This window comes from Mustelus asterias, chromosome 10, assembly GCF_964213995.1.
Source record: "Mustelus asterias chromosome 10, sMusAst1.hap1.1, whole genome shotgun sequence".
NCBI classification, from domain to species: Eukaryota; Metazoa; Chordata; class Chondrichthyes; order Carcharhiniformes; family Triakidae; genus Mustelus; species Mustelus asterias.
Window position 1 is genome coordinate 39,794,905 of NC_135810.1, and position 144,179 is coordinate 39,939,083.

The 144,179-nt window shown below is 43.0% G+C and overlaps 3 protein-coding genes across 6 annotated transcripts; 1 reads left to right on the plus strand and 2 right to left on the minus strand.

Moving 5' to 3' along the window:
• Positions 1-21,136: 21,136 nt before the first annotated feature.
• LOC144500015 (uncharacterized) lies at positions 21,137-41,763 on the minus strand. Its single transcript, XM_078222758.1, has 7 exons — positions 41,500-41,763; positions 41,296-41,389; positions 24,212-24,268; positions 24,022-24,108; positions 21,575-21,684; positions 21,340-21,490; positions 21,137-21,249 (listed from the first exon to the last, which is right to left on the minus strand). Exons 1-7 carry the CDS (start codon positions 41,761-41,763, stop codon positions 21,137-21,139), a joined length of 876 nt encoding a protein of 291 aa, XP_078078884.1.
• A 2,844-nt stretch (positions 41,764-44,607) lies between these two features.
• On the minus strand, positions 44,608-82,073 carry abhd13 (abhydrolase domain containing 13). Of its 2 annotated transcripts, none has more exons than XM_078221673.1 (2): positions 81,853-82,073; positions 44,608-49,023 (listed from the first exon to the last, which is right to left on the minus strand). In XM_078221673.1, exon 2 carries the CDS (start codon positions 48,983-48,985, stop codon positions 47,975-47,977), a length of 1,011 nt encoding a protein of 336 aa, XP_078077799.1. In that variant the 5' UTR covers positions 48,986-49,023; positions 81,853-82,073; the 3' UTR covers positions 44,608-47,974. The 2 variants fall into 2 exon arrangements, with proteins under 2 accessions (XP_078077799.1, XP_078077798.1); XM_078221672.1 differs by having other exon boundaries at positions 44,608-49,028; positions 81,853-82,072.
• A 98-nt stretch (positions 82,074-82,171) lies between these two features.
• Positions 82,172-91,977, plus strand: lig4 (ligase IV, DNA, ATP-dependent). 3 transcript variants are annotated; one of them, XM_078221670.1, is made up of 3 exons: positions 82,172-82,209; positions 82,355-82,381; positions 87,136-91,975. In XM_078221670.1, exon 3 carries the CDS (start codon positions 87,169-87,171, stop codon positions 89,905-89,907), a length of 2,739 nt encoding a protein of 912 aa, XP_078077796.1. In that variant the 5' UTR covers positions 82,172-82,209; positions 82,355-82,381; positions 87,136-87,168; the 3' UTR covers positions 89,908-91,975. The 3 variants fall into 3 exon arrangements, with proteins under 3 accessions (XP_078077796.1, XP_078077797.1, XP_078077795.1); XM_078221671.1 differs by lacking the exon at positions 82,172-82,209 and having other exon boundaries at positions 82,313-82,381; positions 87,136-89,955; positions 90,939-91,977; XM_078221669.1 differs by lacking the exon at positions 82,172-82,209 and having other exon boundaries at positions 82,313-82,381.
• Positions 91,978-144,179: the final 52,202 nt, after the last annotated feature.

The window sequence follows — 144,179 nt, forward strand, 5'->3', positions numbered from 1 at the left end:
AGACATACTTTCTTCCACCTTCTTCCGTCAGGAAAAAGCTAGAAAAGTCTGAGGACATACCAACTGACTCAAGAACAGCTTCTTCCCTGCTGCCATCAGACATTTGATGGGACCTACCTCGCATTCAGTTGATCTTTCTCTACTCCCTAGCTATGACTGTAACATTACATTCTACGCTCTCGCCTTTCCTTCTCTATGTACAGTCTTTGTCTGTATAGTGCACAAGAAACAATACTTTTCACTGTATACCAATACATGACAATAATAAATCAAATCAAAATAAATCAAATTTTTGAGTGCACAGAGAGATAACTTCAGCAACATCATTACATGATCATTGACAAACACTCATGACTTAGCCTTCGTCTGGAGTTTCCCAAGTTCCTGTCCAATTGCTTTGATGTCTGTGACTCTGAAATTGCCAACACAGCATTTAGGAATTAATTAGTAACTTTGTTCATAATAAAGATCACGCATCAGATGTAGTGGAGCTTTCCTCTGATCCCATTGGAGGCCTCCATATTTGCATTCCAGCAGTTTCAGATATACACACACACACACACACAAAGCTGGCACTGTGATGATCAGAATACGATGTTGATTGCCCATTGGGAAGCTGACTCACGGATGTCAAACCATTCTAGCCAGACCTTCAGGTCCAGAGCGCTATCATCCCTTTTAATAGTCCAGCATCAGGGGCCGTGACATACATCTCTGATCTTGTATAGTCATTGCCTCTAGCAGACATTTGAAAAGTCACCAAGAGTTAGCTCGTACTGCATCTTGCTGGTGGAGAATGGGAATTATTATAGGGGTGATGTCTAGCTGTTTACATCGTCATGATGTCACGCTACCATGAGTACCTAAGATCCGCAACTAGATTTGAAATGTAATCAACGCTCAAGCCTGACAGACATTGCATAATGGCCATTGAAAGATGTACCGAATTAGATTGACTCTAATGCAGGTCACTATTACACATGATGCACATGGACCAGCTTTTAGTCCAGCAGCAGCAGGAGGAGGCAGCTGCAAAATCTCATGAGCAGATCATATGACCCTCTAACACAAATCTAAAATATGTATAGAGCAACCACCATGATTATGGAGCAAGAGGCTTTGCTTATGTCGCTTCAGTGGACATAATAGTGACACATTATATTGAGAGAGTGTGAGACACCATTAAGAGGTATGTAAGGAGGCAGGGCACCTATTACACTTGTATGGTTTCAGATAGAAGAGCCATTCACTAGATGAGAATTTCAGAGAAACATACATTTACAAATGTGCAAAGTATTTTAAGAACCCCGACCAATCTGGCTTGAGAGAGGATTTTGCTGTTGTAGTGCGAGGATCAATGCTGCCCATTAAACTGAGACCTCAGCCTTGGGTTTGAGATCCTGATCCTCAAATAATCTTTTCCTCAGTCGAAAAACTGAGCTGGCACATTGGAGGTGAAGAAGAATTTCATCACCTTTGCCTGCCTTCTTGGAGGCTCCTAAGATCTGGAAAACAGTCCACATTTCCAGGATCCTGCTGCTGATCCCAATCGAAGTGTGGATGTGTTTTGCTATGGGAGCTGGTCAGAAGGGGACTTTTTCCAGGTGCTTAGTGAAAGGCCTATTCTCTCATATGCTTCTGAGAGAGTGTTGACAAAAACCTGGAGCTCAGTTTCCAAGTGAACTCACAAACAGGAATCATTTGCATACTAGAGATCAATGACTGAAGTTGGATGGATTTGGGTGTAGGTTAAACAGTTTCCTGTCTTTTCTGTAAATTATCATCACACTGATGGGTAACTTGCTGGAGGTGAGGTGCAGTAATGTAGTGAAGAAGATGGAGAAGAGAATTGGTGCAATGTCACAACCTTGTTTGAATCTTAATTTTTAAAAAACTGCAAATGCAGAAAATCTGAAATAAAAACAGAAAATACTGGAAAAGCTCAGCAGGTCTGGCAGCATCTGTGGACAGAGAAACAGAGTTAACGTTGAGTCCGAATGGCTCTCACATGGAATTGTAATGTTAATTCTGATTCTCTCTCCTCAGAGGTTGCCAGACTTGCTGAGTTTTTCTGCAGTTTTTGTTCTTGTTTGAGTCTTCATTGTGATAGGGTTTCTGCTGGTTCTATTGGTGAGGGTCATGGCTTGCACTGTGGAGTAGGCAGAGGATGATGCCAAATTTCTGAATATTACGCTGCAGTCAGAAAGTCGATGCTCATAAAGAAAGCCATTTCATGCATTCCTGGCTCTCTACCGACTCTGTCACCTTGCTCCTAAGTTTTAAACAGAGAAGGAAATTCTTGTAAAGAGTAAGCAATGAAATATTTGCTACATTTCTTTCAATCGTTAAGGTTTCAGGTGAATTGAATATTGGCCTTTATCTCAATGGGCCTCGAATACAAAGGACAGAAGTTATGCAACAGTTTATAAAGTTAGATCACACCTTACAAATAATTTTTTGAGCATGTGGCAATGATTTAATTGAATGGTGAAGGATTGAATGTCCTATGCCGATGTGGCAATGTCAGCTGATGCTCAGTGGTAGCACACTTAATGCTGAATCAGAAGGTTGTGGGTTCAAACTACACTCAAGGGACTTGTGCATGCAATGTGTTCCTGACATCTCAGTGCAGTACTGATTGATTCCCTGCACCATTAAAGATGTCAGGCTAGACCCAGCTGTGAAAATACAGACATGTTAATAATGCATGCTATTATTAACACGCAAGCCGGCAAGCAAGTTCTGTAAATTATGGTAACCACTGAGAGTTGGGTATTTCCAGAATTTGTTGGTTGATGTTTGATACTCTGCCTTTTGCTGCACATTGAAGTGATCTCACCCTTAGCATCCGTACTATTTTAAAGAATTTGCTGGATTTCCACTGAATTTGGCCATTAGACTCGCCATAAAAAGTTAGAGCTAGAATTTAACAGCTTAAATAACTTTTTAATTATTTGATAAACGTTAATGCAATGTCAACCAGCCTCTTTTTAACCAGAAATGGAACAATTTAAACTGTTCAATCCCATTCCTGAATATAGTAAATTGTTAGTAGAAATTCTAAAATGGCAAATTTTATGTTTTTAAATTTGCTTGTTACTTTTCCTTTCTATCTTTTAATTTTAATTCAGTCTTTCATTTGTTTAATGTATTTTTTCTTTTTGTTTGTAATTTAAATCTGATTCACCCTCTTCAACTTTTCTGTTTTATTCCCAAACCTTACCGTGCCACGTGCTAGTGAGAGTAGGAATAGGAAGATTAGGCAGGTGAATGCGTGGCTTGAGAGCTGGTGCAGGGGGCAAGGATTTAGATTTTTGGATCATTGGGATCTCTTCTGGGGAAGGGGTGGCCTGTTCAAGAGGGACGGGTTACACCTGAACTGGAGGGGGACTAATATCCTGACGGGGATATTTGCCAGAGCCACTCGGGAGGGTTTAAACTAGTTTGGCAGGGGGTGGGACCCAAAGCAGCAGGGAGACAGAAGGGAAGGTTGAGGACCGCATAGAAGTTAAAGAGAACACATTAAGTAGTAACGGCAGTGTCAGTAATCCTAGTACCAGACAGATCAGACAAAAGCAGAGCAGAGAGCTATTTCAATGCAAGAGGCCTGATGGGCAAGGCAGATGAACTAAGGGCATGGATGGGTACGTGGTACTGGGATATTATAGCAATGACTGAAACATGGCGAAGGGAGGGACAGGACTGGCAGCTCAATGTTCCAGGGTACAGATGCTATAGGAAAGATAGAACAGGAGGTAAGAGAGGAGGGGGCATTGCACTTTTGATTAGGGAAAACATCACGGCAGAACTGAGAGGGGATGTATCTGAGGGTTCGGCCACTGAGTCTATATGGGTAGAAATTAGAAATAAGAAGGGGAAAATCACTTTGATAGGGTTGTACTATAGGCCCCCAAATAGTCGGCGGGAAATTGAGGAGCAAGTATGTAAGGTGATTACAAATAGCTCCAAGAAAAATAGGGTGGTAATAGTAGGGGATTTTAACTTTCCCAACATTGACTGGGACAGCCATAGTATTAGAGAGTTGGATGGAGAGAACTTTGTTGAATGTATTCAGGCGGAATTTCTCATTATGTGGATGGCCCGACTAGAGAGGGGGCAAAACTTGACCTCTTCCTGGGAAATAAGGAAGGGCAGGTGACAGAAGTGTCAGTGAGGGATCACTTTGGGACCAGTGACCATAATTCTATTAGTTTTAAGATCGCTATGGAGAATGATAGATCTGGCCCAAAAATTAAAATTCTAAATTGGGGCAAGGCCAATTTTGATGGTATCAAGCAGGAACTTTCAAAAGTTAATTGAGGGATCTGTGGGAAGGCCAAAGGACATCTGGTAAGGGGAGGCATTTAAAAACGTGTTAACCAGGGTTCAGGGTAAACACATTTCTCTTGGAGTGAAAGGCAAGGCTGGTAGAAGTAGGGAACCCTGGATGACTTGGGATATTGAGGCCCTGGTCAAGAAGAAGAAGGAGGCACATGACATGCATAGGCAGCTGGGATCAAGTGAATCTCTTGAAGAGTATAGTGGGTGTAGGAGGAGAGTTGAGAGAGAAATCAGGAGGGCAAAAAGGGGACACGAGATTGTTTTGGCAGATAAGGCAAAGGAGAATCCAAAGAGCTTCCACAAATACATAAAGGCCAAAAGAGTAACTAGGGAGAGAGTTGGGCCTGTTAAGGATCAACAAGGTCATCTATGTGCGGATCCACAAGAGATGTGTGAGATCCTGAATTAATATTTCTCATCAGTATTTACTGTTGAGAAAAGCATGGATGTTAGGGAACTTGGGGAAACAAATAGTGATGTCTTGAGGAATGTCCATATTACAGAGAAGGAGGTGCTGGGTGTCTTAAAGCGCATCAAGGTCGATAATCCCTGGGACCTGATGAAGTGTATTCCAGGACATTGTGGGAGGCTAGGGAGGAAATTGTGGGTCCCCTAGCAGAGGTATTTGAATCATCGATAGTCACAGGTGCGGTGCCTGAAGATTGGAGAGTGGCAAATGTTGTGCCTTTGTTTAAAAAGGGCTGCAGGGAAAAGCCTGGGAACTACAGGCCAGTGGGCATCACAGCTGTGGTGGGTAAGTTGCTGGGAGGTATTTTGAGATTCAGGATCTACAGGCATTTAGAGACACAAGGAATGATTAGGGACAGTCAGCATGGCTTTGAGAGTAGAAAATCATGTCTCACAAATTTGATTGAGTTTTTTGAAGGGGTAACCAAGAAAGTAGATGAGGGCAGTGCAGTTGATGTTGTCTACATGGACTTTAGAAAGGCCTTTGCCAAGGCAGGTTGTTGCATAAATCTCACGGGATCCAAGGTGAGGTAGCTAAATGGATACAACATTGGCTTGATGACAGAAGGCAAAAGGTGGTTGCAGATGGTTGTTTTTCAAACTGGAGACCTGTGACCAGCAGTATGTCTCATGGATCGGTGCTGGGTCCAGTTATTTGTCATTTATATTAATGATTTGGATGAGAATATAGGAGGCATGGTGAGTAAGTTTGCAGATGTCACCAAGATTGGTGGCATAGTGGACAGTGAAGAAGGTTATCTCGGATTGCAACGGGATCTTGATCAGTTGGGCCAGTGGGCTGATGAATGACAGATGGAGTTTAATTTAGATAAATGCGAGGTGATGCATTTTGGTAGATTGAACCAGGGCAGGACTTACTCAGTTAATGGTAGGGCATTGGGGAGAGTTACAGAACAAAGAGATCTAGGGGTACAGGTTCATAGTTCCTTGAAAGTGGAGTCACAGGTGGACAGAGTAGTGAAGAAGGCATTCAACATGCTTGGTTTCATTGGTCATAACATTGAATACAGGGGTTGGGACATCTTGTTGAAGTTGTACAAGACATTGGTAAGGCTACACTTGGAATACTGTGTGCAGTTCTGGTCATCCTATTATAGAAAGGATATTATTAAACTAGAAAGAGTGCAGAAGAGATTTACTAGAATGCTACCGGGACTTGATGGTTTGAGTTATAAGGAGAGGCTGGAAAGACTGAGACTTTTTTCTCTGGAGCGTAGGAAGCTGAGGGGTGATCTTATAGCGGTCTATAAAATAATGAGGGGCATGGATCAGCTAGATAGTCAATATATTTTCCCAAAGGTAGGGGAGTCTAAAACTAGGGGGCATAGGTTTAGGGTGAGAGGGGAGAGATACAAAATGGTCCAGAGGGGCAATTTTTTCACACAGAGGGTGGTGAGTGTCTGGAACAAGCTGCCAGAGGTACAGAAGAACATAAGAAATAGGAGCAGGAGTAGGCCATCTAGCCCCTCAAGCCTGCTCTGCCATTCAATAAGATCATGGCTGATCTGATAGTGGGCTCAGTTCCACTTACCCGCCCGCTCCCCATAACCCTTAATTCCCTTAATGGTTAAAAATCTCTCGATCTGTGACTTAAACACAATTAACAAGGTAGCCTCTACTGCTTCATTGGGCAGAGAATTCCAAAGATTCACTACCCTCTCGGAGAAGGAATTCCTCCTCAATTCTGTTCTAAATTGACTCCCCCGTATTTCGAGGCTTTGCCCCCTAGTTCTTCTTTCCATTCTAAGTGGAAATAACCTCGCTGCTTCTACCCTGTCTAGCCCCTTCATTATCTTATATGTCTCTATAAGATCTCCCCTCAACCTTCGAAACTCCAATGAGTACAGGCCCAGTCTACTCAATCTCTCCTCATAAGCTAACCCCCTCATCTCTGGAATCAACCTGGCGAACCTTCTCTGTACCCCCTCCAAAGCTAATATATCCTTTCTTAAATAAGGGCACCAAAATTGTACACAGTACTCTAGGTGCGGCCTCACCAGTACCCTGTACAGTTGCAGCATGACCTCCCTGCTTTTATACTCCATCCCTCTCGTGATAAAGGCCAACATTCCATTTGCCTTCTTGATTACCTGCTGCACCTGCAAACTGAGTTTTTGTGATTCATGCACAAGGACCCCCAGGTCCCTCTGCACAGTAGCATGTGGTAATTTTTCACCGTTTAAATAATAGTCCACTTTACTATTATTCCTTCCAAAGTGGATAACATCACACTTACCAATGTTATACTCCATCTGCCAGATCTTTGCCCACTCACTTAGCCTATCCAAATCTCTCTGCAGACTCTCTGTGTCCTCCACACAATTTGCTTTCCCACTCATCTTTGTGTCATCCGCAAACTTTGTTACCCTACATTCGGTCCCCTCGTCAAGATCGTCTATGTATATGGTAAATAGTTGAGGCCCCAGCACCAATCCCTGCGGCACACCACTAGTCACTGATTGCCAACCGGAAAAGCACCCATTTATTCCGACTCTGCTTTCTGTTAGATAGCCAATCCTCAATCCACGCTGACACTTTACCCCCAACTCCGTGTACCTTTATCTTACGCAGCAACCTTTTGTGAGGTAGTAGTAGAGGCGGGTACAATTTTGTCTTTTAAAAAGCGTTTAGACAGTTACATGGGTAAGATGGGTATAAAAGGATATGGGCCAAATGCGGGCAATTGGGACTAGCTTAGGGGTTTAAATAAAGGGCAGCATGGACAAGTTGGGCTGAAGGGCTTGTTTCCATGCTGTAAATCTCTATGACTCTTAAAGCTCATTGATTAAGGAGACATACTGTTGGTCCTGCCATTCACTCAGATCCGAGATGGCCTGTGCCTTCTCCATGCCATTTATAAACTCGGACTTACAGCAAGTTTGTAAGACATTGCAATATGTAAGAAATTATAATATTCTCAAAAAACTGGTGATTGAGACTTATAGAAGCTATCTAACCTGGAGGCATCAACAATTTAGGTGAGAGATGGAACAGTTATTACTATAGCCAGTTGTACTGAAACGTGACCAAATTTACCAGCAAGACCAAAATATATTTTAAAGTAAAATGACACTGTTAAATGCTGCAAGCTGCCATTTCACAGATAAGGAAACAAAAGATTCATCCAGGCCATGGAAAGTTTGGCTGTGTGCCGCAACATCATAAAGAAAGTTAAAGAAAAAACAGAATACTTCAAAGCTATGTTATAATGCTTGCTGAAATGAAAGTGTAGGAGAAGGTAGAACATTAGCATAGTTTCAATCGCCTGATAAGATCAGAAAACATTTGTACTGGATGACCATAACCATGGATAATGTGAGGGAGGGCTTCAACTCCATAGTTCAACCAAAGAACTCAATGTTCCATTAGATTATATCAAAATCTTTTACTGGAGAGTGAGATCCTATTAATGTCACAATCTGTCTGCTATTGACAAGAAGAGGATAAAGAATGGTGTTAAAGAAACTTCATTGTGACAGTCAGAGGGAAGGGTGACTAAAGAACAAAGAACAATACAGCACAGGAACAGGCCCTTCAGCCCTCCAAGCCCGCGCCGCTCCCTGGTCCAAACTAGACCATTCTTTTGTATCCCTCCATTCCCACTCCGTTCATGTGGCTATCTAGATAAGTCTTAAACGTTCCCTGTGTGTCCGCCTTCACCACCTTGCCCAGCAGCGCATTCCAGGCCCCCACCACCCTCTGTGTAAAATACTTCCTTCTGATATCTGTGTTAAACCTCCCCCCCTCACCTTGAACCTATGACCCCTCGTGAACGTCACCACCGACCTGGGGAAAAGCTTCCCACCGTTCACCCTATCTATGCCTTTCATAATTTTATACACCTCTATTAGGTCACCCCTCATCCTCCGTCTTTCCAGTGAGAACAACCCCAGTTTACCCAATCTCTCCTCATAACTAAGCCCTTCCATACCAGGCAACATCCTGGTAAACCTCCTCTGCACTCTCTCTAAAGCCTCCACGTCCTTCTGGTAGTGTGGCGACCAGAACTGGGCGCAGTATTCCAAATGAGGCCGAACCAACGTTCTATACAACCGCAACATCAGACCCCAACTTTTATACTCTATGCCCCGTCCTATAAAGGCAAGCATGCCATATGCCTTATTCACGACCTTCTCCACCTGTGACGTCACCTTCAAGGATCTGTGGACTTGCACACCCAGGTCCCTCTGCGTATCTACACCCTTTATGGTTCTGCCATTTATCATATAGCTCCCCCCTACGTTAGTTCTACCAAAATGCATCACTTCGCATTTATCTGGATTCAACTCCATCTGCCATTTCTTTGCCCAAATTTCCAGCCTATCTATATCCTTCTGTAGCCTCTGACAATGTTCCTCACTATCTGCAAGTCCAGCCATTTTCGTGTCGTCCGCAAACTTACTGATCACCCCAGTTACACCTTCTTCCAGATCGTTTATATAAATCACAAACAGCAGAGGTCCCAATACAGACCCCTGCGGAACACCACTAGTCACAGGCATCCAGCCGGAAAAAGACCCTTCCACTACCACCCTCTGTCTTCTGTGACCAAGCCAGTTCTCCACCCATCTAGCCACCTCCCCCTTTATCCCATGAGATCCAACCTTTTGCACCAACCGACCATGAGGGACTTTATCAAACGCCTTACTAAAGTCCATATAGATGACATCCACGGCCCTTCCCTCGTCAACCATTCTAGTCACTTCTTCAAAAAACTCCACCAGGTTAGTGAGGCATGACCTCCCTCTCACAAAACCATGCTGACTATCGTTAATGAGTTTATTCCTTTCTAAATGCGCATACATTCGATCTCTAAGAATCCTCTCCAACAACTTCCCGACCACGGACGTCAAGCTCACTGGCCTATAATTTCCCGGGTTATCCTTCCTACCCTTCTTAAATAACGGGACCACATTAGCTATCCTCCAATCCTCTGGGACCTCACCTGTGTCCAGTGACGAGACAAAGATTTGCGTCAGAGGCCCAGCGATTTCATCTCTCGTCTCCCTGAGCAGCCTGGGATAGATTCCATCAGGCCCTGGGGATTTGTCAGTCTTTATATTCCCTAAAAAACCGAACACTTCCTCCCTTGTAATGGAGATTTTCTCTAACGGGTCAACCCCTCTCCTTTGTGAATACCGACGCAAAGTATTCATTTAGGATCTCCCCTACTTCTTTGGGCTCCAAGCATAATTCCCCACTTTTGTCCCTGAGAGGTCCGATTTTTTCCCTGACAACCCTTTTGCTCCTAACGTATGAATAAAATGCCTTGGGATTCTCCTTAATCCTGTCTGCCAAGGACATTTTGTGACCCCTTTTTGCCCTTCTAATTCCTTGTTTGAGTTCTTTGCTACTTTCTTTGTATTCCTCCAGAGCTCCCACCGTTTTTAGCTGCCTGGACCTAACGTACGCCTCTCTTTTCTTTATGACCAATCGCTCAATTTCCCTGGTTATCCACGGTTCTCAAATCCTACCCTTCCTATCCTTTTTTACAGGCACATGCCTATCCTGCAGCCCTAACAACTGTTCCTTAAAAGACTCCCACATGCCAGATGTGGATTTACCCTCAAACAGCCTCTCCTAATCAACAGCTGCCAAATTCTGCCTAATCCCACTAAAGTTAGCCTTCCCCCAATCCAACACCTTACCCTTGGGACACCACTCATCCTTTTCCATCACTATCCTAAAGCTAACAGAATTGTGGTCACTATTTGCCACATGTTTCTCTACCGAAACTTTGAAGACCTGACCGGACTCATTCCCCAGTACCAGGTCCAGTATAGCCCCCTCTCGAGTCGGGCTATCTACATATTGTTCCCAAGAACCTGCCTGTACGCATTTTACAAATGCCTCCCCATTCAGACTCCCAGCCCTACGCGATTTCCAGTCTATACCAGGGAAATTGAAGTCTCCCACTACAACAACCCTATTTTTCCTGCACCTATCCATTATCTCCTGACATATCTGTTCTTCCACTTCCCTTGGGCTGTTGGGGGGCCTGTAGCATACCCCTAACATAGTGACTGCGGTGGTAAGTCACTAAAGCTTACACAACTTTTACAAATGCACCATAGAAAGCATTCTTTCTGGTTGTATCACAACTTTGTATGGTTCCTGGTCTATCCAAGACCGCAAGAAACTACAAAAGGTCATGAATGTAGCCCAAAACATCACTCAAACCAGCCTCCCATCCATTGACTCTGTCTAAACTTCCCACTACCTCAGCAAAGCAGTCAGCATAATTAAGGACGCCATGCACCTTGGACATTCTCTCTCCCACTTTCTTTCATTGGGAAAAAGATACAAAAGTTTGAGGTCACGAACCAACCGACTCAAGAACAGCTTCTTCCCTGCTGCCATTACACTTTTGAATGGACCTACCTTGCATTAACTTGATCTTTCTCTGCACCCTAGCTATGACTGTAACACTACATTCTGCACTCTCTTGTTTTCTTCTCTATGAACAGTATGCTTTGTCTGTATAGCACGCAAGGAACAATAATTTTCACTGTATACTAATACATGTGACAATAACTAATCAAATCAAATCAAAAAAGTATTCACAATCAATGTGAGGTGACCACTTATGGGTGATTGTATGTACTGTAATGTTTTGATAATTCTACTGATTTTAGGGTCTGGAACATATATAGAATTTACTATTTGACCACGGTTTAAATTACTTGGTTTAGTTTGAATTTCTGGTAGTGAGATAATGGGCAGTCATGGCAGTTCAGACTTTTTACAGGAAGGCTGATAGAGTCATAGTCATAGAGGTCTATAGCTCACAAAAAGGCCCTTTGGCTTAACGCATCTGCACCAGTCAAAGACAAACCACACAACTATTCTAATTCCATATCCAAGCACTTGGGCCATAGCCTTGTAGGCCTTGGCATCACAAGTGCACATCTAAATACTTCTTAAATGTTATGAGAGACTCTGCTTCTACCATGCTTTCAGGCAGTGAGTTCCAGGCTCCCACCACCCTTTGGATGGAAAAGTTTTTCTTCACATTCCCTCTAAATCTCCTACCCTTTACCTTAAATCCATGCCCCCTGGTCATTGATTCCTCCGGTAGTCATGATGTGGAGATGCCGGCGTTGGACTGGGGTAAACACAGTAAGAAGTTTAACAACACCAGGTTAAAGTCCAACAGGTTTATTTGGTAGCAAAAGCCACACAAGCTTTCGAGGCTCTGAGCCCCTTCTTCAGGTGAGTGGGAATTCTGTTCACAAACAGAACTTATAAGACACAGACTCAATTTACATGAATAATGGTTGGAATGCGAATACTTACAACTAATCCAGTCTTTAAGAAACAAAACAATGGGAGTGGAGAGAGCATCAAGACAGGCTAAAAAGATGTGTATTGTCTCCAGACAAGACAGCCAGTGAAACTCTGCAGGTCCACGCAACTGTGGGAGTTACAAATAGTGTGACATAAATTCTGATTCTAGGATCGCATGATAAAGACTCAGGAGGAAAAAAGCAGAAATATTTATGTGAAATAGTGTGACATAAACCCAATATCCCGGTTGAGGCCGTCCTTGTGTGTGCGGAACCTGGCTATCAGTTTCTGCTCCGCGACTCTGCGCTGTCGTGTGTCGCGAAGGCTGCCTTGGAGAACGCTTACCCGAATATCAGAGGCCGAATGCCCGTGACCGCTGAAGTGCTCCCCAACAGGAAGAGAACAGTCTTGCCTGGTGATTGTCGAGCGGTGTTCATTCATCCGTTGTCGCAGCGTCTGCATAGTTTCCCCAATGTACCATGCCTCGGGACATCCTTTCTTGCAGCGTATCAGGTAGACAACGTTGGCCGAGTTGCAAGAGTATGTACCGTGTACCTGGTGGATGGTGTTCTCACGTGAGATGATGGCATCTGTGTCGATGATCCGGCACGTCTTGCAGAGGTTGCTGTGGCAGGGTTGTGTGGTGTCTTGGTCACTGTTCTCCTGAAGGCTGGGTAGTTTGCTGCGGACAATGGTCTGTTTGAGGTTGTGCGGTTGTTTGAAGGCAAGAAGTGGGGGTGTGGATATTGGGTTTATGTCACACTATTTCACATAAATATTTCTGCTTTTTTCCTCCTGAGTCTTTATCATGCGATCCTAGAATCAGAATTTATGTCACACTATTTGTAACTCCCACAGTTGCGTGGACCTGCAGAGTTTCACTGGCTGTCTTGTCTGGAGACAATACACATCTTTTTAGCCTGTCTTGATGCTCTCTCCACTCCCATTGTTTTGTTTCTTAAAGACTGGATTAGTTGTAAGTATTCGCATTCCAACCATTATTCATGTAAATTGAGTCTGTGTCTTATAAGTTCTGTTTGTGAACAGAATTCCCACTCACCTGAAGAAGGGGCTCAGAGCCTCGAAAGCTTGTGTGGCTTTTGCTACCAAATAAACCTGTTGGACTTTAACCTGGTGTTGTTAAACTTCTTATTGATTCCTCCACCAAGGGGAAAGTTTCTTCCTGTCTACTCTAAGTCCCTCTGAATTAGAACATAAGAACTAGGAACAGCAGTAGCCCATCTGGCCCCTCGAGCCTGCTCCACCATTCGATAAGATCATGGCTGATCTTTTTGTGGACTCAGCTCCACTTATCCACCCGCTCACCATAACCCTCAATTTCTTTACTGTTTAAAAAAAATATCTATCCTTGCCTTAAAAATAATTAATGAGGTAGCCTCAACTGCTACACTGGGCAGGGAATTTCACAGATTCACAACCCTTTGGGTGAAGAAGTTCCTCCTCAACTCAGTCCTAAATCTGCTCCCTCTTATTTTGAGGCCATGCCCCCTAGTTCTAGTTTCATCTGCCAGTGGAAACAACTTCCCTGCTTCTATCTTATCTATTCCCTTCATAATCTTGTATGTTTCTATAAGATCTCCCCTCATTCTTCTGAATTCCAATGAGTATAGCCCCAGTCTAAGCAGTCTCTCCTCATAAGCCAACCCTCTCAACTCCGGAATCAACCTAGTGAACCTCCTCTGTACCCCCTCTAGTGCCAATATATCCTTTCTCAAATAAGGAGACCAAAACTGTACACAGTACTCCAGATGTGGCCTCACCAGCACCTTATACAACTGCAGCATAACCTCGCTGTTTTTAAACTCCATCCCTCTAGCAATGAAGGACAAAATTCCATTTGCCTTCTTAATTACCTGCTGCACCTGCAAACCAACTTTTTGTGATTCATGCACAAGGACACCCAGGTCCCTCTGCACAGCAGCATGCTGCAATTTTTTACCATTTAAATAATAGTCCATTTTGCTGTTATTCCTACCAAAATGGATGACCTCACATTTACCAACATTGTACTCCATCTGCCAGTCTCTTGCCAACTCACTTAGACTATCTATATCCCTTTGCAGACTTTCAACATCCTCTGCACACTTTGTTCTGCCACTCATCTAAATGTCATCTGCGAATTTTGACACACTACACTTGGTCCCCAACTCCAAATCATCTATGTAAATTGTAAACAATTGCGGTCCCAACACTGATCCCTGAGGCACACCACTAGTCACTGATCGCCAACCAGAAAAACACCCATTTACCCCCACTCTTTGCTTTCTGTTAGTTAACCAATCCTCTATCCATGCTAATACAATTCCCGTAACACCATGCACCTTTATCTTATGCAGAATTGTATACATCTCAATCACACACCCCCCCTCAGTCTCCTCTGTTCCAAGGAAAACAACACTAGTCTATCCAATCTCTTTTCATAACTAAAACTCTCCAACCCAGGCAACATTCTACTGAATCTCCTCTGCATCCTTTCCAATGTTAGTTTCCTGACTAACAGCACAAAAACAGCCACTTTGAGGAGTTGGAGATGGAAAGGTGTTTGGCATCACTGCTTACAAGTGAGCAGTTGGAAAATGTACACCTGTAGCCTGTAACAAATTACCCTCTCCCCTCGGTCACCCAGGGATGGGGCAGAACTTTCTTATCTTCATTCAAAAAGTGTTATTGGTTTGTTGTTTGATTCTGGCAATGATCATTGTTCCATTTCTGGTATATTACCGCCATCTAGTGATGGACCAAGCATCTACATGATATGTTTCAATTTTGGGAATTGTGGAGAATCTGCTGACATGCTAACCATGCTTATTTCTCCAAATATGTATACCAATTTTTTCCCTTCATCTCTTCGCCTCAAGGGTAGGAGAGAGTCCACCCACTCCCTGAACCTTCCCCCTCCCTCTCCCCTTCCCCCCCCTGACATCCCCTCACACCCTTCCCCAACCCCTCTCTTTGTCTCCCTCCCCCCACCCTTCCCTGATCCCCTCCCCCCTCTGTTGCCATCCTTCTGCTCAGCCTCCTTCCCTCCCCACCCTTCTCCCCCACCCTCCCCACCCTTCTCCACCGCCCTCCCCACCCTTCTCCACCCTTCTCCCCCGCCCTCCCCACCCTTCTCCACCGCCCTCCCCATCCTTCTCCACCCGCCCTCCCCACCCTTCTCCACCGCCCTCCCCACCCTTCTCCACCCGCCCTCCCCACCCTTCTCCACCACCCTCCCCACCCTTCTCCACCGCCCTCCCCACCCTTCTCCACCGCCCTCCCCACCCTTCTCCACCGCCCTCCCCACCCTTCTCCCCTGCCCTCCCCCCTCCCTCCCCTTCCTTCCCCCCTCCCCCCAAAAACACCTTCTGCTTACAGACAGTTGGAGAGAGCAAAGTAGTACAGTTTGTCTCTGCCTCTCTCCTGTCCATACTATTAAGACGTCCCAAAACGATAGACAGCCATCAATTACTTATTGAAATATAGTCACTGTATTTGAGAGTTTTGTACGTGGTGATGTCTTAAAGCAGTTAATGAAAAAAGTTAGTTAATTTGTTCCTTGGAGATATTTACTTGAAGGAGAATATTAGCCAGTACACCAAGTAAATTTGCTGCTTCCACGTTGAATAACAATCTAGCATCAAACATTAAATTAAAAAGGCATTAAACTTAGTATTAATTTAATGATGGACAGCAATTCTAACAATGTAGGTTTTTCCTAGAATTGTACGGAAGCGGAAGCTAAGGTGCAAGAGTGCAGTTTGAACCCACAACTTCCTGCCTTAGGAGAATGTGCAACCACTGAGCCAGATTGGTTAGTAGTCATTCTCTGAAATAAGTTATATCTTCTGTTAAGTTAACAGAAAACACCAACACTTGCAAGTCCTCCAAATCACACACCATCCTGACTTGGGACTATATTGCTGTGAAGTGGATTATAATTCTCTCCTCAAAGATAGACTAACCAAGATTGGGAGTACTCCCTCAATCATCTTCACCAGTTCTAGGGAACAACTTCACACAAACACTTATTTTGGGTCTGACAAAGTGAACCATGGTTTAGATTCTCCCGTCTCATCCACTGTGGGAATTTTAGCAGGCAAGACGGAATATTCAGCAGACCATTCAAAGGTCTGTTGAGCTTGGGTGGGAATTTCCAATCTTGTGGCACACATGGCCGGATATTACCTTTTCCCATAAATAATTTGTTGGCCAAGTTATAAGCACCTGGATATTATGAGGGTCTGGGGGTCCCAGTTCAAAATTTGTATCTTCCCACTTTCAGAAAATACAAGTGAGATGGGTTCATGTACTGCATTCAAAAGTCCACAAGAGATGTTATAGTTTACTAACTTAGTTATAAGTTTATTACAGAACTATTTAACAAAATACTTTAAAGAGGATAAGTATATCACAACATTAATGACTATAAAGGATAAAAATATATTTTTAGTTCTAATACAGAATCAAATGAAACTTTAAAAATACAACGCCAAGGCTAATATCAAATTTAACAATACCCACCAATTTTAAATAGTAATGCTTTTTGTGAATTCTTGAGTAAATCAGTTGTTGGGCACTTGGACATAAAAACTGTCTGCTTTACAATATTCAACCCCCCAGGAACCAGAGAAACATTGACGGGTTTCCCTGTACCCTTCGGCAATATTTCTGATGTTCTGAAAGAAAACTAGAACAGTCGTACCTTTCTAAACTAGATCTTCCCCTTAGATGTGTCTTTATTATTTTCTACTATTTAACTGTTTAAATTATTTTATTATTCATGCTGTGAGCCTGATATACGGTCATAATGCTCTAAATTATGCCCTTAATATATTTGCTGTTTATCTCCAATTGTTTCTGTTTCTATAGAAGTGATTTAAAACTTTTTATGGAAGAATAGATTTTTAAAGTCTGCTTCTCTAATTTGCTGAAGTATGTTTTCAAAATGTCTTGTGAATAGATAAGGAGAGACAATACCATCGTAAAAGCCTTTAAGGTTCCTATGAAAATGACTTTCAAGCTTTTTCCCTATCTTTGCCTGCAAAGAACAGTACAGCACGGGAACAGGCCCTTTGGCCCTCCAAGCCTGCGCTGATCACGTTGTCCTATCGAGACCTGTATCCCTCTATTCCCCATCTAGTGTGAAGAGAACTTGAAAAGCCCTGGTGTTACTTCATTGGTGGCAGAGCTAATGTCTGTTTAACACCTGTTGAAACCAAAGCTGTCAGCAAGTGCTGGCCTTATATATAGTTTAAGGCTTCTGGGTAAAAATGGCTATACTTGAATATGTGTCCACTTTCTCCATTCAAAAGTATGATGTCCTAAATACATCTGTATTTTACCTATTTATTCATATACTTCCTTCACACCTGTTCCTTTACTGTCATTGGATCAAAATCTCATAACTGTTGCCTGACAGCAGTATCGATGTATGCAAAACTACATGATATACAGTGGTACAAGGAACCTGATCACTACCCTTTCTCAAGGGCAATTATTAATGGGCAATAATTATACTTTTTAACATGTTTTAAGGACAATATTACAAAATGGGTCAACTGAACCAATTATTAATGTGTTCATTTTTGGTTTAAAAATATATGCATTTTGCTCTGAAATACCTTTAAAATCTTTTCCAAGGCGTGGCTAATACTCATTATGAAATCCAATTAGAATAATTTGCAGAATTATGCAGTATATTCTCATTCAGTATTCTGGGAATAAACTTTAGAATTTTGATGTGATAATATTACTAAGTGCTAAAATTGTAATACTTAACAAAAATCCAGTTGTGTAAAATATGCACCTCCTGGTGAAGTGAAGTCCATGCTGATTGTTTTTGTAATAAATATCAGAGGAAATATTGCACAAACGCCTTTGATTCTATTAAATACATTTTGACCTAAAATACATTACCAAATTTAGAAAATCTGATCTTTTTAAAAAAATGATTTATTATTCTAAATCGTCCCCTGTTGGTTGATGTATTTGTTCTTTATGCTTCTACTGCTGAAGGGACAAGCATACTGCCAGCTCCCAGAACCTCTGCCAAATTCCTCCTGTAGCCTGACACCAGGAGGCATTGCAATCACCCACTCAACATCTGAGGTTTTGGATTGAATTTAAGTTTTGTTCCCATCCACATTTTTGAGCTGTAACACTGCACAGCTCCCTGCGCATCTCAATTATATTTTCAAACATCTGCATTAAGCATCAGTGTTCACTTTATGAATACAAATATAGCTGAGTGGGACTGAAATCCCGTGAGATTAGAAAAGTGAAGCTTGCTCCAGCATGACCACGCTTTCCAATTTTTATTGGTCCTTTTCGATGATTTAATACATTTCAATAAATTTGCATATAATTTACTGGTTCCCTTGCCAAATTATCCTCCTTCACTGAATATTCATATCACATCAGTGAGATTCTCAAAGGGTTTTTAAAATGCAAACCTGTCGGGGGTCCCTCCGGGGTCACAAAGCTAAGTATAGCTCTGAGGGAGTGGGACATGGCCAGGCAGTGCCCTAGCACCTCATCCTGGCAATTTCCCCAGCACAGATTGGCGCTACCAAACTGACAGATCCAACACTGCCATGGGCAGGCTCTCGTGGGATCCGCATGGGAATGGGGGGATTCATTTGTGTACGGTTGGCACTGAGAGAGGAATGGGAATGCTAGCGATGATTGTGGGGTGGGGAACTCCTGATACCTCCATGGTGGAGAGGGGGGGTGGTGGAGAGAGTTAAGTTTCCGTTTGGATTAGGATGCCCTTTAAAAATGGTACCCTGATCTCGATGTGGTTGGTTTTGCCGGCACTGAGAACCTCCATTCTGCCAGAGTGACAGCACAACCCCTACCCACTGTTTTTTAGCTATCAATGTGTGAATATTCCAGGCGAAAACAGGCCAATGGAACTGGAGAACTCCACACTGGTTTTCTCGCCTGAACTAACACTTTATCAAATTATGGTAAGATTTCGCCCATTATATTTCATTAAATAGTTAGAAACAAAATATATCAATACTGAAGATCAACAATGTTCATCATAACTAAAAGTAATACTGTACTATTACTGGGAACAACCAACAAAGAACAGTACAGCACAGGAAACAGGCCCTTCGGCCCTCCAAGCCTGTGCCGCTCATTGGTCCAACTAGGCCATTCGTTTGTATTCCTCCATTCCCAGACTGCTCATGTGACTATCCAGGTAAGTCTTAAACGATGCCAGCGTGTCTGCCTCCACCACCCTACTTGGCAGCGCATTCCAGGCCCCCACCACTCTCTGTGTAAAAAACATCCCTCTGATATCTGAGTTATACCTCGCCCCTCTCACCTTGATCCCGTGACCCCTCGTGATCTTCACCTCCGACCTGGGAAAAAGCTTCCCGCTGTTCACCCTATCTATACCCTTCATAATTTTGCACACCTCGATTAGGTCTCCCCTCATTCTCCGTCTTTCCAGGGAGAACAAACACAGTTTACCCAATCTCTCCTCATAGCTAAGACCCTCCATACCAGGCAACATCCTGGTAAACCTTCTCTGCACTCTCTCTAAAGCCTCCACGTCCTTCTGGTAGTGCGGTGACCAGAATTGGACGCAGTACTCCAAATGTGGCCTAACCAGCGTCCTATACAGCTGCAACATCAGACTCCAGCTTTTATACTCTATACCCCGTCCTATAAAGGCAAGCATACCATATGCCTTCTTCACCACCTTCTCCACCTGTGCTGCCACCTTCAAGGATTTGTGGACTTGCACACCTAGGTCCCTCTGTGTTTCTATACTCCTGATGACTCTGCCATTTATTGTATAACTCCCCCCTACATTAGTTCTTCCAAAATGCATCACTTCGCATTTATCTGGATTAAATTCCATCTGCCATTTCTCCGCCCAATTTTCCAGCCTATCTATATCCTGCTGTGTTGTCACTTATTTTTCCCCAGTTCTTGTCATCTGTTATGTTAGTGTGAAATTTTCTTAAAAGAATGGACGGTTCACACAGATAAAATCATAAGGCAACAAACACAAAATAAGAAATTATGGAAACAATTTTACAATTGTTCCTTTCAATTACTTATATGCAGAATTTGATTTTCAGATATGTTTGTGATGATACTGTGCCTTTAAGAAATGTATTCGTATCTTGGTTCTTGTAAGGGGTATGTTTGGAATTCAGCTCTGTTTACCCTGTGCTGATTTGTCTGCAAAACAGACAGCTCACGTGCTGAGAATGCAGGCTAATGATTGATTTTAGCTCGGGATAGGTTTGTTTTAATCTGAGTTAATGCATTTTTGTTTATTTGCTTTTTCCCCTGGGGTTTCAGAGTAGGGTTTTGATTCGGTTGATTGACAGTCATATGCTTAAGGGAAGAGCTAAGCTCACAGGGGAAAGCAGGCAGTTACTGCTGGGTTCTGAAAGAAGTAAGAAGTATCTTTCTTTCTCTCTCTGAAAGTTGCTGTTTGGGACCTGCTGAGAGAAATAGGTCTCTCTTTGTCTCTCTCTTTCTCCAAAGGTGTAAAATGTTCTCAGACTGTTACCAGGTCCAAGCATGTAAACCTATGTGTTACTAACTATTTTCGAAGAGGAGTTTAAGTCTATTAAAGGAATATTGCTTGAATTCAAATTAACAGAGATAGGTAAGCAATTAAGAATTGTATCTTATGTTTGAATATTTCAATTAGTAAAAGTTAAGCTAATTTATTTGTTGTAATTAAACTGTATTGTGAAATAAAGTTGGTTTTGATAAAAGCTTCCTATTGTGTCAATAGAGTCACACCGGGAGTGAAACATTTTATCCTCACTAATGCCAAAATAGAAAAAAACCCGTTAGGGTCTAGTTGGGCTTCATAACAAACTTTCAGGTTTCTGATCTGGTACCTTAACATGTTTTACATCCACATATCGATCATTACTAGTTAAGAAGGAAGTTGACAGTGACTGGACTCTATTCTGATTCCTCTCTCTTTTTCTTTAAATGAAAGAAACTGCTTTGCCTCGGTTACCTTAGCCAACATTTACAGCAGTTTCATTGCCCCAAAAAATGTACCGTCGCCATTTAATGCAATTTGTGCTTGTATTCGTGGTATTATAAGTTCAAGTTCATCTCCCACTTCAAGTTTGGCAATGCCTAATGAAAAGAAATAGTTGATCAGAAATTGTGATAGAAACAAAAACAATATTTAAACAAGCTGACTTAAACTCTAAAATAAATTCATACCAGCAGTGAAGCAAGAATTATTTGGGCAACAGGCAGACATGTTTTGGATGCACCGAAATAGGATCACAGTACGCGGCTCGCTGCCAACACTGCTGGCCTTTATTCTCTTGATAAAATGTCCCATCGTAAAAGTATTGTCCTTATACCACACCTAGAAACTCAAAAATGCACAGTAAATCCAGCAGCCTGCCAATCGTTTAAAGTCAAATCTCAGAATAATAAAATTTCAATTTACCTGACTGTACACCAGAAAGTAGCCAGCCTCATTGACCAAGATATTGTTATCCTTTTTAGCAAGAGCATTTCCTTTTTTCAAACTTAGAATCCATGGGACAGTTGTCTCCTCTGTAATACAAGTTCAAGTAAAGCTCATCAGTGAATACTTCAGTCAAAGTCTTTTTTAAGAAAGCGTGAAGATAATGAAAGATGCTGAAGATACAGACCGCAATCAGTAAGGGTAGGCAACGACCGACACCTCCTCCATGATTATCCTCAACACTGGTGCCCCACAAGGCTGTGTCCTCAGCCCCTGACTATATTCCTTATACACCTATGACTGTGTGGCCAACTCGATTTTTAAATTTGCTGATGAGACCACTGTAGTGGGTCGGATCTTAAACAATGATGAGATGGAGTACAGGAATGAGATAGACAATCTAGTGAATTGGTGCGATGACAAAAATCTCTCCCTCAATGTCAACAAAACGAAGGAAATAGTCATCGACTTCAGGAAACATCAATGGTGATGAAGTGGAAATGGTCGAGAGCTTCAAGTTTCTAGGTGCCCAGATCACCAACATTTAGTCCTGGTCCCTCCATGCTAATGCAATAGTTAAGAAACTTCATCACGCCCCTACTTTCTCAGAAGGCTAAGGAAATTTGGCATGTCAGCTACGACTCTCACCAACTTTCACAGATGCACCATCGAAAGCATTCTTTCTGGTTGTATCATAGCTTGGTATGGCTCCTGTTCTGGCCAAGACGTCAAGAAACTACAAAGGGTTGTGAACGTAGCACAATCCTTCACGCAAATCAGCCTCCCATCCATTGACTCTGTCTACACTTCCTGCTGCCTCAGAAAAGCAGCCAGCATAATCAAGGACCCCATGCATCCCGGACATACTCTCTTCCACCTTCTTCCATCAGGAAAATTACACAAGTCTGAGAACACATACCAACTGACTCAAAAACAGCTTCTTCCCTACTGTCATCAGACTTTTGAATAGTCCCATCACACATAAAACTGATCTTTCTCTACAATCGCGACCTTCCTCCCCCTTACCCTTGACTTTCCTGCCTTCATCCTAGAGCCTCCTTCCATCATCCTTGACCTGCCCTTGATATCCCTGGATCCTTCCTCCAGCTGGACCCAGCCTTCCCTGACCATTGGCTTGCAATGTGTGGCACAGCTGCCTCTCTTGGACACACAAGACCGGATTGTTGTAATAATGGACCCCTCCCTAGATGCTGGAGCCTGGCTCCCTTCAGGCACCTCCTCATCCCATGTCCCCCACACATGCCTTGCTGTAATGCCACTTGAGGTCCCAACCACCACCACCCTCTTCCCCCATCTTTTCCCTGTCACAGCTGGACCTATACAGCTTCTCCTACTGTCTTCCCCTTTGTCACTGAGTTACACAAAGACAAAACCTCACCTCAGATCCAAAGACTGAACAACCTCGCCTGGTGCACACCATCAGTAAGCTTTGGGAAACACCAAGCACTAGTTTCCCATGTGCCACTGATCTAATCTTGAATGTAGAATTTAATTTGGTGAAATTCCCATTTAATGAGTATTCATGGTATGCAATTTCATAGAAATTAGGTTCCCCTTCCTGTTACTGGGAAGCGTGAAGGCTGCTCTGCCACTGACACAGCCCCAACTGAATTTAAGGGAGTCAAGGCAGGCAGTAAAGTGGAGTTAAAGCAACAATCAGATCAACCATGATTTTGTTGAATGCTGAAGCAGGTTCAATGGGCCAAGTGGCCTCGTCCTGCTCCTATTTCTTTTGACCAACAGCTACCATTTCCATGACAATGCTTCCCTGCAATCAATCACTAGAAAAATCAACATCTAGCATTATTGTTTGCGGTCACTTAGTAATGGCCATAAACACCAGGGTATGCTCTTTATGGTAATGCTGATGAATTCAATTAGTATTCCCCCAGTAAAGATTGGTTGCCACTCCACAATAAGGACTCATTACGTTACTATCCATTTTGAGAATGATAGGGGGTCAGTACCTCAGTAAACCTGACAACTTCAGAAGGCTCCATAGGCACAGAAAATAAAGTTCTATACAGGTAGGCTTGTGTACATATGGAAAACCTTTCATTGGCATTCAAATGCATAGCATGAAGCAAGTTAAATTTTTACATGCGGTCTCACATCATTTGAAATTCTTACGGTATCTTCACACACTAATAACACTATGCATGTTGCACCATTGTGAATTGAAACTACCCCACAAAACACAAATGTACATTGTCTAAAACATTTTGAAGAGGATTTTTTAAATCCAATCTCATGATTTGGAACCCAATCTCCAAATTATAACATATTAACAATCTTATTCCATATGCATTCAAAAATTATTCATTATATAGTGCAAGTGTCTGAATTCTCTCACTTTCATATCATACAACAACATCAATATGATTTAATTCAATGCATGCACTTACGTTTAGTGCTTTGATCTGAAACAGATCTTCGTTCAACTCGACAGGTTTGCGGTGGCTTTCCAGGCATATACTTTGGACAACCATTCGCTAGCAAACCAAAAAATGACAGGGTGGTGAATCCCACATTCAAATAATATGAAACAACAATATAATTTGCACTTATTAATAACAAGATATAAAGTAATATTACCTTTTGCAAATGGTCTTTGATCATGTGTGGCAATCAATTGCACAAAGGACTGTTGCACTAAAAATAGAAGAAGTGATAAAAGTTAAATAAATACTCACATTTATTGACTTTACCACATATGCAGACTGCTTTCAATTTGCATTAGTATTGATTGTACATAGCTCAACGTAGGTGTAAAAATGTGGGTGGCATGGTAGCTAGCACTGCTGCCTCACAGCCCCAGGGACCTGGGTTCGATTCTGGCCTTGGATATGAAAGATGCGCAGATTAGGTGCATTGGCATGCTAAATTGTCCGAGTGTCTAAAGGATGGGTAGGTTACATGGGTGGGTAGGATGGGTAAATTAGGCACGGTAAATGCACAGGGCGGGGTGGTGGGCCTGGATGAGATTCTCGTTCGGAGAGTCGGTGCAGACAGGCCGAATGGCCTTGTTTTGCACAGCAAGAAGTTTAACAACACCAGGTTAAAGTCCAACAGGTTTATTTGGCAGCAAAAGCCACACAAGCTTTCGGAGCCTTAAGCCCCTTCTTCAGGTGAGTGGGAATTCTGTTCACAAACATGGCATATAAAGACACAAACTCAATTTACATGAATAATGGTTGGAATGCGAATACTTCCAGCTAATCAAGTCTTTAAGATACAAACAATGTGAGTGGAGAGAGCATCAAGACAGGCTAAAGAGATCATAGAAATCATAGAAACCCTACAGTGCAGAAGGAGGCCATTCGGCCCATCGAGTCTGCACTGACCACAATCCCACCCAGGCCCTACCCCACATATTTACCCACTAATCCCTCTAACCTACGCAACTCAGGACTCTAAAAGGGGCAATTTTTAACCCGGCCAATCAACCTAACCCGCACATCTTTGGACTGTGGGAGGAAACCGGAGCACCCGGAGGAAACCCACGCAGACACGAGGAGAATGTGCAAACTCCACACAGACAGTGACCCGAGCTGGGAATCAAACCCAGGACCCTGGAGCTGTGAAGCAGCAGTGCTAACCACTGTGCTACCGTGCCGCCCGTAAATGTGTATTGCCTCCAGACAGGACAGCCAGTGAGACTCTGCAGGTCCAGGCAAGGTGTGGGGATTACAAATAGTGTGATATGAACCCAATATCCCGGTTGAAGCCATCCTCATAAGTGCGGAACTTGGCTATCGGTCTCTGCTCAGCGACTCTGCGCCGTCGTGTGTCATGAAGGCTGCCTTGGAGAACGCTTACCTGAATATCAGAGGCCGAATGCCCGTGACCGCTGAAGTGCTCCCCAACAGGAAGAGAACAGTCTTGCCTGGTGATTGTTGAGCGGTGTTTATTCATCCGTTGTCGTAGCGTCTGCATGGTCTCCCCAATGTACCATGCCTTGGGACATCCTTTCCTGCAGCGTATCAGGTAGACAACGTTGGCCGAGTTGCAAGAGTATGTACCGTGTACCTGGTGGATGGTGTTCTCACGTGAGATGATGGCATCTGTGTCGATGATCTGGCACGTCTTGCAGAGGTTGCTGTGGCAGGGTTGTGTGGTGTCGTGGTCACTGTTCTCCTGAAGGCTGGGTAGTTTGCTGCGGACAATGGTCTGTTTGAGGTTGTGCGGTTGTTTGAAGGCAAGAAGTGGGGGTGTGGGGATGGCCTTGGCGAGATGTTCGTCTTCATCAATGACATGTTGAAGGCCCCGGAGGAGATGCCGTAGCTTCTCTGCTCCGGGGAAGTACTGGACGGCTAAGGGTACTCTGTCCACCATGTCCCGTGTTTGTCTTTTGAGGAGGTCGGTGCGGTTTTTTGCTGTGGCGCGTCGGGACTGTCGATCGATGAGTCGAGCGCCACATCCTGTTCTTATGAGGGCATCTTTCAGCATCTGGAGGTGTCTGTTGCGATCCTCCTCATCCGAGCAGATCCTGTGTATACGGAGGGCTTGTCCGTAGGGGATGGCTTCTTTAACGTGTTTAGGGTGGAAGCTGAAGAAGTGGAGCATCGTGCTCCACTTCTCCAGCTTCCACCCTAAACACGTTAAAGAAGCCATCCCCTACGGACAAGCCCTCCGTATACACAGGAACTGCTCGGATGAGGAGGATCGCAACAGACACCTTCAGACGCTGAAAGATGCCCTCATGAGAACAGGATATGGCGCTCGACTCATCGATCGACAGTTCCGACGCGCCACAGCGGAAAACCGCACCGACCTCCTCAGAACACATGAGGACGGCCTAAGCCGGGATGTTGGGTTTATGTCACACTATCAGTAACCCCCACAGCTTGCCTCCTGGACTTGCAGAATCTCACTGGCTGTCCTGTCTGGAGACAATACACATCTCTTTAACCTGTGCTTAATGCTCCCTCCACTCACATTGTCTGTATCTTTAAGACCTGGTTGGCTGTGGAGATTTGCATTCTAATCAGTATTCTGTAACTTGATTTTGTGTCTCTGTGCCCTGGTTGAGAGCAGATTTCCACTCCATCTGACGAAGGAGCAGCACTCCGAAAGCTAATGGTATTTGTACCAAATAAAGCTGTTGGACTTTAACCTGGTGTTGCTAAATCTCTTACTCGGTCAAAGAAGACAGAGGGTAGCAGTGGAAGGGTGCGTTTCTGAATGGAGGGCTGTGACAAGTGGCGTTCCTCAGAGATCAGTGCTGGGACCTTTGCTGTTTGTAATATATATATATATATATATATATATATGAATGATTTGGAGCAAAATGTAACTGGTTTGATTAGTAAGTTTGTAGACGACACAAAGCTTGGTGGAATTACGGATAGTGATGAGGACCATCAGAGGATATAGCAGGATATAGATCGGTTGGAGACTTGGGCGGAGAGATGGCAGATGGAATTTAATCCAGACAAATGTGAGGTAATGCATTTTGGAAGGTCTAAGACAGATAGGAAATATACAGTAAATGGCAGAACCCTTAAGATTATTGATAGGCAGAGGGATCTGGGTGTACAGGTACACAGGTCACTGAAAGTGGCAACGCTGGTGGAGAAGGTAATCAAGAAGGCATACGGCATGCTTGCCTTCATCGGCCGGAGCATTGAGTTTAAAAATTGGCAAGTCATGTTGCAGCTTTATAGAACCTTAGTTAGGCTGCACTTGGAATATAGTGTTCAATTCTGATCGTCACACTACCAGAAGGATGTGGAGGTTTTGGAGAAGGTACAGAAAAGATTTACCAGGATGTTGCCTGGTATGGACGGTATTAGCTATGAGGAGAGGTTGGAGAAACTTGGTTTGTGGAACGGTGAAGGTTGCGGGGCGACCTGATAGAAGTCTACAAGATTATGAGGGGCATGGACAGAGTGGATAGTCAGAAGCTTTTTCCCAGGGTGGAAGAGTCAATTACTAGGGGGCATAGGTTTAAGGTGCGAGGGGCAATGTTTAAAGGAGATGTACGAGGCAGGTTTTTTTTTTTACACAGAGGGTGGTGGATGCCTGGAACTTGCTGCTAGGGGAGGTAGTGGAAGCGGATACGATAGTGACTTTTAAGGGGCATCTTGACAAATACATGAATAAGATGGGAATAGAGGGATATGGTCCCCAGAAGGGTAAGGGGTTTTAGTTAAGTCGGGCAGCATGGTCGGTGCAGGCTTGGAGGGCCGTAGGGCCTGTTCCTGTGCTGTAATTTTCTTTGTTCTTTGACACTTGAAAGTGAGATATGAAGTTGGTGAGAGACAGTTTTATTCATTATTGTAGAATGTCTGCTCTCATGCTTCTTGTTGCTTGTCTACAATTTTGTTTCTTTTCTAAGCGACCACTACCCAGGTTGAACTAATCATACACAGTGAGCAGTCAACTGACATATAATCAAACAACTTTGCAGGAAAAGGAGCAAGGGAAGAAAATAACAAAAGGGAAGATCTGTGACAGGTTGAAGGCAGGAAAGGTTAAATTACAAAAGATCAAATGGTGCAAGGCAAAGGGAGTGGTCATGGAATAAAAAAGGAATCAAAAGATAGGTTCAGAAGAAGTGCAATTGGAATCATCACCATCACTTGCTGTCATAAAAATGTTCCTCTTAGAATGATTTATAATTTCATATCTGTGTTGTACAGTAGACATTCGGTCCATAAAATGGATTACGAACATAGGAACTACTCGACAAAAAAACCCCACAGCTCATCTAGTTCACCTCCTACCATCCTGTTAGTTGTATAATACATGACTAAAGTTGTTGACTAATCATGGCAAGCAGCCTATAATAGATCCAAAAATGATTCAAGAAAATTGTCAGTGTGGTGAACTTCGGGAATCATAGGTCTAATTCATCTTTCTCATGTGAAACATCCTCCGCTTCTGATGTCTCAGATTTGTCCCCCAGTTGAGATCAGGAGAGGATCATGTTGCGTCTTTTCGCTATCACAATAAATTGACCCCTCCCAACTCCCCACTATGCTTCAATCTTTGCCTCGCTCCCAATTGCCATGCTCTGACCACATCTACAATGAGCTTTTCCAATTGCTAGGGACCGTCTCCAAAGGTCCATGTGGCAGTCCACCAGGCTGTCTATCTGGTCATCTGCCAGGCAAGAAACAAAACAAAAAATGATAATGAGGTACTGCCATTTAATTAGGCAACAACCATATAGCACATTTCCTCCCCATAAATATCAGGTCATTATTTCTGTTGATTATTATTGAGTTTTACACTCTTTTAAGCACAAGCCCTAGTTTCTGGTCCTATTAAAAAAAAGACTTGTATTTTTAAGATACCTTTCACAACCACCAGACATCTCAAAATGCTTTACAGCCAATGAAGTACTTTTTGAAGTGTTACTTGTTGTTGGAAACACGGCTGTTGATTTGGGCACAGCAAGCTCCCACAAACAGTAATGCGATATTTTGTTTCTTATGATATTGATTGGGGGGATAAGTATTCACCAGGACAAAAAACTACATTGCTTTTCTTCAAAATAGTACCATGGGATTTCACCCAAGCAGGGCCTCAGTTCAACATCTCATCTGTAAGACAGCACCTCTGACAGTACAACGCTCCCTATCAGCTTTGACTTTTGTGCTCAAGCCCTGTTGTGAGATTTCTTCATAATGAATAATTCCTAAATGCGAATAGTGGTACAGTTTATGCAAATTATGCATAAGTTCTCGCTGCTCCTTACATGTGCATCGTGGCTCACCTGAAGCACCTTCATCATACATACAAGTTGCATCCTCTGGTAGTTGTATAGTTATACTGGTACTTGCAAATGATGGTGAGAGAGAAACAGAGGCTATCTTGCTCTGAGCCACTGGTAGTGCTGTCAGGCTGCTGTTTCAAGTCTACAATGATAGAAAAGTGGGCAAACTTTGTTGGAATGTTGGCCCAGGACAGAATTTCCAACAGACTTTCTACCTGGACACCTTGGTCTGTTCTACAACAGTTGCAAGGTTCCCACCATTTAGAAAATAATCATTATTTCTTTCATTCAAAGTGGCTAGCCTCACTCTTAACCCACATTAATCCATCACTACCAACAAGCCAGGGAACCAACATTCATTCAATGAGGAATGTAGGAGAAAGCATGCCAGGAGAAGCAACCAAGCATATCTGAAGATGAGATGACAACCTGCTGAAGCTACAACGCAGAGCTATACACATTCTAAGCAATGGAAGCAGCAGATTATAAACTGAGTTGGATAATCCCATAACTAACAAAGCAAATCAAAGGTCTATAGTCCTTCCACATCCAGTGGTGAATGATGGGGGACAATTTAACACCCAGATGGAGGAGACGGGTCCATCAATATCCCCATTCTCAATGATGGCAGAACTCAGCACAGAAGTCAAGGCTGAAGCTTTTGCAACCATCTTCAGTCAGAGCTGCTGTGGGAGTGATCCATTTTGGCATTCTCCTGAGATCTGCAGCATCACAGACTACAATTTTCAGCCAATTCGATCCACTTTGTGTGATATTAGCAACTGAGAACATCAGAGAAACAAAAGCTCTGGACCCTGACAGCATCCCAGCTGGAGTGCTCCAGAACAAGCCATGCCTCTCACGAAGCTGTTCTAGTACAGATATGACACTGCCATCTACTTGACATAGTGGAAAATTGTCCAGGTTTGGCCTGTCTACAAAAAGCAGAACAAATCCAATCCGACCAAATACTGCCCCATCAGATTACTCTCGATCATCAGCAAAGTGGTCGAAGTTGTGGTTGACGGTGCTAACAAGCAGCACATATTCAACAATAACCTGCTCACCTGTGGCTCAGTTGGTCACGTTCTTGCCTCTGAGCCAGAAGGTTGAGAGTTCAAGCCCCATTTCGCAAAGTTCAAGGCTGACACTCCACAGTGGAGTATGAGGGAGTGATGCATTGTCAGAGATGCCATCTTTCAGTTCAAATGTTAAATCAAGGTTCCACCTATCCTCTCAGGAAGATGTAAAAGATCTCTCAGAACCATATTGGAGGAAAAATGGGGGTGTTTATCCTCAGTGTCCTGGCCAATATTTGTCCTTCAATCAACATCACAAAAAGAGATGATCTGATCATTATCAGATTGCTGTTTGTGGGAATTTGTTGTGCACACCTTGGCTGCTTGTTTCCTACATTGCAATAATGAGTACACGTTAACCTCAATCATACTGTTTCAGTATGTTTTGTGTGTGTGCACTCACTCAGAAACTGAGCTCCAGGTCATTGTCAACTCCTTCTCCAAAGTATGTGAGAAAATGGGACTCGAACCAGCTCCCACAGCACAATCCCATTGCCCTGTCAATTAAGATTAATAGGAAGATCCTGGAAAACGTGAACCACTTTCTATATATTGGAACACTCTCTCGATGAAGGCAGTAATTCATGATTAAATTCATCATTGCCTCCAATGTGCCAGCCCAGCCTTCTGCCATTTGAGGAAGACAGCATTTGAGGACCAGAGACTAAAGTCATAGTTTGTCAGGCAGCAGTGATATCCATTTACTATATGCTTTATAGACTTGGATAACCTACAGCAGGCATCAAAAAGCACTGGGGAAGTACTACCACTGCTCCCTTCAGAAGATCTTTCAAATCTGTTGGCAATAGCAACATCCTCTTCCAAACCAACTTGGCCTGCATTGAGGCACTGTACAAACCAGTTCCCCTGGGTGGAACATGTCGTTATGCCTGACGCCAGAGTCCTGAAGCAACTGCTCTACTCAGAACGCGGTGCAGCAGGAGACTCCCAGGCGGACAATGGAAACGCTTTAGGGATATCTTCAAAGCAACCCTGAAGAGATCAAACATACCCGTGGACTCAAGGCAGATCCTGGCTTGTGACCGACGAAAATAGAGAAGGTTCATCCAGGAAGGCACTGAACACATTGATAAATTTTGTCAGGTGCACAAAATGGCTAAATTGAGCATGAACCTCCAAACAACTTATTTACCGAACCTTCAAACACCAGCTGCCCTACATGTGTCATCGTCTGAAGAACTCATATTGGACTTACCAGCCATCTCAAAACCCATCAGAGTGGAAACATCCTCATGTGCCTAATAAGAGATACAGTCCTTCATTGACCATAATGCACCATGAGGGGACCAGTGGTCATAACAGGCACTATAAACATCCAAGTCTTTCTTTGTTGCCACTGATGTTCACTTTTGATATTCCAGAGGTGAGGTAATAGTGACTGACTTTGAAATCAAGGCAGCATTTGACATTGTGGCAACAAGGTGCCGAAGTAAAATTGAAATCAATAGAATTTCAATAGGGGCATAGGTTTGAGGTGCGAGGGGCAAGGTTTAAAGGAAATGTACGAGGCAGATTTTTAAAAAAGAGGGTGATGGGTGCCTGGAACTCGCTACCGGAGGAGGTGGTGGAAGTGGATACAATAGTGGCTTTAAGGCATGTCCTGACAAATACATGAATAGGATGGGAATAGAGGATATGATCCCCGGAAGGGTAGGGAGTTTTAGTTAAGTCGGGCAGCATGGTCGGTGCAGGCTTAGAGGGCCAAAGGGCCTGTTCCTGTGCTCTAATTTTCTTTGTTCTTTGAATCAAGTGGAAAACCACTCTATCAATGACTTTCTCATCTTAAGGCCAGCAGTGGGGATATTCACTGATGATTGCAGTGTTCAGTTTTATTTGTAACGTTTCAGATGTAGAAGCAGTTCATGCCCTGGACAACATTCAACTTGAACTGATAATTGACAAGTAATATTTGCACTGCACAAAGGGTGGCACGGTGGCACAGTGGTTAGCACTGCTGCCTCACAGCACCAAGGACCCGGGTTTGATTCCTGGCTTGGGTCACTGTCTGTGTGGAGATTGTACATTCTCCCCACGTCTGCGTGGGTTTCCTCCGGGTGCTCCCACAGATGTGCGGGTTGGGCGGATTGGCCATGCTAAATTGCCCCTTAATGTCAGGGGGACGAGCTAGGGTAAATGCATGGGGTTATGGGGATAGAGCCTGCTTGGGATTGTGGCCAGTGCAGACTCGATGGGCCAAATGGTCTCCTTCTTCACTGTATGAATCGCCAGATAATGACCACTTCCAACAACAGCGAATCTAACCACATCCCCTTGATATTCAATTACATTAAAATCGCTGACTCCACCACCATAAATATCTTGGGGTTGATTATTGACCAGAAACATAACTGGACCACATAAATATTATGGCCACAAACCAGGTCAGGAGCAAGCAATTCTTCAGACTGTAACTCACCTCCCAACTCTTCAAAGGCTATCCATCATCCGAAAGGTACAAATCAGGTGTGTGCTGGAATAGTCTCCACTTATTTGCATGAGTGCAGTTCCAACAACACTCAAAAGGCTCAACACCATTCAGGACAAAGCAACCTAGACGATTGGTATCCCATCCACTTCCTTAAACATTCATTTTGAAAGGCCATTGGTGAACCATGGCAGCAGTGTTTATGATCTATAAATGTAGTGCAACAACTCGCCAAGGTTCCTATGACAACACCTTCCAAATCGGCCTCCTAAAAAAGCACAGGTATTAGGTGCATGGGAACACTACCACCTGAGACTTCCCCTCCAGATAACACAGCATTATGACATTAAGTCCAAAGATGTGCGGGTTAGGTCCATTGCCCCAGAGTGTCAGGGGGACTGGCAGGGTAAATACGTGGAACAATGGGGATAGGACCTGGGTGGGACTGTTGTTGATGCAAGCTTGATGGGCCGAATAGCCTCTTTCTGCACTGTAGAGATTCTATGACTTAGAAATATATTATTGTTCATTCACTATCGCGGGTACAAAACTCTGGAATACCCCCTCTTAACAGCCCTGTGGGTGTAACTACAATGCGTAGACTATAGAGATTCAATCATAGAATCCCTACAGTGCAGAAGGAGGCCATTCAGCCCATTGAGTCTGCACCAACTCTCTGAAAGAGCGTCTTAACCAAGGTCCACCCCCTCACCCTATGCCTGTGCATTTACCCTGGCTAATCCACCTAATCTACACATCCTTGGATACTAGGGGGCAATTTAACATGGCCAATCCATCTAACCGACACATCTTTGGACTGGATTCAAAAAAGTAGCAGCTCATCACCATGTTCTCAATAGCAATAGGGATGGGCAGTAAACGCTGGCCTTGCCAGTGATGCTCATATCCCATGAATGAATAATAAAAAAACTCCATCCACCACTTCTTGGCCCTTTCACTTTATCTATCAATGCTCCATTGCCATTTCCCATCTACACTATTTACTTGCCACCTAACTTGATGTCAGTTCAGTTGGTAATGCAGCTCACTAATTCTTCATTTAATTTATAGATATAATTAAAAGCTGAGTCCCTAGTACAAATCCCTGGAAACATAACTGGAGTCCATATCCATTAAACTTACTCTCTTTTTCCTACCTCTCAGAAAATGGGTGACATGGTGGCACAGTGGTTAGCACTGCTGCCTCACAGCGCCAGGGACCCGGGTTTGATTCCCGGCTTGGGTCACGTCTGTTTGGAGTTTGCACGTTCCCCCCGTTTCCTACGGTTTCCTCCCACAGTCCAAAGATGTGTAGGTTAGGTGGATTGGCCGTGCTAAATTGCCCCTTAGTGTCAGGGGGATTAGCTAGGGTAAATGCATGGATATAGGGTCTGAGTGGGATTGTGGTTGGTGCAGACTCAATAGGTTGAATGGCCTCCTTCTGCAGTGTATGATTCTATGAAATTCCTTAGATAATGGAAGAAATTAAATGATGACTGAAAAGTTTTATTCATTATGGCTGAAATCTTGTAAAAAGGAAAAGAAAAATACCAAATTTATCATGATGGGCAGCGCTGGTGCTTTGTTCTACTTGCAAACTGAATAGCAGTGAACTGCAACCAGTGAGTGAAAGGAATGGAGGGTAATAGACAGCATCTTTCTCCAGAACCAAGGACCCATTCAAGCTACCACTTGGTTTATTCTTTTATCCTGGGGAGATATTTACTGAGATGCTATATTTTACTCGGAACGGCAACCAGCAGAGGTAGCTGAATGAGTAATCTCAATTTCAGTGACAAAGAATTTTGTAAGCTCCTTGTCGTGTTGGAGCTGAGGGTGACAGATAGAAGAGATTAGAAGTTGAAAGAAACAGTTGGTGGTGGAAAAAAGTTGTGGGGATTATTTTACTCTCCAGTATGATCCTTACCCAATTGTTTTATCCCCATGACATTTTTCAACCAGAGTTCGGAAAGGTAACTATTAGATGGTCACAGATGTATATGTAAACAGAAAGGAGGGAAAATAGATGGCACTTCACCACATCTCTCAAAAATGTCCCAAAGTGCTTCAAATAATAATACTCTATGTTGAAGTATCGTCACTATTGTCACATAGGCAAAAGTGGCAGCTATTACACACAAGGTAGATGCACCTGCTTTCGTATGTGTAGTCAAGAGGTAGATGTGTTGCAAGATATCTGAAAATTCACTGCTTCTTCAAGACACTTCTAGAAATCTACCAAAACCATTAGAACAAGACCTCAGTTTCACGTCTAATTAGAAAGCTGACATTTCTAACAGTGCAAACACTGTTAATACCACACTGAGTTATCATCTTAGTCTATTTGTTTGAGTCTCAAAGTGGAACAAAGTCCTGGCAGCTTCTCACTCAGAGGTGAGATTAGTACCAATTGAGTTGTTGTCAAATTTGAGCCATGCTAGCAAAGATAAGTCCTGGGCTTATATAATTTCAGATTTTGAAAAATATCAAAAATTCACTGGACTTGCAGATTCTCATCATGCAATTATGACAATGCAATCTATTTCCAAAAAGTGATTCCTCTATGGAAATTGCAATTAGGACAAGCAAATCATGTGATTAAAGGCACATTTGAAGTCATTGGGGAAAAATTGTTGATGGTCTTCATATGGAACCAAGTAATTTTGATGATGGGCTGTTTAGCCACATGAAAGTATACTTCTTGTGGTCTGTGGCACTCAACCAAATTCCTGGGCATGCTGCCTAAATTATACGACATACTGAACTTCTACTTTCAGGGAAACTTCTATAGCTGCCTTTGATCCAAAAGCAGCTGGAATGTCCCTGTTCATTCAAGGAAGCAAATGGTCAAAACAATAGAATTCCCCTCCATTACAGGAGGAACTTCCATCTGGGAACCTCCAACCTCTTAACTTTTGTAGTGGCATAATTACATTGTTGAACAGCATATTTCTCGGACTGGAGATCTCTTCATGATCCTAATAAGGAATATCCTGCTAGAAATAATAATATACACTGAACCCAAAGATGTGCGGGTTATGTTGACTGGCCATGCTAAATTGACCCTCGTGTCAGGGGATTAGCAGGGTAAATATGTGGGGTTACGGGAATAGGACCTGGGTGGGATTGTGGTCAATGCAGACTCGATGGGCCAAATGGCCTCCTTCTGCACTGTAGGGATTCTATGATGATTCTATGAACCCATAATAGTTTTTCAAAGGAAAATGAGAAATGGCTGTTAAATAGAATTATAGAATCCTTACAATACAGAAAGAGGACATTTAGCCCATTGAGTGTGCACCTACTCTCCAAACGAGCATCTTACCAAGGCCCTCCCCTCTGCCCTATCTCCATAATCCTGTGCATTTACCATGGCTAATCCATCCAAGCAACAAATGCCTGGACACTATGAGACAATGTAACATGGCCAATCCACCTAACCTGCAGATCTTTGAACTGTGGGAGGAAACCAGAGCACCTGGAGGAAACCCATGTGATACGGAAAGAACATTCAAACTCCAAACAGTCACCCAAAGCCAGAATCAAACCTGGGTCCCTGGCACTGTGAGGCAGCAAAGGCCACCCCACCCCAAATAAAATAAAGGCGATGTGAATGGGGAAAGTATTAAGCAGACAGTTTATTTTAGAAACCTGGCAAATGGAAGATCGGCTGAATGGTATCCTTCTTTGTTGTACAATTCCATGATTTCTGGTGCCAAAGTTCTTCAGTTCAACAGTAAATCGTTTTCCTTGCTTTCTAAGCTGGAAGCTGCAGTTTCTGACAATAGAGTCTTATTTCCAATGGTTAGTTGAGGTACACATCAGTGCACAATTTGCAAGGTTTAGAATCATGAGAAGGAAACGGGGCACTTGACCATTAACACAGCAGGTCGATGCTGATACTTTTGTGTGTTTAGAAAAATGAGGTGCAAAAATAAAAGAAAATCTTGTTTTCCAGAACACAAAATTTCATCAGTACAGGAGGAAACTTGTGACAGACACCGCGATATTTGGCACATGACCCTTCCCCCATTGCAAAACCTGCCAACTGAAATGTGAAAAATGAGAACTTTCTGACCGAGCATGCCGGCTCTCTCCAAATTAAATTCTAATCTTTGCAGAGGAACATATTTCAGTAGGTTCTCAGACATCTTCAATTGTTTGGACCTGGATTTTGCAGTAGTAATGACAGTGAAAAACAGCATTTGCTGAGCTTAACTCGACAACAGCCTCTGGGGTCCACAAATGTACAGTTCAATGCAAAAAATCCAGAGATTGCTTTTGATGATTTTACGCTTCTCCATAAGGGGTGTACTACAATCAATTGAAAATCACTGAATTGATGAAAATGTCTCCTTTTATGTTGTAATAGCACTGTTAAAATACCTTTAAAATGTTACACTTTGTTAACAAGATGCAAATTGGTTTTAAATGATGTACGAAGTCACAACAACTGCTGAAGAATATCTCAAACTTGGAAAAATAAGTTCCCATTATTGTTAATGTAAATGTTTCCATTTTTAACTTTTCTTTAGTTTATATTATTTCTGCTTCTAATGTGTGTGTCCTTAAGATGTGAAGGATAGTCAATGCAGTTTGCTTCCTGGTTTGCTGTCACTGTGCCAGTATTATACTGCGGACGCACACTCAATCTGGAAGCATGCAAAACTGCATGAGAAGACACTGGGCTCGTATCCCAATGGCATCTTGCAGTTGTGTGATAATTTGGTCGACGAGTACAAGTTGGAGTCAGCTGTGTGCCTGTTGAAAATTAAGGTGCTAGTTAAGGAGATTAAAAACCCAATTGACTGGAATTTTACCTTGCCCATGCAAACTTTAGGTTGGCAAATTGGCAACACAGGCAGTCGCCCGATCCATTTGTGCCAATTTGTCAACAATGGGTGGGATAAAAAGAGACAGGAGCAAAGGCAGGCTGGGTTGGTAGGAGTTGGGTGAGAGTTTGGTGTGGAGTTATTGTGGAGACCAGCATTCAGGCACTATCGATTGCATGCATTTGACCTTTATCAATAGGAAGGGGTAATACTCCATAAATGTTCAGATGGTGTGCAACCAGATTCTGCAAGTTTGTGTTAGGTACACTGACAGATTGCATGATGCCTACAGACTGCACCACTTAGAAGTGCCAAGAATGTTCGTGGCTCCAGCTCACTTCAATGAATGGTTGACAGACATGACAGGCCGAAGGATCTCATTCAATGCTGTAAAACCTTGACTCCCCAAAGCCTGCCCACCATCTAAGTTTAAGTTTATTTATTACTGTCACAAGTAGGTTTACATTAACACTGCAATGAAGTTGTGTGAAAATCCCCTAGTTGTCACACTACGGGGTCTGTGTGGGTACACTGAGGGAGAATTTAGCTTGGCCAATGCACCTAACCCGCACATCTTTGGACTGTGGGAGGAAACCGAAGCACCCAGAGGAAACCCACACAGACATGGGGAGAACGTGCAGACTCCATACCGACAATGAGCCAAGCCGGGAATCAAACCCGGGTCCCTGGCGCTGTGAAGCAGCAGTGCTAGCCACTGTGCCACCCACGGCGCACAAGGGGCAAGTCAGGAATCTGATGGAATACTCTTCATTTGCCTGGTTGAGTGCAGCTTTAACAATACTTGAGAAGCTTGACGTCATCCAGGGCAAAGCAGCCTGTTTGATTGGCACCTAAAATGTTAACATAAACATTCACTCCCTCTATTACTGACGCACAGTGGCAACGATGTGTACCATCTTCAACCCAACAAGGCTCCTTCAACAGCATCTTCCAAAATCACAAATTATACCACCTCGAAGAACAAGAGTAGCTGATGAATGGGAACACCACCAGTTGCGAGGAGCCTCCAAACCACAAACCATCTAACTTGGAACAATATTGCGGGGTCAAAAACCTGGCATTCATTTCCTAACAGCATTGTGGGTGCCCCTATACCAGATAAACTGCAGTGGGTCAAGTAGGTGGCTCTCCACCACCTTCTCAGGGGCAATTAGGAGTGGGCACTAAATGCTGGCCTAGCCAGCAATGCCCACATCCCATGAAAGAATTTAAAAAGTTGCAACATGGCTTCAAGTTAACTGCAAGTCTACTTGCTAGTCACTCTTTAGTTATTGTATTAGACTTACATTAAAACAGATGAGCATGTATTCATGGACTAAATCTGACTGTGTTAGAGATTACCAGCTTTGTAAGGATGTATCCAACTACAACCTTCTCAAGTCCAGTTAAGCATGGGTAATAAATACTGGCCTTGCCAACCATGCGCGCACATCCCATGAATTAACTAAAAGTGTCTTCTATTGAAATTATTTGATAATTCAAAATTTTAACCGTTGTGTTGCTAATGTTGCTTAAACCATTTAATACTTCAGTTTATTTAATTGAAAGAAACTTAAAATATCATGTGTAGGCTGGATTTGAAGTATTAAGAAGCTAAAACAAACACCAAGATTTCTACAAACATTATAAGTAGCAGTGTTACATGCAAAGCATCATTGATAAATCATGTTAGAGTACAGCTTGAAAACCTCTGAAATAGCCAATGACACCAGAACTTTATTAGAGAGCAAAAAAAGTTAATCTTCTGTTAAACCAAACTGTTTTAGAGCACTTAATACATTGGATTCTAATGTTTCACAACAGAAAATTGTCTTGTTTCTTTTAAGTGAGCTAAATAAGCTCATCTGAGATGGATAACAATCTTCTCAACACGATTTTAATAAATCATGTTATTCTTTTGTTTTGAAATGACACTCTACTGAAATAATTCAATCTTGATGGTAACAGGAATTTGCTTTTCTGCCTTTGATATGATTCTTTACAGTGTTGGAAATAAAAAATGATTCATGTATATTTTTTGAATTGCTATATGTTGTAAGAGTAATTCTAGGACTCCCAAGAGATGTTTTCAAATCAAAATGACCTCATTTCCCAAGGGGATTTTTGAAATTTTGTTGAGTCATAGCAAGGGGAAAATGTTTTAAATCCCACAATAGTCAACAGTAAACTTCATCTGCTGGTAAATAAAATTCCAACAAAACTTTTAAAAAATCTCACAAAACACAATATTCCACTGCATATCTATGATTCGTGTTATAACATCTTTCTTACTAATGAAATAAGCTGAGCATTTAATGTGTAGCTTTAATTTTTAAATAAATAACCTTTAGACCAATAAACCAATTTACTTATTTTACTGCACAGGCTATTTCCCACATTTCTATAAATTTTCTCATCGGTAAAGAATCCCTACAGAGCAGAAAGATGCCATTCAGCCCATTGGGTCTGTACCGACTCTCTGAAAGAGCATTCCACACAGGCACTACTCCGCTGGCCCCCACCCACCAAATCCCCATAACCCCTCACATTTACCAAGCCCAATCCACTTAGCCAGCACATCTTTGGACACTAAGGGGCAATTTAACATGGCCATTCACCTAACATGTACATCTTGTGGGAGGAAACTGGAGTACCCAGAGGAAACCCACGTAGACATGGGGAGAATATGCAAACTCCACACAGACAGTGACCCAAGGTTGGAATTGAACCCAGGTCCCTGCCGCTGAGGAAACAGTGCTAACCACTGTGCCACCTTGTGGAGGTTTTTGAAGTTATATTTGTTCACTCTGTTTAATTCTTGCATTTTCTGAAGCTCCAATGCTCATTTTTCCCATGGGTTCAGTGTCTTAGGAAACTTAATTAAAATTAAACTGTAAGACTGCTGTGTATTTTTTTTTAAATTGCATATGTATGTTGAGTTGGCCTGGGGGTGATTTAAAGGAGATGCAGCTTCAACATTCATTTGGTGTGAATGCACAAGGGAAGCGATTTGGTGTCACTATATCCACAATGCAATTCACAGTCTGATTTCCATGGTGGCTACTGTAGCAGTTAAAATAAAATATAAAAGCAAACATTTTTTTACTGAAATGGTACATTTATCATTCTCGATAAGAGAATCATTCTAGCTTGTACAGTCCGATTCGGTCAGTATTCCGCAGTCTGCCAAACAATTACAATTCAAATATTTTAAGAGCACTGACAGAAGCATTCACACTCTCCAAATATATAATTAACTTCAGTGAACTTTAAAAATTGCTCGGGAGGTTCTTAAAGACTCTTTAAGACTAATACTTGGCAGTATACACAATGTCAAATCCAAGGGGTAAGAGACCACCTCAGGCGGTCTCATACTGCAGGGGACAGAGTTGACACATGTTCCGACTCTATGTTAAGCTACGGTGGCAATATCAGTAAAGCCTAAAAAGACATATGCAAACAGGTAACCTTTGGAAACCGATTTAATCCCCTAGGTTTTTAGGCAGTGCCAGGAATGCATAACATAAATTATACATAGTGCAAACTTTTGTATTTGATCCAAAGAAATCAGAAGCTCTATTTCAGAGACAAACACAAACCTTGTTCAGGAAATGACCTTCTTCCTCTAAATTTTGTTTGATCTTCTCTCAATTTCTTCCTTTGCAGCGGTCTTTTCTCGAGAAATTCACTAACCTGATTTTTTTTTTAAATTAAAAAACACAAGTTCAACATTCTGCAACTGCCAGAAAACAATTGTAAAAAAGCAATTGCCATTCCAATGGATTTAATTGCTGGCAGGGTACCTCATTTACTGAATGACTGCAGTTGGCTGACAGATCCTTGGTCATCCTTGTTAATGCTTCCATGTGGTCTCGTTGAAACTTGAATGTCTCCAAATCTTGTCTCATGGATGACATTTCTGCTTTCAGTACAAGCACACGGTGTAGAGTAACTGCTGCTACGTAAACTGACAGAACAGCCGCTAAAGTGAGGACGAAGGCTGAGTAAATCAAACATTTGAGTTGTAAATTGAAACCTTCTCTCTGTTGTAACATTCTCATCTCCATTCCAAATTACACTTTTCAGTTATATTGGTACAATAATCCATTCAGACAAGATTGTTAATTTCCTGTTAGCTTGAGCTGTACTTGCTGTAATTTGTCTTCTCAACTATAGCACTATGCTAGGATATATGACACTTCATACTCTGAAACTAAAACTAAACATTGTGCTAGCATGATTGGTCATTTGCAGAGAAACCTAGTTCCAAATGCTAACCTTAATGGGCAGACTCCACCTCCTTTAAAGGACTCCTCCCCCTCAGATGCAGATAACTAAAGAGTGAACATTTTAAGTGACTTCAATATTAGATTCTCAGTCCTTCTCACACATGCAACTCTCAATCCTTTATTTAAGGGCAGCACAGTGGTTAACACTACTGCCTCACAGCGCCAGGGGCCCGGGTTAGATTCCAGCCTTGGGTGACTGTGTGGAGTTTGCACATTCTCCCTGCTTCTGTGTGCGTTTCCTCCGGGTGCCCCGGTTTCCTCCCACACTCCAAAGATGTGCAGGTTAGGCGGATTGGCCATGTTAGATTGCTCTTTAGTGTCCCAAGATGTGTAGGTTAGGATTAGCGGAGTAAATACCTAGGGTTAGTCCAAAGATGTGCGGGTTAGGTTGATTGGCCATGCTAAAAATTGCCCTTTAGTGTCCTGGGATGTGTAGATTAGCGGGTAAAATATGTAGGGATATGGGGGTAGGGCCTGGGTGGGATTGTGGTCGGTGCAGACTCGATGGGCTGAATGGCCTCTTTTTGTTCTGTAGGGTTTCTATGATTTCTGTGATATCTTTCTATGTTACAGGGGGTGACCTGAGTAAGGTGCTCTGTTGGAGAGTTGGTGCAGACTTGATGGGCCAAATGGATTCCTTCTGCGCGGTAGGGATTCTATGCATTTTAAACCAACCTCTATTCTTACAAAGCGCGGTCTTTCTTGTCTTTATTTCAGTGTGTCCTGGTAATAATACTTAAGGAAGTGACCCTGGAAATAGTAAATCCATTAGTGGTCATTTTTCAAAATTCTTTGGACTCTGGACTGGTTCCTACAGATTGGAGGGTAGCTAATGTAATCCCGCTATTCAAAAACAGAGGTGGAGAGAAAACAGGGAACTATAGAACAGTGAGCCTAACGTCAGGACTTCAAAGCTCAGCATTTGGAAAACAGTGCCATAATCAGACAAAATCAGCATGGGTTTATAAAGAGGAAATCATGCTTGACAAATCTACTGGAATTCTTTGAGGATATAACTCGTAACGTTGACCAAGGAGAACTGACGGATGTGGTCTATTTAGACTTTTAGAAGGCTTTCAACAAGGTTTCACATAGCAGACTGCTGTGTAAAGCTAAAGCGCATGGGATTGTGGGTAATGTCTTGAGATGGGTAGAAAGCTGGTTAGCAGACAGAAAGCAGAGTTGGTATAAATGGGTCTTTTTCCGATTAGCAGGCAGTGACTGGTTACTCTGTATTATCTAATTTTGAGATTGTTTGCTACTGATTCCTCTGTTTTGTTCTTAGGTCATTTGGAATTTTGTGCTTTACTGATGTAGACGATTACGTCTTCCTTGCAGCTTGCTGAGGATTTGACAATGTTGACATTTTAAAATAGTCTTGCCAAACACATTTGTACTCTTACTGAAGCTGAACTGGACTAGTTGCGTGCAGAATGAAGTTAAGAATATGGGATAAAAGCAAATAACTGCAGATGCTGGAATCTGAAGCAAAAACAGAAATTTCAGGAAAATCACCATAGGTCTGACAGCATTTGTGGAGAGAAAACAGAGTTAAAATTCAAGTCTGGATGACTCTTCGTCAGAGCTCATAAATATTCTTAAGAGTATGGGATAATCTTTTTCACTGTTACACTAGCTCCCAGTTAAACTGAAGAATGGGGAAAGAAAATTGTGCAGATGCTATTCCATTACCAGTTCCACAACTTTCTGATGGCAGTGACATTGACCATACACCTACCCAAATGTGAGTACACAGTGTGAGATCCAAATGGGAAAATTCATCACATAACACATTCCTCGTCACTTGTGCAACAATATTTCCAGCAGTAATGTGCAGCATTGCTAACATAACAGATTTAAACTTTAAAGGGCTAGTGCAAAGAGAGACATTTGAAAACATTTGATTAAAATTTTGAAATTCCATCTCAGCTTTGCTACACAATGCTCCTAATCAAATTAAGTAACTTACCAACAAGAGAAGTAAAACTAGTAGTCTGACAAACTGACCCAGAGAAATCAGCTGGAATCAGAGATGCAGGACAGCCAAAGGTTGTGCCACCTTCGAGGTACGAGAAAATTTGTTTTCTGCTAAGAGTAAAGAACTGAATCCAGTGGTAGTAATAAGGAAAGATGCATATATTTTTTCAGCTCCATCACTATTATGGTCATTATTCTTAGTGCTTGAATCATTGGGTGTATTGGACACTGTCACTATGCTTTGCATAAACCAACAGAATTTGCACAGGGTATCGCAGCTTTGATAAACTGCGATGTTCTGTGCAAATTCTGTTGGTTGGTTGCAATTTGCATGATAAGGTCCTACTCAGGAACATCAGATCACTAGTTATGAACCTAATGGTCAGGTTCACGTAATTCCAAATTCAAGGATAAAATCATGAAGTTGGGGCGAGAATAGCGACACATCACCCCAATTTTGCAACTATTTTTCCTTGACTGGATAGCTATTTTGATTCCCGCTTCCTGTCTCTGTTCACAAATTTATTAAAAGTCATCGGAAATAGGTCCTCCATTTAGCAGAAGTGGTTTTGTGATTTCTTCACAGTAGTTGACTTGGTTATGATATGAGGAATAAATTGAACATGAAAATAACTTTTTCGTAGAAAGAACTTGGGCATTCTTTATTTCTGATATTATTGAAAATACACATGGAAAAAGTTACATTAAAAAAATTCAAATGCTGAGATATGATCCAGAGCAGCCAATAGCCCTGGAAGCTGTTTACTGCAAAAAATCTTATCAATTAAAATGTTCGATTTGTTGATTCCTGAAGTTGTCTCGTCCCATGGATTTAACCTTCCTAGTATCAATTATATCACATCCATGAATTACAGGTGTATTAGGCTAACATTTCATCAATAAGCCACTATATACATACTTTGGCATGCACTTTTAACAGTTAGTCATTGTCTTCTTTCTTAATGCCTAATAGATATTTGTAGAATAGTAAAAACCTGTTTTTTCTAATAGTTTTCGTTCTGATCAGTACACAAGGGCAAACACAAGAGTGAATTGTATTAAATTTGAAGAAAGAATGATTATATCATAAACATTGAGAGTAAGATGCACCTTACCTCATCCACCAAGTAAAAACAAACACAAATCTTTCTATTGAAACATCCAGTTGATTTTAAATAATTCCGAAGTTTTCCCCTGCCGTATTTTACTTGGAAATTGATCCCAAATGATCATAGAAAGATAATTCTGACTTGGACCTTCTGTTCTAAATTTGCCTTTCACTTGCCTGTTAACTCTTTGTCTACCAATCTACAATCAACGTTTACTTTGCAGCATCGTTCCACACCAACCTTAGAATTACATGCGATCAAAGAACCCAATATTTTCCAATCTTCTCAAAACTCAATCCTCTGACAGTCCGAATCAGCCTTGTGACTTTTCTCTGCATAATATTCAGAATTTGGATATCTTTTACACCTTGATGACCAAAGCTGTTTTAGTAATCAAGATCACAGTAGTGATAAAACTGTTCCAAAAGTACAATAATGTAAGACTAAAATGCAAAGGCAAAAAAAGTTTATTTCATGAATGTACAGGATCAAAAAATCTTAGAACACGTTGACTTACTGTACCAAGAATTAGACACGTAAAAGCAAAAGTACCAAGTTTTGCCAAATTTCACAAATATCCGTTTGTTTCAGTTCCACACTGTACTGAACATATTATTGCCACAACCAGCATTTTTTTGTGCACTTTTAAGAATAGGGAGTTGGCTTTTCAATCAAATCTTTTGGCAGAACCGAGACAAAGGGGATACACCTGATAAATCTGCAACTGGCATCCAAAAGCTTGAGAAATGTTAGGAGAATCAGTTGAGACTATTTAGACATAACGAACAATTTTGCAGAACGACAGAAAACAATTCTGATGTTTTCAAAGTGAGATCGGCATTCTGCATTGCATATAATAATAAATCACATTTACATTTAGCAATACCCCTGGTTCAGTAACTGACTAAATATGTGATATAAGGTATTAACTAGTTTTCAATGGGAATAGCCATTATAAATAGGTGGTGACTTTAAATCAATTTATTCAATGACCACAATACTGTTGTTGTCAAACTGATCAGAAGTTAAAGGACATTATTGCACAATGCAGGTTAAATTTCTAATCCATCACATACGGATTCTACTTCCAATTGTTCAGAGGTCAATGGCCATCAGTTGCACTGTTATAGATGTAAAAGAAAGCTGATGCACATTTTAAACACATTTGTTCCAACAAAAATGAATGTAAAACTGTGACTTGTTTTGTCACTGTCATGAGATGGCACCCAAAGCACATTCCAAATCATCACCTCCCTCACTAGAAAATGTTATCACTACTTACGCGTTCCTTTATGTACTTGACTTAAAATATCTTGCCCAGAATAGGGCACAGGTATGATTTAAAGTATTTATTTGACAATAGCTATGTCAAGAAATTCCAACCCGAAAAATTGAAAAATTTGACAATTGTATTATCAAAGCTGTGGTAGATTTCCTCTTTACAGCGGTTTTCCTTACATGAAGTTTAAGAGGTGACAATATTTCTGCATGAGTCAGCTTCATTGTCTGGAATTGATAGACAAAACAGAAGAAAGAGTTCCTTTTTAAAAAATCTCTAGATGTAACACATACAGAAGTTTGTTATTTGGCTATTTAATACTATCCTAGAATCTGTTTTGTAGAACAATAGTTTTCAAAATAGTTCCTGTATTTGATATCTTAGAGGATTTGAGAATTAAGCCTTTCCATAGAATCCCTACAGTACAGAAGGAGGCCATTTAGCCCATCGAGTCTGTACCAACCACAATCCCACCCAAGCCCTATTCATTTACCCTGCTAATCCCCCTGACACTAGGGTCAATTTAGCATTGCCAATCAACCTAACCTGCATATCTTTGGACAAAATGTCCTTTAATGTACAAAAATAGTAGAGCACTCAGTGCTTTGGTTCCATGTCGAGGCCTATTTTGGCCATTATAAAATTTTGGAGAAGGATGTTTTGCAAATAAACTAGATGATAAAAGAGCAAATTTGTGGAATCCAAGGACCAAGGAAAAAAGTGACACTTCGATTAAATTCAAAAATTGAAACAAACACATGGCTTAAAACTACATTAATTGAACTGGATTTAAGTATTAATACAATGGATAAACATTAGAATAACTATTATACAGAAAATGGCTTTTATGAATAGAATTAGAATTTACGTATGATCCTGTTTCTCACAGGTTTTGCTTTCTAAAATGGACCAGTGGTCTGTCAATTTAGTACAAGAATCTAAAACAATTTAGCCTCTTCAAAATTTTAAGAGAAATTGACTTTCAACAATAATTGTATTTAACGACAGCTCCAAATGATGGATTTTAATAAGGAATAAAGCACCGGATCCAGAATAGAGCTCAAACATTCATAAAAGTCAGTGAAATATCTCAGGAAACATACCATTCCAAAATGCATAATCATTTGTGATATTTTCAAGGCTTTCTAATGTGCATAATTTTTACTTGAGCAAAATAATGCCTTGAAATGCAATAATTATGTGACAATCCAAGATAAACTGGCCTACTAAACTTAACAGCTTGTGGTCCATGTGCAATTATTTTCTAAAACTGAAAGCTACAACATTATATGCTGTACAAACAATTTTGACATATGTAATGTGACTTACAGTTTCAAAACATAACTCTTACACAGAAAATTTAAACAAAATATGGATTCGGAAGAGGAATTCGTTAGTTACATATAGTGCACACAAAAGGAAACCATTTTACTTTACATTATTGAACTCGGCTGGTCAGGTCAGCAAAGCTCTTCATGAAATATCAGTATACTTTTCTCATGCATTGAACAGGTAAAAAGTTCAACAATTGGTGATAAAGTAGCAAATAAGGACTTTCCAAGTTAATGTTCACCTTTTGTTTACTTACAGATTTAAAAGTTACATAGGTACAGAAGAAAAAGAGTTATATTATTGTTACATTAGAGGTGGTTTTGATTTCTTCATGTGAACTGTTTTTTAATAACTCTTTGATGAATTGTTCAAGAGCAGCAAAATAGCCCTGGCACTGCCAAGTGTCATTGTGAGTTCCATCTGGAAATATGACTAGTCTTTTAGTCCGTGATGTAGACAGTTCACACAATTGCTTCATCATGACTGGTGGAATTAACTGGTCTGACAATCCAGAAATAAAAAGAGAAGGCATTCTGCACTGTGCAATTTTGTTATAGGACAGGAATTTGTTCTTGTAGCACCAGAGTGGAAGATATCTCATGGGAAAGAAGGAGAACAAAGTGCTGGCCATATGTGGGATACTGAGGAATGTGTTCTCAACAATTATTGCAAAAATCCGATGTGGATTCTCTGAGGCCAGGTGAATAGCCACCGCTCCGCCCAAAGAGCGACCAAATAAAATTATTTTTGTTTTATCAAGATCTGGTCTAGTCATGACATAGTCTAGTACAGCCTCCGAATCCAAGTAAAGGCCCTTTTCACTCGGTTCCCCTTCACTCCTTCCGTAACCTCTATAATCTACAAGTAATACATTGACTTTCAGATTCATCATCATCAACAGAGCATTTTGTATCCTGTGACCAATATTACCTGCATTGCCATGAAAATAAATTATGGTTGGTGAATATGGCGCATTATCTCCAGTGTACCTCAACAAAATCAAATTGAGTCGGATTCCATCCTTGGTTTTAACGAAAAGGTTTTCATGTGGAATCCCAGTAGGCATGGGAACATACAAACGTGAGGAGGGTGGTTGCTCTGGAAAGTAGAGGAGCACATCCTGGAATTTGTATAATATACCTGCGACAGATGCAAGTATCAAGAGAAGCAAAAGGATTCCTCCATATAGGTGAAAGGTTAAAATCAAAGCCAACAGAGAAATTCGGCATAAGCTCCAGGACCACGAGACCAAGGCAATCAGCCATCTCCTGGCATATGTCCATGACTTCCATGTTTTTTCCATTGTGGTTTCTTTCAGAGGCACTAACCTTTCACGTTCATCTGTTCTATAAAAAAAGACATAGATCAGACAGTTTATCTACCTCAATGCTTGTTACACAATTATCCTTTGAAAGGTTGAGAACATGATAACATTAATTTGCAGATGGTAAATTTTGTTACGAGTACCCAAAAGGAAGAGGATGCTACAAAATGAAGCCCATATACCCAATACTAAAGCACCTAGCTCAAGATTATTAACGAGCATACTGAATACTTTGTAGTGTAGTATAACAAGTTTTGCTTTTAGATCAGCTTCCATTTTTTGTGTATTACCAGCATGAAACAGCAAATACATATTTTCAAATGACAAAAATCAGGGTAAGCACAAAATCAAAAATATCCAAATGAGAATTTGAGCAGAAATTTTTTTGTTGGATAATTTGATGAAAGACCATTTTAAAAATCATGAAAGTACATTTCAAATAAATGCTACATGATGAGCTATCACAATGTCAAAACTTCTGACGGCTAAATTTAGCAAGCAGTCTTGAGAACATTGCAGCTCCAATTACTACTTAGGCACTCCAACATTTCAAAAATAAATGCATTTCATTTACACGTTAGTATCATGAGAAAGTTTAGATCAGATTTAAGCCAAAAAGCAGAGGAGAAATAAACAGGGTACTGTCCTGCACTATTCAGGTGCAGTATTTTCTGCGTACTAATTTCCCCTCATCACAGTGATGAAAGTGTTTAAGCTTTCTGTATTTGTAAGTTACACATATGCAGGTGGTGGAAGTTTCCAACAATTTACAAGCATTTAACAGCTGGTTTTAGCAAACCTGAATTGGTATAGTTTAGGATTTATTCACAAATGAGACAATGTTACTTTTAATAGCCCTTCCCAAAAATTCCAGGTTCACAATTTTCAAACTGACCAGAACAGTCGAATGACCAGGATTTGGAGAGTTGCCTTCACGTGATCCACAGACCATAATATGAATATTCCAGCAATACAACCTGTAAAAACTGTAGCTTATCAGTTGAGGTGGTATCTCCCACATGAACATGAGCATTCTTTAACCACACAGGGAGATACCACCATAGTTCTTTCAAATGCATCCTTCAGATAAAAAAATGAACCTCTGGGTTAGACATTCATTTTTCCTTCAGTGTGGGTAGAGAATTGAAGCAACATTCCAATTTGAGAAAATGCCTTTCTAAAATTTGTAAAAATCTTGCAATTTCCTCTCATGGTTTGAATGACATAAATATTACACCGATGTTACATTGAACTGCCAAGCATTGAGGGGTAACTTTTGAGCCCAATAGCAAAATGTTACATTTGCTTGGCAAAAACTGAAGTAGTAGAAAATTACCATTGAGGAATAGGAAAAAAGACACAGCAACATCAACAACTCAATTCTTGGATTTTGCATTTTTAGAAGAGAAAAAGAAATGTCACAAATATCATACATACAAAGATTGACACCACCACCATCTGACTCTCAGATTTTAAAGAGTCAGAATATTGTTCCATAACGATGATGTATCAAATATATCTAATGCAATGCTTGCTGAGTCATGTGTTGTGAATACCTGATCCATAATTCACGTGTTCCAGAGCCATGATTTTAGTTTTAGAAATATAACTTAGGTTGGAAATTAAACTAAATGGAAGATAAATAATTAAATACCGAGTAAACAACTTTAAAGTGAAGGCAAATCAAATAAAACTGGGTTCATTGCATTTAAATCGTAACTTGTGTTTATTTTACAAGGTCAGAGATAGAAGTGGAAAACTTAATCAATGAATGATAATAACTCTGGGCTTGTGCTTATAATGGAGCCAGAAGGTCTGCCTTTGTCTCAAAAAGATTTAAATTGCTTATGTAGTTCCCAGGTGAAAAGGAGGCAGAAGCAGTTGTTAAACAGGGAAGTTCCTTAGTGGAACTAATAATTCTGAAAAAGGGGGTGACACACTGCATTCGAGATATAAATTATTCAATGGGTTTCATAATGAAATAGCTATGCTGGAGGTAAAAATAATTAGTTCAAATTTCAATTTGGAAACCACTCAAAGCATTGAATCAGTGTGGCCAAGCAGTCTAAAGCACTGGGTTAAGATTCCAGTCTTTGCAGTGCTGTGAGTTTGAATCCTACTACTGCCAAACGTGGTTTGTCATGCTGAAATAGTAGATACATTGGTTTTCATTTCCAAAATTCCCTAGATTCTGGGAAAGTCCGATCATATGGGAAAATAGCAAATGTAACTCCTCTATTCAAGATAGTAGGGAGACAGAAAACAGGAAACTACAGAGCAGTTAGCTTAACATGCTCCTCACCATGTTTTTGAGGCAGAGAAGGTGTTACAGGCTAATAGGCTGGAGGAAATAGATAGAACCATAGAAAATTACAGCTCAGAAACAGGCCTTTTGGCCCTTCTTGTCTGTGCCGAACCATTTTATGCCTAGTCCCACTGACCTACACTTGGACCATATTCCTCCACACCCCTCTCATCCATGAAGCCGTCCAAGTTTTTCTTAAATGTTAAAAGTGACCCCGCATTTACCACTTTATCCGGCAGCTCATTCCACACTCCCACCACTCTCTGCGTGAAGAAGCCCCTAATATTCCCTTTAAACTTTTCTCCTTTCACCCTTAACCCATGCCCTCTGGTTTTTTTCTCCCCTAGCCTCAGCGGAAAAAGCCTGCTTGCATTCACTCTATCTATACCCATCAAAATCTTATACACCTCTATCAAATCTCCCCTCAATCTTCTACGCTCCAGGGAATAAAGTCCCAACCTATTCAATCTCTCTTTGCAACTCAGCTTCTCAAGTCCCGGCAACATCCTTGTGAACCTTCTCTGCACTCTTTCAATCTTATTTACATCCTTCCTGTAACTAGGTGACCAAAACTGTACACAATACTCCAAATTCGGCCTCACCAATGCCTTATATAACCTTACCATAACACTCCAACTTTTATACTCGATACTCCGATTTATAAAGGCCAATGTACCAAAGGCACTCTTTACGACCCTATCCACCTGTGACGTCACTTTTAGGGAATTCTGTACCTGTATTCCCAGATCCCTCTGTTCAACTGCACTCTTCAGAGTCCTACCATTTACCCTGTACGTTCTTCTTTGGTTTGTCCTTCCAAAGTGCAATATCTCACACTTGTCTGCGTTAAATTCCATTTGCCATTTTTCAGCCCATTTTTCTAGTTGGTCCAAATCCCTCTGCAAGCTTTGAAAACCTTCCTCACTGTCCACTACACCTCCAATCTTTGTATCATCAGCAAACTTGCTGATCCAATTTACCACATTATCATCCAGATCATTGATATAGATGACAAACAACAATGGACCCAACACCGATCCCTGCGGCACACCACTAGTCACAGGCCTCCACTCAGAGAAGCAATCCTCCACAACCACTCTCTGGCTTCTTCCATTGAGCCAGTGTCTTATCCAGTTTACTACCTCCCCATGTATACCTAGCGACTGAACCTTCCTAACTAACCTCCCATGAGGGACCTTGTCAAAGGCCTTGCTGAAATCCAGGTAGACAACATCCACCGCCTTCCCTTCATCCACTTTCCTGGTAACCTCCTCGATGTTCGGAGGGAGGATGTCCTGGCAGTTTTGAATAAACTGAAGGTCGATAAGTCCCCTGGGCCTGATGAAATATATCCTAGGATTCTTTGGGAGGCAAGGGATGAGATTGCAGAGCCTTTGGCTTTGATCTTTGGTCCTCGCTGTCCACGGGGATGGTGCCAGAGGACTGGAGAATGGCGAATGTTGTTCCTCTGTTTAGGAAAGGGAATAGAAATGACCCTGGTAATTATAGACCGGTTAGTCTTACTTCGGTGGTTGGTAAATTGATGGAAAAGGTCCTTAGGGATGAGATTTACGACCATTTAGAAAGATGCGGATTAATCCGGGATAGTCAGCACGGATTCGTGAAGGGAAGTCGTGCCTCACAAATTTGATAGAATTTTTTGAGGAGGTAACTAAGTGTGTTGATGAAGGTAGGGCAGTTGATGTCATATACATGGATTTTAGTAAGGCGTTTGATAAGGTCCCCCATGGTCGGCTTATGATGAAAGTGAGGAGGTGTGGGATAGAGGGAAAGTTGGCCGATTGGATAGGTAACTGGCTGTCTGATCGAAGACAGAGGGTGGTGGTGGATGGAAAATTTTCAGATTGGAGGCAGGTTGCTAGCGGAGTGCCACAGGGATCAGTGCTTGGTCCTCTGCTCTTTGTGATTTTTATTAATGACTTAGAGGAGGGGGCTGAAGGGTGGATCAGTAAATTTGCTGATGACACCAAGATTGGTGGAGTAGTGGACGAGGTGGAGGGCTGTTGTAGGCTGCAAAGAGACATAGATAGGATGCAAAGCTGGGCTGAAAAATGGCAAATGGAGTTTAACCCTGATAAATGTGAGGTGATTCATTTTGGTAGGACTAATTTAAATGTGGATTACAGGGTCAAAGGTAGGGTTCTGAAGTCTGTGGAGGAACAGAGAGATCTTGGGGTCCATATCCACAGATCTCTAAAGGTTGCCACTCAAGTGGATAGAGCTGTGAAGAAGGCCTACAGTGTGTTAGCTTTTATTAACAGGGGGTTGGAGTTTAAGAGCCGTGGGGTTATGCTGCAACTGTACAGGACCTTGGTGAGACCACATTTGGAATATTGTGTGCAGTTCTGGTCACCTCACTATAAGAAGGATGTGGAAGCGCTGGAAAGAGTGCAGAGGAGATTTACCAGGATGCTGCCTGGTTTGGAGGGTAGGTCTTATGAGGAAAGGTTGAGGGAGCTAGGGCTGTTCTCTCTGGAGCGGAGGAGGCTGAGGGGAGACTTAATAGAGGTTTATAAAATGATGAAGGGGATAGATAGAGTGAACGTTCAAAGACTATTTCCTCGGGTGGATGGAGCTATTACAAGGAGGCATAACTATAGGGTTCATGGTGGGAGCTATAGGAAGGATATCAGAGGTAGGTTCTTTACGCAGAGAGTGGTTGGGGTGTGGAATGGACTGCCTGCAGTGATAGTGGAGTCAGACACTTTAGGAAGATTTAAGCGGTTATTGGATAGGCACATGGAGCACACCAGGATAATAGGGAGTGGGATAGCTTGATCTTGGTTTCAGATAAAGCTCGGCACAACATCGTGGGCCGAAGGGCCTGTTCTGTGCTGTACTGTTCTGTGTTCTATGTAACATCTACCACAGGGCAAATGTTGGATTCTATAATTGAAGTTATAGTGGGGTACTAAGCAAATCTCAATGCAATCAGGCAGACTCAACAAGGTTTTGTGTTTAACTAATTTATTAGACTTCTTTGATGCAGTAACAAGCAACGTGGATAAAGGGGAACCTGTATATGTGGTGTACTTCAATTTCCAGAAGGCATTTGACAAAGTGCCACATCAAAGGTTACTATACAAAATAAGACCTCATGGTGCAGGGGAACAACATGTTAGCATGGATACAGGATTCGTTAAGAGGAAGTAGAGAGCAGGGTTAAATGAGTCTATTTTGGGTTGGCAAGCTAGAACGAGTGGCATGTTATAGGGATCAGTGCTGTGGTCTCAATTATTTACAATCTATATTAATGTCTTGGATGACGAGGTCAAATGTATGGTTGCTAAATTTTCTGAGGACAAAGGTAGGTAGGAAAATAAGTTGGAAGAGGACATAAGGAGCCTACAAAGAGTTAGAGACAGATTAAGTGAGTGAGTGGACAAAAAATTGGCAGATGGAGTATAATGTGGGAAAAGGTGAACTTGTTTAATTTGGCAGGAAGAATTTTAAAAATGTTATTTAAATGGAGGAGAACTGCTGAGTGTCCTGGTACAAATGTTGGTATATAGTTACAGCAAGTGATTAGTACGGCAAAATGCTATTGTTTATTGCAATGGGAATAGAATCTAAAAGTAGTGAAGTTTTGCTAGTTGTGTAGGGTGAGACCACATTTAGAGCACTGCCACTTTTCATATCAGTCCTTCTGATACACCTTCCTTTATCCTCAAGCGAGGATTCTCCTCCATTGTGGTTGACAGGGCTCACAACTGTACCTGTTCAATTTCCTACAATTCTGCTCTCATCCTTTCCCTTTGCTCCCAGAGCCGAAACCAGCCTTCACATGCATCATTTCCAGCTGATGCCATCACGATCTTCCATGCCTTTCAGCATTCAGAAGGGACTGTTCCCTCCATAACACTCTGACCTACTCTTCAGTCACCTACAACACTCCTGCCCCTTCCATTCCAAGCAAGAAGTTGTAACACTTACCCCCTTTCACCTCTTTTTCTATCCTCTAGGGCTTCATTCACCCCTCCGCAGTGAAATGGCAATCTACTTATACTTCTTTCAAGTTAGTATGCTACAGTTGCTACTTGCAATGTGTATTGCTCTATACTAGGGCACTAAATGCAGACTGGGAAATTGCTTTGTGGAATATCTTCATTCAGTCTGCAAGCTTACTCATGAGTTTTCAATTGCTTGACATTTTAATTCTGTGCCCATGTTCCACTTTGACCTCTCTGTCCACTGCCTCTAAGACTGTAAGCTCAGCTAACTTGTTCAGATGTTGGTTCACAAAGACACCAGAAGAACTCCCCTGCTCTTGTTCAAATGTGTTTATTATGCATATTTTGGAGCAGATGAGAGGTCAGCTTAACATTTAAAAAGTCCCCCTCCCAAACACAGGACTCCAAAATGTGCAACATTCCTTAATATTTCAATGTATGACATTGAAATCTCTCTTAAGTGCTGCTTCAACGTATAACTTACTGACTCAGAGAATGCTACCACTGTGTCAAGGCTTATATGTTTTAGATGTGTGGTGGTTTGTCTATGCACTTTGTACATTTTGACAATATTTCTGGTAAAGAGTTTACACGGGGATTCCCGAGTTATCTCCTTGGAAACGGTTTCGCAGAATTTCAGCTAGTCAGTGAAAATAGTTTCTCCCTATATATACTATCTGTTCCTTTAAAGTCTTTAAAAAATTGATTTTCTAAATTAACTAACTTTCTAAAATTCAGCGTACACAAACTGCATTTATGTAATCTCTCTATAACTTAAACTTCGGCATTCAGTCATCAGTCTGGTAAATCTATGCTGTACTGTCTCCAAGGCAATTATGGTCTTCTATAGGCGTGGTGCCCAGAATTGCTCACAGCACATTATTCCAGGTGTTGTTTCATTAGACCATAACTTTTACCCTTCTGTATTCTAGTCCTGTGATATAAAGGCCAGCCTTTTTGATTATACTCTGTACCTATTTGTGACAATTTAACAATCTATGCACATAGAAGCCTCCCATCCCTCTTCTTTAGTCTCTTTGGATCACCACAGTTTCTATGTTTTCACCAGTCGGAAAGTGCTGTGTTTTCTCTCTCTCCTTTTAGGTCCAAATGGATGACTTTGTATGTGATTACATTTAAATCCATTCACTAGAGCTTTGCCCACTCATTTAATATCTTAATATCTCTTTGCAATTTTATGTTGCATCTAAAGTGCTTACACTGCCACCTATCTTCAGTTTCATTGACAAAACTGTTGTGATTCTTGATCCCATTATACAAGTTGTGAGTAATTATTGTGAATTGTTGAAGCCCAGATAGATTTTTGTGAGGTAGCACTAGTTACATCCCACCAATTAGAATACATGTTCATTATCCCTATTCTCTGTCTCCTGCCACTCAGCAATTTTCATAACTAGGTCAAGAATCTGCCTTCAATTCCATAAGCTTAACTTTAACCAATGACCTTTGTAACAGACTTTATTACATGCCTTCGGGAAGCCACCCATATACATCTACTGATATTTTCTCTGATGACTCCTATTGCCACCTCTTCAAAAAAATTCAATCACATTCATCAGGCATGACCAATCCTTTACATATACATGCTGATCCGCTGTGACTAGCTGCCATATTTAAGGTGTACATCACTCTGCCATATTGAATGTCCTGATGTGGAGATGCCGGCATTAGACTGGGGTAAGCACAGTAAGAAGTCTCACAACACCAGGTGTTCCTTTCCAGTCGGGGAACACTTCAGCAGTCATGGACATTCAACCTCTGATCTTCAGGTAAGCGTTCTCCAAGGCAGCCTTTGCGACACACAACAACGCAGAATCGCTGAGCAGAAATTGATAGCCAAGTTCTGCACACATGAGGACAGCCTCAACCGGGACCTTGGGTTCATGTCACACCATCTGTAACCCCCACCACTTGCCTGGGCTTGCAAAATCTCACTAACTGTCCTGGCTGGAGACAATACACATCTCTTTAACCTGTGTTTGGCCTTCTCTCCACTCACATTGTCCTGGTGTTGTGAGACTTCTTTCTATATTGAATGTTCACCATGCTATCTTCTTTCTCGACTGTAAATCCTAACACAGTAATTATTCAACATATCCACTATTTCCGCATTTTCATTGGCAACATCACCATTATCGGTTGCTCTTTGCCATCACTTTTCACGGAACATAATTTTAACAGTTTGTGATGATTTTGATATTCCTTACACTTTCTTTTCATTCACTACTTTGCATCTCTCCCAATGAGCAGGATCTGTGCTTTTTTGTACTTTTTCATGATTTTTTCCAGTTTTATATAGTCTCTTACCTCTTCAGTCATCCATGGCTTTTCTTATCAGATTTAGAGGATAAGCTAATGGTGTATTCCACTATATTCTACTCTGATTATTTTAAATTGCCTTCAGAAAAATTGAACGGGGTTATCTTCTGATTGCCATTAGATTGTTTTTCTTATTTTCTTGACTTGAGGAATTGTTAAATTCTGCATATTACTGTTAAACTTTCTTTGCCATTAATTTATTAATCTAGTTCCTGTTAATAAATCAATAAAGTAGTTTATATTTTAAGCTTTTGAAAATGTACTTTTGAACTTTCTAAAGACAAGGTTCTAAAGTGGGAAGGTGATCAGCCAGATGTCGTGGTACACATCGGTACAAATGACGTAGGTAAGAAGAGTGAGGAGGTCCTAAAGAGTGAGTACAAAGAGCTTGGAAGGAAGTTAAAAAGCAGGACCCCGAGGGTAGTAATCTCAGGATTGCTACCTGTACCACGTGCCAGTGAGGGTAGGAGTAGGATGCTTGGGCGGATGAACACGTGGCTGAGGAACTGATGTAGGAGGCAGGGTTTCCGATTCTTGGATCATTGGGACCTCTTCTGGGGTAGGTGGGTCCTGTACAAGAGAGACAGGTTACACATAAACTACAAGGGGACCAATATACTTGCAGGGAGGTTTGCTAGTGTTATTGGGGAGCGTTTAAACTAGATTTGCAGGGGGATGGGAACCAGAGTGCCAGAGCAGATAGTGAAGCAGGGGTAAAAAGACAGGTTAGTTCAAGCAAAATCACAAATGGAAGGGTTGGTGGAAATAACCTTTTGAGGTGTGTCTATTTCAATGCCAGGAGTATTGTGGGGAAGGCAGATGAGCTGAAGACGTGGATAGACACATGGAAATATGACATTATAGCCATTAGTGAAACTTGGCTACAGGAGGGGCAGGACTGGCAGCTCAATGTTCCAGGGATCCAATGTTTCAGACGAGATAGAGGCAGAGGGATAAAAGGTGGGGGGGTGGCATTGTTGGTCAGGGAAAATGTTACAGCGGTACTCAGGCAGAATAGATTAGGAAGCTTGTCTACAGAGGCCCTTTGGGTGGAGCTGAGAAACAGGAAAGGTATGACCACATTAATGGGGTTGTATTATAGACCACCCAATAGTCAGCGAGAATTGGAGGAGCAAATCAGCAGAGAGATAGCTGACAACTGCAAGAAACACAAAGTTGTGATAGTAGAGGATTTTAATTTTCCACATATAGATTGGGACTCGCATACTGTTAAAGGTTTAGATGGGGTAGAGTTTGTAAAATGTGTTCAGGAGAATTTTCTACATCAGTATATAGAGGTGCCAACTAGAGAGGATGCGATATTGGATCTCCTATTGGGAAATGAGTTCGAGCAGGATGGATGCGAGTGTGAGGGAACACTTTGGATCCAGTGATCATAATGCCATTAGTTTCAACCTGATCATGGATAAGGATAGATCTGGTCCTCGGGTTGAAGTTCTGAACTGGAAAAAGGCCAAAAATTGATGAAATGAGAAGGGATCTGGGAAGTGTGGATTGGCACAGGCTGTTCTCTGGTAAGGATGTAAATGGAAAGTGGGAGGCCTTCAAAGGAAAAATTTTGAGAGTGCAGAGTTTGTATGTTCCTGTCAGGATTAAAGGCAAAGTAAATAGGAATAAGGAACCTTGGTTCTCGAGGGAGATTGTAACACTGATTAAGAGGAAGAGAGAGTTGTATGAAATGTACAGGCAGCAAGGAACAGATCAGATGCTCGAGGAGTATAAAAAGTGCAATAAGCTACTTAAGAGGGAAATCAGGAGGGCTAAAAGAAGACATGAGGTTGCTTTGGCAGACAGAGTGAAGGAAAATCCAAAGAGCTTCTATAGGTATGTTAGGAGCAAAAAGATAGTGAGGGATAAAATTGGTCCTCTTGAAGACCAGAGTGGTAGACTGTGTATGGAACCAAAAGAGATGAGGGAGACACTAAATGGTTTTTTTGCATCCGTATTTGCTGAGGAAACGGGCATGGAGTCTACGGAAATAGGGCAAACAGGTAGGGAGGTCATGGAACCTTTACAAAGAACAATACAGCACAGGAAGAGGCCCTTCGGCCCTCCAAGCCCGTGCCGCTCCCTGGTCCAAACTAGACCATTCTTTTGTATCCCTCCATTCCCACTCCGTTCATGTGGCTATCTAGATAAGTCTTAAACGTCCCCAGTGTGTCCGCCTCCACCACCTTGCCCGGCAGCGCATTCCAGGCCCCCACCACCCACTGTGTAAAATACGTCCTTCTGATATCCGTGTTAAACCTCCCCCCCCCCCCTCACCTTAAACCCATGACCCCTCGTGAACGTCACCACCGATCTGGGAAAAAGCTTCCCACCGTTCACCCTATCTATGCCTTTCATAATTTTATACACCTCTATTAGGTCACCCCTCATCCTCCGTCTTTCCAGTGAGAACAACCCCAGTTTATCCAATCTCTCCTCATAACTAAGCCCTTCCATACCAGGCAACATCCTGGTAAACCTCCTCTGCACTCTCTCTAAAGCCTCCACGTCCTTCTGGTAGTGTGGCGACCAGAACTGGGCGCAGTATTCCAAATGCAGCCGAACCAACGTTCCATACAACCGCAACATCAGACCCCAACTTTTATACTCTATGCCCCGTCCTATAAAGGCAAGCATGCCATATGCCTTATTCACTACCTTCTGTTAAAGAGGAGGAGGTGCTTGCTGTCTTGAGGCAAATCAGAGTGGATAAATCCCCAGGACCGGACAGGGTATTCCCACGGACCTTGAGGGAAGCTAGTGTTGAACTTGCAGGGGCCCTGGCAGACATATTTAAAATGTCAGTATTCACGGGGGAGGTGTCGGATGATTGGAGGGTGGCTCATGTTGTTCCGTTGTTTAAAAAAGGTTCCAAAAGAAATCCGGGAAATTATAGGCCAGTAAGTTTGACGTCGGTGGTGGGCAAGTTATTGGAAGGTGTGATAAGGGATAGGATCTACAAATATTTGGATAGACAGGGACTTATTAGGGAGAGTCAACATGGCTTTGTGCTGTTTGTCATCTATATCAATGATCTGGATGATAATGTGGTAAATTGGATCAGCAAATTTGCTGATGATACAAAGATTGGAGGTGTTGTGGACAGTGAGGAAGGTTTTCAAAGCTTGCAGAGGGATTTGGACCAACTAGGAAAATGGGCTGAAAAATGGCAAATGGAATTTCCCAGATCCCTCTGTTCAACTGCACTCTTCAGAGTCCTACCATTTACCCTGTACGTTCTACTTTGGTTTGTCCTTCCAAAGTGCAATATCTCACACTTGTCTGCGTTAAATTTTAAAATGTTGCTACTTTTAGTGGTTGTATATTGGAACTCCCAGCTCCCTTTGCTCCTTTACCCCATTTAGATTCTTATCTCCAAGATGCACTGAAGAATCTCACCAAGGCTGCTGAGACAGCACCTTCCAAATCCACTACCACTACCATCTAAAAGGACAAGGGCAGCACCACCTGGAAGTTCCCCTCCAAGTCACTCACCATCCTGACTTGGAAATATATTGCCCTTCATTGTCACTGGGTCAAAATCCTGGAATTCCCTCCCTGGCAGCACTGTAGGTTACTTATTCAACATGAACTGCAGTGGTTCAAGAAGGACAATTAGGGATGAGCAATAAACGCTGGTCTAGCCAGTGAAGCCTACATTCCGTGATGAAAAATCATTATTTGTCTTGCCAAAATATAATATTTCACATTTATCCATATTTTAATTGATTTGTGAATTATATGTCTGTTATGAAAGTTTGTTAATATCTTCTTATAATTTGTTGCAGATCTCCTCAGAGTTGACTAACCCCCTCAGCAGTTTGGTATCGTTCCCCCCTGGAAGCAATCAAAATCCTGTTTGTTTTTCAATTTTTAAAAATAATTTCTTCATTAACCAATATTCCAGGCAAATCATTTATTCATGCACTTGGAACTACTGAATCACCTGTGCATGGTGAATAGAGGATTATTTCGATACAGTGAACTTGAGAAAGTGACACACTTAAATTGACTCAGTCAGGCATGTGCTGCCCCCAGCCATTTCTTTTGGTATCGGTGGTACCTGGACAATACAATGCATTCAAGCACAGGAAAAAGAAAAGGAAAATTTACTCACTACATTTCCTATCTAGGCAAAGTCCTCCTTTATCTATCTATTGTTGTCACATTCTACTAATTGCTCAGACTTCCTAACTTACACCTTACCTACATCAACAGGTTCACAATTCTACTGATACTGAAGTACTCCTGGTCTGCATGCAGCAAGACCTGGACAATATTCAAGCTTGGGCTGATAATTGGCAAGCAACACTTGTGCCGCACAACTACCAGGCAATGAGCATCTCTAACAAGAGAATCTAACCATTTCCCCACGACATTCAAAGACATTACCATCTCTGAATCCTCCACTATCAACATCCTGGGGGTTACCATTGCCAAGAAACTGAACTGGACAAGCCATATTGCTACAAGAGCAGGTCAGAAGGTGGGAAATCTGCGACGGGCAATTCACCTCTTAACTTCTCAAAGCCTGTCCACCATCTACAAGGCACAAATCAGGATGTGATGTAATACTATCCACTTGCTTGGGCAATTGCAGCTGTAACACTCAAGAAACTCAACACAATCCAGATCAAAACTGCCTATTTGATTGGCACCCCAACATTCACTTTCTTCATCACCAATACAGTGAGTACATGTGTACCATCTACAAGTTGCACTGAAGCAACTCAGCAAGGCTCCTTCAACAGTACGTTCCAAACGTGCAACCTCAACCAGCTAGAAGATCAAGGGCAGCAGATGCATGAAAACACCATCACCTGCAAGTCCCCCTTCAAGCCTGACACCATTCTGACTTGGACGATATAGTCATTCTTTCACGGTCACTGGATCTACATTCGAGAACTCCTTTGTTAGCAGCACTTTGTACCTACAACACACAGGCTGCAACAGTTCAAGGTGGTTGCTCACCACCAACTTCTCCAATGGGCAACAAATGGTTGTTGTTGGTCAAGCCAGTGATGCTCACATCCCATGAAGAGAATATAAAAAAAGCTTGCCTGCAATTGGATTCACATTTTTGCAAATGCAACAAGCTACATTGATCTGAAATACATTGCTTGAAAGGACAGGGAAGCAGATTCATTCATAACATTCAAAGCAAAATTGAGGTATATTATTTAAAAGGAGAGTGTTTCAGAGCAACCGGGAATGAGACTGATAGGATAACTCTTTTAAAGAGCCGGCATAGGCCTACTGGGCCAAATGGTCTTTTTGTACTGTACAATTCTTCAATTAGACAACTCAGTTTTTACAACAAGCTTCTCTGATTTCCATTTTTATGTAGTCTGCTATCTTCTCGGCCTCAGGAGGCCTATAGACAACTCCCACCAAAGTTTTACAACTTTTACTAATCTTCAATTCTAACCAGAAAGTTGCTACGACTTGCTCATCCTTGTTGATATCCACCCTTTCTAGTGCTGTAATTGTTTCTATCATTAACATTACTACTCCTGCTTTTACAGTTTTCCCACCCTTTTTACAGGCACTGTGAACTGGAATTACTTCCAGTCATGCCAATCTCAATGTTCATCATGGCACTGATCAAAATGGCCACTCATTTTGGTTTGTGGCTGTCAATGACTGCAACACGGTACCACCAAAGCTGAAGCTAACGAATTTTATTCCTGTGGATGCCTTTTGCTGAATGGCTAAAGTTCTGTTGACTGATACTTGTATTTGCTGAACTGTCAATTCTCTCTCATTGCTAATTTCTATTTGATTGTTTTTAGTGTTCAAATGAATTGTATTGTTGTTGCTGCAGCATTAGCCTCTAGGCCTGGTCATTATTGTAAATGAGAATTGGTTCCTAATTAACCCTCCTGGCTAAATAAAGATTAAATAAAATATCCTTTTGCGCTCCTAATCTGCTTATCTTGTGCCTGGTGCAGCATGTAATTATTTTTGAATCTTACAACAGACTGTATCCTGCCCTTTTGTCCTGATGTTGTTCGTGTTCTCACTTTTTAAACATGTCGCATTTCCTGTTTTTCATTACCCTTGTATTTTTAAAAAATCAGTTATTCCTGCTCCCCGCCCCGCCAAATCTTAACCAATCTGTCATTTGCTGTTTTTAGTTTAATTATGTCACAGATGATTTAAAAAGTGTTTCCCCAAAGTCACCCATGAACAATGAATTTGTGTGTGTGTGCATTTTCTCACCTGTGAAATAAGAGATTCAATTTAATTTAAAATAACCCAGCAGCAAAGCCTTCTTCTTTAATAATGAAAAGGTTAATTGCTTTTTTTCTATTGCTCTGGAAGTTACTTAAGAAAATATAAAGTTTTAACACATACACAAAAGTTAATTTCTAATTAAGATAAAAGGATGCTTATAAAAATTAGATCAGTTTAATTCCTATTTGGTGCAGGCCTGATAAGTTGAGATGTTTGTTGTCTGAAGTGAATGTTTTAAAGTGGTAGGTTTGCCTCAGCAGTTACAAGAGCTCCCACTATTGAACTGCAAAAGGTTGTTTGTCTCGTGAGCTGCATAGGTGGAATTAGGTTTATTGTTCATTCTTATTTCTGTTCTGCAGCCATGGTACTTTTAGTTGCCTAATTACCTTAAAGCAAACCAGCAGCTGTTTTTTGGTTGTGTCTCACTGGTTTGAAGCTTCTTCGAGATAGTTATTGGTGGATCACTGGATGCCCTTATGAAAGGATTAATAATCACACCCTTAAATCAATGTTATTTTCAGAAAAGAAGCAGGTTCAATTATGGATGTTTTACACTTTCATCTCGATTTGTATGGAAGCAAGTTTGAAGTGATAACCAATCAATAATCCACATAGCAAGTCACTACTTGTATGAAACACTGGATATGTAAATTACAAGAATACAAATTCCATGTTGAGTATAAGACAAGCAAGCTCAACCCAGTGGACAATCTTTCACAACTTCCCTAACTGACAATCAGTCCTACCAGTCAAAGATAAGGCTGCCGAACATCTTTAGTATGTGCATGTAAACCTGTGCCAAAGTTGTGAAGATTAATTGACAAAATGGCAACAAAGCAAGATGAAGCATTGCAACTAAGTACGGCAACTATGGAATGATAAAACTGAAAACACATGATTGGAAGAGTGTCTAAAAACAAAATCACTCACATACAAGGTATTCACAATATTAAAAATGAACTCGCAGTTGTAACCATGTCTGATTGTGTGTTTGTGTGTGAATGTCACTGTACCGCAAGCCCACGGATAACCTCATGATGCTCCACTTCTCCAGCTTCCACCCTAAACACATTAAAGAAGCCATCCCCTACGGACAAAGCCTCCGAATACACAGGATCTGCTCGGATGAGGAGGATCATAACAGACACCTCCAGACGCTGAAAGATGCCCTCATAAGATCAGGATATGGCGCTCGACTCATCGATCAACAGTTCCGACGCGCCACAGCGAAAAACCGCACCAACCTCCTCAGGAGACAAACACGGGACACGGTGGACAGAGTGTCCTTCGTCGTCCAGTACTTCCCCAGAGCGGAGAAGCTACGGCATCTCCTCCGGAGCCTTCAACATGTCATTGATGAAGACGAACATCTCACCAAGGCCATCCCCACACCCCCACTTCTTGCCTTCAAACAACCACGCAACCTCAAACAGACCATTGTCCGCAGCAAACTACCCAGCCTTCAGGAGAACAGTGACGACACCACACAACCCTGCCACAGCAACCTCTGCAAGACGTGCCGGGTCATCAACACAGATGCCATCATCTCACGTGAGAACACCATCTACCAGGTACACGGTACCTACTCTTGCAACTCGGCCAACATTGTCTACCTGATACGCTGCAGGAAAGGATGTCCCGAGGCATGGTACATTGGGGAAACTATGCAGACGCTACGACAACGGATGAATGAACATCGCTCGACAATCACCAGGCAAGACTGTTCTCTTCCTGTGGGGGAGCACATCAGCAGTCACGGGCATTCAGCCTTGGATCTTCAGGTAAGCGTTCTCCAGGGCGGCCTTCACGACACACGACAGCGCAGAGTCGCTGAGCAGAAACTGATAGCCAAGTTCCGCACACATGAGGACGGCCTAAACCGAGATGTTGGATTTATGTCACATTATCAGTAACCCCCACAGCTTGCCTCCTGGACTGGCAGAATCTCACTAGCTGTTCTGTCTGGAGACAATACACATCTCTTTAACCTGTGTTTAATGCTCCCTCCACCTACATTGTCCGTACCTTTAAGACCTGGCTGGCTGTTGGGATTCGCATTCTAATCAGTATTCTGTAACTTGATTGTGTGTCTCTGTGCACTGTTTGAGAGCACATTTCCACTCCATCTGACGAAGGAGCAGCGCTCCGAAAGCTTATGGTATTTGCTACCAAATAAACCTGTTGGACTTTAACCTGGTGTTGTGAGACTTCTTACTGTGTGTGTTACATACACAGCATTGTCATTTCACAGCGATTTGAGAACGTGTTGGAGAAGTAGCACAAGAGTCACTGGAGAATTGTCAAAACTGCAAGTCTCACAACACCAGGTTAAAGTCCAACAGGTTTATTTCAAAGTGTCACTTCTTCTTCAGGTAAGTGAGGAGTTGTGTTCATAAACAGGGCATATATAGACAGAAACTCAATTTACAAGAAAATGGTTGTAATGCGAGTCTTTACAGGGAATCAAGTCTTAAAGGTACAGACAATGTGAATGGAGAGAGGGTTAAGCACAGGTTAAAGAGGTGTGTATTGTCTCCAGCTTGGGCAGTTAGTGAGATTTTGCAAGCCCAGGCAAGTCGTGGGGGTTACAGGTAGTGTGACATGAACCCAAGATCCCAGCTGAGGCCATCCTCATGTGTGCAGAACTTGGCTATCAGTTTCTACTCAGCGATTCTGCGTTGTCGTGTGTCGTGAGGGCCGCCTTGGAGGACGCTTACCCGAAAATCAGAGGCTGAGTGCCCATGACTGCTGAAGTGTTCCCCGACAGGAAGAGAACACTCCTGCCTGGTGATTGTCGAGCAGTGCTCATTCATCCGTTGTCGTCGCATCTGCATGGTCTCCCCAATATACCATGTCTTGGGATATCCTTTCCTGCAGCGTATCGGGCAGATAACGTTGACCAAGTCGCAAGAGTATGTACCGTGTACCTGGTAGATGGTGGTTTCACGTGAGATGATGGCATCCGTGTCGATGATCCAGCACGTCTTGCAGAGGTTGCTGTGGCAGGGTTGTGTGGTGTTATGGTTACCAGTAAACAGCGTGTTACCTCCTGCCGCCGAGAAACATGTGATTGGGAGGCAAGAGATTTCCCCCCTCTGTTGTCAGCCACTGATAGTCCACATGAGTGGAAACGTCCTCCATACTATTTTACGAAGTAAAATACTTTCAGTTGAACTTATTTTTCATCTCATTATATATGACTGAAAACAAAGCCTTATGATAAATGAATGCCAAAGAATGGCACTGCAAGATCATATGCTTACAAAACAAATCCAAACCACTTCAGATTGACTTTAAACTCCAAACACTTCAATAATCATATAACCAAACTGGACATGAGGCACTGAATTCAAAACATTCAAACTGCCCACATTAAAAACAACATTGCTAATATTTTCTTTCATTGTATTTGTATGGATAAATTTCACGCCATGTTTTAGCAGAGCAAAGGAAACAAAAATACATGCAAAGAGTGATGTTTCTATACCCCTAATGGTGTCTGGGCTCAACTTAGTTTTTTTTTCAAAAAAGTGGAAAGATTATTGATGCAATAAGATCAAGGTTGTTCAAGTTTGTTTAGGTTTACTGTTTACATCGCTCATACTTTCGAGAACAAACCATTAAAACACAATGAAATACCGTGTTCTGAAAGTTCAAGTGCTTTATTGACTCAAAAATAATCAAACTTCCTTCTGGATTTATAACTTCAGGAAGATAATTTGATATGATGATATGCTTCTCATTTACCAAAGAGAGGGATGCAGTGCATTACTCATTTGAAACTAACATACTTGTTTGATGGAGCATGTGCAATACAGCAGTATAGGATACAGGAATAAATGTAGATGTTACAGCAGCAATCAAGGATGTAGTCCTGAGTGTTTTAGCCAGAGCTTTAGAGGTTGCTGCAGTATTCTATGCACTTTGCATTGAATTGTCAGCTGAAGTGAGGTACTTCACTCCTGGAAAATGCCTCAAACTCACAACCTTCTAACTAGAGCCCGGAAAGCTAACATTGAACCAAGCCAAATCTATGGCTGGTGGGAATAGTATTCTCATTACACAGACCAATTATAATCAACAGCAGGTAGATTTAATATTTATAATCTTGAACTATTATATTAAATACTGGGATCACTGCTCCTAAGTGCTATTACATTTGGTGTTGGACAACACCTCAGCCTGGCTATTAAAATTAAGCTTGCATTCTCTCATAAAACGATTAACAATCCTATTCGGCAGTTTCTACAATTCAAAAGCATTTCATAGGCTACAAAGAGCTTTGGGAAGCCCCGAGGTCATGAAAGATATGATATAAATGCAAATCTTTCATTTTGTTAGGCAGATGCAATTTGAGTCCAAGGTTTAAAGACAAAATAAGTGAATACAACAACAACCAAGTTCTGAATGTATAAGTTCATCATTATTAGCCTAAAGAAGAATGCATGGATATTCAGCATCCCCAACTGGTTAACTGGAGAATTACAATTTGTTTGTAGTATTTAGTGCCACAAATGTTACATATTAAAAATAACTTATTTTTATGCATATTCACATTCTGCATGCAGGCTTACACAACTGGTTTACTGGCCTCCAATAACTAGTGTAATTATTTTCACATATCTGAGTTTTTCTTCGATTTTATGCACAAGATATTTTCTCGGATTCAGCATTGTTGGAAACTCCCACAAACTGTCCCCATGAGCTACTAGAGTGTGCTTTTCTCTTCCCAAAAAGTAGTATGCAGGTGCAGAAATTAGGACAGCTAATAGAATGTTATTGTTTAATTAGGGAATTTAATACAGAAGTAGGAGGCTTATGCTTGTACAGGGCACTGCTGAGACACATCTGGAGTACCATGTACAACATTGGTCTCCTTATTTAAGGATGGATGTAGATATATTGGAAGCAGTTCTAAGGTTTACTAGGCTATGCTAGGAATGGGCAGGTTTTCTTATGAGGAAAGGTTGAACAGGCTAGGCTTGTATCCATTGGAACTTAGAAGAATAAGCAGGGACTTGATTGAAACCTTTAAGAGCCAAAGGGGTCTTGACAGAACGAATGGGGAGAGGATGTTTTCTCTTGTTGGAGAATCTAGAACTAGGGGTCATTAAGACAGAAATGAGGAGATTTTTTTTCTCCGAGGATCATGTGTCTTTGGAATTCTTTTCCTCAAAAGGCAGTGGAAGCAGAGTCTTCAAATAATTTAAGGCAGAGCTAAATAGATTCTTGATAAACATGGGGTGAAAGGTTATCTGGGGTAGGTGGGAGAGTACAATCAGATCAGGCCTGATTTTATTGAACGGTGGAGCAGGCTTCAGGGGCTGAGTAGCCTACCCCTGGTCCTAATTCTATTATCATATGTGTAGTCGGGGGATACAGAAACCTCTGCTTTTTGAGGACTGTTAAAACAAAGTAGATTAGTTTAAAATAGAGACCTCAGTGTGCCTTATATGTGTCAAAGGTATCACAATGTGCCTCACTTATATACTATAAGAAGGTATTGTCTGTATAAATAAACACATATATAATCATTTTTGAACAAGTATTACAGATTTAAACTGTATTTTTGTATTTTCTTATGAGTTTTGGCCAACAAGCAATTTATTCCGAGGCATAATGGAAAATAAGCTTAATTAGACAGACTGCATTCTTTTGGAACAATGAAGCATAGAATGTATACCCTATTATTAGGGGCAGGCCAGGCGGTTACAAGCTACCAAGGTTTTTGAAAATGAATAGAAGGATTCAGGGGAGGCGATGGCCTAGTGGTATTACCACTCGAACATGAACCAAAAACCCAGATAATATTCTGGGGACCTGGGTTCGAATCTCGCCAGGGCAGATAGTGAAACGTGAATTCAATTAAAATTATCTGGAATTAAGAGTCTACTGATGTCCAGGAAACCATTGGCAATTGTCAGGAAAAATTCATCTAATGTCCTTTAGGGAAGGAAATCTTTACCTGGAAGAAAGACCTTACCTGGTCTGGCCTACATGTGACACAGCAATATTGACTCTACGAAACTGCTCTCTGAAATGGCCTAGTAAGCCACTCAGTTGTAACAATCGTTCACCACCACCTTCTCAAGGGCATGAGCAATAAATGCTGGCCAGCCAGCGACGCCTATGTCCCACGAATGGGTTTTTTAAAAAATCAGCTTCCAGCTGTAATATATTGATGTATTCAGTCTCCCACTGATAAGGGGACAGAAAACAGACAAGAAAGATGACTCCCTTCTTGTTCCCAGGACTGCAGGTGTTAGGAACGATCCTCGAACCTACCAGATTTGTGCAGGTAAGGTTACTAGGCAACAGGAGGGGGGGGGGGTGGGGGGGGAGAGAGAAAATCTCTGGGTTCAGTTAACCAATGAATTCCTAATTCTGCTGGAAGGTAGAATGTTATTGGCCAATGTAAATAAGATGTATTACTGTAGTTGGACCATCCAGCTTGGATGACAGATTGGGCAGGAAGATTGAATCTTCGGAAATGTATATCTGTTGTGCTCAAGTGATGTAACATGAATACATTTTATAATTACCATCCAGTAGTTAGGGGGTTACGCATCTGACAGCTGGAAGCCATAAGCTGAGTGATCCGAACCGGGGAAGGGGTGCGAATATAGTATGATTGTGTAATGAAACCGCGTTCCAAGCAGGGGACAAGGCACGGAATCCTGGGGCGCTCTGTCAGTGGAGTGATTAAGCATTAGATAAAGGTGGATACAAACCGAGCATATCCAACCTTTCCTCATAAGAATACCCGCCCATTCCTATTTATTATTAGTGTGACAAATAGGCTTACATTAACACTGCAATGAAATTACTGTGAAAATCCCCTAGTCGCCACACTCTGGCGCCTGTTCAGGTATATGGAGGGAGAATTTAGCATGGCCACTGCACCTAACCAGCACGGCTTTTGGACTGTGGGGGGAAACCAGAGCACCCGGAGGAAACCCACGCAGACACAAGGAGAATGTGCAGACTCTGCACAGTGACCCAAGCTGGGAATCAAACCAGGCTCTGGCGCTCTGAGGCAGCAGTGCCTCACACTGTGCCACCGTGCTACCCCGCTAACCAGTTAAATAACCACAATTTAACAGTAGCCAAGTAAATTGTCAGAAAAGTAAATTAACAGCAATTTCTACCGATTTCAAATCAGTTTCTACTAATTTCCTCACAAAACAGACATTTTCCTTCCTAATTCTCATTTTAAAATCAATCTCTCAAATAAGGTTACTTGCTTCTTTCATGGTGAAACTGAACAGAGCCACTGATTTAGCCTGATCTTTCTTTTGGCTCCAGACCATTCAAAGATTTGACAACATAAACAAAAGTTGTTCTAACAACTACATTGGATTAACAGCCATTTAAAGACATCTCTCAGGCTGTTAAGTCAGTTCTCAGCCAGTGTCAAGCTGCCCAAACTAAATAGAATACCTGAGCAGAGATGTCAAGGTGTTCTTACGAATTTGCATCAAATTATCCTTTGTTATCCCAGACTATGATTTTTTTTTTTGCAATTTGAAATCCTCTTCCGAGGATTTCAAATTGCAAAATTCTAACTTGAATCAAATGTGTTCTCTTCATTATTCATTATCAAGATGTGGGCATCGCTGTCAAGACCAGCATTTGTTTCTCGGAGAAACTCTTTCAGTCCATGTGAGATTCTTCATAGCAGTTTGACAGAATCGTAAATGGTTGTGGAATTGGTATTCTGTCCTAAAGACATTAATGAACCTATTGCATTTTTAATTCTCATCCTAAAGCTTCAGCCACTTTGTTACTGATGATACCTGTGTTTCATTTCCTGTCATTTTTTTTCCAAAAAGGAAGTAATTACAGCCTATATCTATACTTACATATCTAACTTAATATGTTATTGATTGTTACTATAACCACCAGACTCAGCATTGGCACTTCATCACTTGACTGAGATCATTACATTTAGCAACAAACTACTGACTACAGAAGTGCAAGTGATTTGACGGATCAGTAAATTCAATGGCAGGAAAGTGCTTTGGAATGTCCCAATGTTGTAAAAGGTGTTATATAATTGCAAGTTTGCTCTTTCTATAAATCCATTTCAAGTCAATTTCAACTCACACACTACCCCTTCCCATGCTTACAAAGCTTTGAGCAGACTGTCTTCAATATACTTAGAATCATAGAAACCCTACAGTGTAGAAGGAGGCCATTCGGCCCATCGAGTCTGCACCGACCACAATCCCTAACTGTTCTGTCTGGAGACAATACACATCTCTTTAACCTGTGTTTAATGTTCCCTCCACCCACATTGTCTGTACTTTTAAGACCTGGCTGGCTGTAGGATTCGCATTCTAATCAGTATTCTGCAACTTGATTTTGTGTCTGTTTGCACTGTTTGAGAGCACATTTCCACTCCATCTGACGAAGGAGCAGTGCTCCGAAAGCTTATGGTATTTGCTACCAAATAAACCTGTTGGACTTTAACCTGGTGTTGTGAGACTTCTTACTGTGTTCACCCCAGTCCAACGCCGGCATCACCACATCATGAGCATATAGGAGGCAGAGAGTGTGATAAACACTAGTTACAGGGAGGTTGTCACACCATAGGTTCAGTCAGGTAGATGGATGACCGCCAGGAAAGGCAGGCAGATAGTGCAGGAGTCTCCTGTGGTTATTCCCCTTTCAAACAGGTATACTGTCTTGGATACTGTTGAGGGGGATAGCCTGTCAGGGGGAGATACCAGCAGCAGTCAGGCCTGTGGCACCACACCTGGTTCTGCTGTAGAGCAGGATCGGGCAAAGAGCAAGCGAGCAGTAGCAATCGGGGGTTCGCTAGTTAGAGGCACAGACAGGTGTTTCGATCACCGCAATCGAGACTCCAGGATGGTGTGTTGCCTCCCTGGTGCCAGGATCAAGGACATTTCTGAGCGATTGCAGGACATTCTTAAGGGGGATGGTGAGCAGCCAGAGGTCATTGTACATATTGGTACCAACGACGTAGATAGGAAAAGGGATGAGGTCCTGAAGTGTTAATGTAGAGAGTGAGACAGAAGGCTAAAGTGCAGGACCTCAAAGGTAGTAATTTCAGGACTACTACCAATGCCACGTGCTAGTGAGAGTAGGAATAGGAAGATTAGGCAGATGAATGCGTGGCTTGAGAGCTGGTGCAGGGGGCAGGGATTTAGATTTTGGGATCTTTTCTGGGGAAGGGGTGACCTGTTCAAGAGGGACAGGTTACACCTGAACTGGAGGGGGACTTACATCCTGGCGGGGATATTTGCTAGAGCCACTCGGGAGGGTTTAAACTAGTTTGGCAGGGGGGTGAGACCCAAAGCAGTAGGGAGATAGAAGAGAAGTTTGAGGACAGCACAGAAGTTAAAGAGAGCACATTAAGTAGTAAAGGCAGTGTCAGTAATCCTCGTACCAGACAGATCAGGCAAAAGCAGGACAGAGAGCAAGGGAAGTCCAGATTAAAGTGCATTTATTTCAATGCAAGAGGCCTGACGGGCAAGGCAAATGAACTCAGGGCATGGATGGGTACGTGGGACTGGTATATTATAGCAATGACTGGAACATGGCTAAGGGAGGGACAGGACTGGCAGCTCAATGTTCCAGGGTACAGATGCTATAGGAAAGATAGAACAGGAGGTGAGAGGAGGGGAAGTTGCATTTTTGATTAGGGAAACCATCATGGCCGTACTGAGAGGGGATATATCCGAGGGTTCGGCCACTGAGTCTATATGGGTAGAACTGAGAAATAAGGAGGAGGAAATCATTTGATAGGGTTGTACTATCGGCCCCCAAATAGTCGGCGGGAAATTGAGGAGCAAATATGTAAGGAGATTACAGATAGTGCCAAGAAAAATAGGGTGGTAATAGTTGGAGATTTTAACTTTTCCAACATTGACTGGGACAGCCATAGTATTAGAGGGTTGGATGGAGAGAAATTTGTTGAGTGTATTCAGGAGGAATTTCTCATTCAGTATGTGGATGACCCGAATAGAGAGGGGACAAAGCTTGACCTCCTCTTGGGGAATAAGGAAGGGCAGGTGACAGAAGTGTTAGTGAGGGATCACTTTGGGACCAGTGATCATAATTCTATTAGTTTTAAGATAGCTATCGAGAATTATGGGTCTGGCCCAAAAGTTAAAATTCTAAATTGGGGCAAGGCCAATTTTGATGGTATCAGGCAAGAAATTTCAAAAGTTAACTGGGGAGTCTGTGGGAAGGTAAAGGGACGTCTGGTAAGTGGCAGGCTTTCAAAAGTGCGTGAATCAGGGTTCAGAGTAAGCACATTACTCTTAGAGTGAAGGGCAAGGCTGGCAGAAGTAGGGAACCCTGGATGACTCGGCATATTGAGGCCCTGGTCAAGAAGAAGAAAGAGGCACATGACATGCTTGGCAGCTGGGATCAAGTGAATCCCTTTTAGAGTATAAGGGGTGTAGGAGTAGAGTTAAGAGAGAAATCATGAGGGCAAAAGGGGACATGATTGTTTTGGCAGATAAGGCAAAGGAGAATCCAAAGAGCTTCTACAAATACATAAAAGGCAAAAGAGTAACAAGGGAGAGAGTAGGGCCTCTTAAGGATCAACAAGGTCATCTATGTGTGGATCCACAAGGGATGGGTGAGATCCTAAATGAATATTTCTCATCCGTATTTACTATTGAGAAAAGCATGGATGTGAGGGAGCTTGGGGAAATAAATAGTGATGTCTTGAGGAGTATACATATTACAGAGAAAGAGGTGCTGGAAGTCTTAAAGCGAATCAAGGTAGATAAATCCCCGGGACCGGATGAAATGTATCCCAGGACATTGTGGGAGGCTTGGGAGGAAATTGTGGGTCCCCTAGCCGAGATATTTGAATCATCAATAGTCACGGGTGAGGTGCCTGAAGATTGGAGAGTGGCAAATGTTGTGCCTTTGTTTAAAAAGGGCTGCAGGGAAAAGCCTGGGAACTACAGGCCAGTGAGCCTCACATCTGTGGTGGGTAAGTTGTTGGAAGATATTTTGAGAGACAGGATCGACAGACATTTAGAGAGGCAAGGACTGATCAGGGACAGTCAGCATGGCTTTGTAAGTGGAAAATCATGTCTCACAAATTTGATTGAGTTTTTTGAAGGGGTAACCAAGAAGGTAGATGAGGGCAGTGCAGTTAATGTTGTCTACATGGACTTTAACAAGGTACCGCATGGTAGGTTGTTGCATAAAGTTAAATCTCATGGGATCCAGGGTGAGGTTTCTAAATGGATACAAAATTGGCTTGACAGAAGCCAGAGGGTGGTTGCAGAGGGTTGTTTTTCAAACTGGAGGCCTGTGACCAGCGGTGTGCCTCAGATATCAGTGCTGGGTCCACTGTTATTTGTCACTTATATTAATGATTTGGATGAGAATATCGGAGGCATAGTTAGTAAGTTTGCAGATGATGCCAAGATTGGTGGCATAGTCAACAGTGAAGAAAGTTATCTCCGATTGCAACAGGATCTTGATCAATTGGGCCAGTGGGCTGATGAATGGCAGATGGAGTTTAATTCAACGTGCTGGGCTCCCCGATTCCCCATGTGATAGGGATATTTGTGGAGCCTCTTTCTCCCGATATTTGATTGCCCACCACCATTCATGACTGGATGTGACAGGACTGCAGAGTTAGATCTAATCAGTTAGTTATGAGATCACTTTGCCCCGTCGAACGCATGGACTTTCCATTGTTTGGCATGCAAATAGTCCTGTGTTGTCGCTTCATCAGGTTGACACCTCAAAGAACAAAGAACAAGCCCTTCGGCCCTCCAAACCTGTACCGACCATGCTGCCTGACTGAACTAAACCCCCTACCCTTCCGGGGACCATCTCCCTCCATTCCTATCCTATTCATGTAATTGTCAAGACGCCCCTTAAAACTCACTATCGTATCTGCTTCCACTACCTCCCCCGGCAGCGAGTTCCAGGCACCCACCACTCTCTATGTAAAAAAACTTGCCCCGTACGTCTCCTCTAAACCTTGCCCCTCGCACCTTAAACCTGTGCCCCCCAGTAATTGACTCTTCCACCCTGGGAAAAAGCTTCTGACTATCCACTCTGTCCATGCCCCTCATAATCTTGGAGACTTCTATCAGGTCACCCCTCAACCTCTGTCGTTCCAGTGAAAACAAACCATGTTTCTCCAACCTCTCCTCATAGCTAATGCCCTCCATACAACGCAACATCCTGGTAAATCTTTTCTGTACCCTGTCCAAAGTCTCCACATCTTTCTGGTAGCGTGGTGACCAGAATTGAACACTATATTCCAAGTGCAGCCTCACTAAGGTTCTATAAAGCTGCAACATGACTTGTCAATTTTTAAACTTAATGCCCCGGCCGATGAAGGCAAGCATGCCGTATGCCTTCTTGACTACCTTCTCCACCTGCGTTACCACTTTCAATGACCTGTGTATCTGTACACCCAGATCCCTCTGCCTATCAATACTCTTAAGGGTCCTGCCATTTATTGTATATTTCCTATCTGTATTAGATCTTCCAAAATGCATTACCTCACATTTGTCCGGATGAAACTCCATCTGCCATCTCTCCGCCCAAGTCTCCAACCGATGTATATCCTGTTGTATCCTCTGATGGTCCTCATTGCTATCTGCAAATCCACCAACCTTTGTGTTGTCCACAAACTTACTAATCAAACCAGTTACATTTTCCTCCAAATCATTTATAAAATATTACAAACAGCAACGGTGCCAGCACTGATCCCTGAGGAACGCCACTTGTGATGTGGAGATGCCGGCGTTGGACTGGGGTAAACACAGTAAGAGTTTTAACAACACCAGGTTAAAGTCCAATGGGTTTATTTGGTCGCAAATGCCATTAGCTTTCGGAACCACTTGCCACAGCCCTCCATTCAGAAATGCACCCTTCCACTGCTACCCTCTGTCTTCTATGACCGAGTAAGAAGTACAACACCAGGTTAAAGTCCAACAGGTTTATTTGGTAGCAAAAGCCACAAGCTTTCGGAGCCTTAAGCCCCTTCATAGAAGAAATCATAGAAACCCTACAGTGCAAAAGGAGGCCATTCGGCCCATCGACTGTGCACCGACCACAATCCCACCCAGGCCCTACCCCCACATATTTACCCGCTAATCCCTCTAATCTACGCATCCCAGGACTCTAAGGGGCAATTTTTAACCTGGCCAATCAACCTAACCCGCACATCTTTGGACTGTGGGAGGAAACCGGAGCACCCGGAGGAAACCCACGCAGACACAAGGAGAATGTGCAAACTCCACACAGACAGTGACCCGAGCCAGCTTCTTCAGGTGAGTGGGAATTCTGTTCACAAACAAGGCATATAAAGACACAAACTCAATTTACAGAATAATGGTTGGAATGCGAATACTTACAGCTAATCAAGTCTTAAAGGTACAAACAATGTGTGTGGAGAGAGCATTAAGACAGGTTAAAGAGATGTGTATTGTCTCCAGACAGGACAGCCAGTGAGACTCTGCAGGTCCAGGCAAGCTGTGGGGATTACAGATAGTGTGACATGAACCCAATATCCCGGTTGAGGCCGTCCTCCTGTGTGCGGAACTTGGCTATCAGTTTCTGCTCAGCAACTCTGCGCCGTCATGTGTCGTGAAGGCCGCCTTGGAGAACGCTTACCTGAATATCAGAGGCCGAATGCCCGTGACCGCTGAAGTGCTCCCCAACAGGAAGAGAACAGTCTTGCCTGGTGATTGTCGAGTGGTGTTCATTCATCCATTGTCACAGCGTCTGCATGGTTTCCCCAATGTACCATGCCTCGGGACATCCTTTCCTGCAGCGTATCAGGTAGATCAGGTAGACAATATTAAGGCTCCGAAAGCTTGTGGCTTTTGCTACCAAATAAACCTGTTGGACTTTAACCTGGTGTTGTTAAACTTCTTACTGTGTTTACCCCAGTCCAACGCCGGCATCTCCACTTCTATGACCGAGCCAGTTCTGTATCCACCTTGCCAGCTCACCTCTGATCCCATACGACATCGCCTTCTACACCAGTCTGCCATGAGGGACCTTGTCGAAGGTCTTACTGAAGTCCATGTAGACAACATCCACTGCCCTACCCTCATCAATCATCTTCATTTTTAACTATGCCTGGTGCTACTTCTGTCATGTCCTCCTGTACTCTTCATTGAACCAGGGTTGATCCCCCAGCTTGATGGCAATGGTAGAGTGGGGGAACATGCAAGACTATGAGATTATAGATTGTAATTAAATGTAATTCTGCTACTACTGATGGCTTACAGAGCCTCATGGATGCCCAGTTTTGAATTGCTAGATCTGTTTGAAATCTATCTCATTCCACTAGCACAGTGGTAGAGCCACATAACATGATGGAGGGGACCCTCATTATGAAGGTGGGACTTCATCTCCACAAGAACTGAGAGGTGGCCACTCCTACCAATACTATCATGGACAGATGCATCTGCGACAGGTAAATTGGTGAGATCGAGTACGGTTTTTCTTTTTGTTGCTCTCTCGCCATCTACTACTGAGCCAGTCGAGGGGATATATCCTTTAGGGCTCAGCCAGCTCAGTCAGTCATAATGCCAACTAATCACCGTTCGTGATGTTCAATGAAGTCCTTCACCCAGAGTATATTCCGTGACTCTGCCACATTTAGTGCGTCTTTCAATTTGTGTTCAACATGGGGGACTACTGATTAATTAGATGAGGGATGACAATAGGTGGTAGTCAGCAGAAGTTTCATGCCCATGTTTCAGCTGAGGCCATGAGACTTCATGGGGTCCAGAGTCAATATTGAGGACCCCCCATGGAAACTTGCTCCTAACTGCAAACCATTGCACCTCTACCTCTGGTGGGTCTGTCCTGCGAATGGGAAAACCTGCCTGAGGGATGGTGATGCTGGTGTCTGGGACATTACTTGTAAGAAATAATTCAGTGAGTATGATTATGTCAGATTTTTGCTCTGCTAGTCTCTTGGACAGCTCTCCCAATTTTGGCACAGGTCTCCAGGATTGCAGGCTTGATGTTGTCGTTTCCAGTGCCTATGTCAAATGGGATGAACCTATACAAGTGAATAGCTTGCTCAGCCATTTCAGAGGGCATTTGAGAGTCAACTACATTGCTGTGGGTCTGTCGGCCAAACCAGGCAAGGATGGCACATTAGTGAACCAGATGGGGTTTTTATGACAATCATTAGGCGAGCTTTTAATTCCAGGTTTATTAATTGAATTTAAATTTCACCAGTTGGCTGTGGTGGAATGTAAACCTTTGTCCCCAGAGCCTGGACCTGTGGATTATTAGTCCAGTGACATTATTCAGTGGCACTCTGTCGCTGTCTCCTCTTGAATGCAATAGCTCTTAGGACTATTCATACTGGCTGAAGATTTAAAAGAAGCACCATTTTGACTTAACTCGCTTTGTTCTCGTTTTGGGAACAATCAGGAAATCGTAAAAGTGAGGCTGGGCTCCAATTTTCTACTTAAACTCATTTGCATAATCACAAACAGAAAACGCTACGTCACCTGCGCACAACAACAAAGCAATGGAGCATAATCATTTTTTATATTCTTGCCATTATAAAGTATTTATTGATTTAATTAAGAGTAATAACCTAGCACAGTTTTATTAGTTGAAAATTGCTTTATCATCAAAAGCAAAGCATTTTTAATAAGGGTGTCCAGTTGTCCATCTATGAATATTTTTACTTATAAATCACTGAAAATGGCAAAATTATCATGAAGCATTTCACAGCTTCATTGCTGGAGACTTGTCAGTTCCTTTGTAAATTAAATATTTCATAACATGGGAAATGTTTACGATATGCACTGTGCTTAAAAACCTCTCTCCATGAACAGCCTATATGAAACTTCAAAACATATTTTGTACATAAAACACATTTAAATATTTGTTGTACACATGAATACTATTCTTCTGGGATTGTTTTAAAGAATACACCTGGTTTGCACTCCCATGAAGCATTGGATTATAGTTGCAGGAGTCGGTCAGTCAGCCCATTGAGCCTGCTCTGTCATCCACTTCAATGCCTTATTCCCACACTATCCCCATATCCCTTTACATCATTGGAACTTAGAAATTTTTCAATGCCTGCTTTAAACATACTCACTCACTGAGCTTCCACAGCCCCCAGGGTAGAGAATTCCAAAGATTCACAACCATCCAAGCAAATACATTTGCCTCATAACACATTCCCATCTAGCTTTGTGTCATCTGCAAACTTGAAATATTATAGTTGGTCCCCACATCCAAATCCTTTATATAGTGAAAAGTTGGGGTCCAAGTACTGATTCTTGTGATACACCACAATAGTCATAGCCTGCTAATGCAGGAATTTGATGTTTATTTCTACACTTCATTTTCTGTCCGTGCACTAATCCTTAATTCATGGCAATATATTATCTTTTATCTGACGTGCTTTAATTTTGTTGACCGACTTCCTGTGGGAGACTTTATCGAAAGTCTTCTGAAATCCAAATACACTATGCCCACTGACTCTCCTTTATTAATTCTGTTCGTAACATTCTCACAAAATCGCAACAGGTTCATCAAACATGATTTGCCATTCATAAATCAATGTTGAATATAACAAATCAGATCATTACTATCTAAATATCCTTTGATCACATCTTTTAAAACAGATTCCAGCATTTTCTCTCATATTGATAACAAGGCTAATGTCCCATTTTGTTTTCATAGAATAGAAATCATAGAAACCCTACAGTACAGAAAGAGGCCATTCTGCCCATCGAGTCTGCACCGACCACAATCCCACCCAGGCCCTACCCCCATATCCCTACATATTTTACCCGCTAATCCCTCTAATCTACGCAGCCCAGGACACTAAGGGGCAATTTTAGCATGGCCAATCAACCTAACTCGCACATCTTTGGACTGTGGGAGGAAACCGGAGCACCCGGAGGAAACCCACGCAGACACGAGGAGAATGTGCAAACTCCACACAGACAGTGACCCAAGCCGGGAATCGAACCCAGGTCCCTGGAGCTGTGAAGCAGCAGTGCTAACCACTGTGCTACCGTGCCGCCCTTAAAGTGTATTTATTAGTCACAAGTAAGGCTTACATTAACACTGCAATGAAGTTGCTGTGAAATTCCCCTAGTCGCCACACTCCAGTGCCTGTTCGGGTCAATGCACCTAACCAGCACGTCTTTCAGACTGTGGGAGGAAACCGGAGCACCCGGAGGAAACCCACGCAGACATGGGGAGAACGTGCAAACTCCACACAGTGACCCAAGCCGGGAATCGAACCCGGGTCCCTGGTGCTGTGAGGCAGCAGTGCTAACCACTGTGCCACTCCCTTCAGAAGTGTGGTGAATTTTTCTATCTTTCAATCTGCAGGAACCATTCCAGAATCTATAGAATTTTGGAAGATGGGCATTGTCTTTTAAAACGACACTGAATTAATCCTTCAGTTTATTTTCTGATTTAAAACAAACAGACTATGCAGTTGACCCTTTCACCACCCGAGTATTCACAAACCATCAGTGTTGACATTAGGCCAATGACAAAACACCCATGTCTCACTTTCCACCTCTGGAATAGTTATTAAGGAGATGCACAAGCAACAATTTCAGATAATTGGAAGCCTGTACTGTTTCTCTTGGCACATTTTTGTATGTCTTCTGGAAAGGCATGGTGAACCAGTCCGGCTTGTGTGATCTGAGTATAATTTCATCCTGACACTGCCCTCACCCCCACGCAGCAGCATCTGGGCTGATACTTTGAAATTTATCCAGTTAAAATTCATTAGGATCGGGATTGGCCGAACGACACATACAAGGTAGCTCTGACTCGGCTTGATGTCAGCTTGAATGCTGGGGATTCGTTCCCTCAGTGTCACTGCAATCTGCTGCCCCAGTCCTGACTGAGGAAGCACAAACCCACCTCCATCGGCAGAAAGTGCCAGGAAAAGTGGGGTCCTGCGGCTTTACCCTGATTCCTTCTCCTCTCCCCTTTTAATAAAAAATATAACCAACCTTCATAACTAACAGGCAGAATCCACACCGCTTCACTCACACACACTCCATCTTGGCAGAGAGATATCTATAGGCCGGAAATGAAACCACAGCGGCGCCACAAGCTTCCGCTCTCCCGGAATCCAGCGCGATGCAAGAGTGCGCCGACGCAGAGCAGTTGGTTCAGAGTGCGCCGACGCGGAGCGGTTGGTTCAGAGTGCACCGGTGCGGAGCTGTTGTTACAGAGTGCGCCGGCGCGGAGCGGTTGGTTCAGAGTGGAGCGGAGGGTTGGGTCAGAGTGCGCCGGCGCGGAGCTGTTAGTTCAGAGTGCGCCGGCGCGGAGCTGTTGTTACAGAGTGCGCCGGCGCGGAGCGGTTGGTTCAGAGTGGAGCGGAGGGTTGGGTCAGAGTGCGCCGGCGCGGAGCTGTTGGTTCAGAGTGCGCCGGCGCGAAGCTGTTGTTACAGAGTGCGCCGGCGCGGAGCTGTTGTTACAGAGTGCGCCGGAGCGGAGCGGCTGGGTCAGTGCCGGAGAGGAGTTTGGGGCAGAAAGGTGAGTTTTGCCTCAGGATATGCCACTTTCCCCGGCTTGATGGTGTCAGCGCCAGGGAAGGTGCTATTGGCGAAGCTGATGGTGGGCTGCCCTAAAGATTTATCTCTGGTACCCTCTTCAAAAGGCAAACCTTCTCCGGTTGGGATCTGTCGATTTAGGTGCATTAACTTCTCCTTTGCGGCTAAAGTCCGGTCTCACCATAAGGCCTAATGAACTCTCTCCACTGCTGGGAGTGCTGCACAAACCTGGACGTTTCGGTCATTTGTATCCTCGTTTCCCTCAGCTTCTTGTTCCATGTCCATTTATGCAGGGCTCCATTCTCGATCCGTGCCCAAACCACGGCTGTTGTATTTTTAGATCTGGTGCATCCGCGTTGTTTATTGCCTGAGTCATCTCATTCTTGATTATCTACTTCCTGGATACTCCCATCTCATTTTATTCATTAACTTTTCTCATATTCCAGTGCTTAGATCGATGTGGAGAGAACCATGTCTTCATAAACTAAGGTATCTTCCACATCTTGCTTAATCTTTCAAAGGCAACAGAAGCAAGTTCAAACCTTGGTTTTATGTGTTCACAAATCTTATGCAACATGGTGGCACAGTGGTTAACACTGCTGCCTTCACGACACACGACAACACAGAGTCGCTGAGCAGAGACTGATAGCCAAGTTCCGCACACGAGGATGGCCTCAATCGGGATCTTGGGTTCATGTCACACTATCTGTAATCCCCACGACTTGCCTGGGCTTGCAAAATCTCACTAACTGTCCTGGCTGGAGACAATACACATCTCTTTAACCTGTGCTTAACCCTCTCTCCACTCACATTGGCTGTACCTTTAAGACTTGATTACCCGTAAAGACTCGCATTCCAACCATTATCTTGTAATTTGAGTTTGTATCTATGTACGCCCTGTTTGTGAACAGAACTCCCACTCACCTGATGAAGGGGCAATGCTCTGAAAGCTTGTGGCTTGTGCTACCAAATAAACCTGTTGGACTTTAACCTGGCGTTGTGAGACTTCTTACTGTGCCTCACAGTGCCAGGGACCCAGGTTCATTTCTGGCCTCGGGTCGCTGTCCGTGTGGTGTTTGCACATTCTCCCAATGTCTGCGTGGGTTTCCTTAAATGCTCTGGTTTCCTGCCACAGTCCAAAGATGTGCGGGTTAGGTTGATGCATGGGTAGGGCCATGCTAAATTGACCCTAGTGTCAGGGGGATTAGCAGGGTAAATGTGTGTGGTTACGGGAATAGGGTCTGGGCGGGATTGTGGTTGGTGCAGATGTGATGGCCTCCTTCTGCACTGTAGGGATTCTGTGATTATAACAAGAGTTCACAGCCATCCAACCAAAGCTTTCCAAATGACACAACTTTTGTCTTCTTTGCATTAATCTGGAATCCAATTTTTTTCACTTTCCCTGTTCATATGAAATAAGTAAGAAGTCTAACAACAGGTTAAAGTTCAACAGGTTTATTTGATAGCAAAAGCCACCAGCTTTCGGAACAGGCTGTCCCTTCGTCAGGTGGGTGGGAGTTCTGATCACAAACAGGGCACAAAGACACAAACACAAAGACAGTTTGTGTCTTTGTGCCCTGTTTGTGATCAGAACTCCCACCCACCTGACGAAGGGACAGCCTGTTCCGAAAGCTGGTGGCTTTTGCTACCAAATAAACCTGTTGGACTTTAACCTGGTGTTGTTAGACTTCTTACTGTGTTTACCCCAGTCCAACGCCGGCATCTCCACATCATTTGAAAAAAGAGCAGAAGTAGCTAAGTCAGACAACACAGAGAAAAACATTCTCGTCTCTGTCTTATGAGGCTGACATGATGTGGAGATGCCGGCGTTGGACTGGGGTAAACACAGTAAGAGTTTTAACAACACCAGGTTAAAGTCCAACAAGTTTATTTGGTAGCAATTCGAAAGCTAATGGCATTTGCTACCAAATAAACCTGTTGGACTTTAACCTGGTGTTGTTAAAACTCTTATTATGAGGCTGGCCCATACTTTTGGAATCGCCCACAAGAGGAAATGTCCTTTTCACATCCACCTTGTCAGTATCATTCAGGATCTTCTATACTTCAATCAAGTCACCCTCAGTCGTCTAAACTCCAGTCGAAACAAGCCCAGCCTGTCCACCTGTCATAAGACAACCCACCCATTTCATCAGTTGCACATCAGTTAATCACTACATGTCAGTTTTCGATATTGCTATTACATCAATATCATTAACAAATCTGAGATTGTTAAAATCTTACATATATGGCAACTCCAATATTATCTTCTAGAGCAAGGTTTGTCACTGCTTCCAGTCATTAATTAAATTTATCAAGTTACAGTGTGTATCGTCGTGTCACTCCAGCTGTTGATCTGTGGTTGCAAGAGCAGCTCAGAGTTTGGGAGTTCTGCGAGTAACTCACCTGACTCCCCAAAGCCTGTCTACCATCTACAAGGCACAAGTCAGGGTATAATGTAATGTTCTCCGCGTGCCTGGATGAAACTTGACACAATCCAGGACAAAGCAACCAGCCTATTCACTCCATCCCCACCTTAAAGAATATGTCCCTCCACCACCAGCGCACAGTGCGGCAGTATGTACCATCTATAAGATGCATTTCAGCTTCTCACCAAGCCTCTTTCAATATCACCTTCTAAACCTGCCAACTCTATCAAAAAGAAGGACAAGTGCATGGGATCACCACCACTAGCAAGTTCTCCACGTTACATGCACACCTTCCTGAAATAATATCATTTCTGGAAATGCACAGCAGGTTGTGTAAATGCACACTTGATATCATGCAGGTTCCCAATGCCACAATTTCTGACTAAGAGGATTCGACCTAGAGGTTTTAACACCTAGCATACACCTGGCTTATAACCTTTTTATGATTGACATGAAAGATTGGGCATGCCAGAACTTAATGTTTTTGTTCAGTACGATGGGAAATCTGCCCAAGAAGGCTAATTTTTAGGTCTGACTTTATTTTCAATATGAAAAATCATTATCAGGGGAAGGCATGAGCTTTTAAGGTTTTCTGAGGTAACTATAAAAACTAAATCCCGTGTATTATGTTTGAGCTGACATTCTGCCAGTACAGCTGTCAATGTGCGGCATGGTAGCACAGTGGTTAGCACTGCTGCTTCACAGCTCCAGGGACCTGGGTTCGATTCCCGGCTTGGGTCACTGTCTGTGTGGAGTTTGCACATTCTCCTCGTGTTTGCGTGGGTTTCCTCCGGGTGCTCTGGTTTCCTCACACAGTCCAAAGATGTGTGGGTTAGGTTGATTGGCCATGCTAAAATTGCCCCTTAGTGTCCTGAGATGTGTAGGTTAGAGGGATTAGCGGGTAAAATATGTAGGGATATGGGGGTAGGGCCTGGGTGGGATTGTGGTCGGTGCAGACTCGATGGGCCGAATGGCCTCTTTCTGTACTGTAGGGTTTCTATGATTTCTATGATTCTACTATGAGAGCCAACCATTGATGCAGTTGAGAAAAATACCTGTCAAGTGGTTGAAAGAATGAACAAGTTTTTCTCTCTCATGCTAGTGTATTCAAAATGGTGAGAGAGGGTGATTGATTGCTGGGATAGTGTTCAGAGGCAAATAACTCATGGACCAAGTTTAAATTGGAAGAAAAACTGATCCTGTCTCCCCATCATTGCTACAAGTGCACTACTTGTAAAACACATTATATATATATATATTATATATATTTGACCCCTCCACTCGGCATAAACTAACAGAAATTAACTAAGTAAATTCAAGAAAAATAATTGTTCTTTATAAGCTTAAACTGTGTGGTTTGTGTCACATGGTGTTGGTTCTTTTAAGTATTAGTTTCTCATCATTTTTTTTCTCTCTGAGGCGATTAATGGCTCTGGGTGGATAGGGCGTGTACGTATTCCACATGAGTCTTCTCAACAGCATGGAACAGATCAGTTGGTGTTTTCTTGTCAAAGTGTGTTTCTTTTGTGATCTGCTAATGCAATAAAACAGTATGTTGAATTTGAAATTTGTGGAACAGACTCAAATATATTGTTCAATGTTATATAGTCAATGTCCAAAATTAAAACATATTGAACAATATCATGTCTTTTTTTAAATCATTGACCCAATGTTAAAAAAACAGTTCCAAGCAGGAAAATGCCAGAGAGAGAGGAGAATAAGCAGACATTCAGGTCACAGGGAGTTAATGGGTTTTGTGCCGCAAACTGCCAAAGAGAAAATTATTTTGCTATAAAATTTACAGTGGTGAAGAAAAACATAAAGTCATGAAGAAAGGACAAAAAGTTGAAAACAAAAATAGGAAGAGGAAAAAATTATAAAAGTGCAGCAAGAGTATAAAACAAAAAAAAATGGTGGAATTTGGTTCACCAATCCTGGAAGTTGAGCTCGTCCTAGTCATAGCACTAACTACCCATCAACTTTGTTTTCTTAATGGTCAGTGTCTGCACATTATAGAAACATATCTGTTTAATATTTCTCAATTTAAGCATCCTGAAAGTAAATTAGCATTAAGAAAATTTCTCTTGGGTGTGTTAGTGATGCTAATGAAATCTGCAGCCTGTGGTACAGCTGCAGACCTGAATATGTGACAGATAACTTTATAATGGGGAAAATCTTATCCCATTGTGTATGTATGTATATATATTATCGAATATATTTAAAACAAGACTGAATAAATTATGTTCTGAGCGTTTATTCACTCTGACTTCAAAGACTAGCATATTCAAACCCTTGTCTTTTGAATTGATAGGTTACATCTTTGGACAATTATCACAGCTTCATCATGTCTGCGACAACTGTATCAGATAATTCACTGACAGAGACCGTAGCAGCTAAAGTCCCTTTTTGTGACCTGTGTTTAACATTGGAAAAAATACAGAAGACTAAGTCTAGGCCTGATAAAAATAAGTATTTCAAAGACTTCCTGGATTCATGGAGAAATTTTCACAACACCCTTCACAAGAATGATTTAAACACCACTGATTCTTTCTACCCAGCACTGCGTCTGATCCTTCCTCAGTTTGAGAGAGAGAGGATGGCATATGGAATAAAAGAGACAATGCTTGCAAAACTTTACATTGATGTTCTAGGTTTGCCGAAAGATGGAAAAGACGCTCTTAAACTCCTGAACTACAGAGCTCCAATCAGCTCTCACGGAGAGGCAGGTGACTTTGCTGTGATTGCATATTTTGTTCTGAAACAGAGGTGTCCAAATAAAGGCAGTCTAACTGTTCAGGAGGTAAATGAACACTTGGATTCTATTGCACTTAATAATGCTGCCAAGAGGAAAGATTTGATCAAAAAGAGCCTGTTGCAATTAATCTGTCAGAGTTCAGCATTGGAGCAAAAGTGGCTTATTCGTATGATCTTGAAAGACATGAAGTTAGGCATCAGTCAACAAACCATATTTCAGTTATTCCATGCAGATGCGGCAGAGCTTCACAGTGTAACGACAGATCTAGAGAAAGTTTGTAGACAACTTCACGATCCCACTGTGTCCCTCAGCGATGTCTCCATCATGATGTTTTCTCCTTTTAGGCCTATGCTTGCTGCTGTTGCCAATATAAAACACATTGAAAAGTTAATGCACAACCAGAGTTTCTACTTGGAAACTAAACTGGATGGAGAGCGTATCCAACTTCACAAGGATGGAGATGTTTACAAGTATTTTTCTCGTAATGGATATGATTACAGCCAGCAGTTTGGTACTTCTTCATTGCAAGGGTCTCTCACACCCTTCATTCACAACGCCTTCAAGAGCACTTTGCAGAACTGCATTCTTGATGGAGAGATGATGGCCTATAACCCAGTCACCCAAGTTTTTACACAGAAGGGAAGCAAGTTTGACATCAAAAGAATGGTGGATGATTCCGAATTGCAAACCTGTTTCTGTGTCTTTGACGTGCTAATGGTAAATAAGCAGAAGCTGGCAAATGAAACTCTCAGGAAAAGACATGAAACCCTTCAAACTGTTTTCACATCAGTGCCAGGGCGCATTCAGATTGTGGAGAAAATTGAAATAAAAACAAAAAAGGATGTGGCCAATGCCCTAAATGTAGCTATTGATCAAAGGGAAGAAGGAATAATGGTGAAGAACCCTTTGTCTGTTTATAAACCAGACAAGCGTGGTGAAGGCTGGTTGAAAATTAAACCAGAATATGTGGACGGCTTGATGGATGAGCTTGATATCTTGATCATTGGTGGTTACTTTGGTAAAGGTCACCGTGGTGGAATGGTATCTCATTTCCTGTGTGCTGTTGCAGAGCCTACTTCACCTGGTGAGAATCCATCAGTCTTTCACTCACTTTGCCGTGTAGGTTCTGGATACACGATGAAGGAGCTGTATGATCTTGGACAGAAACTGGCTAATCACTGGAAACCTTACCGCAAAAGAGATCCTCCACCAAACATTCTGTGTGGCACTGAAAAACCGGAGGTCTATATTGAACCATGTAATTCTGTCATTCTACAAGTCAAGGCAGCGGAAATTGTGAGCAGTGATATGTATAAAACGGGTTGTACCTTGCGTTTTCCACGAATTGAAAAGATCAGAGATGACAAGGATTGGTATGACTGTATGACATTGCACGATTTGGATCAACTGCATAATAAAGCCTCTGGGAAACTTGCCTCCAAACATGTTGACCTAAGTGATGAGGAACCAGATAAGAAAAAGCGTAAAATTCCCACAAAGGCCAAAAAGTTAGTTGGCATTGCAGAACAGTTTAAGGCCCAAGATCTATCGAGTGTTGACAAAGTTTCTAGCATTTTTGAAGATGTTGAATTTTGTGTCTTGAATGGACTTCATGACCATCCCAAAGCTGAGCTGGAGAAGGGAATAGCTGAATGTGGAGGGTTAGTCGTGCAGAACCCTGGACCAGACACATACTGTGTTATTGTTGGCATGATTAATGTCCGTGTCAAAAACCTTATCACTGCAAACGAACATGATGTGGTGAAAGCTGACTGGTTGCTGGAGTGTTTACAAAAGAAACATTTTACACCATGGCAACCTCGGTATATGATTCACATGTCACCTTCTACAGAAAAACATTTTGCCCAGGAATATGATTGCTATGGAGACAGCTATTATGCTGATACTGATAAAAGTCATCTGCAGGAGGTGTTCAACAGAATGCGTAAACCAGAACAAAATTTACCCTTTAAAACTATTGCTGACTTAGAACAGCGTTACCTATGGGACATAACGCCTTTAAGTATGTTCAGACACTGCATCATTTATATTGATTTCTACGCGAGCATTGGTGACTCCAGTACACAGATACATGGCACAAGTTTAGATTTGAGTACTTTAGAGTTGAGGTTTCATGGGGCACATTGTGTCACAAATTTGAATGAAGGTGTCTCACATGTCGTTGTTGGTAATGATTTACAACGTCTCTCAGAATTGAAATTACGAAGGATGACATTTAAAAGGAAGTTCAAAATTGTGCTGGAATCATGGATAATTGATTCAATAAAAGCAGGCAGTCTGCAAGATGAAAAAAAATACCTACAGTAGAAGACAAGAATCATCTGAAATATGAGTATGATTTGAGCAGTTCTTAAGGTTGGCATTGTAGAATTTGTAAGTAAACTTGTTCAGTTTCACACCCTACAAAGCACTTTAGTTCAACATCAAAGTGTGTCTGAAACTGTGCGATCCTTCACAAAATTACACTCTTGTTTTATTTCACTTGTGTTTTCCTCCTGTACACAAAGCAATACATGACCCGGAAGTGTTATTCCAGATGCAGATTGATTATACAATTCCTTTATTATTGTTTACTTTGTTTATCCTTTTAAAAGCTTGGATTTCTTAATGTGAGCAAAAATACAAGAATAAGCTAAACATCAGTGTATAAATCTGAAATAAAAAACACAAAGTGCTGGAAAAACTCAGCAGGTCAGGGAGTATCTGTGAGGGAAAGCAGGTTAGGTGATCTTTCTTTGAGTTCTGATGAACTCTGGTCATGTCTCTAATGTTTTTAGGCATCACTATTAAAAATAAAATAATCATCATCAATACCTAATTTTCTACATTTAAGCCAAGGCTCTGGAAATAATAAAAAAGCAGGAAGGATCAGCACGAGAAGTGATTGTAACATCAAAAAGCTGTATTTAATCATTGTAGAACTAATGTTTTTTTTAAATTGACATCCTTCACAGTTAACTTAAGTCACAATTCAGAAGCAGAGACTATTTTCCTAACTATTAACCTTTATTGTTGAGGGGGAATAATCTAAACCCATCATTATTGCTTTGATGTCAGTAGCGAAAAGAAATATTCACTTTTGCTATAAAAATGTGACTGTTTCAACTGAATTTTGTGTCAAATCACAAATTGTAACTGCCTTGAGTATTGGAAGTGACATTGAATGAAGCAAGTAGATTGGTTTAAGCTGGTGATGAATGCTTCAAACTTATAATAACTATGCATTGCACCCTATTATCAAGCAAATCAAAGAACATGCTTTACACAACATTCTGGACTAAAAGTGCAAAAGGAAGGAATATACTGCTTACCTTTTAATTTGGTCCTTCTCACCTTAGGTACAACATTACATGACTGATCAGACTGAGGGCAGAAAAATAAATTCCACCAGAGACCAAACAGTGGGACAGCGGAGGAGGAAATATGGTTTTACATAAAACTCCCTCATTCTGTTGCAAAGTCATTTTAACATGGGATCTATAAAAATGAATCTTCCAAAGAGGGAGTTCTTGAGCATATCGAGAGAATTGCTTTTTATTAAGGGAAGAGAACTGCAGAGAGATTAACAATTATACTATGTGTTGGTTTGAGACTGCTTTCAAGAAGTATCGAACTCTCTAAATGAGCCAGTTCTTCATAGACTATAAATTTATTTATTTACTCCGTTAAATACCATTGGAGCTGATGAATTATTGAATATTGCAGGAGAATTGTTAAACCTAATAGATAGTAGCACATGGAGCAAGGCTTCCTCGATTTTGTTTCAAAGTCAAATTTTATTGTAATATGTATGTGACAGGCCATCAGCTTTTTGCACTAGATGCTTTATTATTCATACATTGATCTTCATTTTTGAAGTACACCATGATCCTTGCTGTGTTGAACTGATGTTTAAATTGAGAGTAATCCATGGTGGAGGATATGATAGTTCAAATGATGACAAGTCACAGTTAATAATGGTTGAAGTAAGGAAATGTATCACATGACTTGAATAAAATGATCTGATTTGCACATGCTGTTTGTATGTTATATTAAAATTTAAGATATTTGACTTTTAACTTAGAAAATAAATTTATCCTAATGATCCATCAGTGATTATACAAATAAGTCGATGAGAAAATAGATTTTTTAAGAAAGGTAATGCAGAGTCCCAGCCCCTATTTTTGCTTCAAAACTAAACTGTAATTCTAAATTAAGATGTATAGTTTCAGTATTTATAGCAATGGTAAAATGATATTATGCTGTAAGAATTTTAGGTTTGTATATGTGCTGATTGTCTGCCAATGTTCATTCCATGTTAATAGTGTTAATGATTTATATTTTGAAAAATAATAATAAAATCTGTAATTTTAAACAAAAGACAACAGTTTGTGTGATGTAAATGATTTTTGTGAGAATTGTAATATTTGCCTTGTGTAAGAAATGGCTTAGTTTGCTTCAGAACTGTCATAATGGGTTACCTAAAGATAGACGGAAGTGAAAGTCAAGCCAAAAATAATGCAGAAGTTTTTTTAGAATATGTCCTGGACCAAAGCATGAACCTAAAATTCTGGGGCTGCCACTCTTCCAGAAATGATGTGGAGATGCCGGCGTTGGACTGGGGTAAACACAGTAAGAAGTTTAACAACACCAGGTTAAAGTCCAACAGGTTTATTTGGTAGCAAAAGCCACACAAGCTTTCGAGGCTCTGAGCCCCTTCTTCAGGTGAGTGGGAATTCTGTTCACAAACAGAACTTATAAAGACACAGACTCAATTTACATGAATAATGGTTGGAATGCGAATACTTACAACTAATCCAGTCTTTAAGAAACAAAACAATGGGAGTGGAGAGAGCATTAAGACAGGCTAAAAAGATGTGTATTGTCTTGTCTGGAGACAATACACATCTTTTTAGCCTGTCTTGATGCTCTCTCCACTCCCATTGTTTTGTTTCTTAAAGACTGGATTAGTTGTAAGTATTCGCATTCCAACCATTATTCATGTAAATTGAGTCTGTGTCTTTATAAGTTCTGTTTGTGAACAGAATTCCCACTCACCTGAAGAAGGGGCTCAGAGCCTCGAAAGCTTGTGTGGCTTTTGCTACCAAATAAACCTGTTGGACTTTAACCTGGTGTTGTTAAACTTCTTACTCTTCCAGAAATACAGAGGGGCGTTTCTGTGACCTTGTGCTTGTCCCAGTGAAGGGTTCATTTGCATAATATAAACCTGCCTATGTGGGGGTGTTCTGGCATCTGCTTTAGCTTTCAACCTGGCATGTTGCAAAGGGATTTACCATAACTGGACTATCCATAGTTACTTGAAAAAATGCAGAAAACTCCTGAACCTCAAATTTGCTGCTCATCCAACAGGAAAAGACTGCATTTAGGAATACAGCACTTCGAAGAATTTATGGACACCAGTTCTGCCAGGCACACAGGTTTTCCTGCATGATTTCAAAACTGTGCATGAAATGATAACTAGTAGGATTTCTGATGATTGATGTACAAGGCAAATTTTTTACACAGAGGGTGGTGGATGCCTGGAACTCGCTGCTGGGGGAGGTAGTGGAAGCAAATACGATAGTGACTTTTGAAGTAGGCAATTTTCCAAAAGCCATATTGGCACCATTCATAACGTGCCTACAATGCAGAGGGGAACACCCGGATGGATATTCGTTCAAACCCCCTCTGCACAGCTGAGAGACCTTTAAATTTCAAAGCCAACGAAAGATCCTTATTCTGCCCAGCAACAGCGCGAAGCTGCATTTTAAACCGGCCTTTGGCCAAGGAAGATCGGGATATCTGCGAGTCAAGACCGAGAGTGGGCTATATGGCATAACCAGACTATCAATAAAATATTACAGGAATAAAATGGCCAAGGCAGGCAAAGAAACTTAACAAACTAGGGTAAAAGGAATAAAAGATTAGATTAAATCTCCCTACACACAGCAGGACAAAATGACATTAACACCTAATCTCGCAAGCAGGGAACACAGACACAAAACAATGAGGTCAATTCAGATAAGGGGACACATAGAGGGGATAATGGGAAACACATTAAAACACCGGGGCAAGAACAGGTAGTCCCATTAACACAAACACACACCATACAAATGCAAATTGACAAGCCTCCCAGAGACCTTCCTGACCCGACAGACCACTTTATACATATTGTAAAAATGCATAATCAAATGTTCCCGCTCAAATTTGGATCCCTATAAAGATCCAGAGCTGATGTGAAAGGATTGAGATCAATGTGGCCAAGCCACTGTTTCGGAGCTGGTTACGTTGGTTCTCCCTGGGTTCCCAGTAATTGTACAATAAAGAAAAACACTTTGAACGTTGCCTTGCGACTCGACTTCTTTGAATGCACTGGTACAAGGGATTTTTCCCTACAACACTTTTAAGGAGCATCTTGACAAATACGTGAATAGGATGGGAATGGAGAGATATAGTCCCTGAACAGATATGGGATTTTAGTTCAGTTGGGCAGCATGGTTGGTGCAGGCTTGGAGGGCCAAAGAGCCTGTTCTTGTCCTGTAATTTTCTTTCTTATTTGTTCTTTGGCACTCTGAGATTTACCCTCAACTTTTCAAGCTCCCTAATAGAAATCAGCACCCTAAGTGGTGTTAATATTGCCTTAGAGGATTCTGCACCAGGTTGTCCACTGAGCACAAGTGCTCAATACATTCCCTTGTAGCAGCAGGGCACTCTCAGGACTAAGCTCTTGAGGTCACTGATTACCAATATCTTGAGAGTCCTTGCCTGAGCTACTGCAGCCTTTTACTTCTCATGCTGCAGCTGCAGTGGGAGCCCCTTTTGTAAGAAAGTGCCAGAGGTAAGAATAAATTAAAGAAAGACATTAGAGGCCAGTAAGTAGCTCATTCTTTTTGAATACTTAGTATGTGGCAAGCACTCCTTCTGGAGTCAGTTGTTTTATTATGTTTCGTATACTTTAAACCTCCTGCTAGTTTTGCATAGAGATCTGGTTATGGGATATCTGCCGATCTGTGCTCCCGCATTGACAGTTAATTTGTAATCCACACAAATCCTTTCTGTCCAATCTAGTTTCACAATGGGGACTGTGGGTGAAACCCATTCAGAGAATTATATGAGCTTTATGATACCTAAATCTTCCAGCCTCCTAAACTCAATTTCCATCTGATGAAGGGCATAAGGCACCGGCCGGACCCCCAAAAACAGTTAGGCATTGCTTCCTGATCCAGATAGATTTTAGCTTTAGCTTCCCAAATACATCCTAATTCTTCTTTGTAAGACCTTGGAATATTTATACAGCAGCTTGTGAAAACCTCCATTCCTAGGTTTAGCCATTTTAGCCATATTTGCTTGAACCAATCATGGCTATGACTGTGGCCGCTGCCCTATCTTATATTTTGAGTGCTGTGCCATTTATTGGCAAGGTTATTTCTATAAGCTTAGCTGGACCTGTTTTGGGGTGAATGACTCAGATCCCTTGCCAGGCTCCTCATCCAATTTCTTTAAGGGAGTTAAACTAATAGCTGCTGTCTTTTCTTTGTACTGACTGTACTGTTTGCTTCACTCTGCACCACACTTTTAAGTGACCTTTTCCATTACGCCTGAAGCACACACAATTCTTGCATCGACAAGCTTGTTGGAAGTGCTCTCTCCCACATTGAAAACACACTTCTGCCCTCACAATTGCACTTCTATCGGCCACTGTTGCATCTATTCCTGGGCTATTTTGCACCATAGTCGTTTCCCACCACAAACAATCTACCTTGTTTGGCATGCCTTTCAAACCTTGCAACTTCATTACACCCTGGCCCATGCACTCAGTTGGCTGGGCCAGCTCCACAGCATTTTCTAAAGAGATTTTTGTCTCAACCATTAACTTATTTTGTACGATTTACTGTTTATACCATAGACTATTCTGTCCCTTAACATTTTTCCTAATGCTGCACCAAACTTGCACTCTTCTGCCAGATCCCTAAGTCTTGCCACAAAGCCTGAGGCCATCTCCTCTGGCTCTTTGTGTGAAATTTGCTGTATGGAATTTGTACCTTAGCATAATGATTAAGGGACAGGGATTTAAATTATTTCGACCAGTTCCATAATCTGGTCAAAGGACTTTGTGGCTGGAGCACAATGTTAATGTTCTCACTAAATTGTAAATCTGTGGGCTACAGATTGTAAGCAAAATAATCTTTAGCTTTTCTTAAGCTATTATTTCATTCGCTACAAGGACGTAATGCAGCCTTTCTATATACTGTCCCAAGTTGTCAACTTCGAGGTCAAATGACTCAATTTTTACAATTATAAGCATTGGACTGAGGAAATATACTTTACTTCATATTCACAATGCTTAAATCTCCTCCCTCTCCAACTGAACACTGCAATTCCGGACAACTTTGAAGTTTTGCCTCGTTGCCAATGTAATAGATCTACAGCCACTTGATGTAGCTTGAATCACCAAAGGCTTTATTTCCAACAATAAGAATAATATATACAACAAGGTCAGATTAAAATACAATGCGACTGTTCTACTCGGCTCTCTGGTTTCAACTGTGAGCCCTTCCTCACCCCGGGCTATGTGCTCTCCTGCCTGTTAGCATAGCTTCCTGTCATGACAATCCATTGGGACCAGACCGATGACACGGCCTGCAGGAAACATTCCCTCCTTAAAACACGATGCTACTACACTGCTCTTTCATCTCAATTCCAGCCCAACTCACGGTTTTATATTATGTTGCTGTCACTACAAGCACACCTGTTTTCCTTTCTAAACAACTTCCTTAATGGTCCAGATCTTCCGATGCCAACAGTGGCAAATGTTGAGACATTTGCTGCTGTTCAGACCTGTAGTAGTCCAGATCCATGTATGTGCACGGTAATTGCCTGGTGTTAGGATGCCAGATTAAAGACCCCAAGATATTATGCAGACAGACTGGACCCCAACAATTTCTCTATTTTGGCATAAATATGAGGAAAGGATGCTTTACTCTAAGAGTAATTCCACTAACCAACTTTATCAAAACAAGCCTTATTCACAACACAATTTAAGCATAACTAACAAGATGAAACATAGAACATAGAACATTACAGCGCAGTACAGGCCCTTCGGCCCTTGATGTTGCGCCGACCAGTGGTACCAGTTTAAGTCTTAACCGTTAAACAATCTTTGAATGTGAAAAAACTACTAAAATCACTATTTAGTTCCAATCAAGCAATATTTTTCTGATGGACTTAAACCCCTCTTTAAATTAGTTAGGAAATCCAGGCATAATTGCTACGACTTGGGATGACAGCTTTGGAGATTCCAGGGAGATTTTGAAGAGAGAGAGATACGTTGTAGGCTTCTATTGTGATGTTAGTGTCCCTTTAAGAAAGGGTCTTTTAAAATCATAGTCCCAGCCTTGGGTGATGTCATTGCTGGAAGGAGGAAAAAAAAAACTGTGTGCCGGTCAGGTGACGAGGGTTATTTTTAGTTTAGTTTTGGCTGCAGTGTTAGAAGCATAGCTGAAAGAAGTCTCTCTGTTGTTGTTTTGAAAGTTTTACCAGTTAGCTGAAAGAAATGCTTGTTGCCATGCTGCAGTAACGACCTATGTTTTTGGTGTTTTGGGGAGCTAATGACTACAAGCTGCTCTGAATTTTCAAGATCATTTGAAATCAGCATTCAATCCAGGGAACTGGATTCCAGTATCATGTGAGTTTTAGCCTATACAGTCATAAGTCTGTTTAATAGATTTTGTTTATTGGATTTTGGTTTTAATTGGAACACATTCGAGACATTCATTGAGTTATACATTATAGTGGTGGCTTTGCTTCTTATTTGTAATAGATAAAAGTTCTTGCTAATTTTATTACCATACATGTTAACTATATTCTTAAATAAGCTCCCCAGTGGGTCACTTGAATTATACCTGAAGTGAAACATCTCATGCTTATCCTTGCCAAATTCAACATGCAAAACTTATGGTTCAGGCGGGCTTTATAAAACCTTTCTAACCTGAACCATAGCACTATCTTTAAACGGCCTTCTCCAGCAACTGAACTCTGAAAGCTGTTTTTCTCAGCTACAAACCTGGCTCCTCCCATTTCTAGTATCACATGACTCTGACAGTATATGCCAAACTAACCTTTCATTACTTTAATCAAGAAAATACCTCAAGGGCCCTTTACTTTGATAAGCAAAGCTCTAAATAAACACTTACATGGCTAAAGTAAGTAATTATCCTGCTTTCCAGCATCTGCTGTATTCCTGCCCTGCAAACTGACTGCTTGTAACAAAACACTGCACCTTAAAGAAGTCCCCCATGACATAAAATATATTAATAGCACCGTATCATCACACTGGGCATATAGATTCCGATGAGCAATACTTGCACTGCCCGTGCTCCTCTGACACTGACCTCAGTGTTGGAGATTTGGCCTGTTATGCAATACTTACCTGGATACTTATCCTAGTATAATCTCACTGTTAATTTCTGATGGAGATCAGTGATTAACAGGGAGTCCACTCCATTGCCCCTACCTCTATGCATCACCACTGCACAACCCCAACAACCTCCACTTGCAATGACTACCCACCAGCATTGGGCAGCTAAATTCTCCCTCAGTGTACCCGAACAGGTGCTGGAGTGTGGTGAGTAGGGGATTTTCACAGTGGCTTCGTTGTAAGCCTACTTGTGACACTAATAAAAAACATTTAAAAAAACACTAAAGGTGTGTTAACCCCATTTTCCTAGACAGGTTCCAGAACAGGGAATATTAAGAGATCTCAAAGGCCCACTCAAATATAACCTGAAAAGTGATAAGACTTTAGGCCTCAGTTACCTCCCCAAGCAGTGCATTCCAGCCAGCCACAACCCTTTGAATAAAAAAGGTATATTCTCAAATCCCTTCTGAATCTACTGACCTTTATCCTGCAACTATGCTGTCCCGGGACGCCCCCCTCCCCCCCACCAACAAAGGTAAATAACTCCCTACTCGCCCTATCCAGCACCCCCCCCCCTCCCCACATTATTATACACCTTAATCATATCCCTGAGAGAAACCCCAAAAAAACTCACTCATCATCCTCACAACACCCGGCGCTTTCTCACACACGGATAACCCCCCTGGTCCCCAAAGGGCCTGAACGTCTCCCTTGTTAACCACTACCGCTCTAGGCATTTACAGAATATTTTGGGATACACGAGCCCTCCCTCACTCAGGCCCCCTCTTTACCTCCTCAGGTTTCTCCTTCCCCATCCCCCCAACATACCCCACAAACAAAAGAAGCCTCCTTTTCCTGTTTTGCCCCACCACACAAATACACCCTCATCCACCACTACAAAAAAAGACGAACATGAATAAAAATGGAAAAGCTCTGGCAGACAAGAAGCCACAGTATAAGGGCAAGTCATCACAAAGCAGCAAGGGTTGGATGTGAGCCAAATGAAAAGTGACAGCGCAAGAAGAAAAGGGGACGTGTCCTCTCTCTATCTGACCCCAAAAACCTAAATACCTAACACAATTGTGTTTCATGTCTGATCTCTGCATTTCCCAGAAAGCTTTTTATTCTAGTAAATGGAGCAATTACAAGTTTAAATTCTGTTTTTCAACATTATTGTTCACAGCAATTCCTGCATAAAATAATGCAAAGCAAAACTCCCTTGCTTTTCAGCAATGTATTTGATCTTAATCTCTCAGGTTGTTCACATTGAAAGAGAACATCTTTGAGGAGTATCACAGAAATCAGATAAATGGAAGAAAAATGCAAACAGCAAAAGAGAGAAAAACAAATAATATGTCGACATCTGAAAGTGCCACAGTGGAACTGTTAGCAGTTAACACCTGTTCAGATTCTTTGTGTGTTAGCAACACATTTATGTTATGTTTTTGTACATGTGTAACAAAGACAAATTTTTAACGTAAGCAGATAAACTGAACTGATCTCAAAGGCAGTTCATAATGTGGTATTAAATTGTGATAACGCACTCAAGTGTGCTTTTTGTAGACCAGTGGTGACATGGAGTCTGGGCCATGTATCAATTCAGATGAATTGAGTATTCTGAGAGTCTAATGATTCTTTTGCAGAATCCCAATGTAGTCAAACATTCTCATTTTGCAAAAATCTATGACTTAAACTCAGTTACTTAATTTGCCACCACGGGAATGGGTGACATATAGGGTTCAATCTTACATCCACCCCCCTCCCCACCCCCTCCCTCCTGAGTGTTTCCTGTGGGGGCACATGTTAAATTGGGTGGCTGCAAGGTGGATCAGTGTGGAGAATGTTGGTTCCATGCCGTCATTGTTTCTGGGGGGGCAGGCAGTCTGCCCACCATCTGCCCCTCTGTATTCTTCTGCCCAAAGAATGCCCATATGTGTGCTTTACAGGTTGGTTTACACATACTGATGCTAAAGATTTGGCCAACTTCTGTACAGAATGCAAAGAATCTGCCTGTTAATTCCATTAACTGACAGGGTCTTTTTTGGTAACCAACTATTATGAGAATATGTTTGTTGCATTTAAATAAAGTTTGCTCGATTGGTTTGAGGGCATGAAAAGAATTTGAGCTTTACTGCCGCAACTATTGCTTCTTTCAAAGTTAACTGTCACGTGTTTTGATTCATGGGATCACAGAATGTTAGCTTCAATGTAGTGATTATGTCAGAAGATATGAAATTTCTTGTTTCATTGTTACCATAGGCATTTGAAGGGAACAGTTGATATCATTGGCATAAAAGATTAAGGAAAACCCCAAGGCATTTTATAAATATATTCAGAGCAATAGGATGATCAGGGAAAGAGTGGGGCCCATTAGAGACCAAAGGAGCAATCTGTGCGTGGAGCCAGAGGACTTGGGTGAAGTCTTAAATGAATATTTGTCATCTGTATTCACTGAGGAGATATTGTAGCTGGAGATTTCAGTTGGGATGGTGAAGTTCTAAAGCATGTTAAGATTAATAAGGAGGAGTTATTAGAGGTTTTAGCAAGCATAAAAGTACATAAATCCCAGGGCCTGATGAGATTTGTCCCAGGCTGCTATGGGAGGCAACGGAGGAGATTACAGAGGCCCTGACAGAGATGTTTAAATCTTCGCTGGCCACAGGTAAAGTCAGTAAGAAGTTTAACAACACCAGGTTAAAGTCCAACAGGTTTATTTGGTAGCAAAAGCCACACAAGCTTTCGAGGCTCTGAGCCCCTTCTTCAGGTGAGTGGGAATTCTGTTCACAAACAGAACTTATAAGACACAGACTCAATTTACATGAATAATGGTTGGAATGCGAATACTTACAACTAATCCAGTCTTTAAGAAACAAAACAATGGGAGTGGAGAGAGCATCAAGACAGGCTAAAAAGATGTGTATTGTCTCCAGACAAGACAGCCAGTGAAACTCTGCAGGTCCACGCAACTGTGGGAGTTACAAATAGTGTGACATAAATTCTGATTCTAGGATCGCATGATAAAGACTCAGGAGGAAAAAAGCAGAAATATTTATGTGAAATAGTGTGACATAAACCCAATATCCCGGTTGAGGCCGTCCTTGTGTGTGCGGAACCTGGCTATCAGTTTCTGCTCCGCGACTCTGCGCTGTCGTGTGTCGCGAAGGCCGCCTTGGAGAACGCTTACCCGAATATCAGAGGCCGAATGCCCGTGACCGCTGAAGTGCTCCCCAACAGGAAGAGAACAGTCTTGCCTGGTGATTGTCGAGCGGTGTTCATTCATCCGTTGTCGCAGCGTCTGCATGGTCTCCCCAATGTACCATGCCTCGGGACATCCTTTCTTGCAGCGTATCAGGTAGACAACGTTGGCCGAGTTGCAAGAGTATGTACCGTGTACCTCTCCACATCATGACAGGTAAAGTGCCAGATGACTGGTGTATAGTTGATGTGGTACCTTTATTCAAGAAGGGCAGCAGGTAATTCATTACAGGCAAATTAATCTAACTTCAATGGTAGGGAAATTATTGGAAGATTTCTGAGGGACAGGATTAATCAACATTTGGAAAGGCAGGGATAGTCAGCATGGATATGTTGGCAGATCTGGTCTAATTTAATTACTTTTTTTGAAAGGTAACTAAATATATTGATGAGGGTAGTGCAGTTGATGTGGATTACATGGACTTCAGTAAGGCCATTAACAAGTTCCCACTGGCTGGCCAAAAAGGTTAGAGCCCATAGGATCCAAGGCAAGCTGGCAAATTGGATCCACAATTGGCTTGAAAATGGAGGCAAAGGGTGATGATGGAGGATTGTTTTTGTGATTGGAAGCCTGTGACCAGTGGTATACCACAGTGATCAGTGCTGGTACCCTTGATGTTTGTTATATACATGAAGACTTGGATGTGAATGTAGAAGGTATATTTAGTAAGTTTGCAGATGACACAGAAATTGATGGTGTTGTTGATAGTGAGCAGGATAGTCTTAGGCTACAGAATGATATTGATCAGCTGGACAGGGCAATGGCAGATGGAATTTAATCCTGATAAGTGTGAGATGATGCATTTTGGGAGGTCAAATAAGCGTAGGATATACGCAATGAATGGTCAGCCATAGGGAATATTGAGTAACAAAGGAACCTTGGTGTACATGTCCATTGATCCTGAAGGCAACACAGGTAGATAGGGTGCTGAAGAAGGTAGACGGAATGCTCGCCTTCATTAGCTGGGACATAGAATATAGGAGCAGGGAGGTCTTGATACAACTGTATAAAACATTGGTTGGACCACAGATGGAGTACTGCAGTTCTGGTCACCACACTATCAGAAAGACCTGATTGCACTGGAGAGAGTGCAGAGGAGATTCACCAGAATGCTGGAGTGGAAAGTTTCAGCTATGAGAAAAGTCTGGATAGGCTGGGTTTGTTTTCCCTGGAGCAGAGGAAGCTGAGGGGGGATCTTTTGCAGGTGTACAAAATTATAACAGGCATAGATAGGATAGATTGTAAGAATCTTTTCCCCATGGCAGCGGTGTCTAAGACCAAACGGCATAGGTTTAAGGTGAGGACTAAGTGGTTTAGGGGGATCTGAGGAAATATTTTTTCACCCAGAGGGTGGTGGAAATATGGAACATGCTGCCTGAGAGGGTGGTGGAGACAGGTGCTTAAGAAGCATCTGGACAAGCACTTAAATTGCCAAGGCATAGCAGGCTATGGACCAAGTGCTGGTAAATGGGATTAGTATAGATTGGTATTTGATGGTCAGCATATACATTGTGGGTTTCCCTGCTGTATGACTCTATGACTCTATACTGATCTTGTACTTCGACAACATAAGAAACTGGTCCAAGTCTTTCCACAATTTTTTTCAGGCATCCATGTCGGTCCTGGTACAAAATTCCCGGCCATGACTGGATCATCAACTCAGAAAACTCTATTCTTCTTCCTCAAATCATGGTTTTGATTCTGGGAGGCTTGGCTGGCCTGCACCCTTCCCGCAAAATCTGAAAATACTACATCCAATGAGGCCCAAAGGCGACGTTCCATCAGTAATTCAGCCGACATGACGCCTGTGGTTGTATTTGGCATGGTATTGTAAGAAACTTGCTAAATGTAAAGATAATGGCCTATGAGCTTGCTTCTTCATTGATGATTTGAATGTTTGTACAGCTCGTTCTGCTAACCCATTGGAAGCTGGGGGATATGGTGCTGAGTGAACATGGCAAATATCATTTGACTTTACAAAGTTCAAAAATTTGTACACTGTAAATACTGTGTTGTGGCCAAGTGGCCAATAGCCTGAGCATCTATAGCCTGGGCTCCTGCTCTGCCCAAGACCGCAAGGAACTACAAAAGGTCATGAATGTAGCCCAATCCGTCACGCAAACCAGTCTCCCATCTATTGACTCTGTCTACACTTCCTGCTGCGTCGGCAAAGCAGCCAGCATAATTAAGGACCCCATGCACCCCGGACATTCTCTCTTCCACCTTTTTCTTTTGGGAAAAAGATACAAAAGTCTGAGGTCACGTACCAACCAACTCAAGAACAGCTTCTTCCCTGTTGCTGTCAGACTTTTGAATGGACTTACCTTGCATTAAGTGGATCTTTCTCTACACCCTAGCTAAGACTGTAACACTACATTCTGTACTCTCTCGTTTCCTTCTCTATGAACGGTATGTTTTGTATAGCGCGCAAGAAACAATACTTTTCACTGTATATTAATACCTGTGACAAATCAAATCATCTAGGCCTGACACATAATTGGACAATCTAAATTAAACAGCAGTCAACAGCCTCCGCAGCCAGGCCTGATGGGAATTCGGACAGGCCGAATTGAGTTTAGAACAGAAACATAGGTAAGTCTCTATCAAGACCCATGCAGTTTGTACCTATGCAGTGAGGAGTGGCAGTGTGCAATCAGGTGAGACCCAGCCCAAGGTGCCTGATAGGAGTTGTAGTTTTGATGCCTGCAGCAGCGGCTGGCACCCAGCATTCGGGAGTTCCTATTTGAGAAAGTAAGAGCCCAATACGGGTGGGGTGGAATTGGAGGCCAGCAGCTGTAAATCCCAGCCTTGGGCTGCAGGAATCGGGGTTAAAACTGTTTAACACCCACCGTGCCCTCCCCCCGCACCCCCTCCCTTCACCCCATAATTCCCCCCCTCTCATCTCCCACTCCCCTTCCTCTTCATCCCATCTCATCTCCCTCACCCTCATCCTCTCACACCTGAACCCTCCCCCCGCCCCCCCATCCGCCCCGATCCCTGCCTGCCTCATTTGTGTCTGTCTGCCTATCTCCAGGCTCCTTCAGGAGTGAGGTACTTGGGGAGATGCCAGCTAGCAGTTGGCTCCTGGAAGTGTTCAAGGGGCAACAGCTATCGCAGTGGGATGTGGTGTACAAGAATGCACCATCAGCTCACCAGAAGAGGGAAACGCATTTTCTAGGTAAATCCCTCATCCGAGTCCTAAGGTAAGGCCATTTTAAGCCTGCGTTCCCTCAGAAAGAACAATGTATTCTGCTTTTCTATTAATGTTCTTTCTTCCTTTGAGATATCACAAGCTGGAGCAAATTAAGGCAATGACCTTTATAGAGTCATAAAAGTTTACAGCATGGAAACAGGCCCTTCGGCCCAATTTGTCCATGCCACCCAATTTTTACCATTAAGATAGTTCCAATTGTATATTGGATATTGTTTTGGATAGTGTGGGGGAGGATGACTCTCCAGGGGTAAGCCACAGTGACCAGGTCACTGGCACAGAGTCAGGCTCTGTAGCCCGGAAAGGAAAGAGAGGGGTTAGGAGAGCAATAGTGGTGGGGGATGCGTCGGTTAGAGGCACGGACAGGCGATTCTGTGGGTGCGAACGGGACTCCAGGATGGTAGTCTGCCTACCTGGTGCTGGGGTAATGGATGTCTCCAAGCGGATAGGAGGCATCTTAAAAGGGGAAGATAAAGAAACGGATGTCATTGTACACATTGGTGCAAATGACGTAGATAGGAAGAGCAGGGGGATCCTACGAGAGCAATTCAGGGAGTTGGGAAATAGACTAAAAAGTAGGGCCTCAAGGGTGGCCATCTCTGGGCTGCTCCCAATGCCTCGTGCCAGTGAGGCTAAGAATAGGGAGTTAGTACAATTGAATGCTTGGCTAAAGGACTGGTCCAGGAGGGAGGGCTTCATTTTCCTAGATCAATGGGAAGTTTTCAGGAGAGGATGGCACCAGTACAAGAAGGACGGGTCACAACTAAGTTGGAATGGCACGAGTATCCTGGCTGGGAGTTTTGCTAGTGCAGTTCAGGGGGGTTTAAACTAGTATGGCAGGGGGGTGGGGATCAAAATATTAGGTCTACAAGTGTAGAGGCTGGGGACGAGCTTGGGGCTGGGACAAGGCTGGCAAAGAAGAAGAGCACTCTGGGGGAGGATGACCTCACTGGGCCTGGAGGTCTGGAGTGCTTATACTTCAATGCAAGGAGCGTAGCAGGTAAGACAGACGAACTTAGGGCCTTAATGCTTACGAGGAATTTGGACGTGGTTGCGGTGACAGAGACTTGGTTGAAAGAGGGACAGGACTGGCAGCTGAATATTCTGGGGTACAAGTGTTTTAGGCAAGACAGAGGAGGGGCCAAAAGAGGTGGGGGAGTAGCAGTATTAGTTGGAGAGCATATTACAGCGGTGTAGAGGGAGGACAATTCAGAGGGGTCGTCTAACGAGTCACTCTGGGTGGAGCTTAGAAACAGGAAGGGCGCAGTCACTATGTTGGGGGTATACTACAGGCCCCCCAACAGCCCAAGGGAAGTGGAAGAAGGATATGTCAGGAGATACTGGATAGGTGCAGGAAAAATAGGGTTGTTGTAGTGGGAGACTTCAATTTCCCTGGTATAGACTGGAAATCGCTGAGAGCAGGGACTCTGAATGGGGAGGAATTTGTAAAATGCGTACAGGAGGGTTCTTTGGAACAATATGTAGATAGCCCGACTAGGGAGGGGGCTATAGTGGACCTAGTACTGGGGAATGAGCCCAGTCAGGTCTTCAAAGTTTTGGTAGGGGAACATGTGGCAAATAGTGACCACAATTCTGTTAGCTTTAGGATAGTGATGGAAAAGGATGAGTGGTGTCCCAAGGGTAAGGTGTTGGATTGGGGGAAGGCTAACTTTAGTGGGATTGGCAGCTCTTGATTGGGAGAGGCTGTTTGAGGGTAAATCCACATCTGGCATGTGGGAGTCTTTTAAGGAGCAGTTGTTAGGGCTACAGGACAGGCATGTGCCTGTAAAAAAGAAGGATAGGAAGGGTAGGATTCGAGAACCGTGGATAACCAGGGAAATTGAGGGACTGGTCAAAAAGAAAAGAGAGGCGTATGTTAGGTCCAGGCAGCTAAAAATGGAGGGAGCTCTGGAGGAGTACAAAGAAAGTAGGAAAGAACTCAAACAGGGAATTAGAAGGTCAAAAAGGGGTCACGAAATGTCCTTGGCAGACAGGATTAAGAATCCCAAGGCATTTTATTCATATGTTAGGAGCAAAAGGGTTGTCAGGGAAAAAATCGGACCTCTCAGGGACAAAAGTGGGGAATTATGCTTGGAGCCCAAAGAAGTAGGGGAGATCCTAAATGAATACTTTGCGTCGGTATCCACAAAGGAGAGGGATGTGTTGACTGGGAGTGTCTCTGAGGGGAGTGTTGAACCGTTGGAGAAAATCTCCATTATAAAGGAGGAAGTGTTAGGTTTGTTAGAGAATATAAAGTCTGACAAATCCCCAGGGCCTGATGGAATCTATCCCAGGCTGCTCAGGGAGACGAGAGATGAAATCGCTGGGCCTCTGACGCAAATCTTTGTCTCGTCACTGGACGCAGGTGAGGTCCCAGAGGATTGGAGGATAGCTAATGTGGTCCCGTTATTTAAGAAGGGTAAGAAGGATAACCCGGGAAATTATAGGCCGGTGAGCTTGAGTCCGTGGTGCGGAAGTTGTTGGAGAAGATTCTTAGAGATAGGATGTATGCGCATTTAGAAAGGAATAAACTCATTAACGATAGTCAGCATGGTTTTGAGAGAGGGAGGTCATGCCTCACTAACCTGGTGGAGCTTTTTGAAGAAGTGACCAAAATGGTTGACGAGGGAAGGGCCGTGGATGTCGTTTATATGGACTTTAGTAAAGCGTTTGACAAAGTCCCTCATGGTAGGCTGGTGCAAAAGGTTGGATCGCATGGGATTAAGGGGGAGGTGGCTAGATGGGTGGAGAACTGGCTTGGTCACAGAATAAGAAGTTTAACAACACCAGGTTAAAGTCCAACAGGTTTATTTGGTAGCAAAAGCCACACAAGCTTTCGGCGCTCTAAGCCCCTTCTTCAGGTGAGTGGGAATTCTGTTCACAAACAGAGCTTATAAAGACACAGACTCAATTTACATGAATAATGGTTGGAATGCGAATACTTACAACTAATCAAGTCTTTAAGAAACAAAACAATGGGAGTGGAGAGAGCATCAAGACAGGCTAAAAAGATGTGTATTGTCTCCAGACAAGACAGCCAGTGAAACTCTGCAGGTCCACGCAACTGTGGGAGTTACAAATAGTGTGACATAAACCCAATATCCCGGTTGAGGCCGTCCTTGTGTGTGCGGAACTTGGCTATCAGTTTCTGCTCAGCGACTCTGCGCTGTCGTGTGTCGCGAAGGCCGCCTTGGAGAACGCTTACCCGAATATCAGAGGCCGAATGCCCGTGACCGCTGAAGTGCTCCCCAACAGGAAGAGAACAGTCTTGCCTGGTGATTGTCGAGCGGTGTTCATTCATCCGTTGTTGCAGCGTCTGCATAGTTTCCCCAATGTACCATGCCTCGGGACATCCTTTCTTGCAGCGTATCAGGTAGACAACGTTGGCCGAGTTGCAAGAGTATGTACCGTGTACCTGGTGGATGGTGTTCTCACGTGAGATGATGGCATCTGTGTCGATGATCCGGCACGTCTTGCAGACGTTGCTGTGGCAGGGTTGTGTGGTGTCATGGTCACTGTTCTCCTGAAGGCTGGGTAGTTTGCTGCGGACAATGGTCTGTTTGAGGTTGTGCGGTTGTTTGAAGGCAAGAAGTGGGGGTGTGGGGATGGCCTTGGCGAGATGTTCGTCTTTATCAATGACATGTTGAAGGCTCCGGAGGAGATGCCGTAGCATGTGTCTGCATCATATTGTGCAGACCCTTGAAGGTGACGGCACAGGTGGAGAAGGTAGTGAATAAGGCATATGGCATGCTTGCCTTTATAGGACGGGGCATAGAGTATAAAAGTTGGGGTCTGATTTTGCAGATGTATAGAACGTTGGTTCGGCCGCATTTGGAATACTGCGTCCAGTTCTGGTCGCCACACTACCAGAAGGACGTGGAGGCTTTGGAGAGAGTACAGAGGAGGTTTACCAGGATGTTGCCTGGTATGAAGGGGCTTAGTTATGAGGAGAGATTGGGTAAACTGGGGTTGTTCTCCCTGGAAATTCGGAGGATGAGGGGAGACTTAGTAGAGGTGTATAAAATTATGAAAGGCATAGATAGGGTGAACGGTGGGAAGCTTTTCCCCGGGTCGGTGGTGACGTTCACGAGGGGTCATACGTTCAAGGTGAAGGGGGGGAGGTTTAACACAGATATCAGAAGGACATATTTTACACAGAGGGTGGTGGGGGCCTGGAATGCGCTGCCAGGCAAGGTGGTGGAGGCGGACACACTGGGAACGTTTAAGACTTATCTAGATAGCCATATGAACGGAGTGGGAATGGAGGGATATAAAAGAATGGTCTAGTTTGGACCAGGGAGCGGCACGGGCTTGGAGGGCCGAAGGGCCTGTTCCTGTGCTGTATTGTTCTTTGTTCTTTGTTCAATTGCCTGCTTTTGACACATATCTCTCTATACGAGTCTTACCCATGTAACTGTCTTAAATGCTTTTTAAAAGACAAAATACCTGCCTCTACTACTACCTCTGGCAGTTCGTTCCAGACACCACCCTCTGCATGAAAAAATTGTCCCTCTGGACAATTTATTATATTATTAGTATTTATTATACTCCTTTATTAGATAATTTCAGCACCGGGGCTATGACCTCTTTAGGCTTCCTATTTTAAAAAATATTTGAGGAGGATCATGACTTTGATCATGTAAAGCAAAATGCTTTAAGAATAAAAAAGATTTCTTTAGACCCCAGAAGTTTTGTCAATCACTTCATTATCCTATTGAAGCATAACCACAATAATTAAAAGTAGCTACATATATTATGGAACACTGATAATTGGTCAGAACGTAGAGGATGTTTATCTTATTCAATAGATTGTGTGACAGGAAAAAGATAGTTGAGGGAGCAGGCAAGAATTTCATCCTTAGTCAAGATGTTAGGAAGTAATGGATTTAATCAGTAGCAGGACTCATGAGATGATATCCAATTTCTATGTGGGAACTGTAGAATTTCACAGCATACAAGGAAGCTGCTTGGCTCATCAGCGTAACACCTCAGTTCTCAGAAAGAACTAACTATGTCATCCTATTTCCCATACTTCTCTATCTAAAAGAAAATCAGATATAAATTGTTTGAAAGTGTCTATTCCTGCCATTGTTTCTGGTGGGAACAATCTGTATCTGAACAATCCCTCAATTCTAATGAATAGTCATTGTATTCCATTTGATTGAGAAAATTATTGCTGCAGCCAACCTGGTACCTGCTGTAAGATTGGATTCAATTTTCAGACATAAAGATTTCAAAAATGGAGATTGTGATGTGCTGGTTGATGGAAATCAGTTATAGAGAAGAAAAATAAAGTTATTTACACAGTCAGAAAGTTGCCTCAAAAATAATATTTCACTAAGTGTAAAACATTGGCAAGATTGCATGCATAGGTATCACATACAATTGAAGCTAGCTAAAGCTACGATTGAAGGCCTGAAATGCATTGGAAACAAACAACTGATCAGATGGTATTCCTGTGATAAAGTATTGTAAGTTTTGTTTGTTGCCAGAAAAGCCATGTGGCCTTTGGAAAATTTAGCATAGTGGTTCAGATTGAGAAGTAGGATATGGCTGAAATGTGACGATATATGCTTTGTATTTATAAATACTTTAGATAATGACTCCTTGAATGTGAATGAATAAATGGCCTTAGTTTAATTTGAGACACTGAAGATTGATCAGGTTGCTGAACCTGATATTTAACCTTGAATATCATAGAAAATCAAAGAGGTACTATTTGAGCCATTAATTTAGCTGATTAATAGTTCTTTGAAATCTGGAATAGTTTGAATCAACTGAAGAAAGAGCTTGATGCATGAACGTTTGCACATTTGCCAAATCCCATTCATTTGTATCTACATAGGAATGCAGGAACAAGAATAGGCCATTCAACCCCTTGAACTCGTTCAGCCATATTCTATTTACCCAGTTTCGTTCTGTACCTTGTTGATAAAGCTCTACACTTCATGTTTTTAATAGACTTGAATTACATAATTAATCTATTGCTTGATTGAGGGGGGTCCGATGTCTATTGGGGGCAGTAGCAGGAGGTCTCCTGGTTCACTGGGAGATCTGGGTGCCCTGCGCAAAGGCACACCGAGCGCTCTGCAGCTGGCTTCCATGGAGTAATTAGCACCCCCCCCCCCCCCCCCCCCCCCCCCCTCACCTCCATTTTTGGACACTTGGAATTTGTTTGGGAAGATCACCCCAGAATGTGTGTGAGGAATGGGCAAGAGAGTGTGTGCACGAAGGGTGGGGGGGAGAGGTGTGCGAGGGGTGGGGAGGAAGGGAGAGTGTGTGCGAGGGGTGGGGAGGAAGGGAGAGTGTATGCGAGGGGTGGGGGAAAGAGAGTGTGTGCAAGGGGTGGGGAGGAAGAGAGTGTCTGTGAGGGGTGGGGGAAGAGAGTGTGTGTGAGAGGGGTGGGAAGAGAGAGAGTGTAAGGGGTGGAGGAAGAGAGAGTGTGCGTGAGGCATGGGGGAAGAGAGAGTGTGCGAGGGTTGGGGAGGAAAAGTGTCTGTGAGGGAAGAGAGTGTGTGTGCAAGGGATGGGGGAAAGAAAGAGTGCGAGGGGTGGGGAGGAAGAGAGAGTGTGTGAGGGGTGGGAGGAGAGAGGATGTGTACGAGGGGTGTGCTTCAGCCTTCCGATCCAGGGGTTGGGGGCAGTGAGGCTGCGAAAATGAAACTGAGTAGAAGGCCCCAAGAAGTGTAAATCTGCCTCTGGACTGCTACCCCCTCATTTTATTCATAATTATTTAACCATTGCCAATGTAATTCTTGCAAAGGTTTCTCTTCCTGTTTCCACATGGTTACCTCTGGTGTCCACTGAAATTCTATCCTTGACTCCCATCTGTGTTATGACCTTCAATTAAATCTCAAAAATACAGGCTGCATCTTCCAGTACGCTTTTAAATTAAATGTAAATTGTGTTCAGGTGAACACAAAAAATCCAATGGGACTGTTTGAAAAAGAGCTGGGTGCCCTCCAGTTGCACTGGTCAGGATTCTCTCACAGCCAGCCCCAGAGAAATATGTAAATAGTTTGCCAATAGTCTTTGTAGAAACTTGTTGTGTGCAAATTCTCTTTGGTCTTTTCTGACATGTCACATTAGCTGCACTTCAAAGCTAATTCACTGGCTGTGAAGTGATTTGAAGTTTCCAACTTCAAAGTGATAAGGTGCTAAAATGAATTGCAGGGTGGTAATATGCTTGAAAGGATTAAGATGTGGAGATGCCGGTGTTGGACTGGGGTGAACACAGTAAGAAGTCTCACAACACCAGGTTAAAGTCCAACAGGTTTATTTGGTAGCAAATACCATAAGCTTTCGGAGCGCTGCTCCTTTGTCAGATGGAGTGGAAATGTGCTCTCAAACAGTGCACAGCTACACAACATCAAGTTACAGAATACTGATTAGAATGCGAATCCTACAGCCAGCCAGGTCTTAAAGGTACAGACAGTGTGGGTGGAGGGAGCATTAAGCACAGGTTAAAGAGATGTGTATTGTCTCCAGACAGAACAGCTAGTGAGATTCTGCAAGCCCAGGAGGCAAGCTCTGGGGGTTACTGATAATGTGACATAAATCCAACATCCCGTTTTAGGCTGTCCTCATGTGTGCGGAACTTGGCTATCAGTTTCTGCTCAGCGACTCTGCGCTGTCATGTGTCGTGAAGGCCGCCTTGGAGAAAGCTTACCTGAAGATCCAAGGCTGAATGCCCATGACTGCTGAAGTGCTCCCCCACAGGAAGAGAACAGTCTTGCCTGGTGATTGTCGAGCGGTGTTCATTCATCCGTTGTTGTAGCGTCTGCATGGTTCCACACACATGAGGACGGCCTAAACCGGGATGTTGGATTTATGTCACATTATCAGTAACCCCCAGAGCTTGCCTCCTGGGCTTGCAGAATCTCACTAGCTGTTCTGTCTGGAGACAATACACATCTCTTTAACCTGTGTTTAATGCTCCCTCCACCCACACTGTCTGTACCTTTAAGACCTGGCTGGCTTTAGGGATTCGCATTCTAATCAGTATTCTGTAACTTGATGTTGTGTCTCTGTGCACTGTTTGAGAGCACATTTCCACTCCATCTGACAAAGGAGCAGCGCTCCGAAAGCTTATGGTATTTGCTACCAAATAAACCTGTTGGACTTTAACCTGGTGTTGTGAGACTTCTTACTGTGAAAGGATTAACACAGTAAGAGTTTTAACAGCACCAGGTTAAAGTCCAATAGGTTTATTTGGTAGCAAATGCCATTAGCTTTTCACAACAGTTCCCTGAAAGTGGCAACACAAGTGGATAAGGTGGTTAGGCATATGTCATGCTTTCCTTCATCAGTCAAGGCTTAGCATATAAAAATTGGCAAGTCATGTTGTGGCTGTGTAGAACTTTAGACCACATTTGGAACATAGTGTGGCGACCAGAACTGTACACAATCAGAAGGACATGGAGACTTTAGAGAGGGTACAGAAAGCTAATGGCATTTGCTACCAAATAAACCTGTTGGACTTTAACCTGGTGTTGTTAAAACTCTTACTGTGTTTACCCCAGTCCAACGCCGGCATCTCCACATCATGAAAGGATTAAGACAGGAACAAAAAAATGTGTCAAAAGAAACAGAAATTAAGATGGTGCCCTCAAACATGCCGAGGGGGTGGGGTTATAATGGGGGGCTATGACAGGAGGACTTATTAGCGATAGGCAGCATGACTTTGTGTCTCACAAACTAGATAGAGCTTTTTGAGGAAGTGACAAAGTTGATTGATGACGGCAGGGCGGTAGATGTTGCCTACATGGACTTTAGAAAGGCCTTTTACAAGGCCCCCATGGCAGGCTGATATAGAAGGTGAAGTCATATGGGACCTGTGGTGAGCTGTTAAAATGGATACAAATTGGCTTGGCCATAGAATAGAGAGAGTAGCGGTGGAAGGGTATTTTTCTGACTGGAGATCTGTGACTAGTGGTGTTCCGCAGGGATCAGTGCTGGGGCCTCTGTTGTTTGTAATATGTATGAATGATTTGGAGGAGAATATACGTGGTCTGATTAATAAGTTTGTGGATGACACAAAGATTGGGAGGGCTATGGATAGTGAGGAGGATTGCTGGAGGATACAGCAGGATATAGATAGGCTGGAAGCTTGGGGGGAGAAATGGCAGGTGGAATTTAACCTGGAAAATAGGTGATCCATTTTCGAAGGTCTAATGCAGGAAGGAAGTGTACAGTAAATGACAGAAACCTGAGAAGCATTAACATAGAGGGATCTAGGTGTACAGGTCAACAGTTCCCTGAAAGTGGCAACACAAGTGGATAAGGTGGTTAGGCATATGTCATGCTTTCCTTCATCAGTCAAGGCTTAGCATATAAAAATTGGCAAGTCATGTTAGAAAGAAAGAAACCCTACAGTACAGAAAGAGGCCATTCGGCCCATCGAGTCTGCACCGACCACAATCCCACCCAGGCCCTACCCCTATGTCCCTACATATTTACCCACTAATCCCTCTAACCTACGCATCTCAGGACACTCAGGGCAATTTTTAGTGTGGCCAATCAACCTAACCCGCATATCTTTGGACTGTGGGAGGAAACCGGAGCACCCGGAGGAAACCCACGCAGCTACGAGGAGAATGTGCAAACTCCACACAGACAGTGACCCAAGCCGGGAATCGAACCCAGGTCCCTGGAGCTGTGAAGCAGCAGTGCTAACCACTGTGCTACCGTGGCTGTGTAGAACTTTAGACCACATTTGGAACATAGTGTGGCGACCAGAACTGTACACAATCAGAAGTACATGGAGACTTTGGAGAGGGTACAGAAAACGTTTGCCTGTTTTGGAAGGTATTAGGAGAGATTGGACAAACTTGGTTTGTTTTCTTCGAACGTTGGAGGCTGATGGTGCCCTGATAGAAGTTTACAAAATTATGAGAAGCATGGATAGAATGGATAGTCAGAATCTTTTTCCTAGGGTAGAAATGTCAATTACTAGGGGACATAGCTTTAAGGTAAAAGGGGTAAAGTTCAAAGGAGATGTAAGAGGCAAGGTTTTTACACAGAATAGTTAGTGCCTGAATGAGTTGCCAGAGACGGTAGTAGAAGTAGATAAAATAGCAAGTTTAAGAGGCATCTTGACAGATACATGAATAGAGGGATATAAACCACGTAGAGGCAAAAGGCCTTTACTTGAGAAAAATATCATGTGTCGGCACATGCTTAGTAGGCCAAAGGGCCTGTTTCTGTGCTGTACTGTTCTTTGTTCTTCAGCAAATGGGGACCAAAAAACAAAAAGAGAAAGAGAAAATACAACATAAGAGTAAAAAAACATAAAAATGGACCGTAAAAGCTTCATTAGGTATGTAAAAAGGAAATGTTAGCAAAGGCAAATATGGGCCCATTGCAGGCAGAGACAGGAGCGTTTATCATATGGAATAAGGAAATGGCAGAAAAACTAAACAAATACTGTTGTGTCTGTCTTCATGGAGGAAGATACGCAAAAACTTCCCAGAAATACAAGATACGCAAAAACTTCCCAGAAATACAAGATAACCAGGGGACAAGCAGCAACCAGGAACTGAAAGAAATTAATATTTGTAAAACAGTCGTAGTGGAATATAATGTGGAAAAATGTGAAGTTATTTTCTTTGGTTGGAAAAAGAAAAATGCTGAGTATTTCTGCAGTGGTGAGAGATTGGTGCAATATGTTTGAGTGTTGTGGCTATTGCGGCAATGTGAGCAAGCTATGAGATGTGGAAGAGAGACTGCATCAGTGCCAAGTGTGAGGATGAGGTGAAGATTGAATATGATGTATGAGTATAGATTGATAGAAATTATATGTATGTAAGTGATGGGGGTGTGGATTCACTTGTTGGTATGTGAGGCTCGTAGTACAGCTGGTGGGATATGAAACATGACCTTGACTGTTCATGTGACATCATTGAAATTCCTGTGGCACTGCAACCAGGTCCTCAGAGTTACACTGATGGTGATAGCTATCTGCCACCATTGCTTTTGAATAGTTTGTCTGAAAGGCCACATGTGACTGAGGACCACCCTCCTCACCAGCTCCTCCTCCAAGGCATCCTGAGCACTGTCACAGAACCCTGGAACATGTTCTCTGCTATGTTATGCCATCATTCAGTGTTTTTCTTTCTCACACTCTTCTGCAACCAGTTCCAGCAGACCTGCTCCAGTCAGGACGCTCTTTAAGAAATTGCTAAGTGATGCTTGTTTCACACAAAGTTTGGTTCCTTGCTGAGGCTTGCAGCCATAAAGCAGCACTTTCATCCTCCGCTGCATACAGTTATGAAAATCTGCAGGTAACATGCTGCCTACATTGGAAGCAATGGGTGGAAGTTCATTCTGGTTTGCGATACCTATTTTCATTCTGAGCTCTGTTCAATTTTGTTGTCTAAGTGAACATTGCTTTTATCTGCAGTGGTGCAACTTCAGAAATCAACCAAAAAATACAAGAATTTTCTACTTCACCGTAAGTAAAACTCTGGTTATGTTTATTCAGAGGAGGATAAGCATGAACGGTCTCAAAATTTGAGAATAATAGTGTAAAGAATGCTTCATATATTCATTTGATATTCCTCTCTAGTCTTTTAGTGAAGGTGCTAACAATTAATGCCTCCACACAAAATAATGCATAAAATATTACATGAAGACACAAAGGTCTGACGTTTTTATCTAATTGCATTAATTTTTCTGGTGCCATTCAATTGCAATTGTGTATCCGTACAAATGATTGGGGAATTTTAAACAAAACTTGCATTCAACACAGTTAAGTTTGCAAGATCTATTGTTTTGTTTTGTTAAGCTAGTAGCAGGCACCATCCACAAAACTGGTGACATACCCCTTGGATGAACTGATCACATTGGGAGATTCAATTGATTGTCTACATTTGCAAAGCTCAGGAAGGCTTTAAAAATCCAGTCAGCTTCTTTGGGTGAAAAAACCACCAAGAGATGTACTGCATTTTAAAAGCTTTTATTGTAATTTTTGGTATAATTTACCAAGAAACTAATAATGTACCCTAATATAACTTGCAAATAGTTTTATTTATTTTTCAGAAGTGAATTTACTCAGAGATGGTGAATTGACACTGATTATAAACGTTGGTTTGTGGTGATAAACTTATTTTCAGCTGTTTTAATCAAAGTTCTTCAAGTGGCCACATTTTAAACATATGAAGGAACTTCTTCAAAGCAAAATTTTTGAAAGCTCTGACATGATAAAACATTGCTCCATTGTGCTAGATCATAGCAATTTTGCATTTGACAATGAGTTTGAGCACAAATTTCATAGAATCGCATCAGTGCAGAAAGAGACCATTCAGCCCATCGTGCCTGCACCAACAACAATCCAACCCAGGCCATATCCCCGTAACTCCACGTATTTACCCTGCTAATCTCCCTGACACTAAGGGGCAATTGAGCATTGCCAATTAACCTAACCCCCACATCTTTGGACTGTGGGAAGAAACCGGAGCACCCGGAGGAAATCCATGCAGAGAACATGCAAACTCCACAGTTACCCAAGGCTGGAATTGAACCCAGGTCCTTGGCACTGTGAGGCAGGAATGCTAATCACTGTGCCACTTTCCAAACAAGCATAATTTTGAGTGTCATTTGTGCTGATATTGGCAATTATATTCGAAGAAGAAATTCTAGCCTGAAGTGCTTATACAATGGTATCCCACTGAGCAATTTTGGAGGCAGAGTTTGTTTCCTTTGATAGTGATTGTTTTTGAAAAGAACAGGACAAGTGAAACAATAGCTAACTAAGTTAACTACTTTAAAGTGCAATGGTGACAGAGATTACTTAAAACACCTTGAATCCAAACCATTCTGTATGCACCAAAGGAGGAAGGGAAAACAAATATGTTGATGTCCTTCAATTGAACTTTGGTTCATATTCTGACCTCTCCATTCTGTCAGAGTTTGAATGTCAATCATCTCATTATCAGCTGAAATATCAACGTTTTAAAACTGTAGTTATGTTCTAACGCGAGAAGTGTTGCATGGATTTTTTTTTCTGTTTCGATGTGGCATGTTGCTTAATGGTGAACAAGTCCTTAGTGGGATCAGGATGAGAATTAGTTGGTCATACTCCTCCAATGGAATTTTGAAGGTCATGGTCACCACCTATAAAGCGAAAGATTTAACATGGAAAGTTCCCTTTCAAGGTCAGTAGTCATGAGGCAAGTGTGGAACAAATACTGATTTAAGTGGGACCTAGAGCAGAAGCTAACAGCAACCATGACCCACAAAAGACCTTTTCCTCTCCTATTGCATGCATTTTGATTCTACAGTTTTGCGCACAAACAAAAATTTAGAGTGTTGACAATATCTTTTGATGGACATCGCACATCCGGTGCCTCAAGCAGTTTAAGGAATCAGATTGGGGTGTGCATCAGTCTAGCAACATGCTGCAGGTTTGGGCACAGTTACCACTATGCATGAAACCACTGTATTATTAATTGTATGCAGAAGTTAAGAAGCTGTCACATGCCAGGTTAAAATCCCCAAATGATTAAGATTTGCTTCAATAATGAAGGATTATTTTATTTATTCTGCCAGTGGGTAAATCCCGCTGAACAGTAACAGGAACAATAAAAACAGTTCTATGTTAACCATAACTTTACAACTATTTTTAACAATTTGGAGAATGATGATTCTGAATTGGCAATAGCAGCTAATTAAATTCTAGGTACCTTTGCTTTTGATCGATCCTATACTTGACCTTGGCCTCCCTTTGTGGTTCTCATAGTACTCCTCAGCAGAAGACTGATGTTCTCTTAAAGCATATCCAGACTAAAAAGATAAGTTTAGATTCCAAAGTGGAATTTTGTTTGAATAGATCCACACCTCTGAAAATCAAATCAAATTTCAGGCAGCTAAATTGTTGATCAAGAATATCTTGAAGGTTTTAAATTGTTCTTGTTGTGCATGGGCACATTTGTTGTCATTCCTTGGTTTGTTAGAAGATGTTGATAGATCTTCTGGTTTTAGGACACTTCAGAGAGCATTATGGGCTGCTCATGTGTTACGAACCATGTTGGTGTTAAATGCGAGGTATCCTAAAATCCAGAAGGGTAACTTGGAACATCATTTCATAGAGGTGTATGTGTTTATTTGCTATTATGGGAGAAAAAGGTACAACCTGATGCACCATTGATTACGCAAAGACTCGTTGTTGCGAAATAACAGGCTTTTATTAACAAAGAACTGGAGCACACCCGAACTGATAGCTAATCCGAACTGAGGCAAAAGGGGCGGAGAGCAGTCACCTTTATACCCTGAGAAGGGTGGAGCCCCGGATTGAGGCAGCAGGGGCGTGTCCAGGCATATCACATAAACTATCACATAAACAGACAACTACAGTGGTTCACCACATTCACCCCCTGTTTAAAACAAAGTTCGGCGGGGGCGAGGTGGTGGAACGAAAGTCACAGAGTTACAAGTTCAGTCTCTCTGGGGGCTTGATCTGCCGCTGCGACCGCCGCAGTGTCGGCCGCGGTGCCGGTTCAGGAGGCCGCGGTGATGAGTCAGACGCCAGTCCATAATCGGTGAAGCCGTCCGTAGCGCCTTCAGACTGCTGGGTGTGTGGAGGCTGCTCCTGGGGCTCAGGCGTGCCGTACACGGGGGCTAAATGAGTGTGCTGCGACCCTGGTGCATCATGGGCAATATTGGGAGGTGGGGGTGAGGGGCCGTGGGACATAGTACCTGCAGGGGCCAGGTCGCGAATGGAGACCGTGTCCTCCCGCCCGTCGTGATATGCCACATAGGCGTATTGGGGGTTGGCGTGGAGGAGTCGGACCATTTCGACCAGGGGGTCTGATTTATGGGTCCGCACGTGCTTCCGGAGCAGGACAGGACCTGGGGACATCAGCCACGACGGTAGTGAGGCCCCCGAGGAGGACTTCCTGGGGAAAACTAACATTCGTTCATGAGGGGTGGCGTTGGTAGCCGTGCACAGTAGTGACCTAATTGAGTGCAGCGCATCAGGGAGGACCTCTTGCCAGCAGGAGACTGGAAGACCCTGAGACCGGAGAGCTAATAAAACGGCCTTCTAGACTGTCGCATTCTCCCTCTCCATCTGTCCGTTCCCCCTGGGGTTGTAGCTGGTGGTCCTACTCGAGGCTATGCCTTTGGAGAGTAGGTACTGGCGCAGCTCATCACTCATAAAAGAGGAACCCCGGTCGCTATGAATATAGCTGGGGAAACCTAACAGGGTGAAGAGGCTGTGCAGGGCCCTGACGACCGTGGCCGAGGTCACATCCGGGCAGGGAATAGCAAATGGGGACCGCGAATACTCATCGATGACGTTGAGGAAGTATATGTTGCGGTCAGAGGAGGGGAGGGGGCCTTTGAAGTCAACGCTTAGGCGTTCGAAAGGGCGGGTGGCTTTGATGAGGTGCGCTCTGACTGGCTGATCGAAGTGCGGCTTGCACTCCGTGCAGACCTGGCAGTGCCTGGTTACAGACCTGACTTCCTCAATGGAATAGGGCAGGTTCCGGGCCTTAATGAAGTGGAAGAACCTGGTCACCCCCGGGTGGCAGAGGTCGTCGTGCAGAGTCTGTAACCGGTCTAGTTTCGCGCTGGCACAGGTCCCCCGGGATAGGGTGTCAGGGGCTCATTGAGCTTCCCAGGCCAGTATAAAATGTTGTAATTGTAGGTGGAGAGCTCGATCCTCCACCTCAAAATCTTATCGTACTTGATTTTGCCCCGCTGCGCATTACTGAACATAAAGGCAACGGACCGTTGGTCCGTGAACAGGGTGAACCGTTTGCCAGCTAAGTAGTGGCGCCAGTGCCGCACAGCCTCCACGATGGCTTGTGCCTCTTTTTCGACAGAGGAGTGTCGAATTTCAGGGCCCTGGAGGGTGCGTGAGAAGAAGGCCACGGGTCTGCCCGCCTGGTTAAGAGTGGCGGCGGCGGCTAGGGCAAAATCAGACGCATCTCTCTTCACCTGGAATGGGGTGGATTCGTCTACAGCGTGCATCGTGGCCTTCGCGATATCCGCTTTGATGCGGTCAAAGGCCAGCCGAGCCTCCACCGCTAGGGGAAAAGATGCTTTGTCCACATAATTGGGGACGCACTGGGCGTAGTATGAGAAGAAGCCTTGGCATCTCCTCAGTGCTTTGGGGGTGGTGGGGAGGGGAAGTTCCAGGAGAGGACGCATGCGGTCAGGGTCGGGGCCGATGACCCCATTCTCCACAACACAACCAAGGATGGCGAGGCAGTGCATGCGGAATATGCACTTCTCCTTATTATAGGTCAGGTTGAGGAGTGCCGCAGTGTGGAGGAATTTTTGGAGGTTGGCGTCGTGGTCCTGCTGATCATGGCTGCAGATGGTGACGTTATCCAGGTACGGGAAGGTGGCCCGCAGCCCGTTCTGGTCCACCATTCGGTGCATCTCACGCTGGAAAACCGAGACCCTGTTGGTGACGCCGAAGGGGACCCGAAGGAAGTGATAGAGACGGCCATCCGCCTCGAAGGCAGTGTATTGGCAGTCTTCCGGTTGGATAGGGAACTGGTGGTATGCAGACTTCAAATCAATGGTGGAGAACACCCGATATTGTGCAATCTGATTGACCATGTCAGAGATAGAAGGGGATATGCGTCCAGCTGCGTGTATCAGTTGATGGCCTGACTGTAGTCAATAACCATGCGATGTTTCTCCCCAGTCTTAACAACCACCACTTGGGCTCTCCAGGGGCTGGTACTGGCCTCAATGATCCCCTCCCCCAGGAGGCGTCGCACCCCGGACTTAATAAACCCTCTATCTTCAGCGCTATACCGTCTGCTTTTGGTGGCAATGGGCTTGCAGTCGGGGGTGAGGTTTTCAAAAAGCAAGGGAGGGGCGACTTTAAGGGTCAAGAGACCACAGGTGGTGCGCGGTGGCTGGTCTAATAGCTGTGGACTTTGGACGGAGACTGGGAGAAAAGGCCCATTATACACCATGGTGACGCTCCCAAGGTGACACATGAAATCTAGCCCCAATAGTATGGCAGCGCAGAGCTGTGGCAGCACGAGGAGCCTGCACTTCTCGTACACCGTGTCCCGTACAGTCACAGTAGCCGAGGACATTCACCGACTGGGACGTCGAAGCCATGGAGATTGATTGCTGCATTGGCAGTACTGGCAGTGCGTAGCGCCTCACCGTGTTAGGGTGGATAAAACTCTCCGTGCTCCCCCTGTCAAATAAGCAGTTAGTAGTGTGGCCGTTTACCTTGATGTCCATCATAGACCAGGCGAGTTGGTGAGGCCTGGACTGGTCCAACGTGACCGAGGCCACCGTCGGATTAGACGATGCGGTGGATGGTTCCCAAAATGGTGGCCCCCGTGACTCGCACGCGGCTGACGTCATCCAAGATGGCGGCTCCCGTGGGTCGCACGTGGCTGATGGCGTCCAAGATGGCGGCCTCCCTGGGTCACACGCGGCCGATGGCGTCCAAAATGGCGGCTCTCGCGGATCGCACGCGGCCAAAGACAGTGCTTCCCGTGGATCGCACGCAGCGCTGCTGGGCCTGGGGGCCGATTTTGCCTGCAAACTTTCAGGTAATGGCCCTTCTTACCGCAGTCAGAGCAGGTCGCGTCTTTCGCCGGGCAGCGTCGTCATGGGTGCTTCTCCAGGCCGCAGAAGTAGCACCTCGGGCCTCCGGAGACTGCCGCAGTGGTCAGTTCGGTGTCGGGACGGGGCGTAGTGTAGGTTTGCGGCTCTCCCAGGTACAGAGATGGTCGCGGTGTCCACGGTGCGCCCTCGTGGTCGGGGGTGTAGGCCTCGAGGTTCCGGAACGCTACCTCCATCGAGCCGGCAAGCTCCACAGTTTTCTTCAGGTCCAGCCCACCTTGTTCCAGCAGGCGCTGCCGGATATAGGTCGACCTGATGCCCGCGACAAAGGCATCTCTGATCAGGTCGTCGGTGTTTTGGGCGGCTGAAACGGCCTTGCAGTTGCAGGCTCTGCCAAGTGCACGCAGTTCGCGCAAGAATTGTTCAGTCTATTCCCCCGGCTGCTGTCTGCGAGTGGCCAGCAGATGTCTGGCGTAGACCTCATTCGGCTGCCGGTTGTACTGGCTCTTTAGGAGATCGATTGCCTCCTGGTAAGTTTCCACGTCTCGGATCATCGCGAAAACGTGAGCGCTGACGCGGGCGTGGAGTACGTGTAGTTTGTCGATGTCGGTTACGACGACGGCGGAGGAGGAGGCGATGAAGGTCTCAAAGCAGCGCAGCCAGTGATCAAAAGAGTTTGAGGCCCCAACAGCCTGCGGATCCAAGACCAATTTATCAGGTTTCAGAAGTTGCTCCATCCCAAAATTTTTGTTCATAAAATTGATGCACCATTGATTACATAGAACATTACAGCGCAGTACAGGCCCTTCAGCCCTCGATGTTGCGCCGACCAGTGGAACCAATCTAAAGCCCCTCTAATCTACACTATTCCAATATCATCCATATGTTTATCCAATAACCATTTGAATGCTCTTAATGTTGACGAGTCCACTACTGCTGCAGGCAGGGCATTCCACGCCCTCACTACTCTCTGAGTAAAGAACCTACCTCTGACATCTGTCCTATATCTCTCACCCCTCAATTTAAAGCTATGTCCCCTCATGCTAGCCATCACCATCCAAGGAAAAAGGCTCTCACTATCCACCCTATCTAATCCTCTGATCATCTTGTATGCCTCTATTAAGTCACCTCTTAACCTTCTTCTCTCTAACGAAAACAACCTCAAGCCCCTCAGCCTTTCCTCATACGATTTTCCCACCATACCAGGCAACATCCTGGTAAATCTTCTCTGCAGCCCCTCCAACACTGCCACATCTTTCCTGTAATACGGCGACCAGAACTGTATGCAATACTCCAAATGTGGCTGCACCAGAGTTTTGTACAGTTGCAGCATGACATCATGGCTCCGAAACTCAATCCCTCTACCAATAAAAGCTAACACACTGTACGCCTTCTTAACAACCCTATCAACCTGGGTGCCAACTTTCAGGGATCTATGCACATGGACACCAAGATCTCTCTGCTCATCCACACTACCAAGTATCTTACCATTAGCCCAGTACTCTGTATTCCTGTTACTCCTTCCAAAGTGAATCACCTCACACTTTTCCGCATTAAACTCCATTTGCCACCTCTCAGCCCAGCTCTGCAGCTTATCTATGTCCCTCTGTAACCTGCCACTTCCCTCTGCACTGTCTACAACTCCACCGACTTTAGTGTCATCCGCAAATTTACTAATCCATCCTTCCACGCCCTCATCCAGTTCATTAATAAAAATATGACAAACAGCAGTGGCCCCAAAACAGATCCTTGCGGTACACCACTGGTAACTGAACTCCAGGATGAATATTTCCCATCAACCACCACCCTCTGTTTTCTTACAGCTAGCCAATTCCTGATCCAAACCACTAAATCACCCTCAATCCCATGTGTCCGTATTTTTTGCAAAAGCTTACCATGGCGAACCTTATCAAACGCTTTGCTGAAATTCATATACACCACATCAACCGCTTTGCCCTCATCCACCTCTTTGGTCACCTTCTCAAAGAACTCAATAAGGTTTGTGAGGCACGACCTACCTTTCACAAAACCGTGCTGACTATCCCTAATCAAATTATTCCTTTCTAGGTGATTATAAATCCGATCTCTTATGATCCTTTCCAATACTTTGCCCACAACAGGAGTACGGCTCACCGGTCTATAATTACCAGGGTTGTCCCTACTCCCCTTCTTGAACAAGTGGACAACATTTGCTATCCTCCAGTCTTCTGGCATTGTTCCTGTAGACAATGACGACACAAAGATCAAAGCCAAAGGCTCTGCAATCTCCTCTCTCACCTCCCAGAGAATCCTAGGATAAATCCCATCCGGCCCAGGGGACTTATCTATTTTTACCCTTTCCAGAATGGCTAACACCTCCTCCTTATGAACATCAATCCCATCCAATCCAACAGCCGGCATCTCAGTACTCCCTTGACAACACTGTCCCTCTCCAGTGTGAATACCGACGAAAAATATTCATTTAGTGCTTCTCCTATCTCTTCAGACTCCACGCACAACTTCCCACTCCTGTCCTTGACTGGCCCTAATCTTACCCTAGTCATTCTTTTACTCCTGACATACCTCTCGAAAGCTTTAGGTTTTTCGTTGATCCTACCTGCCAAAGACTTCTCATGTCCCCTCTTGGCTCTTCTTAACTCTTTCTTTGGGTCCTTCCTGGCTAACTTGTAACTCTCAAGTGCCCGAACTGAGCCTTCACGTCTCATCTTAACATAAGTCTCCTTCTTCCTCTTCACAAGAGATTCAACCTCCTTCGTAAACCACGGTTCCCTCACACGTCTGATTCTTCCCTGCCTGGCAGGTACATATTTATCGAGGACGCGTAGTAGCTGTTCCTTGAACAAGTTCCACATTACAATTGTGCCCATCCCTTGCAGTTTCCTTCCCCAACCCATGCCAGCTAAATCTTGCCTAATCGCATCATAATTTCCTTTCCCCCAGCTATAACTCTTGCCCTTTGGTATATACCTATCCTTTTCCATTGCTAAGGTAAACATAATCGAATTGTGGTCACTGTCACCAAAGTGCTCACTTACCTCCAAATCTAACACCCTGGCCTGGTTCATTACCCAGTACCAAATCCAATGTGGCCTCGCCTCTTGTTGGTCTATCTACATACTGCATCGGGAAGCCTTCCTGCACACATTGGACAAAAACCGACCCCTCTAAAGTACTCGAACTATAGCTTTTCCAGTCAATATTTGTAAAGTTAAAGTCCCCCAGTACAACTACCCTGTTACTTTCACTCCTATCCAGAATCATCTTTGCAATCTTTTCCTCGACATCTCTGGAATTTTTCGGAGGTCTATAAAAAAACTCCCAACAGGGTGACCTCTCCTTTCCTGTTTCTAACCTCAGCCCAAACTACCTCAGTAGATGAGCCCTCATCAAATGTCCTTTCTGCCACCGTAATACTGTCCTTGACTAACAATGCCACACCTCCCCCTCTTTTACCACCTTCCCTTCACTTACTGAAACATCTAAACCCCGGAACCTGCAACAACCATTCCTGTCCCTGCTCTATCCATGTCTCCGAGATGGCCACAACATTGAAATCCCAGGTACCAACCCATGCTGCAAGCTCACCCACCTTATTCCGGATGCTCCTGGCGTTGAAGTATACACACTTCAAACCACCTTCCTGCCTGCCAGTACACTCCTGCGACTCTGAAACCTCATCCATGACCTCACTACTCTCAACCTCCTGTACACCGGAGCTACAATTCAGGTACCCACCCCCCTGCTGAATTAGTTTAAACCCTCCCGAAGAGCATAAGCAAATTTCCCCCCCAAGATATTGGTACCCCTCTAGTTCAAGTGCAGACCATCCTGTTTGTAGAGGTCCCACCTACCCCAGAAAGAGCCCTAATTGTCCAGGTATCTGAATCCCTCCCTCCTGCACCATCCCTGTTACGCAAAGACTCATTGTTGCGAAATAACAGGCTTTTATTAACAAAGAACTGGAGCACACCCGAACCGATAGCTAATCCAAACTGAGGCAAAAGGGGCGGAGAGCAGTCACCTTTATACCCCGAGAAGGGCAGAGCCCCGGATTGAGGCAGCAGGGGCGTGTCCAGGCATATCACATAAACTATCACATAAACAGACAACTACAATGGTTCACCACACAACCCCAGTGAGGAAACAGTCCAGTTGTTGTGTGATTACTTCTTAACTTAAGAGAAAAGCAAAGCACACACGACAAGAAGGATTAAAGTACACTGACACTTAAGGTTACTAATGGCTACACACACACTGTTTTACATTAAACTATCTCTTGGTCCCCAAAACTACCTGTCTTACCTGAACTCTGAGACACCTCTTTTCCCAAACAGCATCCAATATGAAGTAACTCTGAGCTAAAACAGCAAACAATTACCACAACTAGGTTAAGGTGGCTGTGCCTGGGAAATAGTCTTCTGGGTCAACGATGGTAGAAAATGGCTGCTTCTTTCTGGAGACTATTATCGGAATTTTACCGCCTCGCCTGCCCAAGGTCCATAAGATCTCGCCCGAGGCCAATGGAGAATGCTGTTCTGCGAGCTTGGGACAGGCGTGGCGGTAAAATTCCGGCATATCGCTGCAACTTGCTGTCGTTCTCATGTTAGCTGTCTGTCCCCCTTTTCTCCTTAGTGTTATACAGTTTTAGACCATAAGATATAGGAGCAGAATTAGGCCACTCGGCCCATCGAGTCCGCTCCGCCATTCAGTTATGGCTGATATTTTTCTCATCCCCATTCTCCTGCCATTTCCCCATAACCCCTGATCCCCTTATTAATCAAGAACCTATCTATCTCTGTCTTAAAGACACTCAATGACTTGGCCTCCACAGCCTTCTGTGGTAGAGTTCCACAGATTCACCACTCTCTGGCTGAAGAAATTCCTCTTCATCTCTGTTTTAAAGCATCATCCCTTTAGCCTGAGGTTCTGCCCTCTGGTTCTAGTTTTTCCCACTAGTGGAAACATCCTCTCCATGTCCACTCTATCCAGGCCTTGCAGTATCCTGTAAGTTTCAATAAGATCCCCCCTCAGCCTTCTAAACTCCAATGAGTACAGACCCAGAGTCCTCAACCGTTCCTCATACGACAAGTTCTTCATTCCATGGATCATTCTTGTGAACCTCCTCTAGACCCTTTCCAAGGCCAGCACATCCTTCCTTAGATATGGGGCCCAAAACTGCTCACAATACTCCAAATGGGGTCTGACCAGAGCCTTATGCAGCCTCAGAAGTACATCTAGCCCTCTCGACATGAATGCTAACATTGTGTTTGTCTTCCTAACTGCCGACTGAACCTGCACGTTAACCTTAAGAGAATCTTGAACAATGACTCCCAAGTCCCTTTGTGTTTCTGATTTCCTAACATTTCCCCATTTAGAAAATAGTTTATGCCTCCATTCCTCCTTCCAAAGTGCATAACCTCACACTTTTCCACATTGTATTCCATCTGCCACTTCTTTGCCCACTCTCCTAACCTGTCCAAGTCCTTCTACAGCCTCCCTGCTTCCTCAATACTACCTGTCCCTCTACATATCTTTGTATCATCTGCAAACTTAGCAACAGTGCCTTCAGTTCCTTCTTCCAAATCGTTAATGTATATTGTAAAAAGTTGTGGCTCCAGCACCGACCCCTGAGGCACACCATTAGTCACCAGCTGCCAATCTGAAAAAGACCCCTTTATCCCCACTCTCTGCTTTCTGCCAGTCACACAGTAAGAAGTCTCACAACACCAGGTTAAAGTCCAACAGGTTTATTTGGTAGCAAATACCATAAGCTTTCGGAGCGCTGCTCCTTCGTCAGATGGAGTGGAAATGTGCTCTCAAACAGGGCACAGAGACACAAAATCAAGTTACAGAATACTGATTAGAATGCGAATCCCTACAGCCAGCCAGGTCTTAAAGTACAGCATTCTGCCAGTCAGCCAATCCTCTATCCATGCAATGATCTTACCCTTAACACCATGGGCTCTTAACTTATTTAACAGGCTTAACTTATTTAACAGCCATTTTGGCAGATACCTGTTAATTTCCTTATCTTTCCACTTTGAAGTTCCCACTTCTACAGCCTTATTGTTTTCTCTAGTCGCATGTGTAAAATACTTGTTTTCCACTGATAAGCTGATAGCATCACATCACGTATCAAGCCATCTACCTCTAATCAACTCCCTGTTTTTACTTGGCTTTTTAATGTTAATTTTCCCCAATTCTTGACACATGCAGGCTAGAATTCTCTGATCTCACCCATTGCTGGGATTTTCTGGTCTTGCTGCAGTGAATGGAGATTTGGTTGAGCGCCAAATTCTCCGTTCTTGCTGGCAACAGCAGTGGGGAGTGCGAGACTGGAGAATTTCAGTTGTAATGTCAGATGATCTCATAAAGTGAGATCATCGAATAAACTTGACCTTTAGAGTCATCCCTGCAAAGTTATAACGATACTATTTCTTTGAATTTCAGAAGATGTCATTTATAGTTCAAGGATATTTATAGTCATTACAAAATGGCAGCATTATAGGATTGTGTCATGTTTTCAGAGTGCCAGTGCTTTTTTTTTTGAGCAGGTAGCATTTTCCTTGTTCAGCTTGAGTAGTAGTCTTCCAGGTCCTTGTCCAGTTCTACAGATACCCATTCATGTTCTCGTCATCCCCACTGCATAGCTCACTGTCATCTACAAACATCATTAACCATGGCACTTGTCTCACTTTCCCAGTTAGAACTTCCATGACATTCAGGAAGAGGAAGAGACTCTGTCCCGATCATTGCTGCAATCCAACTTTGGCTTTGAAACTCTTATTCTTCTCCCCAAAGCTTCCTTGTACATGTCCTGTAATAACCATACATACTTCTCAGGAGCTCTACAAATCTAGTTGTCTTCTTCCCCAGGCACCCACTCATAGCACTGCTGCCTCAGTGCCAGGTTCAATTCTGACCTTGGGTGAAATTTGCACTTACTCCCCAGGTCTGCGTGGGTTTCCTCCGGGTGCTCCAATTCCTCCCACATTCCAAAGATGTGCAGGTTAGATCGATTGGCTCTGCTAAATTGCATCTTAGTATCGCAAGATGTTTAGGTTAAGGGGGAATACCAGGGTAAATGTGTGGGGTTATCGGCATAGGGCCTGAGTAAGATGCTCTGTCGGAGAGTCGGTGCGGTCCTGATGGGCCAAATGGCCTTTTTCTGCACTGTGGGATTGTATTCTATAATGCAAAGTTTACAGTATTGCACAGAGCAGGGGAGATGTTTTTCAAAAAGCAATGTCCAAAGAGTTCCTCAACTAATACAAGGTAAAACACAGTTTAAAGATTACATTTTGTTCAGTATGATGGATACCTACCTGCAAATACAGCAAAGAAAAATGTTCCTTGAATGTACAGAAAGGACAAAATGGTGCAGATTATGTCATTGCACAGCTCACACCCATTAAAACAGGGAATACTACACTCTGAATGGAACCCAGACATAAAAGGTAAAGACCTTTAAAAGAAAAATACTTTAAAAGGGGACACTCAAAACCGGGGATTTACTGTATTAGCAATTGAAAGCATTCAGTTTATAGATTCTGTTTCCAGAGAGGCTGCGTTCTACAAATTTAGAAGAAAATTAGGGAGTGATTAGACTTAAGAGTGCATTTGCATTGTAGCTTCTGGTCTGAGCCCAATCTGTGGCTGCAATTTAGGCTCCAGCCATGCCATGCTGTGACTTAATTATGCTCCTGCCTCATGTGAGTTCTAATTATCTTGCCAGGATACGGTTTGTGGATGCATACGCAGAACCCACTCCCTACAGTTTAAAAATTAAATGTTTATAAAACTGGAGAATCACACTCACTAAACATTTAAATTGATGCCAGTTTGTTTAAAACAAAAATACCCAGGGAGTCCTGGATAACCAGATGCTTCATGCTGTGGCAAGCCTAAGTGATGTGAGACTCCAGAGTGCCTTACCGCACTTCGCTTCAGAGTTCAACCATCGGTGCAATGTGGGATTCACTTCACGCCAATGCTGAACTTGGACTGGAAGTGAACCCTGATTGCGAATGTCGTGTGAGGGAACAGAGATCCTTGCTCCCATCGCCCTGACAGCAGTCGCTATGACTCATTAAGCTGCAGGTTATCAATCACACTGATCTCTAAATAAACTTACTCCATCAGCACATTTTGTGGCTTTCATGATCCTTCCTCTGTAATAATCTTATTTATAGCAGCATTCTGAATTCCCATTTTTCATTCTCTTATGAGCATTGCTGGCAAGGCTGGCATTTATTCCCTTCAATAGTTTATGAGAATGTAGTGCGGTGTCTGCATTTTGAACTGTTTCAGTCTGCATGGTAAAGGTGCTGTTAGATAGGGACTTCCAGCATTTTCACTCAGTGGAGGTGAAGGAATGGGAATATATTTCCAAGTTTGGTTGATGTGTGTTATGGAGGGGAACTTGGAAATGATGACGCTCCCTTCACACTTGCTACTCCTTTCCTTCTAGGTGTGGAACTTATGCAGCCAGAGAAGCCTTTGCAACCAGCTATCACACATTCTATAATTATATATACCAAGCACCCATAGTGCACTGGTGGTGGAGGGAGTGGGTGTTTGTGCTAGTGAATGACTGGCTGATGAAGTGGTCTACTTGGATGCTTTAAAGTTTCCTTCCTGACTGTGATTGAAACTAAAACCATGCAGGTACACTCTCGACATGTACCTTCAGGATAACTCACTGCAGAGTGCCCAGCTAAGTGTCCTATTTTGCCACTGTTTGTTTTGTGCCAGAATGCTGTCTTAGATACAAAATTTGGCCACTTGGGCTGATAGAATTGCTGCCACAAAACAACACTATTGATGATTTCAGTGTCGTATATGTTAAACATATCTCTGATCCAACTTCTACACACTGCAATCTTCAGGCTCTTAAAACTCAAAGATGGCATAATCCAGTTAACTCTTTACCCCTGATGCTGTTCTGCACTCCAGGCTTTGGAAGGATTCAACTTGATCCCAATAAACAAAATTATTTTGAGAACTATTTCATCACCTGTAGTGTTACATTTATTCCAGCAGGGGGCAGAAAAGCATCAGAGTTGGCAAGAATCCCCTCCTGAACCTCAGCAGTTTTAAATAACTGGATGACGGCCAGATGGTGCTCTGCCTTTACACATTGTGGTGGACTTTTTTTCTTTAAGTGTTGCTGTACACTCACCCTGATTTGTATCAATGACAAGCATTTCTGCATTATTACCAAATATCAGGCATATTTGATCTCAAACAAAAGTTTTTTTTGTCAAAGTTAAAATTTGATGTCACTTACAAAATTACAAAGCACTTTACAGCCAATTAAGTACTTTTTTGAAGTTTAGTCATTGTTCTAATGCAGGAAACTTGGAAGTCAAAATGTGCACAACAAAGCTCCAGAAACAGCAGCAAGATAATCTGCTTTTTAGTGTTGGCTAATGCTCCTCTTTCAATAGTATAGTTGGGATCTTTTACCTGAGAGGGCAGATGGGCCTTCAGTTTACCATCTCATCAAAAGGTGGCACACCTTCCAGTCCAGCTTTCACCCAATGCCGCACCAAAGTGCCAAGTTTCATTATGTGCTCACTTCACTTGGAATGGACTTGAACCTGAGACCTTCTAATTGTGAGGAAAGACTGTTAGCACCAAAACCATGGCTGTCACAGAAAGATATGGATGTTTTTTATGTAGTATACTTAACATGACAAAGCCCATTGAAAGGCTAATAGAGAGGTGTAAACAGGCATAGAACAATAAAGGGAGAAGAATTAGATGGGGTAACTAAAGGCATGGTTATAGGGTTTAGTCACTTAAAAAGCTTCAGCGGTAAAGGAGAGGTGGCGAAGGGGAAGAAATTTAGGGAGAGGTTGGGGAGAACGGACCCATGAATAAATACAATTTTGTAGATTTTTTTAAGCTTATTTATTTCTTGTTACATTCAAATAATTTTGAATTATCAATAATCTTCAATTACTGATATCAGTACATGTGTTGCAATTCAAAATTAATGAAAACTAATCAACATAAACGTAAGGAAATATTTAGAGTAAGTCTCTGGACAGAGAAATAAAGAATTTTCAAAATCATTGGGCCATCGGACAAAGCATTTTAAACCAAATAATTTATTTGTATAGTCACTGATGGCAAATGTTGTAGCAAATGTGCACACAAATCCCACAAGCAGGAGTGAGATAATGATCAGTTACTGTTGTTGATGATATTAGTTGAGAGATAAATATTGATCTGGACATCAGAAGAGCTTTCATGCACTTCTTTGAAAAGGGCCATTGGCTCAGCTGGCACAGTCAGGGCCTTGCTTTAACATCTCATCCAAAAAACGTCATCTCCAATAGTGCAGAACTCCTTTAGTACTACACCAAAATGGTAGCTTAGCTTCGTCCTAACACGGGGCTTGAATTTACAATGTTCTGACGAAGGGGCAAGAGTACTATCACTGAACCAAAGTTAATTACTAGCTGGTGTTCTTCCTAAGATCCACGATTTCAGCATAACCTATAATCAGTGGCATGTTTGATGGTGTGTGAGTGTATTTATTTATTGTGCAATATATTAACTACACTTACATGAGTTTGTGGGTGCGAGGTGACTGGATATGGGGCGGCACGGTGGCTGCCTCACAGCGCTAGGGACCCGGGTTCAATTCCTGGCTTGGATCACTGTCTGTGCGGAGTTTGCACTTTCTCCCCATGTCTGCGAGGGTTTCCTCCGGGTGATCTGGTTTCCTCCCACAGTCCAAAGATGTGCGGGGTTAGGTTGATTGGCCATGCTAATTTGACCCTAGTGTCAGGGGATTAGCAGGGTAAATGAGGGTTGCGGGAATGGGGCCTGGGTGGGGTTGCAGTTGGTCCAGGCTCGATGGGCTGAATGGCCTCCTGTACTGTAGGGATTCTATGATATATATATCTTGTTTATGTGATGTGCGCATCACTAGCAAGACCATCATTTATGACCCATCTCGAATTGCCCTTGAGAAGGTGGTGATGAGCCACACACCTGAACTGCTACAGTCCATATGGGTATAAATATATCCATAGTGCCAGTGGACAGGGATTTCCAGGATTTTGACTCAGCGACAATGAAGGAACAGCAATAGCTTTCCAAGATGATCCGTGACTCAGAGGGTAATGTGCATGCGTTGGTTTGGCATGCTTCTGTTGCCCTCGTTCTTTTAGGAGGTAGAGTTTGTGCATTTTACAAGATGCTATTGAAGAAACGTTGGTGAGTTAGAACATAGAACATAGAAAGCCACAGCACAAACAGGCCCTTCGGCCCACAAGTTGCGCCGATCACATCCCCACCTCTAGGCCTATCTATAGCCCTCAATCCCATTAAATCCCATGTACTCATCCAGAAGTCTCTTAAAAGACCCCAACGAGTTTGCCTCCACCACCACCGACGTCAGCCGATTCCACTCACCCACCACCCTCTGAGTGAAAAACTTACCCCTGACATCTCCTCTGTACCTACTCCCCAGCACCTTAAACCTGTGTCCTCTCGTAGCAACCATTTCAGCCCTTGGAAATAGCCTCTGAGAGTCTACCCTATCCAGACCTCTCAACATCTTGTAAACCTCTATCAGGTCACCTCTCATCCTTCGTCTCTCCAGGGAGAAGAGACCAAGCTCCCTCAACCTATCCTCATAAGGCATGCCCCCCAATCCAGGCAACATCCTTGTAAATCTCCTCTGCACCCTTTCAATGGCTTCAACATCTTTCCTGTAATGAGGTGACCAGAACTGCGCACAGTACTCCAAGTGGGGTCTAACCAGGGTCCTATAAAGCTGCAGCATTATCTCCCGACTCCTAAACTCAATCCCTCGATTAATGAAGGCCAGTACGCCGTACGCCTTCTTGACCGCATCCTCCACTTGCGAGGCCGATTTAAGAGTCCTATGGACCCGGACCCCAAGGTCCTTCTGATCCTCTACACTGCTAAGAATGGTACCCTTCATATTATACTGCTGCTTCATCCCATTGGATCTGCCAAAATGGATCACCACACACTTATCCGGGTTGAAGTCCATCTGCCACTTCTCCGCCCAGTCTTGCATTCTATCTATGTCTCGCTGCAACTTCTGACATCCCTCCAAACTATCCACAACACCACCTACCTTGGTGTCGTCAGCAAACTTACCAACCCATCCCTCCACTTCCTCATCCAGGTCATTTATGAAAATGACAAACAGCAAGGGTCCCAGAACAGATCCCTGGGGCACTCCACTGGTCACTGACCTCCATGCAGAGAAAGACCCCTCCACAGCCACTCTCTGCCTTCTGCAGGCAAGCCAGTTCTGGATCCACAAGGCAACAGCCCCTTGGATCCCATGCCCTCTCACTTTCTCAAGAAGTCTTGCATGGGGGACCTTATCGAACGCCTTGCTGAAGTCCATATAGACCACATCCACCGCTCTTCCTTCGTCAATGTGTTTGGTCACATTTTCAAAGAACTCAACCAGGCTCGTAAGACACGACCTGCCATTGACAAAGCCGTGCTGACTACTTTTGATCATACTAAACTTCTCTAGATGATCATAAATCCTGTCTCTCAGGATCCTCTCCAGTGCATTGTGTAGGTGTTTCACGCTGAATACATGGTTCACGCTGCTGCTACCATGGGTGGCAGGGTGGCACAGTGGTTAGCACTGCTGCCGCACAGTGCCAAGGACCCGGGTTCGATTTGCAGCTTGGCTCACTGTCTGTGCAGAGTCTACATGTTCTCCCTGTGTCTGCGTGGGTTTCCTCCGGGTGCTCCAGTTTCCTCCCACAGTCTGAAAGACGTGCTGGTTAGGTGCATTGGCCATGCTAAGTTCTCTCTCAGTATAACCGAACAGGCGCCAGAGTGTGGCGACTAGGGGATTTTCACAGCAACTTCATTGCAGTGTTAATGTAAGCCGACTTGTGACACAAATAAATAAATGTTAATGTTAAATGTTAAAATGTTGAACTGTGCCATTGATGGAAGGAATGATTGTGCCAATCAAGAGGGCTGTTCTGTCCTGGATGATATCGAGCTTCTTCAGTGTTTTTGGATCTGCACTCATCCGGGCAAGTCCAGTGTGTTCCATCACATTCCTGACGTGTGCCCTGGAAAGGCTTTAGGGAGTCAGGATGTAAGTTACACACGTCAGAATACGTTTTCGGGCGCAAAGTCACGGTAAAGTTAGGCCTCGGGCCTATACCACGATCTGCATCCGATTCGAGCAGATCGCAGCTTTACCGACACCCGATTCGGGCGCGGATCCGGCGCGTGCCCGAATCGTGCGGCCCAACGATTTAACCGTAGAAAACCATAGAAACCATAGAAAGCCTACAGTGCAGAAGGAGGCCATTCGGCCCATCGAGTCTGCACCGACCACAATCCCGCTCAGGCCCTACCCCCACATATTTACCCGCTAATCCCTCTAACCTACGCATCTCAGGACTCTAAGGGGCAATTTTTAACCTGGCCAATCAACCTAACCCGCACATCTTTGGACTGTGGGAGGAAACTGGAGCACCCGGAGGAAACCCATGCAGACACGAGGAGAATGTGCAAACTCCACACAGACAGTGACCCGAACCGGGAATCGAACCCAGGTCCCTGGAGCTGTGAAGCAGCAGTGCTAACCACTGTGCTACCGTGCCGCCCTAAATGCATTTGCATGCATTTAAATCGACTTAATGAACCGCGCGCCCACTCTACCGCCAAATCCCACTTTACTGTCTTCAGGCCCGATCCGCGTCCGTGCTGTTACTGACCTGCAGAATAAAAGTCTGAAGCCGCTGCTGCAGCCTCCGAAGTGCGGGGTCAGAGACTGCAACGGCTCTCTGACCCAGGTCATCCTCTGGTCGTGGCGGGGGGGGGGGGGAGAGGGGGTGTGACGTCTCATCCTCTGGTCGGGGGGGGTCCGCTGCGTGTCTGCGGCCGATCCCTCCTGGCACCATCGCTGGTTCACTACCAGCCACAGATTACTCTTCCCTGCAGGTGCGAGAGAGCGGGAGAGATGGCTGTGGCTGGTAGTGTGCCAGTGATGGTGCCAGGAGGGATCGGCCGCAGACAGGCTGCAGAACACCCCCCACCCCCCGACCAGAGGATGAGACGTCACACCCCCTCTCCTTCCTCCCGCCCCCCCAGGGGATGATCGGTCACCCCCCCTCCCCCCCACCCCGCTCCCCAGGGGATGATATATCACACCCCCTCTCCTCCCACCCTCCCACCCACACCCCCTGACCAGAGGATGATCGTCAGAGAGCCGGACTCTCCGCTTTCTGCTTTTTTTTTTCGTGCCCGGGCGCGCTGTCAGCTTTTTTTCGAACTGTGCATGCGCAGTTCAGAGCTCCGATTGGTCCGCCAGCCCTAAGCCCCGCCCACAGCGCGGATCGGGCTGGAGCCGGGAAAACGCGTATGGGCGCGCTGGAAAGAGGATTCCAGGCGCGGATCTATTTGACACCCAGATCTGGCACTTAGATTCAAAATGGTAAAATTCCCCCCTCAGTCTCTGAAAGTCACAGAATTTAAGTGACTTATCCAGTTAATTTCCTGATCAGCAATGATCCTTCAGAATGCTGAAGGTGTGAAATTCAGTAATGATAGCCCCATTGAGTGTCGTGGGGAGGTGTTCAGAATCACTCTTGTTGGACATGGTCATCATCCGCACTATGTGGCACGAATGTTTCTTGCTACTTATCTACCCAAGCCTCAATGTTGTCCGGCTTTCCTACATCTGGGCATAGACTGCTTCAGTATCTGAGGAGTTGGGTGTGCAATCATCAGTGAACATCCCCACCTTATGATGAAGGAAAGGTTCTTGGTAAAGCACCTGAACCTAGAATACCGCTCTGAGGAGCTCTTGCTGTGATGTCATGGGGCTGAGATGATGCTCTCTTAAATTCACAATCATCTTCCTCCAGTTGATGGAGCGTTTCCCCGATTGCATTGACTTCAGTTTTGTTGGGGCTCCTTGAACCACATTTGGTCAAATGCTGATGCTAAGGCTAGTCACTCTCACCTCACCTCTGGAATTCAGCTTTTTTTTATCCATGTTTGGACCAAGGCTTATATGAGGCATGGAACCAAGTGATTCCAGTCATTGAATGGAAATAGCTTATTGCCTTCATTGACAAAAGAAGCATATCAAGTACAGAATAAACAGTCATTTACAGACCTAATATGAAAAAATATCCTCACAGGAGCTCCTACTGAAGCATTACAGCAGAAGTGTTGGTTGATGTGCACTGTTTAGGGGAGGAGGTTTCAGTGCCATTTTGGTTCAGAGGTGACATTTTTCTCTGGCTCAGAAAGATGTAGCTTTAATAACCAATCCAGCCTTTGAATGCTGGCATTTCAGTGCAGGCATATTGGGTGTGATCCTACTACCTCGCCGTGCCCATTGATCAGTGTGGCGAGCCGGGAAAATAGCGAAAAGACAAAAATCAGATTTGCACCCGGAGCAGATCACATTCTTCCTGGCCCCGTTTTATTAGCAAGAACAGCTTCATGCCAGAAAGGGCACAAAGCTTATTAGCATCAGATTGCCTGGATTTCCTTATTAGGGAGTTTGACACAGCTGTTTCCCTCCCTCCCGGATGGTTGCCATCTCTCCGCCGTGACGTCAAGCTGACACGAATTCCTACTGGTCTCCCCCATGAAGACCAGGCGCCATGGCCATGCTAGAGGGATCGGAGGCATTGAGATCCCTGTTTGGTCAGAGGCATGACTGGACTGTGCCCATTGGGCATTGCTGACCTGGCAGTGCCAGTTGAACACTAAGTGTGCCAAGGCAGTACCAAATGGGGCTGAGTGGGAGTGGAGCATGCGTCGGAGCTCTGATGGGGCTGGGGGAGTGGGCTACGATGGTGGGCAGGGTATGCATGGGGGGCTATGATGGGTGCCGATGCAGAAGTTGGGCGGGGGTCTTATCGGGAGGGCCTGATGCCCCAATGCCAGCGTTTTGTCTCGGTGTGGGGGGAAAACATGCTGCCAATGAAGGGAGAAGGTGGGTACCAATGTCCATGAGACATTGGGAGGAGGTCTCCTAGTTCCCCGGCAGATTGGGGCACCCTAGCGAAATGATGCCCGAGCACTCTGAAGCTGGTTTCACCAGCATAGTTAGGGCCCCCCTCCGCCCCCCCCTTGTTCCGGCACCAAGCTCTCCCAACTGCTCTCAACTGTCAAAAAAAGTGACAGAGTGACGGAAGATTGCAGTGCGGAGCACGCCAAAATAACTGGCATGGAGTACTCCTGTTTTCATGTTGTTATGGCACTTAGAATTCTTTTGGTAAAATTTTATCCGTTCAGCTGTGTCTGTTCTCCTGTAGTGTTATATTCTCAGGGTAATAGATATTTTAGTTAAGGGTTGGAGGAACTCTCATTTCAAACAGGCTTGTGCTCCAGTAGCCCATTTTGTTTTAAAACAAACTGCTGTATCCAACATGTACTGTATAAAATGGGAGAAATTGACCAAAGGTTCACCTTAAGTAGGATAGGAATAGAAACATCAAACAATTTGCAAAGAGCTTATCAGATCCCCAGGATCACACAATAAATAACCACTAAAAGCTTTCAGAGTCAATAGCATTAGCCAGATGTTCATCCGTCTCCATTTCCTTCAGCAAGAGAAAATTTAAACTGGAAAAACCAATAAACACGACACATAATAGATCTTGCTGAAAGAGTTAGCTCGCAGATCTAAAATTCCAGGGAAATTTGGTTTGGAGGTGATCTGCTAACTTTGCTATAATTATTTAACTGTAATATCACTCCGACATCAGAATTCCTATCTGCCTTTGTCGTTGGTGGGTCAGACCACACATGCTGAGCTACTCGTAATGTACTGTTTCATTAGGTAGTGTCACTATTCTGTCATTCCCAATTACAAATCATTTCTTGTCGAGATCCTGTAGATATATTGCTCCAAAACAACCCAGTCATATTGAGTTATGGTTGTCAGAAGTGTGAAGGGCTTGTTTACATTCTTGGACATGCCTTTCTTTATCAGAAACAGAGACGGAAGTATAGTTGATTGAAAACAAAAGTCTTTTTTGCTGCCAAACCATTCACTTCTGCTTACACAAGTCGTAATGGGAAGCAACGCTTGATCAGTTATCAATAAAATATTAGCGATGTCTGATCGAGACTGTGGGGAATTAATTTGATGCTGAATACCTGTCAAAGCTTTAGTTTGCAGCAACTCTGTATTTTTTCATGCCAATAGCTGTTCATTTTTAAATGGCGCCAACCTTGGTGTGCAGTGGTTTGATTGTTCAGTTTTTGCCCAAGCTCAAGTAGCATTTATTTGAAACTGGAATTTCACAATGCCTTATGTATATCACATCACTGCAAGCGCCAGGACTTTCACTGGAATGACTCTGAATTGTGATATTCTTTATACACATCCCAGCGGCGCTGAAGGACAGGAAATTGCAAGTACATTTAAATGGCTTGCAGGAAAAAGTGAAGCAAAGGTAACGAATTAAAGAAAGCGGTATAGTGCATAATAAAATTCTTACTGAAACTTGTTTACTGTTGGTATTTAAGTAATTTCTGAGCTACTACTCTTATACTGGGGAGAAATCATTGCAAAGAGAGGCTGTGATGAGCATGTAATCAATAAGTGTGAATCATCCAACTGTGGTAACTCATCCATTTGTACACAAACAGTGAAAACCTGCAGTTTTGGGTGTCTGAAAACTGATCATTTAAAATTAACCATGCTTGTCAGTATCAGAATGACAAAACAAACTACATCATACTTTGTGCCTGATGTTTGCGGGAAATTTAGCTTTAACCGGGGTTTTCAGATCATCTTTTGGCAGCTACAAGCAACTTGGAACATTGACCCATCTTATCATTTACAGCCCCTGTGTAATATTGTTTAAAGAAACAAAGTTGGGATTTTTATTTGCAATCGAAGAAAATGCAATAAATTCAGCAGCTGTGAGTGGATAGCTGGGTGATTTGATGGAGGTATTTAAATTGTTAAAATGAATTGAGTGTTAAGTTTGGTATGGAGACACTCCTCTGGTGTAGAATCCAGAACAAGGGGGCACCATCTTAAAATTGGAGCTATACCATTTTAAAGTTTATTTATTAGTGCCACAAGTAAGCTTGTATTAACATGGCAATGAAGTTACTGTGAAAATCCCCCAGTTGCCACATTCCGGTTCCTGTTCGGGTACACTGAGGGAAAATTTAGCATGGCCAATGCATCTAACCAGCACATCTTTTGGACTATGGGAGAAAACCGGGGCAACCGGAGGAAACCCACACAGACATGGGGAGAATGTGCAGACTCCGCACAGACAGTGACCCAAGCTGGGAATTGAACCCGCGTCCCTGGCGCTGTGAGGCAGCAGTGCTAACCATTGTGCTACCGTGATGCCCCTTTTTGAAGGAAAGTCAGGAAGCACCTTTTCACAAAGTGCAATGGAAGTTTGGAATTCTCTCCACCTAAAGGCTATGAATGTTGGAATAATTGGAGCTTTCAAAGCTGAATGCAATAGGATTTGTAGGTAGGGATATTGATTAAATAAGGGTAAATGAAGTTGAAATGCAGATCAGCAATGATCTAATTGGCAAAGCCGACACCAAAGGCTGAATGACCTTACTCCTGATCCAAGGATCAGTCTGACCTCAGCTAGGGAAGCCTAATCAGTCCCCTATGTTTATTAATTAGAACAACTACTTACATTGAAGTTATGCTGATTTTGAGTTGGCAAATGTGTCTCAGGTTATATTAAAACAGCAAACGCTGGAAATGTTCAGCATTTGGTAAGCAAGGTTAATGTTGAGTTGATGGGGACTCTGGGTTAGCATCGCATTACATTAACTCTTTCTCACCCCAGACATTGCCTGACCTGCTGAGTATTCTTAGCATTTTCTCTCTTTATTTCAGATTTCTAGCCCCTGCGGTATACGTTTTAAATACCTTTCAAAAAAGGAAAGGTCACTTATGTCATGCTACTTGACTCGCATTCATTTGGGTACCAGAATCCATGCACAATGCATTTTTGATCACAACCTGGCCTCTTGGGGAAGTAACAAGTGGATCAAAATTACCCCAGATGTTACCAGTTCACCTTCCAGTGATGGGTCAAAGTTCTTCCCTCTTAACTGAGGTAACTCTGTGGAAAGAGAAAGAAAAATGACATTTTTTTTAAATGAAAAAGAGACAAGTAAATAAAATGACAAAAACAAATTTCTTAGAAAGCTGGAAATCTGAAATATAAAAAACAGGAACCTTTTTCGATGGAAGATTGTTGACCTGACACTGTTCCTCACTCCAAAGATGTTGCAAGACCTGATAAGCTTTTCAAGCACCCTCTATTTTTGTTTTAAATAAATCAAATGATTCTTAGGAAACATGAAGGATTTTTACAATCCTGAGAGGGCTTTAAATTCATTGAGGCAGGAAATGCCAAATGGTTTCCTCCTGTGCTAAAAATTTCTATGTTTCTAACGTTCGCTTTAATTCTTAAAGACAGTTTGAAGTAGCTTCAGGGCGGACTTGACAGCATGTGCACACACTCTTCAATCCGACTCCACAGAAGGAAATCACAGGGATTAAAATCTAATGAATGCAGTGAGTGGATGTGCCCTGAGTAGCAAAAGAAGAAATGTCTATGAGGGAACTTTACTGGAAATCACCCAAGCAAACCTCAGTTTCTGTGAAGTGCACCCATGAACTGTTTAAATACAATACTGTTGACATCAATTCTTGTCTTGCTTTGTAGAATGGGTAAGACCTCTGCAGTAACATCAATTTGGAGTTAATATTGCTCAATTTTACATTTTCCCAAGACGTTTTCATCTATAGTTCAGTTTCTCAGCTCTTGTAGTCAACTTGGGTGATCACTTACCACAGGTGATATTCTGACGACCTTTGCTCATCCTGATTGTCAATATTCAATTGATCCATGTACTATGTTTATTGATGTCTTTGACAAGATTCATTGGAGTAGAAATTAGACTTGACATTGCATGTGCAATGCCAAGAGACCTAAGAATCATTAAAATTTGTTTCTTGAACTTATAATTAGGGTGAGCTGCAAGTATCAGTCCAATTGCCACATGGAACTGGCCTCATGAGAAAAGTAAATTTTGGATACCTACCTCACTGGCAAATCAGTTCTCAGAGAGGGGGATGGAGCAGGCAACAGAGCAAGGGGTTTGCTGATCAATTGGACTGTGGAGTAGGGAGGCGGGGGGAGGGAACACCCCTGTTCTACTTGGTTCCATTGCAAAGTTTTTAATGAATGGCTGTTACAGTTATGCAAATATGCCTTTGTGTTTTACTGTCCAACCTATTGAAAGTGAGGGGATACATCAGAGGGTAAGGAGAGAAGGCATCATTCCTTATTTAAAATGTGTTCAATTATGCCAAAAGAGATTGAACTTTGAAGACAATTAATGACCTCACTTGTGTTTTATTAACAGGTTATCACCAGCTGTAGAATTGCAGTGATCAACCCATATTGGCTACAGGAGCTAAGAAACTGAATTATAAATGAAACTGTCTTGTGTAAATGGAGAGTTGATTGATATTAACTTCATAAAGGTCAACATGAATGGTTTGCACCTGTGAGACAGGAAGCTAATTTCTAACAGCTTTGAGAAGGGGAGTGAGCAGCATAGAGTGAAAGACACAAATGGGTGGAAAGACAGTTTCTTCCATCATCCTAATGTGATATTAAAAAAAGGAAGATTGAATTTTGAAAGCAAATAAGATTTTTTGAGAGAAGTAGATGGGAAGGAAGGGTAGAAGAGGAAGAAAGAGATCTCATTTTGAGGGTGAAAGAGTATATGGAGTGGGGAACATTGGCAGAGAGATTCAGGGTGAGTTCATGGCAACACAACAGGGTGGACAGAAGGATAAGGGGTTAGCAGGAGTGTGCAGTTAGGGTGAAGACAGAGGTAGTGATGGGAGTAAGGACATGATAGGAAGAGAAATGGGTAGTAGGAAGGTGAAGGGAAAAGAATCATGATGGGAATCAGGGTTTTCGAGAAGTCCAAATCATTTGCAGATCATCTTTTGACAAGATGCATTGGAGTAGAAATTACACTTGACATTACATATGCAATGCCAAGAGACCTCAGAATCATTAAAATTAGTTCCTCAGCCTCAGAATTAGACCTCATGCATACATGAGATCTAGGCAACTAAAAACAGATGGCACACTTAAAGAATCCAGGGAAAGTAGAAAAGAGCTCTAACAGGCATTTTAGAATCAATAGAGTAGCTAGAGAAAGAGTTGGTCCACTCGAGGACAAAAGAGGGAAATTATGCATAGAACCAAAGGAAGTGGGTGAGATCTTTAATGAGTACTTTACATTGGTATTCACAAAGGAGAGGGACACGTTGATTAGTGGTGGCTCAGAGGGATATGTAAACGAGTCGTCATTATGAGAGAGGAAGCGTTAGATGTGTTAAAAAGCATTAAGGTAGACAAATCCCTAGGGCCAAGTGGCATCTATCCCAGATTACTGAGGGAGACAAGAGATGAAATTGTTGGGCCTCTAAGAGAAATCTTTGTTTCCTCATTGGCCACTGGTGAGGTCCCAGAGGATTGGAGGATAGCCAATGTTGTCCCATTATTTAAGAAGCGTAGCAAGGATAACCTGGGTAATTATAGGCCAGTGAGCTTGACATCAGTGATAGTGAAATTGTTGGAGAAGATTCTTAGAGATAGGATCAATATACATTTGGAACTGAATGATCGTGTTAGTGACAGACAGCATGGTTTTGTTTGAGGGAGGTCATGTCTCACTAATTCAATTGAGTTTTTTGAGGAGGTGACAAAAATGATTGATGAGGGAAGGGCTGTGGATGTTGTTTACATGGACTTTAGGAAAGCATTTGCAAGGTCTCATGGCAGGCTGGTGCAAAAGATTAAATCATACGGGATCACAAGTGAACTAGCTAGATGGATTCAGAACTGGCTTAGCCATAGATACAGTAAGGAGTCTAACAACACCAAGTTAAAGTCCAACAGGTTTATTTGGTAGCAAACGCCAAATGTTTGCTACCAAATAAACCTGTTGGACTTTAACCTGGTGTTGTTAGACTCCTTACTGTGTTTACCCCAGTCCAACGCCGGCATCTTCACATCATGATTAGCCATAGATGACAGAGAGCAGTGGTGGAAGGGTGTTTTTCTGAATGGAGATCTGTAACTAGTGGT

Excerpts from the sequence above, each read along its gene's own strand:
- lig4 (XM_078221670.1), top strand. The coding sequence starts at position 87,169 with ATGTCTGCGACAACTGTATCAGATAATTCACTGACAGAGACCGTAGCA.
- abhd13 (XM_078221673.1), bottom strand. The coding sequence starts at position 48,985 with ATGGAAAAAACATGGAAGTCATGGACATATGCCAGGAGATGGCTGATT.
- LOC144500015 (XM_078222758.1), bottom strand. The coding sequence starts at position 41,763 with ATGGAGATGAGAATGTTACAACAGAGAGAAGGTTTCAATTTACAACTC. Across the intron at positions 24,269-41,295 it reads AAGGTCATTTCCTGAACAAG|TGCAACAGTCCTTTGTGCAA; the intron begins GTTTGTGTTTGT and ends TTCTATTTTTAG. Across the intron at positions 21,491-21,574 it reads ACTTTCTGGTGTACAGTCAG|GTGTGGTATAAGGACAATAC; the intron begins GTAAATTGAAAT and ends TTGAGTTTCTAG.